This window comes from Protopterus annectens, chromosome 3.part0 (assembly GCF_019279795.1).
Source record: "Protopterus annectens isolate FY-2018-M chromosome 3.part0, PAN1.0, whole genome shotgun sequence".
In the NCBI taxonomy this organism is placed as follows: Eukaryota; Metazoa; Chordata; order Ceratodontiformes; family Protopteridae; genus Protopterus; species Protopterus annectens.
This window is the reverse complement of record NC_056731.1, coordinates 1,840,888,561-1,841,032,739: the sequence shown is the minus strand read 5'-3', so window position 1 is coordinate 1,841,032,739 and position 144,179 is coordinate 1,840,888,561.

Sequence of the window (144,179 nt, the reverse complement as noted above, 5' to 3'; positions counted from 1 at the left end):
CTCCAAACATTGGACCCTACCCAGTTTGGCTTTGTTAAGGGCAGATCATGCCTTCTAAACCTGGTGGACTTCTTTGAGACAATTACCAAGGCTTTAGATGAGGGAAAGGAGGTCCACACAGCCTACCTAGACCTCGCAAAGGCTTTCTACACCATTCCCCATTCTGGTATTATAGACAAGCTCACCAGCCTGAACATAAACCCCTATGTCACAAGATGGGTTGCCAATTGGCTCACAGATAGAACCCACATTGTGAGAGTTGCAGGCTCTAGGTCCGACTCTAAACTGGTTACAAGTGCCATCCCCCAGGGCTCAGTCCTGGGACCACCTCCTGTTCGGTATATACTTCTCAGAGGTACAGGCAAGCACAGGAGGACTATGGCTGACCAAGTTTGTAGACAACTGCAAACTGGGGGCCATAACTGACTCTCCAGCTGATACAGACATCCTCCAGAAGGATCTCACTGAGACAGATACCTGGTGTCAAAATCATGGCCTCAAGTTAAATGCCAAAAAGTGCATAGTCATCCCCTTTTGAAAAAAACAAAGTACCCACGAACTACCACATACGTGGTAGTCCCCTAAATACAGAAAATGAAATAAGGGATCTGGGGACCCAAGTAGATAGTAATATCTCCTTTGATAATCATATCACCAAGGTGGTTAGAAAATCCTTCTATGTGGCCCACCTAATCACAAAAGGGTTTGCATCTAGAACAAAAGAGGTTATTGTGCCCCTATACTCATCACTCATCAGACCCATCATAGAGTACAATGCCCCATTTGGGATGTACCTTACAAGACACCTGCAACAGCTGGAAAGACCACAGAAGTACCTCACCAAGAGGATTACTGGCCATAAACAGATGTCCTATACAGCCCGACTGAAGAAACTCCAGCTGTACTCAGTTGCATACCGCCTACTCAAAGGTGATCTCTGTCAGACATACAAGGCCATGTCCAACCCAGAATTGATGGACATGCCCCACCTAAAAAAAAACAAATCGCTGAGAGCCACATGCTCTATGGATCTAAACCTCACCATAACGATAAATATGACTTGCTGGAGGGATAGATTCCTGTCCCAGAGACTCCCCCATGCTTTGGAACAGGATTCCAATGTACATTAGGCAGAGCCCCTCACTAACACTCTTCAAGAGAAACCTTGATGAGTGGATGGGAAACAGAAAATTTACCTCGGGGATCACTGCAGTTCTCTGCTGGACAGAGGCACAGGGAACTAATGGTTCTGCTGGACAGAGGCACAGGGAACTAATCTAAGGGGGCGGTGAAAGCCAACACATTCTGGCTAGGCTTACATATGCCCTTGGGCAGATAGCCTAGTACTTATCTATGAACCTATGAGGGTGAATCCTGAGTGATTAAACAAAGGCAACCATGGGTAAATCCTGATATACCCACAACTAGTTGTGGATTATTGTTATTATACAATGACACTATTTAAGAAAGAAATTGCTTACCAACACCACTCTAGTGCTCCTCCGTGTGTTATATTCTTTGCTGATGTATTGCACATGCATATGGGACTTGCTTCCCCACACCTGCACAGTGCAGGAGAAGCAACAGAGAAAAGGGGATCTCTGTTGCTGTTTTTTTTTTTTTTTTAATGCAAGAAATCTGGATAAAGCCAAACATAATTGGTTGGGGGGGGGGCGTCAAAGGTCCAAGAATAGTGACAGTTTGTATTGCTTTTGTAACATTACAAAGTTACTGCAACAAAAATTTTTGTTAGTGTTCATTTTCTGAAGGAAATAAAGCCTAAACTGCAATTGTCTGCCATTATTTAATGACAATGATACACAGTGGCTTGTCAGAAAACTTATTTTCTTTTTAGCATGAAAAGAGCAAAATTTTGTGGCAAAAATCTGGACATTCTGCATAGATCCAGACAGTTGAGAGGTATGAGAGTCTGCCAAGATTTAAGGAGGGACAGTGCAGAAATACAAGGGAAATCGGGTATGTTTCTTTACTTTTGCAGAATGCGCCTGATTTTTCTTGTATTTTGCTCTTCTCTTCATAGAATATGCTAATAGAAAAGTCTGCCACTCAGTGGTACTTTAGCAGCCAGACTTTTTTCCATTAGTATATGCTTGATTTATAATGGGCATGCTGGTTGGACTGTCCAGAATGCTTATTTCTGAATGACAATGAGTCATCATTGTATAGTGATATATTGTGCACATTAAGGACATAGGTGAAATAGTATGTCAAATATTAGTGCTCAAAACTTTCAGACACCTAGTAATAAGGTTTGCAAAGAGTCATGTAATAGGAGAACACCTAGGAATGGATAGGACTAAAGCTCAGATCCTAACAAGGTCCCACCAGCCAAGAATAATGAAATAACTTGGGAACATCTGTGCTGGATTTGCTGAGTATCAGAATACAGCCCTTCATCCAGACTTCAAAAATCCTTTTGTTTCAATCACTCTGAAACAGGTATCATTTGAATGTATTGTAATGGACATTGTTGGGCCATTAATAAAATCCAGTAATGGATTTCCAATTCTGTTATTCTGGATTATGTAACTAATGCCCTGAGGCTATTCCCCTACATGAGGCTACTGTTAAATCTATAACAGAGGGGCCAGTATTCTTATTTTCCAGATTAGGGATACCTAGGGAACTGTTCACCACCCAGGGGTCTGCATTTATGCTCAGAATAAAGTACCAACTGAGTCAATGCTTCAAAGTTAAACAATTAAAAACCACAATGTACCATCCCCGGCCAAACTGGTTAGTGGAGTGTTTTAACCAAACAGAGTCAATGCTGAGAAAAGTTACTGGAGAAGATGATAAAACCAAAAAGTAACATAAGCCTCAAGGGGGTTCAGTCCTTTTAAGTTATCTGGCATTCACAGTTTCATTTCTTCAGTTCTTGTGTTTCAAATACCATGACATGAATGGCCCCATTCTTAAATCAGGGTATAATTAAAGTTTATGAAATTACTATTGTTTTAGTCTTTGATCTTAGCCAAAAGTTCTCTTCATAGCACCCACAATGTGTCCAGAATTGATTCCTTCTACAATTATTATGGAGTTGCATGTATTGGTAGCATATCTAAATAAGACTGTAGATTATTTTTTTATTAGACCCATTGGTCCTACTACTATTGGAACTGTCTGGGTATCTTTCTTCCACATTGCTCTCATTTCTGCCTGAAAATCCTGATATTTTATGACTTTGTGAATCTCTGTACATAAAACTCTGTTATCACTAAATGTAATAATTCCAGTGATCAATGCTACTTTAGCCTTTTTTTCAAGGACTACTATATCTGGTTTTATCACATCTATTTTTTGAACTGTTGGTAATGGATGATCCCATGTGATATACACTTCATCATTCTTTATAATGCTTTGTAGTTCATGTTCCTAATGCTTCTCAGCTACTTCTGTATTGCAATGTTTGCATAATCCACAATGCAATAGTCTTGCCATGTTATTGTGCCTTTCATTGTACAGGCTTTTTGCCATGAGTGTATCACACCCAGCAACAACATGTGACACAGTTTGCAATTCTTTTTTTTACAGAACCTACATTTGTCTGTTTCTCCTACATATTCACTGGACATTGTAAACTAAAATGCATGTAGTCCGCTATCCTGTGCTGCCATTACTAATCTTTCATGTTTTGGTTTCATCTCACCTTTCCTTAACCATTCCTGCTTCAAATCCTGATCAACCTGAGGTTGTTCCAGGAGATTTCTATACTTTCAACTATATTTATGGCTTTTACACATTTCTTTCCTTTTTATCTGATCCATCTCTTTAAATTCTTTCTTTTGTTTTTTGGCACATTCAGTTGCTGTCTGACTTTTGTCTACTTCTGGTTTGATTTCAATTCTTGCTTAACAGCAGAATGCTTCTGCTAAACTGAGCAGAGAGAACATCTTAGACTTTCTGTTGTCATATTTTAAAACTTTCACTATGTTTGGATATGATAAGTTATGTATGCAGTCCCCTGACTGCAGATCTATACATGAAATCAATTTCGTGGAGGCCCATACATCTTTCAGAGAATGGAATATATTAGTAACCACTGAGTTTTAAATATCATTTGATAAGTGTGAAGCATTTTTCTTGTTTCCCTATTCAACTAATTCAATATCCTAGTGGGCCAGTCAATCACACCAAAACTGTAAGTTAGATCAGAAAGAACAAATTGGTTTATAGCTTGAACTTTATTTATAGATGTCAAGGCTGATTTCAATATTAGTTTAGTCTTCTGAAATATTCCTTACTGAGTCTTTTTCGTGTTTGTTCATGTTTTATTGTCAATCCTTCATCAATTTACAAATATTTATACATTCCCTCCTGCCCAAGTTCATTTATATTACATTCCTGTCCCAGATTGATATTTGCTTGGTACTGCAACTTTCCTGCTTTAAACATTACTTTTGCACATTTATCAAGATGAAATGTCATTATTATATCATCTGAGAAAGTTTTAACAACTTGTAGTTAGTTATGCTTTCAACTCCTCACGTGATGAACTATCAGGTTTAAGTAATTCACAAAAAAGTAGAAGAGAAGTCTTTAAGCAAGGTTGTTTTCTGGGAGGCAAATTGTAACCAAGACCTAATCTGTTAAGTAAATAGCTTAATGGATTAAGAGCAAGACAAAACAGCAGTGATGACAAAGAATTACCCTGGAATATCCCCCTTTGAATTTTTATCCCTGGGATAATAATTTGTACTTTTTCACGCCTTAATTGGAAAGTGGTTTGTCACTGTAATATAAGTGATCATTGTAGGATGTATCTTATACGTCTGTAAACATTCCTTTATTTATGAATGTTGGATAATGTCAAATGCTTTTTTTTACAGTCTATCCATGTCATACTTAGATTCTTCCCCTTTATATAATTCTCTATTATGGCTTTATTTAGCAACAAATGATCCTTTGTTCTATATGACATTCTTCTGTTATTGTTTTGTTCTATTATCACAATTGAGTTTTCTTCTAAATGACTATAAACTCTGTCTGCATCAATTCCAGTATATCGTTTGCACATCATCGGAAGGCAAGTTTTTGGTCTATAATCTTTAAGGTGGTTTACAGATTCACTCTTCATTAGAGTAGCTTTTTTTCCTGTCGTTAACCAGGTTGGTGTCTGTTCGGGATGAGCATATAAGTAATTCTTACTCAGGGCTAAATCTTTCTGTAAAGATGTTTATACTTTTAGCCAGAAATTAGGTACTGCATCTGGGCCTGGGGTTTTCCAATTAGGAGCTTTTCTTTATTTTGTTTCAGTTTCTCTGATCATTGCTTCAACCCATTTCGGAACCTTTATATTTTAATTCCTTACTATTTCTCTTATTTTTCTAACCATTCAGCATCTTTGTTATATTCCACAGGATCTTCATAAATATTTATTCAAAATGTGTCTATTTCTTCTTCTTCTTCTTCTTTTTTTTTGGTGGTACTTCTATTCCTTTTGATTTGTTTCCCAATGGTCTATAAAACTTTTTTGGGTCATCAGTAAATTGCTCATTTTGTTCCTGTGCTTATATATTTAGTTTATTATTTGCAACAATATACAACAGACCCTGGTGCATTGCTTTTTACCACATCTATCTTTCTAAGTATTTTTGTTCATCTGTTCCCTCTTCTATATTCTTTGAACAGTGACACTTCTTGTCTCAATTGCTTTATATTTTCTCTAGTCAATGCTTCCATGATGGTATTTTATTTCTTCCCTTCCTTTCTCTTATTGCTCTATGTTTATTGTAGTAAGACTTTATTAGTTATTAATTTAGCTGCATAGTAATATATCTTGTTTATTTCTGTTATATCATATGAATTTCTGCTAACATCTTGATTATTATCTGTTTTATCAGACTGATAGCATTTTGGATCTTATTTACTTTCTGTAATCTATTTCTTTCATCAATCTTAATATGTCTGTCCATCTCTATTAAATCAAGCAACTCTTACCCTAGATCATTTTCTTGTAAACTGAGAACACATTCTTTGCTCTCTGTTTCCTGTTGGCGTTCTAAAGAAAGTTCCAGAACATCTTCCTGTGCCATACCATCTTCAACCGCATCCTGTGTCATCTGCTGCCCCTTTATATGGGAACTCACTGGCTCATCACTCCACAACATTGACTGCATCAGAGTTGTCACTGCTTCCTGTTCCTTCTTTTGCTGTGCAACTCCAGCTGAATTTTTGAACTGGTTTCCTACTGAAGGCTCCAGAGCATCATAATATGGCAAGTCATCAGATGCTTCCAGTTCCACCTATTTCTCCTTGGTTTGTGAACTCATTGCTCCATCATAATGTGACGTTAACTGTGCTGGATTTTCTACACTAAACCCTTCACTTTGCAGGTAATCCATAACTTTAGTTCTATTTCTTTAACTTCTGTAATACTAATCCTCTTTTCTGCTTTCCCTCTGTTTTCTTTTTTTTTGGGAGTTGTATTTTGAAATTTTCCATAATGTGTCTTTGCTTGTATTTCTCTTCAAATATCTTTGGTGCTGCTTTTTTGTATAGATTAGTTTTGTTTTCTCCTTTGCATAAATATTGCACCCTATAAAAATCTCTTATTATTTCCCATGTCTATGTTTCTTCTTAAGGTGTCTCCTGCTCCACCCAATTTCTTTTATAAATGTAAATTGAAATGTAACTATTCTGCATTTAACTGGAACAAAGTATAGTACAATGTAAACACCAGAGACAAAAGATAAAATTCCCAAGGAATAAACAGTCCCTGCAAGCCAAAGACCAATGTAATTGAAAAAGACAAGGCACAGAAACACGACTGAAAGCATAAGAAGTTTAAAAGTTTAATAAGGTAAGCACTTTAACACCCAATATTAGTGCTTCATCAGACCATATAAAAACTGCATCAACAAACACTTTTAATACATTCACATTAATTCAAAGCAGTCAATGAAAATCAAAGAAAGGTAGACACCTGACATCAGCTTGTATTATTTAAAGAGGCATTGTGCTTTTAGTACAGGCTTTATTACTAGAAAACCTGTCATTTAAACCTGGGTATTTATCAGCTTACCATAGTATAATCCAATGCAATTCTCTGGTTTCAGTAAAGTTTTTAACATCACCACCACGTATATTTTCAGAAATAATTTCAATAACTTGAAATCTAAAACCATGATGTGAAGTTGTTCAGTTTTGCTGTTCATTCTTTACTGATGGGTTCGGAGCTGATCCCTCGGCTCTGACACAGCCAATTGCAAAGCTCGAGGTCTTCAAATAGCTCAAGGCCAAATCCCTATCCCATGATGCACCTGTGAATTACCTCAGATATAGTTTGCCACTGCAACAGATCGGAGGTTCTGAATTAGCTTGGGCCAGATAAAAATTTTTCATTAAAATTCCTATAAAAGTTTTTTGATAGTTAGTATAGTTAGTTAGTTAGGACTGTTTATAAAGCTCTTATAGCTTTCAGTGTGTCTTTCCCTTCCCATTACTGTTTTTTCATATATTTGTAGTTGGCCTCTTTTAGGCCTAGTTACGTGTAGTTCTTTAAGGTGTGGTCTGTCTAGCCTTTGGTTTTATTTAAGGCTCAGTACAGTAAACCTTAGTCCATATAGATAAGCTTGCTTCCCTTTTTTTCAGCTTGCTGTGATATTAGTGACCTTTGTCACATTTGTTTAGATAGTTGTAGTAATTAGATTTCTGTGTGGTCTGTCTAGCCTTCTGCATTTTTAAATAAGGCTTAGTCAGTTACTACTGTTTAAATTTACAGTGAACACTCTTATTTAGATAAGGTTGTTGTTTCTCAGCAGTTCTCTTTTTAACCTGCTTTTTTAAGGCTTACCTGCTATTTTTCTAGTCTGTGAAAATTTACTGTTGTAGTTTTTGGTGGTAGCAGTAAATAATTTCTAACTTTACTATGGCTGACCAAGATAAGCACCCCAAGTCTGGGTTCAAAAAGTGCCCTATGTGTGGTCAGAAAATGTCAGTTGCAGACAGCCACATTAACTGTGTTTATTGTCTAGGGGCTCTGCATTTGCAAGACAATTGTGCCATTTGTCATTCCTTCTCCCCTAGGGTCCTGCAAGAAAGGAAGAGGAAACTGACTGACAGAGGCTTGTCTTGTTAAAGCCTTAATTTCAGGAAGCTTTGAGTGACCAGGTTGGCTCCAGTAGGTCTTCAAAATCTTCCAAGACATCGGACTCAAAAAAATCAAGAAGTCATCGACTTCGGCTCTACTGCGCTCAGAGGAGATAGTCTTTCCATTTCGGAGCCAGTCCCCAGTCTTGGAACCAGTCTCCAAAGCGCTGAAGAGTCCTATTCTTCAGTCAGTACCACCTTTGGTACAATCTTCTCGATCATCTGTCAGCCTGTTGGATCTGGACATGGATCAGACGTACGGAAGCTTTTGTCAGACCGGCATTAGCCAATATTTGCTTCGACCCAAATGGCTTCGGAACCGAAGAACATTGCACCAACTCTTACTATTCCTCCTCTGAGCCATGCTGGTCCTTCAGAGCCAGAGGAGGCAGACCTGATGTTAGTGGAACCCTCATAGCCGATGCCTATCGAGGACTCTAGGAGCTGACAGTCTCTGGTCAGGTCTGGGGAGGACAGTTGGACTGACTTGTCGGTTCCAACTTTGCCTCTCAGGGCTTCAGCGTGGATGAGCTCGGATCCTTCCTCGGGCTCGGAGCCCACTGTTCCGGTGCCGAGGATGTCAATGATTTCCTCAGATCCATCAGCTCCCTCACACTGGAGCAGGGGTGCTTTCGATGCCATGAGGAGAGTCATGTCTCCTAGGACATCCTCGACCTCAGGTCTGCCCTCCTCCTCCCCAAAAGTGCCTGCGTCTGCTTCTGCATCACACGTCCTCACTAAGAGTAGAGACCCAGAGCCTCAGGAAACCCCAATGGGTGGCCTCTGCTCTTCCAAGACCTCACCAGAGACCCCCACTGATGAGGTTCCCAGGAAGAGATTGTGCAAGAGGAAGCACCTAGACTCCCCACAGGAGTCTCTCACATCGGATACTGACTTAGATGAGTTAGAATGGTCCCCACGATCCCCCTCTGAGGATATCTCCTTCACTGAGATACTTGAGATTCTTAGGCTAAGGGATGACTGGCAGTCCAAAAGCCCTACTGAGGATGAGTCAGTTCTCCTGAAGGCTTTCAAGTCTCAGCCCTCCACCTCTTGGGTGTCTCTGCCCTTCGATGAGCTGATGCAGCTGGTCTTACGAAGGAGTGGGAGTCTCTGAATACTATGGAGCTTGTCCGTAGGAGGTCTAATAAATGTATTTCTGCCCCACTGGACAAAACATTTTTAACTAAAGGTGTGCCAGTTGATGCCATGGTTGTGGCATCGGCCACCAATAAGGAAATGTCTGAGACTTCCTCGTCTATCCATCCTCCTAACAGAGACTCCAGGATTATGGATAGATATGGGAAGCGCATGTTCAGTTCAGCAACCTTTGCTCTCCGTTCACTGAACTACTTAACCCATTTTACTAGGTTATAAAGAGATATCCTTAAGGAGTTGGGAGATACTCTTCAGGGTACAGTAGCTGCAGGAGCCTCTGACAAAGTTGTGCCCAGCTTGCTACCCTAAATTCTATTGTCAACTCATTCATGTGTCTCATATCCTATGTAGTTGATGGAACGAGTAGGGCAGCAGGTACAGGAATCGCTCTTAGAAGACATTCCTGGATGCGCTTGTGTTCCTTCATGGAGCCCCTCAAGTCATCCTTTGTGAACACACCCTTTGATGGCTCGTCCCTTTTTGGGCCTAAAGTGATGGAAACCTTAACCAGGTGTGAACAGGACAGAAAGACTCTGTCTGCCATCGGGGTCCATTTTTCCATCCCTACCAGACCCTATCCCAAAGGTCAAAGGGGGAGAAAAGTGTGGTTCCGAAAAGCCCAAGGAGCCTTTCAGGGCACATGTGGTGAACCCCCCTCCAGGGCAGAGGAGGGGGTAATAATGGAAGATGCTGCCCTCATGGTAGAGTGGGTCCGCAACATAAGGGTGACAGAGATCACTTCTCTGGGAAGCCCTACCAGCGTTCCTGAGAGGAGGCCCAACTGTCCTGCTCTGGAGGCAGTCGGGGGTCGCTAATCTTTGTACCCAGATGCCTGGCTCAAAATAACAAAAGACAGCTGGGTACAAAGTATAATTTCCAGAGGGTATTTCATTCCATTTGCCACACCCCCTCCAATCATAAGAAAAATCCTGGACATTTCACCCAGTTACAGGGAACAGGCAACTATATAGATTCAAACGTTGCTAGCAAAAAGAGTCATCCAACCAGTCCCAGCAGACCAAACAGGATCCAGAAATTACTCAAGATTCTTTTTGGTTCCAAAGAAGATGGGGGACTGGAGACCCATATTGGACCTCAGCAGACCGAACCAATAAGTAAAGAAAGAGAAGTTCCGGATGGTCACGCTTCAGTCTATACTTCCCTTCTTAGGGAAAGACAATTGGATGTGCTCAACAGACCTCAAGGATGCGTACTACCACATACAAATGGCCAGACCATCCAGGGATCACCTGCACTTCCGGCTGGGAGCCAATCACTACCAGTTTCGAGCCCTGCCCTTTGGTCTCACTACAGCCCCCAGAGTGTTCACCAAGTGGTCACGGCATACCTGAGGTATCTAGGATTCCAGGTGTTTCTATACCTAGACAATTGACTGCTTACCGCTACCACCAGGCATCAACTTATTCAGGCCAGAGAGTCCACTCTGTCACTCTGCAATCATCTGGGCATTACAATCAACTCAGAAAAATCTGCCTTGTCGCCATCGCAGCATATCACTTTTATCAGGGCAGAGTTGGACACCACCACCCTAAGACTTCCAGTAGAAAGAGTCCTTCTTATTCGTCAACATGTCAGCATCCTGATATCAAAAGACAAAGCAACAGCATCGGAAGTTTTGAAAGTATTAGCCATGATGGCAGCAGCAATTCTAGCCATACCACTAGCTTGGTTGCACATGTGGATACTTCAATGGCTGTTGTTCACTCAATGGTCTTACCGAGAGCTACCCATGAATCACACTATAATGATCACAAATCCTTGCAAGAAGGATCTTCAGTGGTGGTTGACCTCACTTCATGTCATGATAGGATGCCCATTTGTGCTACCCCCTCCAGCAGCCACTGTGACCACGGATGCTTCCCTGATAGGGTGGAGGGGCATTTTCAGGGAAAGACTGCCCAAGGCACATGGACTGATCAAGAGACACATCTGCATATCAATGCCCTAGAGGTGAGAGCAGAACTTTTGGTGTTGCAGTACTTTCAGGACTCTGTTCCTCTTGGGACAATTGCAATTCAGACAGACAACATGTCAGTAGTCTAGTATTTGAACAAACAAGGAGGAACCAGATCTTACCCCCTTTGCCAAGAGGCTCTCAGAGTTTGGCAGTGGGCTGTTTCCACCCAGCACTTTCTGTTGGCAGCGCACATCCCGGGGAGATCCAATGTGATAGCAGACAAACTGAGCAGGGCAATCTTGTTGCCCCATGAGTGGTCCCTCAAGAAAGAAATTGCAGACAGGATATTCCACAGGTGGGGCCAGCCTTGCTGCGACCTTTTTTGCCAGTCACATGAACACGAAATGCAGAAACTACTTTGCCCTGATCCCCCCTCCAGGAGAAGCCCCGAGGGATGCACTCATACACGATTGGCCCCCGGGTCTCCTCTCTGCATTTCCTCCAGTACCGTTGATACCCAAGGTTCTACAGAAAGCAAAATCCCTGGGAAGGACCATCATTCTTATAGTCCCTTATTGGCCTTGTCAGATTTGGTTCCCCTTCCTTCGACTTCATCTCTTGGAGGATCCTTGGATTCTGGACCCAGTTCCAGACCTTCTGACATACCCGTTGGGGGACCGTCATCCCTCTCTGCAGTCCTTGAAGCTGACAGCTTGGCTGCTCCAGTTCCCATCATAGCCAGGTTCCATAACCTTTCCAATGAGATGAAATAGATCCTTTTGTCTTCTCATAAGTCTTCCACTAGAAAGCTATATCTTAGCAAATGGAAGAAATGTTCTATATGGGCCTCTAAAAATAATATTGATCCTTACCAAGCCCCTATGGCTTCCATCTTAGAATTCTTGACTATGATTTTTAACAAAGGAGCTGCAGCAGCAACAGTTCAGGTTCAATTGGCTACTATTTCTAATTTCCATCTTGGTTTTGAAGGTTTAAATATCATGTCTCACAAGTTATCCAAAGCCTTTCTCAAGGGGACCTTTCATATTAGACCACCTGTGAAATCTCCCTATTCTCCATGGAATCTAAATTTTATGCTTTCACGTATAATTTTCCCGCCATTTGAACCAGCTTCATCTTGTGATCTCAAATTTTTGACTTGGAAGACCATCTTTCTGGTAGCTATTACTTCTGCCCGCAGAGTGTTAGAACTTCAGGCTTTATCCATCAAGCCTCGCTGTTTGATATTTCATGCTGACAGAGTATCACTTAGAACAAATCCCTCATTCTTGCCCAAAGTTTGCACTGAAACCAATCTCAACCAAATTATTGATTTGCCAGTATTCTCTCCCAATCTTTCTAACAATTTAGAGTATATGCTGCACAAAATAGATGTTCACAGACAGCTCAGATTTTATTTGGATAGAACAAAAGATTTCAGGAAATCAGACCAGCTTTTTGTTTCATTTTTAGACTCCAGGAAGGGGAAACCAGTGGCTAAAACAACTCTGTCTAAATGGTTATCTGACTGTATCACCTTTGCCCATTCAGCTACCAATATGCCTTTGCAACACAAGATTAAAGCTCACTCAAGCAGAGCAGTTTCTACATCTTCTGCCTTTTCTGCCAGACTTCCCACATTTGTGCAGCAGTCACTTGGTCAAAACCTCATACCTTTATCACTCATTACAAAGTTGGCAAGGCCTCCAGGGACAGGGCCTCATTTGGATCCATGGTCCTGAGAAATATACTCCCGTGAGCCACCCAAGATTGATGGTGCTTGGGACGCTACCCATCAGTAAATAATGAACGGCGAGATTGAACAACTTCACATAAAGAAGTTATGTACTTACCATAATGTTCCATGCGAGTTGTTCATCTCACCTTCATTCTTACGTCCCTCCCTCCTACCCCTCCTGGGCTGATAGATGACCGAGATGCTGGTTGCTCAAATGTTCTCTTCCTTTTCTCTAGGAATGTAAGAATGACATATGGTATTAGTTTACGCAGCAAACAAGATCTGAGATAATTCAGAGGTGCATCATGGGATAGGGACTTGGCCTCAAGCTATTTGAAGACCTCAAGCTTTGCAATTGGCCGTATTGGAGTCGAGGGATCGGCTCCAAACCCGTCAGTAAAGAATGAAGGCGAGATGAACAGCTCACATGGAACGTTATGGTAAGTACATAACTTCTTTTTCATTCTCATTCTGCATACAGTGTCTGGCTAATGCATTCTTGGTGCCACCATTCCTAATACAATAAATATGTTCCCTGACTCATTACATCAGTGACCTATTTTTTTTTCCTATATAGAAACAGCAGCAAGCTGTGCATGTTGCCAGATAGATCAGAATCCTAGTTCGGCAATTAGCTTTAACCTCAAATTTATAGTCAAAACAAGTAACTGGATGAATAAAACTTGCTAATGTATTAATAAACATAGAGAAATTGCATGTAAGCCATTGACTGGTGCCTGTCCAACCACCACCCTGTCTACTTTGTTTTTGTGTCATGTTTTTATAACAAAGTTTTCTTTTAAGAGATTTCTTATACTTAAAGGCAAAATTCGGTCTCTGGCCAACAACCTTCGAGATGTCAGTGTCCAAGCTCAATACAGGCCAATTCGACTTAATATTCATTATGCCAGTCATATCACTAGTGTTAAATAAGGTAATAGGCAAACTACTCCTATTACTAGTAACCTGAGAGGACTTAGCCTCAAAAACATGATTTGAAAAATATGGGTTTGCCTTATTTTTCCTATGTATAGCTCCCATACAAACATTTCTTTCAACCTCACATGCCTTATTTCATGAAATTCTTTCTTAAGCATCTGAGCATCTTGTCTAAAAACATCATCATAATTGTTCATTCGAGACATTATCATTGTTTGACCTTTAATAACATTCCGGAATATATAGCCAGGATGCATGCTATCCCTATGAAGGATAGGATTTTTTCTACAGGGTTTCCTATATAATTTAGTCTGAAAATTCCTGGTTGTATCAATACTAAATAGTACATCAAGGAAGTCTATTTTGCTGCCGGAAAACTTATATGTAAATTTAAGAAAAGATGTAGTAGACTCTAGATGGATAATAAACGACATAAGCTGTCTTTCAGTGCCCCCCCACACAAAAAACAAGTCATGTACAAATCTCCTGTAGAAACTAACCAATTGAGTATATTCATCTAAGTTTAACAGTGAATTCTCCCATTCAGCCATAACACAAGGTGTGCCCATAGCTACGCCAGCCTTCTGTAGGAACAGGTGTCCTTCAAAGAGAAAGACATTCTTTTCTAGCACAATTTCCAAGAACATACAACTCAGATCAATTTTACTTAAAGTGTATTCACTATTGTTAACAAGGAAGTCATGTACCATGAAAATTCCCAAAGGGTGGGGGATGGCAGTAAATAATGATACAACATCCATGGTTACTAACAAGCAACCATGTCTCAACTTCCTTCAGCTATAAAAATGTGACACAAAAAGAAAGTAGACAGGGCGGTGGTTGGACAGGCACCAGTCAATCCCTTACATGCAATTTCTATATGTTTATTAATACATCAGCATGTTTTATTCATCCAGTTACTTGTTTTGAGTATACATTTGAGGTTAAAGCTAATTGTCGAACTAGGAATCTGATCTATCATGCACAACTTGTCACTGTTTCTATGTAGGAAAAGCCAATAGGTCACTGATGGAACAAGTCAGGGAATATATTTATTGTATTAGGAATGGTGATACCAAGAATGCATTGCCAGACATTGTATGGAGAATGAAAATGAACATGGTTTTAGATTTCAGGTTATTGAAATTATTTCTGAAAATATATGTGGTGGTGGTGATGTTAAAAACCTTACTGAAACCAGAGAATTGCATTGGATTATACTATGACAAGCTAATAAATACTCAGGTCTAAATGACAGGGTTTCTATTAAGCCTGCACTAAAAGCAAGATGTATCTTTAAATAATACAAGCTGATGTCAGGTCTTTACCTTTCTTTGATTTTAATTGACTGCTTTGAATTAATATGAATATATTAAAAGTTTTTGTTGATGCAGTTTTTATATGGTCTGATGGAGCACTACTATTTGGTGTGAAAGCGCTTACCTTATTAAACTTTAAACTTTTTATGCTTTCAGTTGTGTTTCTGTGACTTGTCTTTTTCAGTTACAATAGTACAATGTAAACAAATGGAGCTTTTCTCCATTGGTCTCTGCAGAAAATGGGTACTATATAGTCATATTTCCCAGTAAACAAAGATGACTTGAGAGATGCATTAACTTCTGCCTTACTAATCCTATGTTCCACATCCTCCCTTTCCTTTTCTATTTTTTTTTATTTTGTAAATATTCCATATATGAGTGCCTTTGCATGCATTTCTCTTCAAATATCTTTGGAGCTACTTATTTGATTAGTTTGGCTTTCTCCATTGCATAAATATTACATATCAGATCTCTTTTACATGTCCATGTTTCTCTTTTATACCTTTGAAAAATGTCTTGGTTTTGTTCTTTATATTTTTACACTTTCTTGATCACTTCTTTTTTCAAGCAGCTAAAAAGTGTGTTTGTCTATGTAATGTTTTTCATGAATCTGTTGTATTAATGAATACATAATTTGTTCCTTTTCCTCAATAGTCCACTCTGTCATCTTTATGTCTCTGTTTTGGCATATCAGTTTTTGTGGACTGCTACTTCCTTCTTGAACATGAGGGCCTTCCTCCCCCTGGCCTAATCCTTTTTTTTAATTTCTCCAGATCTTTTGGGTTTCTAATACCATGGCAGGAATGGACCCCATTCCTAAGTCAAAGTACGATTAAAGTTCATAAAATTAATATTGTTTCAATCTTTGTTGTCAGCCAAAAGTGCTCTTCGCAGCACCCACAATGTGCCCAGGAATGATTCCTTCTGCAATTCATATGGAGTTACATGTACTGGTAGCATATCTAAATACAATTGTAGATTCTTCTTTAGAAGACCCATTGCTCCTACTACTATTGGAACTATTTGGGTATCTTTCTTCCACATTGCTCTCATTTCAGCCTGCAAATCCTGATATTGTATGACTTTGTGTCTCTCTGTATGCAATACACTGTAGTCACTGGGTGTGGCAATTTCAGTGATCAATGCTACTTTTGTCTTCTTTTCTTGGACCACGATATCTGGTTTTCTAGCATCTATCTTTTGAACTGCTGGTAATGGATGATCCCATGTGATATACACTTCATAATTTTCTATGATGCTTTGTGGTTCATATTTCCAATGTTTTTTAATCACTTCAGTACCATAATGTTTGCACAATCTCCAGTGCAACAGTCTTGCCACATTGTTATGCCTTTCAATATACAGTCTTCCTGCCATTAGTATGTCACAACCAGCAATGAGGTGTGCAATTGTTTCCAATTCTCTTTTACAAAACCTACATTTGTCTGTTTCTCCCACATGTTCAATGGACTTTATAAGCCAATGTGTTTGTAGCCCACTATCTTGTCCCACCAATATTAACTTTTCATCTCTTGGTTTGAATTCGCCTCTCCTTAACCATTCCTGCATTCGTTCCTGATCAACATGAGGCTCTCCCAGAAGTTTTTGTATACTTTCAACTATATTTATGCATTTCCCACATTTCTTGCCTTCTCATCTGGTCCTTCACCTTATATTTTTTCTTTTGTTTTTTGGCACATTCAGTTACTTGGGGTTTGATTTCCATTCCTACTTGACGCCAATATGCTTCTGCTAACCTAAGCAGGGAAGTCATCTTAGATTTATTCTCCTCAAACCTAATGTTTCAAAACTTTCACTACATTTGGGTCTTGTAAGGTCGGCAGATATGTGTGGAGTGCCACAATTGCAGATCTATACATGTAATCAGTTTCAAGGATGTCCATCCCTCCTTCAGAGTGGGAAATATATAATCTTGGTATGCACTGATTTTTATAAATCATTTGGTGAGCATGAAGCATTCTTCTTGTTTTCCTGACTAATCTATCTAAAACCATTTGGGGCCAGTGAATCACTCCAAAACTATAAGTTAGGACAGGAAGAGCAAATTGGTTTATAGCTTGGATTTTGTTCCTAGATGTCAACCCTGTTTTCAGGATTAATTTAAGTCTTCTAAAGTACTCCTTACTAAGTTTTATTCACATTTGTTCATGTTTTATTGTCGATCATTCATCAATTCCCAAATATTTATACACTCCCTCTTGCTCAACTTCTTTTATATCACATTCTTGTCCCAAACTAATGTTTTCTTGGTGCTGCAGTTTTCCTGCTTTAAAGGTTGCTCTTGCACATTCATCAAGACCAAATGACATTCTTATATCATCTGAAGAAGTTTTGACAACTTGCAGTTGTGCTTTCAGTTCCTCATCTGATGAGCTATACAGTTTCAAATCATCAACAAAGAGAAGACGAGAAGTCTTTACATTTTGTGTTTTTTTAGAAGCCAAATTATAGCCATGGCCTAAGCTGTTAAGTAGACAGCTTAATAATGGGTTAAGGGAAAGGCAGAATAGCAGTGGTGATAGAGAGTCACCCTGGAATATCCCCTTTTGAATTTTTATCCCTTGAATAATAATTTGTCCTTTATCATGGCTTAATTGCAAAGTGGTCTGCCACTGTTTCATGGTCACTGTAATGGAGTCGATGAGTATTAAGTGTATCTTATACATTTTTAAGCACTCTTTTATCCATGAATGTGGGATACTATCAAATTTTTTTTGTAGTCAATCCATGCCATACTTAAATTATTCCCCTTTTTATAGTTCTCCACTAGCATCTATATTACATAATCGAACATTTAAAAGTTTGAACATCATATGGTCGACACCATATGATCAAACTTTCAAAAGTGTAATAAAAAAATAAACCAAATAAAAAAACCTACCTGAATGGTTTAAGCAGGGGGGGAGCCCCCTACACCCCCCGCGCTTTAAATATACTCACTTCGAGATTGCACTACAGTGCAGAAAAGGGAAACTTTCCCATTCTGTACTATACGGAGATGTTCATTGAAACATTCAAACTTTTAAAAGTGTGATCATATAGTGTCTACCATATGACGTTCGAACTTTTAAGAGTTCAACAACATGATAGAGACCACCTCTAGTATGACTTTAACAACAAATTATCCTTTTTTCTTTTATTGCCCTTCTGTTCTATTGGCGTAATTGAATTTTCTTCTAAATGGCTATAAACTCTGTCGGCATCAATTCCAGTGCATATTTTATATGTCGTCAGAAGGCAAGTTATTGGTCTATCATTTTTAGGGTAGCTTGTAGGTTCCCTCTTAAGTAGGAGCATTGTTTTTCCTGTTGTTAGCCAGGTTGGTGTCTGTTGGGGTGCGCATATAAATAATTATTACTCATGGCTAAATCTTCATGCGAAGATGTTAATACTTTTAACCAGAGGTTAGGTACTGCATCTGGCCCTGGGGTTTTCCAATTAGAGGCTTGTCTTAACTTTGTTTCAATCTCTCTGGCTGTTACTTCATCCCATTTCATATCCTGTACCTTTAAACTTCTAATTCTTTCTTTTACTTCTCCTATCCATTTAGCATCTTTGTTATGTTCCATAAGATCTTCATAGATACCTGTCCAAAATTTATCTATTTCCTCTTTTTTTTTGTTGGTCTTTCAATTCCTTTTACCTTGTTTCCCAATTCTCTATAATTATTTTGTACTTTTCTTTTATATTTATCTGCATATCTTCTAAGTTTTTCCACCTGTGCTTAGGTTTTGAATTTATTTGTGATAGTGCATGATAGATCCTGATCTGTTCTAATACTCTGCATTGCTTTTATCACGTCAATCTTTCTAAGTATTTTTGTCGATCCGTTCTCTCTTCTATACTCTTCTAACAGTGGCATTTCCTGTCTTAGTTGCTTTATAGTTTTCTCTATTCGATATTTCCATTATGTATTCAATTTCTCCCCTTTCTCTCCCTCGCTACCTTGTGTTCTTGTGGTAGAACTTATCAGTTATCAGTTTAGCTGCACAGTAATAGATCCTGTTTACTTATGTTATATCGCATGAATATCTATGGACAGTCCTAATTACTGTGTTCATTTGTACAACCTTCTGACTTTTGGGGTTTTATTGACCTTCTGCAGTCTATTTCTTTCATTGATCTTAATATGTCTATATAGCTCTATTAAATCAAGCAACTCTTCTCTTAGCTCGTTTTCTTCTAAACTGAGGGCACATTTTTTGCTTTCCATTTCCTACGGCATTCTATAGAAAGTTCTATTGCATCTTCTATCTTCTGTCGCCTATCTTCTATCATCTATCATCTATCTCTGATAGAAATTCTGTGAATTATGTAATAAAGTCAAAAAATTAATAAAACAGGACAAAATCCTATGTTACCAGTCTGCCCTGAACTCAACCCAAAACAACCCCAAACAATTCTGGTCAACCGCCAACTCCATCCTCCACCCAGGAAAAGTAGGAACCCCTCCACCAAACAAAACAAACTCCTCTGAAAACATTCCTACCTCTTTCAACACTCACTTCACACAAACCGTTCTATCACTAGCAAAACAACACAACCCCTCTCCCCTACCCACTCCAACTACACCTAGTAACCTGCCCACTGCATTTTCTTTCTCTCCTATCCCTACCTCCAACATAAAAAAACTCTTATCGAACCTAAAGTCCACAAAACTAGCAGCTGACAACCTCCCAGCTGAGTACCTTAAAATTGCAGCTGAAGCCCTAGCCTACCCAGTTGCAATCCTGATTAACCGATCTTTATCTGAAAGCTATATCCCTTCACAATGGAAAATATCCCACATTATCCCCTCCACAAAGGTGGGTCCTCCACACAATTCACCAACTACCGGCCCATAGCTATTCTGTCTCCTCTATCAAAAATACTTGAGAGATGCATTCACTCTCAAGTTCTAAACTACCTCCTTGCTAACAACCTCCTGTCTAACACACAACATGGTTTCCGACCATACCACTGCCCTACTTGCTTTCACTAATACAACCCTTCAGCATAAAAACAATGGTTATTTCATCTCTGCAACTTTCCTAGACCTATCTAAAGCATTCAACATGGTCTCTCATAAACAACTCATCACTGTCCTCAGTACTCTATCCTTCTCTCAATCTGTCACAAACTAGTTCCTGAGCTACGTGACTGACCGCCATCAATCCGTTGTTTGGCGTAATGATATATCTCCCCAACTCCCTGTCTCAATAGGTGTTCCCCAAGGATCCATCTTTGGCCCCTTACTCTTCTCCATATTCACTAATAATCTAGTCTCTGCTACCAAACAAGCCACTCTCATACAGTACACAGATAATTCCACCATCATCTGCTCAGCCCACTCCCTTCCTGAACTTCAAAAGACCACACAGGAAGCCTTTTCCTCAGTTGAAACTTGGCTTTCAGATGCACAATTAATACTTAACCCAAACAAAACAAAACTCCTCATCTTCCAATCCACCAAACACAATCTAAACACCCACCAATTTAATATTAAAGCCAATGACAACACCATTATCCCCCCAACAGACCACACCAAACTACTTGGAGTTGGAATTGACAGTAACCTCAAGTTTGACATCTACATCTCGTTAACCATAAAAAAGTACACAAAAAACTAGGAGCTTTACACAGAAATAAGCAATTCCTCACCAAAACAGCCAATATTTCAGTTGCAAATAGCAACCTTATCTCTACCCTACTGTACGCCTCTCCAATATTTACCAACCTAAGGCAAAGTGAGTTAGGTAAACTCGAAGCTTGCTATAACAAAATACCAAGGTTTGCTACTGGCACAAACTACCGTAGCCACCACTGCACCTCACTTACTGAACTAGGCTGACTAGAACTCCCTCACCTCCTTCAATGGTACCAACTCTCACTCGCCCACAAACTACGAAATCATCCTCTAAAAGTCCCCTCCCTACAAAATCTACTCCAGCCCTATCATACCATCAGACCACTATGCTCCAGCAGCAAAAATCAATTTCAGGTAACTAGAACCAGGAACTCTGCTGGAGAAGCTCTCTTCTCCTACTCCATGGCAAAATTATGGAATACTCTTCCTCACATTATAACTTCTGTGTCATCATGCACTAACTTCAACGTTGCTCTAAAATCTCATCTAAAAGAGCACTGGGCATGCCCCTGTAACAAACCTCTCTACCCCAAACTCTTCCACCCCTCTAACTACCTCGGATTGCAGCCAAATACATTGCTTGTAAACCTATATCCCAGCTGTAATCTTAGCCATTGTTATTCAAGGGTAATAGCTGCTAGCTCAGCTATTAAAATGCTTGCTAGTCTTTATAGCACCAATGATATAAGTGTTGTACCATTTAACTAAATAATTTCATTTTAAACTATAACTGTTTACTACTATTGTTAAACAAAACCTACCTATACTTCTTGTAACTTGTAATTGTTTTTAATTGTTGTTTTTATTGTGGAGCTTTTCTCCCCGGGCCTCCGCTGAAAAAGGACCTGTGTCCAGTCATATTTTCCCAGTCAACAAATGTAAATAAAAAAAATAAAATCTTCCTGTGGCACATTCTCTTCAATTTCATCCTGTGCCATCTGTTGCTCTGTCATGTGATAACTCACTCGCCTATCATTCCTCAACATTAACTGTGTCAGTTTCCACAGTTTCTTGTTCCTTCCCTTGCTGTCCAGCTTCAAGTGAATGTTTATACTGGTTTCTTGTGGAAGGCTCCAAAATATATTCATATGGCACCTGACCAATTGCTTCCCATTCCACTGGTTTCTCCTTAATTTGGAGCTCCATTGTTCTGTCTTGTGTTTTCTGAATTCGATTTTCTACAATGAATCCTTCACTTTGGAGGTACTTCATAACCTCAGTTTCTATTTCTTTAACTTCTTCATTAATGATCTTCTTTTCAACTTTTCCTCTTTGTCTTCTTATTTTTAGTATTGTAAAGTTTTCCATGTCTGGATTCCTTTGTCTGTATTTCTCTTCAAATATCAATGGTGCTGCTTTTTTGTATTGATTAGTTTTGCTTTTACCTTTGCATAACTATCACCAATATTAAATCTCTTTTTCTTTCCCATGTCCGTATTTCTTCTTCAGATGTCTCCTGATCTTCCTGTTTCTCCTTATTTTGGGGACTCATTCCATCATACTGTGATGTAACCTGTGTTTCACCTTCTACATCAAATCCTTCACATAGCAGGCACTCCATAACTTCAACTTCTATTTTTTAACTTCTACTTTACTAATCTTCTTTTCTACATTCCCTCTTTGTGATATATATTTTTTATTATGAAATTCTCCATGTCTGGATGCCTTTGCCTGTATTTTTCTTTGAATATCTTTGGGGCTGCCTTCTTTATGTTGATTAATTTGGCTTTCGGCTTTGCATAAATATTACACCACATCAAATCTCTCTTTCCCATGTCCGCATTTCTTTTTTATACTTTTCAAAAATATTTAGGTTTTGTTGTTTATATTTTCCACTTCCTCAGAAGCTTCTTTTTTCCAAACAGATCAAAGTTTCTTGCTCAATATACTGTTTTTCAAAAATCTGTTTTTATTAATGACCACAAATTTTTATTTGAAGCTTCCGACAATTTTTCTTGCAGAAATATTTTTCATTCCTCTAATTTCTCTCTTAATCTTTTTGTATATCTTGTGTCTGGAAATTCTGGGCTTTTTTTGCATAATAGTAGCGATACATAATTTATTTCTTATCCTTAATAGTCCAGTCTATCGTCTTTATGGCTCTTCTTTGGCCTATCAGTTTTTGTGGACTGCTACTTCCTTCTACAACAGGGTGGTCATCCTCCCCCTGGGTCTGGCCTGGCCCCATTGTAGGAATGTTTCCATATTTTGAGTATGCTACACCGTCATTTTTGGCACCATTTTACCTACCAGGATTGGGCACTTTTTCCTGGGTATTGTGCACCCTGCTATCTTCTTTAGTTTTTGATCTACTTCTGTTTGTAATATATGCTATATAAATACAGTCTATATATCAGTGTAGCCTTGGTGAGATTTTGTGAAAAAGAGTCCACCTCATGAAGGTACTCACCAAGACTTGAAGATGAATTCAGTTTCAGCACTACTACTCTTCTTTGCTTGCTAACTTTTCATCTCTCCATTTGTAATCCAGCTGAACCCCATTGTAGGAATGCTTCTGTATCTTGAGGATTCAATACTGTCATTTTTTTCCAGTCCTGGTGCCAGTGCATACACCAGGATTGGGCACTTTTTTTCATGGGGCCTGTGCACCCAGCTGTCTGTTACTTTTTAACCTCTCTGCATATTTGCCTTATAAAATTCAGTCTATATATATCAGTGTCATCTTGGTGAGATTTTGTGAAAATAAGGTCCACTATGTGAAGGTACTCACCAAGACTAGAGGATGAATTCAGTTCTAGCAATACTTCTCTCCTTTCCATACATATAAATGGCAGAGATACTTGTTGGCAACATCCTTTGTGGAAGTGAGGTACAACTAGTGTGGTCTGCCTATTGCATATTACTCTTCTGCTGCTTAGCTGTGAATGCACGGAGAGTTAGAGCCATAAAGCAAAATTCCTTGAACCACCCCTGATGGCTATGGCTGTCTTAATTGCTCCCCCTCTCAGTTGATTCTCACTCTCTGTGATAAGGCAAAAATATGGGTCATCTGGAAAAGAGGGAACTAGTGATCAGCAGGCAGTCGGGGGCAAAAGGACTAAAAAAAGAAACTATAATGTGTGCAGATGCCAGAAAGTACCATGTCCCTGTATGAAAAAGATTTGTCCTTGATCTTTAAGAAAATAGTTTGTGGTCTGAAGCCTAGAAATGTACATACTATTCAGCATATATTGTGAATGTGTGCACTTAAAGCAAGTTTTAGACAAGCAATTGTAGAACTCACCTCATTGGATGGTACAACTGTTAACTTTATAGTTGAACTTATGGAAGTGGTTTTGACTAATAATTATATTACATTTGAAGGGGAATATTACAGGCAAGTTAAAGGTGTGGATATGGGAGCAAGTTGTGTCCCTATATATGCTAATTTAGCTCTTTATAGTCTTGAAAAACAATCCATCTTGACTTGCTATTTTGCATCTAGATGGTTAAGTTATTATAGATACCTTGATGGTATATTTATTTTATGGAAGGAATGTGATGTTGAATTGCACACACTTTTTCTGTTGTATCTTAATGAGTTAACATGTTTTTTGTCCTTCACCAGACATTTTCAGATGGATTTGATTAGTTATTTGGGTGTGACTATATTTAAGGACTACACAAGGGGTAGATTATGTTCCAATGGTTTATAGAAAACCTACTTTTTCTGATAGTTTTTTGGATTATCATGGCTGTCGTCCTAATCATGTTAAACAGAACATTTTAAAAGGCAATTGTTAAGGGTGACTTCTTTCACTTCATCGTTGAGGTGGAGACCCTTAAAAAAATTTTTTTGGAGAGGGGTTAACCCAGAGAGTTAAGTAAGATAGTAAGTGATGTGACTGAATTGTGGGATAACAGATTTCATTTTTTACTGGTTGATGGAACCCCCCCCCCCCTTTTGGTTGGTTGGCAAGAGTTGCAGGTTCCTCGGGATGAGAATGTGCTTCCCAAGGTCAAATATACACACTCCCTGGTTGTTAGTTTTAATAACCAAGCAAGTGCAGTTAAGTACATTGTATATAAGAACCGGAACATTTTTAAGGGTGATGAAAATGTATATAAAGCAGTAGGGCCCATGCCTTATTTTTGTGTTTAAAATGGGTCATAATCTTAAATATCTGTTTGGGCATTAGTGTGATTTTTTACATTCTATTAGGGATAATAAGAAGTGCACTAAAAAGTGTGGTGCCTATCATCAATGACCTTTTATTTTGGAAGATGCAATGATATCGGCTGGTCAACCTCCTGTGAATATTATGCTGAGAAATTTTAATTTTTCTGCAAAGGGGGTTGTCTACATTGCAGTCTGCCAAACGTGTTATAGTTTTTATATTAGGAAAACAAGAGTGTCAACTTAGAAGAAGAGTGTATGGACTTATTTATGCCATCAGTAGAGACAACAGAAATAATGCCTGGTGTAGGCATTTCCAAGTGTGTCCTGGGTTCACTAAATTTTGTTTGGGATTGTGGAAATTGTTCCCCAAGACATTAAGGGGGGAGATTCGGTAACTCAGTTGGATATGTTTTGGCAGTTAAGATTAAATGCTGCCAATGGTAAAGGTCTTAATGACTATATCTCTATTTTACCTGTTTTAAAATATAAAGCTACTCAACTTTAAAATAGTGTTTATGAACTATGTTATTGTGTTTTATACACAGTTTTATTATTCACTGTATTACATTCTTTATTTTGTCTTTAATGGAGTTTTAATAGGGTAGTATTTTTTAAAAGAATGTTGAGCTTTATAGATGTGTTCACTTTAAACTAATACACTTGTTGACTGATCATGTGATGTGTGGTTATAGATTTTAGTGGTTATATATACCAATTAATTGTGGGTTTTGATGGTTCTGATGAAGTCCGTTTAAAAAGGACAAAAGCACTCAACCGTCTTGCTTTTGGATTAATGTGAGTTAAAGAGTGTTTCAACTTTTTTCCATGCTTTGACTTTTGGATTTATCATTGTGAAGGGTGTATTTCACATTCAAGTTATACTGTTGTGAGTTGCTTTCATTGCACTGCCTGGCGAGTGGCACTCCATGAACTTTTTTATTCTTGGTTTGTTTTGCTACACGGGTTCTCGTTATTAAGGTTTAGACAAAGATTACTTTACAGTGATTCCTCTCCTATTATGGTTCCCATGCCTGATGTCCTTATGTAAGAAATTTGATGCTGACTCCTTACATAAGTTTGACACATAAGCACTTTTTAACTGTGTGCACCACCTGTTTTATTACAGTATGGATGAAAGTCTTTATGTGATGTGCTGGATTACACTGAGCCTAGCTTTTTTTGTGAAGAATTTTGGAATGGTAGATTCCAAGAGGAAAAGATGTTAAAATGCAGACGTATTTTGCAGTATTTACCTAACATCTTTGTTTTTGAAAGCCGCAGTGGTACAGCGGTAGCATTGTTGCCTCACAGCAAAAGGTTCTCCCATTCGATTCTTGGCTGGAGTGCCTTCTGTGTGGAGTCTGCATGTCCTCACCGTGGTCGAGTGGCCTCCGAAAGACATGCGAGAATGGGCGTACCTTCGCTGAAGGCTGGGCATTGGGCTGGCAACTCGGCACCATAAAAATCAACTGCCAATCATTAGCGGACCGAAGTTCCGCTGTGGCGACCCCTAACCGGGAAATCCGAAAAGACAAACAAACCTAACATTTTTGTTTTTGGTTCTGCTGAGGAAGTCCTATTTTATTTTGACTAGCCTGACTCCTACCTTTTTGTGGTAAGCGGGGTCATGCCAAAAATTACTCTACTTTAGTGATGCACATAGCAATGAAAAGAAAGTTAAAAAAAAAAAGTATGATGTAGTTTATGCCTAGTATAAGGACATAATTTCCAGTATTATGTAAAAGCTGTATAGACCAAGCATGCTGTAGCAAAACGTTATCCCATTGATCATAGAGAGAAGAAAGACAACTTGTCAAGAAACAGGAGATGAAGGGTACCTGCATTTCAAGCTTGCAGGATGATGCAGTTTCTGTACTACGTAGCAAAAAAATGTAGGGTAATGAGATACAAAAAGTAAGTTATGAAAGTAAATAAAATCCATTCAGTATTATGGTGTGAAAAAGTTTACTATTTTGCAAGAAATGGTTGAAGGTGAAGAGAAGTTTAAAGATGGTAACAGGTGGTCGAATGATACTGATACAATAAGGCAAATGAAAAAAAGGTTCAGCTCCAAAATTAAAGAAGAAAGGGGGGAATCAATGAAAACTGTGTAAATAAATGCTGTCTGTTAAAAAAAGGTGGGTGTGTTTGAGGGTTGTTGCCTAAAGTTACACCCCCCAAGGATTTTCCTTTGCAGAATATTAATTTAAACTTTATGAAATAAGTGATTTGTAAAATGTTTGGGGAAGGGTTACGTTATAGGAAAAGTGTGAAGGATTGCTGTTCTGAAGCAAGGATTGAGAAATATGGAGTTTGAAGAAAAGGCACATAGGATCAGGATCATAGGAGGTTACTAGACTAATGGCCCTGGGGTTGTTACTAGCTTAGCCAAGAGTTTATCCCTGAAAAAGAAACCTCAGTCAGAACTTGTCACCCCTGTCAGTGAGGGACACAGATGGAACCCCTGGGACCAATTTGTGGTTTCCCATCCACTCATCAAGGTTGCACTTGAAGAGGGCCAACGAAGTACTCTGACATCTATGGGAAATCTGTTCCAGAGAAGGGGCAGCTTCTGGGAGACAAACCTGTCTCTCCAACAGGTTTTGTTGATGTCGCTTATTAGATTCAGGCCTTTCAATCGGGTAATGCACGAGGAGTTCGACTTAAGGATATGAAACATCTCTAGGAGAGCAGGGTCTGAGATTGCCTTGTAGGCGAGACACACATCACCTCTAAGCAATCTGTATGATGCCGAGTAGAGTGATAGTGATTTGGGCCTGTCCACATAGGACAGGTGTTGGAGGCCATAGATTCTCTTTGTGAGGTACTTCTGTGGCCTTTCCAGTTGGTGCAGATGTTTGGAGAGGTATATACCAAACAGGGCATTATACTCAATTATTCGTTTAATGAGGGATGAGTACAGAGAGTTAATAACCTCCTTTTTTTCTGGATGCAATCCCTTTATTTATGAGATGAACCAGTAAAAAGCTTTTCTGACCACTGCTGCTACATGATGGTCAAATGTGATATGGTTTTCAACCTGAGTACCCAGGTCTCTCACCACAGGTTGTGTGCTTAGGGGGTTGTCATTGGTGTGGTAATCAGTAGGGGCCATGTTTTTGATGAATGGTATGATACATTTTTTGTATTTAACTTAACTTGAGGCCTTGACTTTGGCACCAGTCATTTGTTGCTGAGACCCTCTTGCGGTATGATAACATCATTTGGGGAGTCATTGACAGCACACAACTTACAGTTATCCACAAGCTTGGTCAGCCACATGCCTTTTGTCTTTGTCTGGACCTCTGAGAAGTAGATGCCAAATAGTAGGGGTCCCAGGACAAGATCCCTGGGGAACATCACTAGTGACAGGTTTGCTATCGGAGGTGAAGGCACCTATTTTGACCTTGTGGGTCCTGTTGGTGAACCAGTTGGCCACCCACCTGATGAGACAGGGATTTATGCCAAGTTGTGTTAGCTTTTCGATGATGCCCGAGTCGGGGATTGTGTCAAAGGCCTTGGCCAAGTCAAGGTAAGTTAGCCATTGATGTTAATGAGAGATATTTCTCAAGACAGTTCATATGGTTCTTTGTATATATAGCACTGTTTAGAAATGTCTAAAGCTACAATTTTTTTTTATACTTTGACTAGGTAAGTCCACTAAGCCTATGCCTTCTTTTCAAGGGAGACCCAAGTGGTATTCATACTGATTAGGGGTATTTTTTTTCCTCTGTCACTGTGAAACTTCCCCCTCTTCTTCTAACCACTAGATGGATGCAGAGAGCTGCTGAATATAGGAAAAGATGGCTGCACCAAGAAGTTTGATACTGTACTGCGTAACACTGGTGACTTGGGTTTACAAACTTGTTTCAGAAAGTGAGGCTTTGCCCAGTGGAGATGACATTGAAACAATGAAAATCTCAGATAGTGGACTGGAAGACAAAAATGCATATAGTGTAGGAGAAGGAACCAAATTATGATAAAATTATTTCCTGGGGAGATACTGTAGACTGGTGTACACAAGAAAATCACACGGTAGAAGTTTGTGTCCCAGTGGCTGTCAAAATGGCTAACAGCAAAAGGGATGACTCTAGATGAGGAGCATCTATGGAAATGAGGGTCTCTACTTAACATGGAAGTATTTCACTGACGGAAGAAAATGATCATATGCTACAGCATCACAATATTCTATAACCACTGCAACTCCTTTGCAGAGCAGTAATAAAATCAGACAGTCACGGAAGGAACGCTGATGCTTGCAGAGCAGTAAAACTGCCAACAGTTCAAAATGTTTAAATGGACCAAAATAAACTGCAAAATCACCAACAAGATACTCCACCGACTCAATGCAGGCGGAACGCTAATGCAGGTAGAGCAGTAAAGCCACTGACAGTACAAAATAGACTCCAAAAACACGAAAATACTCCACCAACTCAAAGCATGTGGGTAGGAACGTCCTTTATTCAGTGAGCGCTTTCACCCCAGAAGGGCTTCATCAGACTGTACATAGGAATAGTCGTAGCACAGTCCATATATACTCTACATAATTAACTAATTAATTATTCAATTAAAAACTTATTTTAAAAAGTATAAACATAAAACATGCGCATAGTACTATAACTTATGCAATATAAATCTAAGGACTTTAGAATGTGCAAAGGAGCTTACACAAGCTCATACCTAATGCTATATAAAAAACATTATATATTAATTAATTAAATTAAAAACCTTGTCAATTCATCACACACATTTACAGCTTACAGAACATCCACTAGATGGTGCTACAATACATGGTAAACGTTCTGTATGTCAAAATAACTATTCTTTGTGAAATAACAAAAACATTTCTAAGATATACAAACATTGGCTATCTACTTAAGAACATCCTAAAAATGTGCAATGAATCTAATCTGTGAACTCTTAAAATCTTATCATTTTAACATCCTCCTAAGCCTTCTTTTCTTAAGAAAAGGATGTAAACTAACTTTATCATTAAGGCCAGGCAAAACATCTGCCTTGCATCTAATGATCCATTTAGTTTCCATTTCTAAGGTATAATTCTCTAAGTCACCACCCCTTGAGTTAGGATCTACAGTCTGTATGACAAAAAATCTAAATGTGTGTGCAGGACCTTTGGCTTTTTGATGTTTAGCTAAAGCGTTCCTTTCATCCCCTATTCTCATGCAGTAAACGTGCTCCCTGATCCTTTCTCTCAGTTGTCTATTGGTTTTACCAATGTAGAATGCTGTTACAGGAGCAACATGAAGCTAAATAAATGACATTTTCCGTCCTACAATTGGTGCCAGTGAAGAAATTGAAAGTTCTATCTAACAAAGGTGGTTTGAATGCAGTATCAGTGTTAATGAAAGTACACTGATTACAGTTACGACAAGGAATAGTGTTGGTGGAATGCATATGTACATCCTTGTAACTCTTGTGGCATAGTATCCTTCTCAAATTCAAGCTATTTTTATAACAAAACCTTGGTCTAACCCCAACCAAGCTATTAATGGATTCATCTATCCCTAGCACATGCCAATGTCTATCTATGATGGCTCTAATGTCAAAAATGTCACTAGTATAAAAAAGAGGTATATTGACACACTTGGACCCATTTACTATATCTTCAAGGTTACTATCTCTCCTCATCCCTGCTGTACTTGAGAAGTAAGGTTTAGCTCTGGTATCTCTCATTGCTAGTACCTCTACTGCAGTTTCTTCGATTTGTTTAGCATTGTATTCCCTTTCTAATAGTCTATCTTTTAATCCCATCAATTCATCTCTGTAACCATCCTCCGTGGGATTAAGTCTGGAGGCCCTCATAATTTGGCCCTTAACAACGTTCTCAAAAATGTGCTTGGGATGCATACTACTTCTGTGTAGTAGAGTATTCCTAAAACATTCTTTCCTATGCACAGACGTGTTAACGATGCCATTAGATAACCTCATGATGTTAACATCTAAATAAGAGATAAACTCCTTAGAATAATTCATAGAGAATTTTAAATAATCAGTAAATTCATTCACTACTTTTTCAAACTCTAATAGAGATAGTTCACTACCTTCCCAAATCAAAAAAAGGTCGTCTACAAACCTTTTGTAAAAAAGTACATGTTCTCTGAAGTGTTTGGAAGGGAATAGTATTTCTTTCTCCCATTCTGCCATAACAATGTTGGCGTAGCTATTGGCACAAGAAGTGCCCATAGCTACGCCATCATTCTGTATATACATATCTTCATTAAAGAAAAATATATTATTTTCTAAAATTATTTCCAAAAACAGAGCTAACAGCTCAATAAATTGGATATCCATTTCAGTGTATTTCTTCAGGTAATTCTGTATACTTTCTACACCTACCTTATTGGGAATGACTGTGAATAAGCTCCAAACATCAAGTGTTACCATGAAATATTCTGTTCCATCAACCAATCCTGACATAAAATCATACAGGTCTAACAAGAAATGTTTACTATCTTTAAGGACGTGAGGGTTCTCATTAACCACAGTCCTTAAATGATATTCAACAAACAAAGAAAACGGTTCGGTCAACCATCCCCGTCCAGACACAATGGGTCTCATCGGGGGGTTGTCCAAGCCTTTATGCACTTTAGGTAGGCCCTTGAGTATAGGTATAAGTGGATGATTCACCTTAAGAAACTTATAAAAGTCCTTCCTAATCAACCTACTTCTAAACAAATCATCTATTGTATCATACACTCTAAAAATTTTCATCATTACTTCATTGATGTCAATCCTTGTGTAAGATTCATCGGTATTCAAGAGAATATTCATATTATTAATGTAGTGTTGAAAATCCATTACTACAATAGGTCCACCTTTATCAGCTGGTGTAATGATGATATTCATGTCTGTTTTCAAGTCCTGCAGGGCTTTCCTTTCTAAATGGGTCAAGTTTGTTTTCTTGTGTCTCTTAACTCTATTTTTATCTCTGTTGGAGTAATAAGTGTATAAGTCACTCTCAACCAATTTAGTGAATGTGTCTAATACAGGGTGCAGCGTGGGTATATATGTGCTCACCGGTTTGAAAACACCTGTCACTCTATCATTGTCAGCAAGTCCAAAATCTAGTCTCAACTGTACATTTCTAGCAAATAGTTTCATGTCAATGATAGAATCAGTTAGTTCACTAGCTTTACTGGGTATAAAAGAAAGACCCTTATTGAGGACCTGTTCCTCATAACCAGTGAGCTCTCTCTTAGATAAATTAATAACTAAAGATTCCCTTTCTTTCCCCACATCTTTTTCAATGTAGGTCCTACTTGTTCCATTTCTGTTACCTTCCTTTTCTGTCTCCCCCTGCTCATAGAGCGAGATCTCCCTCTGAACCGGGGGGACTGAATGGGGAAAGGGGCTTCATGCCTAAAAGCTATATTGTCAGCAGCTTTCCCACTATCTATAGAAACAATCTTTTTCTTTACTACTGTCACATCACCATTCTTGGTGTTAATAGAATTTATAATGCCTCTAACATTGGTAGAAGTATTGTTCTCTAAACACATAGGCTTCCCTTTGGTTTGAATAACCATGGGATACAAATTCACATTATTAGTATTTCTGTTCAGACTCACATCTGCACCAGTGGTTACACAGTCAACAGTTAAGGCATCATTAGTTGGAACATCATCAGTCAATACATCAGTGATATTAATATAATTACTAATGCCATTCTTACTATTCAAATTACACATTTCAGCCTCTCTCTGTCCTGTATTATGCACATTCACATTAGTAACAGTAGTTCTAGGTCAAGTAAAGACATGGCCATTTTTAAAATCTATAACATCCCTCTCAGTTTTAGTCTTCTTTTGGTTAGTTAATCTCCTCTCATATAAGAGAACATTGTCCATCAGTCTATCAAGACCCAAGGTCTTTTTGGCAGTATTGTACTTAGCATTGATCTGTCTGTATGTCTCAGTCACTTTTTCTCTAATCAACTCCTCCTCAGGTCTGTGGTATTCTATGAGGAGTTTCATGTAGTTAAAACTTAGGTCCATATTTAATTTCTGCCATTTCAATAAAAGTTCGGGGTATTGGTTACCTGCAGTAGGCATCTTAAGGACACGAAGTCCTCTAGGTATGATCCGTTTCTTCAAGCAAGCTTCAAAACGCTGCCGTTGCAGCTGTAGCCTTTTCAGTTTCAAAAGATCAGTTTCAAGCCGCTCCAAGTCATCTGCCAGCATAAGTAAGTCATCCGCGTTGTCTAACTCAGACCCACGCTCGTCGACTGTGCTACGACTATTCCTATGTACAGTCTGATGAAGCCCTTCGGGGGTGAAAGCGCTCACTGAATAAAGGACGTTCCTACCCACATGCTTTGAGTTGGTGGAGTATTTTCGTGTTTTTGGAGTCTATTTTGGTCTTCGTAGTGTATTTTGTACTGTCAGTGGCTTTACTGCTCTACCTGCATTAGCGTTCCGCCTGCATTGAGTCGGTGGAGTATCTTGTTGGTGATTTTGCAGTTTATCTTGGTCCATTTAAACATTTTGAACTGTTGGCAGTTTTACTGCTCTGCAAGCATCAGCGTTCCTTCCGTGACTGTTTGATTATTTACTTTTATTCACGGAACGCTGTATCTCCGGTGGAGCTTTCTTGCAGTTTTGTTTTACATTTAGTTGTTTCCACACGGAGAATATGGCTTGCACTAATGGAGGGGACGAAATAGAACTGGCGTATGTACCGGACGCACATGGTGTTTCTGAACGGATGTTGGGGAGATTTACAGACTGTATAGCAGGCACTGAGAATGCCTTACTGCTTTTTGAACCGAACGACGAGCGTGGGTCTGAGTTAGACAACACGGAGACATACAGACAGATCAATGCTAAGTACAATACTGCCAAAAAGACCTTGGGTCTTGATAGACTGATGGACAATGTTCTCTTATATGAGAGGAGATTAACTAACCAAAAGAAGACTAAAATTGAGAGGGATGTTATAGATTTTAAAAATGGCCATGTCTTTACTTGGCCTAGAACTACTGTTACTAATGTGAATGTGCATAATACAGGACAGAGAGAGGCTGAAATGTGTAATTTGAATAGTAAGAATGGCATTAGTAATGATATTAATATCATTGATGTATTGACTGATGATGTTCCAACTAATGATGCCTTAACTGTTGACTGTGTAACCACTGGTGCAGATGTGAGTCTGAACAGAAATACTAATAATGTGAATTTGTATCCCATGGTTATTCAAACCAAAGGGAAGCCTATGTGTTTAGAGAACAATGCTTCTACCAATGTTAGAGGCATTATAAATTCTATTAACACCAAGAATGGTGATGTGACAGTAGTAAAGAAAAAGATTGTTTCTATAGATAGTGGGAAAGCTGCTGACAATATAGCTTTTAGGCATGAAGCCCTTTCCCATTCAGTCCCCGGTTCAGAGGGAGATCTCGCTCTATGAGCAGGGGAGACAGAAAAGGAAGGTAACAGAAATGGAACAAGTAGGACCTACATTGAAAAGATGTGGGGAAAGAAAGGGAATCTTTAGTTATTAATTTATCTAAGAGAGAGCTCACTGGTTATGAGGAACAGGTCCTCAATAAGGGTCTTTCTTTTATACCCAGTAAAGCTAGTGAACTAACTGATTCTATCATTGACTTGAAACTATTTGCTAGAAATGTACAGTTGAGACTAGATTTTGGACTTGCTGACAATGATAGAGTGACAGGTGTTTTCAAACCGGTGAGCACATATATACCCACGCTGCACCCTGTATTAGACACATTCACTAAATTGGTTGAGAGTGACTTATACACTTATTACTCCAACAGAGATAAAAATAGAGTTAAGAGACACAAGAAAACAAACTTGACCCATTTAGAAAGGAAAGCCCTGCAGGACTTGAAAACAGACATGAATATCATCATTACACCAGCTGATAAAGGTGGACCTATTGTAGTAATGGATTTTCAACACTACATTAATAATATGAATATTCTCTTGAATACCGATGAATCTTACACAAGGATTGACATCAATGAAGTAATGATGAAAATTTTTAGAGTGTATGATACAATAGATGATTTGTTTAGAAGTAGGTTGATTAGGAAGGACTTTTATAAGTTTCTTAAGGTGAATCATCCACTTATACCTATACTCAAGGGCCTACCTAAAGTGCATAAAGGCTTGGACAACCCCCCGATGAGACCCATTGTGTCTGGACGGGGATGGTTGACCGAACTGCTTTCTTTGTTTGTTGAATATCATTTAAGGACTGTGGTTAATGAGAACCCTCACGTCCTTAAAGATAGTAAACATTTCTTGTTAGACCTGTATGATTTTATGTCAGGATTGGTTGATGGAACAGAATATTTCATGGTAACACTTGATGTTAGGAGCTTATTCACAGTCATTCCCAATAAGGTAGGTGTAGAAAGTATACAGAATTACCTGAAGAAATACACTGAAATGGATATCCAATTTATTGAGCTGTTAGCTCTGTTTTTGGAAATAATTTTAGAAAATAATATATTTTTCTTTAATGAAGATATGTATATACAGAATGATGGCATAGCTATGGGCACTTCTTGTGCCAATAGCTACGCCAACATTGTTATGGCAGAATGGGAGAAAGAAATACTATTCCCTTCCAAACACTTCAGAGAACATGTACTTTTTTACAAAAGGTTTGTAGACGACCTTTTTTTGATTTGGGAAGGTAGTGAACTATCTCTATTAGAGTTTGAAAAAGTAGTGAATGAATTTACTGATTATTTAAAATTCTCTATGAATTATTCTAAGGAGTTTATCTCTTATTTAGATGTTAACATCATGAGGTTATCTAATGGCATCGTTAACACGTCTGTGCATAGGAAAGAATGTTTTAGGAATACTCTACTACACAGAAGTAGTATGCATCCCAAGCACATTTTTGAGAACGTTGTTAAGGGCCAAATTATGAGGGCCTCCAGACTTAATCCCACGGAGGATGGTTACAGAGATGAATTGATGGGATTAAAAGATAGACTATTAGAAAGGGAATACAATGCTAAACAAATCGAAGAAACTGCAGTAGAGGTACTAGCAATGAGAGATACCAGAGCTAAACCTTACTTCTCAAGTACAGCAGGGATGAGGAGAGATAGTAACCTTGAAGATATAGTAAATGGGTCCAAGTGTGTCAATATACCTCTTTTTTATACTAGTGACATTTTTGACATTAGAGCCATCATAGATAGACATTGGCATGTGCTAGGGATAGATGAATCCATTAATAGCTTGGTTGGGGTTAGACCAAGGTTTTGTTATAAAAATAGCTTGAATTTGAGAAGGATACTATGCCACAAGAGTTACAAGGGTGTACATATGCATTCCACCAACACTATTCCTTGTCGTAACTGTAATCAGTGTACTTTCATTAACACTGATACTGCATTCAAACCATCTTTGTTAGATAGAACTTTCAATTTCTTCACTGGCACCAATTGTAGGATGGAAAATGTCATTTATTTAGCTTCATGTTGCTCCTGTACAGCATTCTACATTGGTAAAACTAATAGACAACTGAGAGAAAGGATCAGGGAGCACGTTTACTGCATGAGAATAGGGGATGAAAGGAACGCTTTAGCTAAACATCAAAAAGCCAAAGGTCCTGCACACACATTTAGATTTTTTGTCATACAGACTGTAGATCCTAACTCCAGGGGTGGTGACTTAGAGAATTATACCTTAGAAATGGAAACTAAATGGATCATTAGATGCAAGGCAGATGTTTTGCCTGGCCTTAATGATAAAGTTAGTTTACATCCTTTTCTTAAGAAAAGAAGGCTTAGGAGGATGTTAAAATGATAAGATTTTAAGAGTTCACAGATTAGATTCATTGCACATTTTTAGGATGTTCTTAAGTAGATAGCCAATGTTTGTATATCTTAGAAATGTTTTTGTTATTTCACAAAGAATAGTTATTTTGACATACAGAACGTTTACCATGTATTGTAGCACCATCTAGTGGATGTTCTGTAAGCTGTAAATGTGTGTGATGAATTGACAAGGTTTTTAATTTAATTAATTAATATATAATGTTTTTTATATAGCATTAGGTATGAGCTTGTGTAAGCTCCTTTGCACATTCTAAAGTCCTTAGATTTATATTGCATAAGTTATAGTACTATGCGCATGTTTTATGTTTATACTTTTTAAAATAAGTTTTTAATTGAATAATTAATTAGTTAATTATGTAGAGTATATATGGACTGTGCTACGACTATTCCTATGTACAGTCTGATGAAGCCCTTCTGGGGTGAAAGCGCTCACTGAATAAAGGACGTTCCTACCCACATGCTTTGAGTTGGTGGAGTATTTTCGTGTTTTTGGAGTCTATTTTGGTCTTCGTAGTGTATTTTATACTGTCAGTGGCTTTACTGCTCTACCTGCATTAGCGTTCCGCCTGCATTGAGTCGGTGGAGTATCTTGTTGGTGATTTTGCAGTTTATTTTGGTCCATTTAAACATTTTGAACTGTTGGCAGTTTTACTGCTCTGCAAGCATCAGCGTTCCTTCCGTGACTGTTTGATTATTTACTTTTATTCACGGAACGCTGTATCTCCGGTGGAGCTTTCTTGCAGTTTAGTAATAAAATCAGACTTGTTAAGGTAACTAAAAGAAAAATTATGACACTTTGCAAAGATATTTTATATGAGAAATAACTGGGCTTCAAACTGCAGAATGTTCGCTCCTTTTTCATTTGGGGCAGGTGCAGTTGTATGAAGTGTTTTTTAAATCTTTTCGGTTAAAGGAAAAGTCCTGTTATTAACTATAAAAAAGGACTGTACATCTTGGTCCAAATAAACATTTGCCTATGAAACAGAAATAAAAAAAAATAGTTTGATTCCAAACCACTACTGTGAAAGAAAAGTGCTTATAGACCTTTTTTAATGTGATGCTGTAATTTAATAACAAGGGTAAAAGATGAGACACGTTTGGAATGAGTAATGGTTTATTAGGTTTCATTAAAATGGGTGATAAATTTAACCATGTACTAAGTATAATAAATATGTATGGAATCAGGGGTACTGTTAGATACTGGGGTCAATATAAACATACTATTTGTGCAGTTCTGACACACATTCACTATGGGAATGTGATTAAAAAAGATGTCCTGGATGTGGGGAAAGGGAATATTCGGTAAAGAATTGTGTATTGAAATGCAGAAAATGCCATAAAGAAGAACATGTGTAGTCTGAGTGTGAACAGGATAGCAAAAATTAATACAATTCAAACTCACCAACTTTGGTTCCCATGTTCATGGATACAGTAGTTACAAATGGGCAAAATAATGATGTAACAAGAAAGGCGGAGACAAGTATACTGAAATGGGAAAGAAGGAATTAAAGCACAGTTTGTCATAAAACTACTAAGTTTTATTTGTTATAAAATGGAGTGGAAATTCAGGTAAAAGAAGCTTCTACTATAGGAAGATGGTTGGTGTATAGGAGGTACTGGAAAATAAAAGGGGTTTCTGTGACAATTAAATCAAGAAAGGAAAAGGGTAATGTTCAATCTGAGCATTAAATTAAATGTGAACAGTACAAAATATAGCCAGAAAAACAGCTATATTAAAATGTCATTATTTTTTGTTCCTTTTGTTGACTGGGTTAGCCCAACTAGGCTAGTGGCCTCTTTTCAGGGGAGACTCAAGGTAGCATTTATACTATTAGGGGAAATTTGGCCAGGACATCAGGGATTTTCCCTTTTTCTTTTCAATAGGTGCCATGGGATCTTTTACATCCTGCTGACCTATCACCAACTCAGGCAGATTGGACCTCAGTTTAATGGTTCATCTGAAAGACAAATGTTGCCAAAAAATTCAAACAAACTTGATTTATTTGCTTGATATCTGTTACTTAAATGAAGACCAACTGTCACAGGTCCAAATACTGGGAGGCAGGGGCAGGACAGTGTGAATTTTGGGGACAGAAATACATTCAGGGCTTGTGATTATTTCTAGTAATAGGGAAGTACACATTTTTAATGTTTTTATAGAAAAAGTAGGAGAGTTAATTATTTTGGCTGCAGAGGTTAGAGAAATTATATACAGGGTAATGGTGCTATATGCCCACAATGGTATAACGGAAAGGTCAGATTTATTGAATAAATCAAAAAATATGTTATAGTTAATATAGCTAGCATTATAGTAGGTAATATTTAACTGATATTCAGAAGGTGGGTAGGAATTTAGAGATAGAGGTCAAAAGTTGTAAAGAGGTGATACATTACAGACAATTAACAGTAGGTCAAGACAAAGTTTATCCGTGTAAAAGAACTTAAAACAGAAACTGATTTATTGTTTCTCAGCTACAATGAGTGATTTAAAATTAAAACAGAAACCTTTTTCTTAGATATAAGGAGAGATTTAAAAGGCATAAAATAGATAATTTTTGGATCAATAAGCTACATGGGGGTGTTTACAGAAAATATAGAAACAATCAAGGAGGGAAGGGGTATTAAATATTTAACAGGAAAAAGTAGAGAAAGCGATGCAATGAAGCAGCAGATCAAAACGTTATGGATAAATCATGAAGATATGAGGCTATTTTATACATGTTGGTCTGATTGGTGGTTGACAAATAGAATGAAGTGTACAAAAGTAACAAAGACAAAATAAAAACTGTAATTTTACAACAAATAGTTACTTTGTTAGGAAAATTGAGAAAAAGGATGAAAGGAAAATGGATGTGTTGCTAAATGAGGGAGGGATGGAAGTTAAAACACAAGAAGGAATAATGAACATAGTAAAGTATGTTATGTAAATACATGTAGCAAAAGCAGGATAGCAATTATAAGAGAGTGAATGGTAGGATGTGAGATGCAAAAGATATGAGAGATTTAGCTAACACTACAAGAATTAGAAGTACTGAAAAAGTAAGCATTGAAACAATATCAGGTATAAATGGCATTATTTAAAATGGTATTTAAAATGTATAGATTGATTATTTAAAATATGAACATTGCATTCCTCAAAGTCTACTTTAAAACAAAACAATTCAAAATTAATTTTGTCAACAGTGACACTGGAAATACTGAAAATAATAAACAATTTAATAAAAATAAGTGTGTCTCTCACAAATTACAAAGAATCAAGATTTCATCAGACTCACCAGAAGGCTAACTCACATTATCAACTACTGATGGGAGACCAACAACGTCCCCTATTAAGTAGGGTTGGATGTGTGGTCTAATGGATAAGGTGGCTAACTTCAAGTTAAACTATTGCAGATTTGAGTCTACCATGGTTCAAAAGCAGGATATCAGTTTGTCTGGCATTTAGCACCAAGGATTAAGGCTCTGAGATGTTAATAAACTGCTTCCTGTAGTCAGTGTTTAATTTATTCTACCATTTGCTTGTGCGACTTTCAGTAAGTAACTTATTTATATACTTACATTTGTTTACCGAGGTAGTACAATGATCATTACTGACCAATTTCAGCATGAGTCTGGGTAAAATACAAAACATTTCATTTGATAGTCACATCACCACAGTAGTCAGGAAGTCCCCCTACGTGGTACACCTCATCATAAAAGGGTTCTCATCCAGGAAAAAAAGAGGTCATTGTTCCCCTCTACTCGTCACTCATTAGACCCATTATAGAGTACAACGCCCCTTTTGGAATGTACCTCACAAGACAACTGCAGCAGCTGGAAAGGCCACAGAAGTACCTCACAAAGAGGATTACTGGCCTCAAACAAATGCCCTACACTGACCACCTCAAAAAACTCTAGCTTTACTCCGTAGCATATCGCCTACTCTGAGGTGATCTCTGCCTAACATATAAAGCTATGTCAAACCCAGAGCTGTTGGACATGCTACACCTAAAGAAATCCCAATCCCTCCAAGCTACAGTCTCTTGGGACCTAAACCTTGTCACCACAATAAACAGGACACTCTGGAGGGATAAATTCCTGTCCCAGAAACTTCCTATACTCTGGAACAAGCTACCCATCTATGTCAAGCAAAGTTCTTCATTAGCACTCTTCAAGAAAAATCTTGATGAGTGGATGGGAAATAGGAAATACACCCCGGGGATCACTTCTGTGTCTCTGCTGGACAGTGGCACAGGAAAATAACTTTCTTGGGTGGCGTAAGCTATTGTACCTTGCTGGCTAGGCTTACGTAGGCCCTTGGGCCGATAGCCTAGTACCTACCTATGAACCTATGAACAAAAAAATACAGATGCATAAGTAATAACAGAGTAGTTCAAACTATTTACATAGACAAAAAATGTGTTAACCATACAGTCCTTGTAGAACACTCCTGAAGATTCCTTTGTACTGTGAAGGAATAAATTCAAAACATCAAAGGTTTTAAAATCAAAATATCTAACCTCTGAACCTTGGAAAAAATTAAAAAGGCAACACAAAACAAATTTGTTTGCAGGAGGAACACCCCTGTACCGCCACACCCACTTCAAATTATATATACCAACTCTGAGAACTCACAGTCTTGGGGAAAAGGCAAACTCTCCAAACAGACAAACAAGATGCAGAGTAAAGTTTCAGTCCACAATCTAAAATAAAGCAAACTTAACGCAGTTTCAACAAGAAATGTTTAATAAAACATCTTTGCAAAAATGTCATTCATCAGTGTCATATAATTTAAGCCTAATTACAGATTAATTTCCTGCCATTTCTGCAGTAGAGTGAGATACATATTAGCATAGGAAGGCATTTTCAATACTCTCAAACCACGAGGGACTATGCCAAGTTCCAGGTACACAAAAAAACTATACCGTTGCCATTGTAAAGTTTTATATTTTCTTACTTTTTTTTCAAGCAGGTTGAAAAGGTGCAGGTAGTCACATTCATCCTCATTACCTTGTAGACCATTGTTCTGTGATAACAGTACCTTATTATTGCAGCCCAGTAGTGGATTAGGATGAACAGTTAAAATGTCATTCAGTTTACGACTCATTTTCCAACAGCTGTGTAGTTGTATAATCTCGAGCACCTCTGTTTCTTGAGATAAGGCAAATTCTCCAAACAGACAGACAAGATGCAGAGTAATGTTTCAGACCACGAGTATAATAGAAAATCTAAAATAAAGCGAACTTAACGCAGTTTCAATAAGAAATGTTTAATAAAACATCTTTGTAAAAAAGTCATTCATCAGTGTCATATAATTTAAGCCTAATTGCAGATTCATTTCCTGCCATTTCTGCAGTAGAGTAGGGTACATATTGGTATAGGAAGGCATTTTCAATAATCTCAAACCATGAGGGACTATGCCAAATTCCAGGTACGCCAAAAAAACTATATAATTGCCATTGTAAAGCTTTATATTTTCTTACTTATGAGGATGAACTCAACTACCTGTACCTTTTCAACTTGCTTGAAAAAAAAAGTAAGAAAATATAAAACTACAATGGCAACGGTATAGTTTTTTGGTGTACCTGGAACTTGGCATAGTCACCCGTGGTTTGAGAGTATTGAAAATGCCTTCCTACGCCAATATATAGCCCACTCTACTGCAGAAATGGCAGGAAATTAATCTGCAATTAGGCTTAAATTATATGACACTGATAAAACATCTTTGTAAAAAAGTCATTCATCAAACATTTCTTGTTGAAACTGCATAAAGTTCACTTTATTTTTCAAAGGGCAAACTCCCAATCTCCAAAAATAATGAAACACAGCAAAAAAAAAAAAAAAAAAAAAAGCCATTTAAATGTTCCAAATGTTCGACCAATGGATGTTTAGCATTTTGTCCTTTGACCAAATAAATGACTCCATCAGAGTTTATCTGGTTAACAAATAGATAAAAAATTGTTCCTCTGCAGTAGCATCAGTGGCAAAACAGGTAGTACAATCACCTTTGGTGCTAGAAGATAAGAGTTTGATTTTCCAATCCTGACACTCTCATTACACAGCATAAAGGGAATGCTGCACTCCTCAGTGCGCTATCCTCTGGATGAAATATATATATTTTTAAATATTTTACAGGTTCATAGGTGTTTACTAGGGTAACGACCACAAGGCTCTTTTTAAGCCTAGCCATGCATTCCAAATCTCCAACAAGTTCTATACTCTTAAAAGTAAAAAAAAAAGCAGTTTGAGAACACCAAAACTGGCTCCACAAAACAATAATTTTATTAGCTTAAATACAAGTGTTTTGCCCTACTACAATGTAGGATTTTATCAAGTGAATTCACTTGATAAAGTCCTGCATTATGGCAGGGCGAAAGCACTTGTGTTTAAGCTAATAAAATTATTATGTGGAGCCAGTTTTGGTGTGCCTGAACCACTTATTTTTTACTAGTTGTTTCTGTTTTTGTGGTTATTTTCTGTTATTCTAAGTTCTATACTCTTGATAAGTGTAAGCATGGGCCTTGGAGATGAACCATTTACACGTTACCTGTTGTCCATTAGAGGCATAGGTGCCAAAACCATGGATGAATTTCCGATTTCCCATCCAGTTGTCCAAGTTGTATTTGAATTGGGTTAGGGAGGAACTCTGCTTCACATGGATGGGAAGCCTGTTTCATAGATGGAGTAGTCACTGGGATACATACCTATCACTTCAGCAGGTCCTATTTCTATCACAGGCAAGATTTAAGTCTTTAGAATGGATAATTCTGGCACAGTTTGTTTTGTGGATATGCAAGAGGTCTGTCAGAGTGGGGTCTAACAATGCCATGTATGCCAGGCATAGACTCCCCTCAAAGGCCTGCAAGAGACAGAATACAAGGATAGGGCCTTGAGGCGGTCTGCATAGGACATATTACTTGTGCTCTGTATTCTTTTAGTGAGGAACCTCTGTGGACGTTCTAATTGTTGGATATGCCTGGTTAGTTACATACCAAAGGGGCATTGTACTCGATAGGTCTGATGAATGCCAAATACAGTAGAGCAATGACTTCCTTGGACTTAGATGCCATACCTTTGTTTATAAGTTGCACAGCATACAATAATTTCCTCACAACTGTAGACACGTGATAATCAAAGGCTAGATTACTGTGTGTGTCCCTAAGTCCCCAACTACTGGATCAGTTCTAAGGGGTGTGTTGTCAATGTGATAATTACCAAGGATTGATGACTTCTCAAAGGATACTATTATGCATTTCTTGGCATTTAGTTTTAGTCCATGGCTCTGACACTAGTTGTTTGCCTGTGTCACTCCCTCCTAGAGAACATTTATGTCAGTGTAAGATTCAATGACAACTCCTAATTTGCAAACATCTTCAAATTTAGTCAGCCAGAGACCACTGGCATTAGCCTTGACTTCTGAGAAGTAAATGCCAAAAAGGAGCAGTCCAAGGACTGATCCCTGAAGGACTCCACTTGTGACTGGCTTCTTTGTAGAGGTGGACTCTCTAATTCTAACTTCCTGGGTCCTGTCTGTGAGCCATTTGGCTATCCAATGGGTAACATAAGGGTTTGTACCTACCCTCTTGAGTTTGTCAACAATGCTCGAGTGGGGTATTGTGTCAAATGCCTTGGCCAGGTCAGGGTAGATAGTATGAATGATTTTGCCCTCATCCATTGCTTTAGTGACTTTCTCAAAGAAGTCCACCAGGTTGAGTAGGCATGATCTGCCCTTGACAAAACCAAATTGGGTTGGGTCCAGTGTCTGGAGGTTTACTATATCATTATTGATCATCTCCATGATAATTCTTTCCATGGCTTTACATATTAGACTAGTGAGACTTATTGGTCTGTGGTTTCCAGGGTCTGTAGATGGCCCACCTTTGTGCAAAGGGATGACTATTGCCTTTCTTCATTCATGAGGCACAAAGCCTGTTTGGAGGCTACAGTTAAATAGTAATTCCAGAGGCCCTGATAGGTCAAGTTTCATGGTATTTAGAAGGCATCCTGGGATATTGTCTGAGCCCATTCAAGTCTTCATTGAAGTATCACTTATGACACAGGCAAAATTATATTTATATGAAAGTAATCAAACTATATTAACAAGTCACATTTACAAACATTATATATCACAATAATTGTTATATATCCTGTAATCTAGGCAACATTACACACATTATTCAATTCCTGCCTTCTCTTGAACCTCATTCTTCCTTCAAAACATTTTTCTGCATGGATTGTTCCCACAATTTTCATTTTTTAACTCCTTCCCTTTTCCAAAGATCTCCCCTCCAGTTCTTTTACCTCTGTTACAGTATTCAATGCTTCAAATACAGTTGTTTTTTTACTTTGACTTCCATCTTATACCAGTTGCTTTTTTTGGCAGCCACCAGAATTAAACTTAACAAGGCCTTACTATGTTTAGATAATTCAGATCCTGTATCCCAGCTTGAAAAAGAAATTTCCTTAGTTAAACCCATTTGCTCACTCAATATTTCTGGCAGAGTACTCTGTAGTGTGTTTTTAAAGTCTGCCAACTCATTACACTCCCAAAACATATTTTCACAGTTACCTCATTCTTCCCAATCATACCTCTAACACTTGCCATCTACCTGAGGAAGAATTATTTGCAGTCTGCTTGGTGTATAGAAATGCCTATGAAAACACTGCCAAGCAAAAATCTTCTAGACTTTCTTGCATATTTGGGAGCCAAACATATGTCCTCCCATTGCTCCTTGTGAATTGTTTATCCAATCTCTCTTCCCAAACTTTACTAAACTCCTCTGACTGCTATAGTATTTGTGCAGTATTTTATATGCCCTAGTAATTATCCATTTTGGATGGCATTTTCTGTCTTAAATTGAATTAAATATCTATACAAACACTGCCAAGCAAAAATCTTCTAGACTTTCTTGCATATTTGGGAGCCATACATGTGCTCTACCATTGTTCCTTGAGAGTTGCCTATCCAAGCTCTCTTCCCAAACTTTTCTGACCTCCTCTGACTGATTTCTATAGTTACCGTACAGTATTTTATATGCCCTATTAATTATCCCTTTTTAATGGCAGCTTCTGTTCTAGAGTCAATTAAAAATGCTACCAGAGCAGGTCTTTCACTTAACATTCCCTTATCCCTTTCTCTTTGCCTACACTCAGCTATCAATCACTGATAAGGAAAGGCAGTTTCTATCCTGCAGTCCAAATGTCTTCTTGGCTTCTTCCTATTTTTTTACCTTTCTCTCTCTAGATATTTGCTCCCACTACCTTGGTTCCTTTGCCAGTTTCTCCAGTAAATTAAGCCCCCTCTTGCCTATTATGTGTACCCCTAATTGCAGTCATCCTTATTAGTAAAATTTCCTTTCTCCACTCTTGTTTTGGCTTAGCTCTTAGAATACTTTTTGCTAGTTTATGAGTATATAATATTCTGTGTGGTATTTGTTCTCCTTAAGGATCTGCCTCCAAAATCCCATTCTCTCCTTATTTCCTGCCCCTCCCACTTCATCATCCTTTCCCAACTTTGAATTATAGCTTTCTGCTTGCATTAAGTATATGAGCCTTAACTGTGTAGCTGTAAAATACCCCTTTAAATCAGGCAATCCTAATCCACCTTTTTCTATTGGAAGGATCAACTTATCCCACCTAACCCTTGTCCTTTTCCCCTCCCAGAAAAAAATCATTCAGCTCTGTTAGTTACTGTCCCCAACATCTCTTCTGGTTGACAAAAGTACACCTGACCTGTATATAAAACTAAAGGGACAAAAACATTTTCATTGTTTGTATCTTGCTATCCATTTACCCTAGCCAAGAACTTCCAGTTTCTCAGTTTTTATATTATCTTTTGTTTAGTCTCTTCCCAAGTATCCTTATTTGCCATAACAGAATTCTTTTTAATTCATGCTCTTAAATACTTAATTTTATCATGTCCCCATAAATATGTTTTTTCTGGACGAATATATGAGGGAGTACAATGTTTACAGCTATAGTCTTTGTTTTGTCTTCATTAATTTTATATGGTGAAAAGACTTGAAACAGTCTCAAGATGTCCACAACATTCTTCTGATTTTATGAGGTGCAAAATAATATTGTCTGTAATTAAAGCTAACTTTTCATGATTACTATACCAATTCTAACCTTGAATTTCTGAGCCACTTATTTTCTTTGCCAATGGTTCTAAATATAAAGAAAATAACACGGGGAATATTTTTATTTGTAAAAGACAGTTAGCATTTATACATAAAGGTAGTGCTAGGTATGCCAACCATTAACAGTGTAGGTCTGCCAGTTTATTGATGGAGGTTGATGTCCCCATTAGAAAGGTCTTGGGTTTAATGTCAATTTCAGCTAATGTGTTAAGATAGCTGTTGTGCTCAGAAGGGGGTATAGATGGTGTTCTATAGCTAGTTATGAGTAGAAATTAGTCTTGTTTATGGTGATTTGGACTTCTAATTCACATGTGGTGTACCAAAGAATCTATCATGAGGTGATGATATCCTTGCAAATACTGATACATTCCCTACAATTGCCACTGAGTCTGAAGACAAGATAGGCATTATATCAAAGAACAGATGGAGTGATTTCATTGTTCTGAAACCATGTTTCTGTAACTATACGTATATGCATGTGTTCACTTTGTTTGTTAAAACAGCAGAAACAACTGTCAAAAAAATCCAAGCAAGCAAAAATGAATGTCACAGATAAAAAAAATATATATATATATATATATATATATATATATATATATATATATATATATATATATATATACACATATATATACAAGCTTTACAAGCAAAATAATATATACCATATTTTTTCTCTGTGAGAATAAAGTTTGGTATGTTTTATTTTGCTTGTGAAGTTTGTATAGTTTATCTACAGCAGTCATATTTGCTTCATTTTTTCATTAAAACTCCTGGCATTGAGCAAAGCCACATTAATGAGTTCCAAATTAGAATTTACTAGTTTTGAATGCCTGTCAGATTGACTCTGCATAAAAAGGCACTATGAGGACAGCAAAGACCTTAGACAGAATTCAAAGGTTTTGGTAAGAGAGGTGATGGCCATCCCAGGAAAAGCAGGAAAACTTGTCAGCCATCTCACCCCAAGATGACACATACCAAAATCCCCTAGAACAACACCAACTACATGGCCAGTTATTAAGGGCAATTATCTTTTCTTTGAATAACGGCATTCTGGGTGATGGCAAAATACAACTCAAGACCAATGTCTTTCCTGCCTTGGACATGCATAGTTGGTATAGGGTCTATATCAAAACACCGAACATTCAAAATGTTGAGTGTTCTAATACTGAACCCTAGGAATCAAAAATTGAAAACATCAAACATTCAGAACAGCAAACTTTTTCCTAGGGAAAAAATTTGCTGTTCCAAAACACATACACACAACACAAGCACACCAAACAAACAGCAATCCGCACACATACACCTAAACTCTTACACTAAACTATGCATACACCACTAACTATCCACTTACCTTAACCCAAACCCTAATCCTAAGGTCCGTCACTATCGCACAGTCACCTCACCCGCACCCTAACCCTAACTCACCTACCCCGTCCTAACCCTCACGTCCACACAATCGCACACTTAGCTGAACCTGACCCGTAAATTTCCATCACAGCGCTGAAAATACCGAAGCAACAGAAACAGACAACCAAATTATTTCCCTAGGAAAAAATTTGGTCTTCTGTTTCTTCGATATTTTCAGCGTTCGCTGAAAACGGGTCGATATTCGAACACTCAAAATTTTGAACGTTCGGTGTTCTAATATAGACCCGTTGGTATAATGGTTAAGACCTCACAAGGTACAAGGTTAAATCCTGACCTGATAATGCCTGTTTGGAGTTTGCATGTTCCCCTGTGTCTCTGTGGGGTTCCTCCCACATACAAAAAACATGCTGAGTGTTTCCATCTCACACTCACCAATGAATGGAGCTGTAGGCAGCAGCACAGACTCTACATGGTGCCTTATAGGGGGAAGAGTTGTACAGAAAAAACATTTTGGGCATCTACTGTGGTGGGCAGTATCCTCAAGATAAGGAGAACATGGATCACAGACTGTGTGTCGTGGCAGAGCTAGTGGTGTGTGATTTGGTCATGTTGACTAATGGAGTCACATAGGCATGCATGTTTGCCAGTGATAGGTGGGTTAAGGAACTGACTTATGCCAGGAACCCATGTTAATGGTGGGAGGGTGCCCTTGGCCAGTGTGTGCCTGCCATAAAGCCTAGCAGCCCTGGCTCAATAAGCTGTGGTGTAGTTGCCCAGCCTGATAGGTGTGTTGAGTGAAAGCTGGATGTAAAACCAATCAACATGCCAAACATGAACTGGATTTGCTACAGTTAATGTTGGTTCACTGACAAGATGCAGCTTGGAAGTAGATGACATGATGATACAAATGAGGCTGGACATCTTATCTATCTAAGGCACTAGTTGGAAGGACTGTGCAGCCACTCAGGAGGAGGAGGATATTGTGATGAGAGAGAGACTTTCATAGGTAGTGAGGGATATCACCAGAATTCATCAGAAGAATTACTGACAGACTCATGGCAATCAGACTCCGTGTAATGGTAGGGCAGTATTCATAATGCCCCACTGCAGGGTTGTGACAATGAGGAAAAGACTGCATTCAGACAGCAGTTGTAGGGCCTACTAGATAAAGTAGGACAACATGAATTGATGTTGATAACGGGCTTGAATGCATGTATTGGGACAGAAAGAACAGGATATGAGGACTGTCTGGGTCCTTATGGGTGGGGCAACAGGAATAAAGAAGGAGAGGCCATTCTAGACTTCTGTCTGGCTAATGGCTTGATAGTAGCCAACACATGGTTCAGAAAGAGACAGTGTCACATGATCACATACAACAGTAGCCAACATGCAATTTAGGTAGATGTCCTTGTAGTAAAGAAAGGTCACTGGGGTAGAATCAATGATTGCAAAGTCATCCACAAAGAGTCAGCCCACAGCATAAACCACTGGTTGCCACAATCAGCTGCAAGCAGTGGTTAGAGAAGGCTCTACGGTCAATAGAGAACAGGCTGAAGACCTGGAAACTGATTGAAGAGAAAGCACCATGGTTCAAGGAATGACTCAGGACTCTAGCACCTCAAGAAGAGGAGGAAATAGGTGGACCTGAAGAAGAATGTCAGTGCGTCAAAACAACATGTGTGTGTGGACTACTGAGCAGATATGTGGCTGAGACAGGTATGAAAATAAGGTAATAAGGAAAGCTGGTGGTGGAATGCAGAAGTACAGGAAGTCATCAAAATAAAGGAGTGCAGGAAAAAGTGGGAGACAAAAAAGATCAACCAGGCTAAGAAGGAATCCTGGTGGCTAACAAAGAAGCTAAGAAAGGAGTTGCAACACTGGAGGCACTCTAACAGCTTCTGGAAAGTGACTCAGTAGGTGGCACAAAGAAACTGTATCAGGTTGCAAGGCAAAGACAGCAAGATAAATAAGACAGTCAGACATATATCATAAGGGATGCTAGCAACAACTTGCTCACCAGTACACAAGACATCAAAGGCATCGAGATGGAAGGAGTATTTCCAGAAGCTTCTGAATGAAGAAAACCCCACAGAAGCTGTACTACCCCAGACACAGCTTACAACAAGAGAAGAAGAGACCACCCTAGAAAATATAAGAATAGAGCTAAGGAAAATGAAGTCAGGCGAAGCAGCAGGCTCAGATGAGGTAACAGCATATATGATAAAGATGCTGGGTGAGATAGGGGCAAAATGATTTCTGAGGGTACTCATATCAGTGTGGACAGTAAGGCATATCCCCGATGACTGGAGAATAAACATAGTCATGCCAGTGTACAAGAACGAGGGGACATCCACAACTGTGGACAGTACAGAGGCATCAAACACCTGTCACATTGCATTAAAGTTCTGAAGAAGGTGACTGATAAACAGATAAGCAGAGTAGTAGAAAGTAAAATGGGAGGTGAGCAGTTCAGATTCAGATCAGGATGCAGCACAACTGATCTGATGTTTGCAGTGAGACAGATAGTTGAGAAGAAGCTAGAGGTAAAGAAAGAGTCCAACTGGGCATTCATAGACTTGGAGAAAGCATATAACAAGGTCACATGAAAGCTGATTTGGGCAGTACTGTGGTGATTTAATGTCCTAGAAACATTGGTAAAATTAGTGCAGGCTATGTGCAAGGACCAATGACTCAAGTATGAACAGTGTTCGGTCTCACAGAGGCATCCCCAGTGGAAGTGGGTGTGCACCAGGGTCCAGCTCTGAGCCCCCTGCTATTCATACTGGTGATGGACTACATTAGCAAAAAGGTCGGAGGGGACAGATCAACAAAGTTGCTGTATGCAGATGATGTAACATTACAGGCAGACTCTGAGCAAGAACGTCAGCAAAGGACAGGGAAATTGAATGCAAAACTGAAAAATTGTCCCAGAGACTTCCCATACTCTGGAACAGACTACCTATCTATGTCAAACAGAGCTCCTTATTAGCACTCTTCAAGAAAAATCTTGATTGGATGGGTAATAGGAAATTCACCCTGGGGATCACTTCTGTGGTTCTGCTTGACAGGGGCACAGGAAAATAATTTTCTTGGGTGGCGAACGCCAGGGTACCTTTTTGGCTAGGCTTGTATAGGCCCAAGGGCCAATAGCCTAGTACCTACCTATGAAAAGAGGACACCCTTGCCTGGTTCCTCTGTTCAGAAATAACATGTCAGAAAGGAACCCTCTCACTTCAATTTTTGCCCCCACTCATCATATATCCTCCTAAGTAACCTGATTATTATATTGGGGAATAGAAACGCTTCCACTGCTCTACTCATAAGATCCCAGTTTACTCTGTTGAATCCTTTCCTACATCGACCTCAATAACAATGGTATTTTCATACATTCTGATTCACTCTGGATAATCATTGTTCTGTTGTTGTGTCTTTCGGCTTTTCCCGGTTAGGGGTCGCCACAGCGGAACTCCAGTCCGCTAATGATTGGCAGTAAATTTTTACATACTGAGTTGCCAGCTCTGACGCACAACCTTCAACGAAGGTATGCCCATTCACACATGTCTCCACGCAGAAGACGCTCTAGCTGAGAATTGAATCGGACAGTGTCTTACTGTGAGGCGACTGTTAATGTTGTCAAATGTTTGCTTCCCTTCCACAAAACCACACAAATCCATATCTATTAATTTTGGCAACACCTTTGCCATTCTTTTAGCTATTATAGACATAAACACTTTCTAATCATGGTTTAAAATTGAAATGGGCCTATATGAAGCTGGCTCTGTTGGGTCTTTACCATCTTTTAGGTATTATAGCCATCACAGCTTTCTTCCACGATGCTGGTGCTTCCCCTCCTTTTAAACCACCGTTAAACAAAATCTTCCAGATCTTTATTAATTTCTTCTCTCCTAGCCTACAAAGCTCCACAGGAATACCATCTATTCTAGACTTTCCTGTAAACTGATTGTACGGCAACAATTTTTAAATCATCTCCTCCGGTCTTAACTGTTGATTGCTGAGCCTCATCTAACTCTAACCTTGGCATACTTAAGTCTTACATAAATATTTCCATTTGTGCTTGTTCTTGTTTTCCATGTTCTTATGCTTTATACCAATTTTCATAAACTTTCAGAAATATCTCATACCTCTACAGGATCTCTGGTTATTTATCTTGTTATAGGCTACCTAAGTTTTGCAACAACCCTTTCCACTTTCTGTTGCCTAAGTCTTTGTTCTAAAGGTTTTTGTAATCTGGAGTTATCAAAAAAAAAAATGTTGCTTAGCAGCAATCTTTCTAAACTCTCTTATGTTCTCTTTAGCACACTGCAATTGCACCTCTTCTTGTTCCGTGAAATTCCCATTATTCTGTAATACTTTAACCTTTATCAACTCTCTACACAATTCCTGTTACTTCTTAACCGTATTTTTTCTATTATTTCTACCTTATTTATAAACTCCACTTTCATTTTATCCCACTCTCTAGCCATAACTTCTGAAGAAATTTCAAACTTTCCTAATAACTTTTGAATAATTTTCCCCACCCATTCCATAAATTCCTCTCTTTTTAACAGGTATCTGGGGAAGAGCCAGTATCTTAAGCCAGTGTCTTATTTTTACATCTTTACACTGCATTTTAATCATAGCTGTTAGTGGTGCATGATATGTGTGATGAAGCTTTCAATTAAATGCACATTCCTGTGAAATACAATTTCTGCCTAGTGTAGCCTACTTACCATACCTTGTGGAGTAATGAGTAAATTCTCCTACCACTGAATTTGCATCTTCAATACCAAATATAGGTTCATAGGTGTGTACTAGGCTAAGGCCCCTGGAGCCTTTACAAGCCAAGCTCATAGGATTATCGTGGCACCTAACCTTAGTTCCCAGTGCCTGTGTCGAGTAGAGCTACTGGAGTGATCCCCAGGGTAAATTTTCTATTTCCCATCCACTCATCAAGACTTCTCTTGAAGAGGGCCAGTGAGGTGCTCTGCTTGACATGTATGGGAAGTCTATTCCATAGCATGGACAGTCTCTGGGTTATGAACCTGTCCCTCCAGCATGTTCTGTTGATTAAGTAAAAGTAGAAAACACAACTCAATACCGAAGACGTTCTCACCAAAAACAAGAAGAGGTAGTAATGAAGTCCAAAAAGTGAGAACAGTCACCACGAGTAAATCCTTCTATAGAGTAGTCCCAACTCAAGCTCCTTACACACTGAAAATATCCACGATGGAAATATGTAAAAAATTTCATTTATTGGAAACAGAGAATAAGCGCTTTCGCATAGTTAAACTATGCTTCATCAGATACAATGTCATAAAATGATTCCAAAATACTTATACTAAACAACTTTTGGCGGGCTCATTAATTTAAAATGAAGCTTAATTGCCTTTCATCAATTTAAAGCCATCATTACATTCAAATGCAGTTTAAATTCAATCCAATTCATTTTCTAAAGTGCAGCACTCACACTCATCACAAAATATTTCAAAGCATTACCAAAACCCTCTGACTAAACAAAACGCTGCAGACTTCAGACATAAAAAATGCATTTACAAGCTCAAAATTCAAAAGTGCATATTTTGAACAAAAGCATTACAACTTGGCAAATGACATTCAGAAATGAGAACACATCCCTCACAGACTGAGAGTTCTTTCATCAAAGTACTATCATGGTGTTCCTTGTCTCTTAACTCATATAAACATAGCTAGAATCCCTTACCTTAATTGTAAGAAAATCTATACAATGCAAGTTATTTAAGACAGTTCCACCATCGGTAAAAAAGCTGCACCGAAGAAGCATCAACAAACTGTTTGCCATTGCAAATTAAACATCATCCTATTCGCTATTAAGGTCACATGTCTGGATTCTCAGTAGGGAGTTCCTCCTGACCTAAAAAGTTGTCCCCACGGTCCTAAAGCAAGACCATAGAGACCGGGAACTAAGAAAATTTAATATAGGTCCAGCATTTAAATACATTCTTCATACTGATCCTACCCACCATGCGTAAGACCTATAAAGATGTATATTTTCTATTACTAAAATTTTATGTCCCACATATAAATTTCAGTAAATAAACATAAAAAAATATATAAAATATATATGAGGGAATATATATATATCAGTGTAAAACCAGAACCGCTATAAACACATATATTAATTCTCTAGTAATGAAGTAAAAGCAATATCTGTATATTTACACGAACTACAAACTATTTCATATGTACTAGGATAAACCATGTTGCAAAATACACAATTAATTCAGCATTACTATCCTAGTGATACTTATTTTACATGAAACATAGAACGTGTTGTGTGTCTAAAAAATTAACAAGAACCTATAAGAAAGTGCTGTTTTTACCACTAAATTTAAATAGTAGTATACTACACATCATGTTTAGGGAATATACTATACACATGCATATAAATCATAAAACAAACATAACCACATATTCACAAAGCAACAGATATAAAATATATCTATGGTATAAAAATGTATGTGTAACTATATACCCTTATGGGACAACAATGGCAAGATATTTATTCAAACGACATCTCCATAATGCTTCCTTTGGACATCAAAACTATTCCTGTAAATCAGTGTAGCTGAACTCAAAGGGGCAGTTCTAATCCTACATCTCATGGTGGAGGAGTGTCACCCCAAATGAACATGCAGGGTTATATACCAAGACAAATATAGATATATAGGATGAAGGGTTACTCAAAACACCATTCTATCCAACTAAAACATACCCTTGCTACATATGTATATATAACAGACCAAGGGCTAATCTCAAAACGCCATTCTATCATGTTAAGACATGCCCTTACTATAAAATATAATAAACAATGAAATAAAAATTAAAATATAAAACCTGTATATATGACCTGAATAACTAAGTACTATACTTATCTATTCCATCGTAAACATCTATAATATAGGGAGTACGTGCCCTGGTATAAAATTAATGGTGTTTAGTAATGCATATACTGTAATGTTAAACAACAACTTCCAAGGTGACAAGATGTCCCTAGCATTAAATGCTTATACATCACACTCCTATAGAGCTATAGATAAAGGAAATGCCCAGTTGGCTAACCACAAATTAAGAGGAAAAAAAAAAAAAAAAAGGGGATAATACCCACTTTTAATATCCTAACTACTAGGGAAGTATGCGCTATAGAATTCTAGATAGCAAGAACCAACTTTATTTACGTTCAATCAACATCGGTTTAATAGAGATAAAGCCATTCAGCCCTGGAGAATTATGTGCCGCTAGTTTTAAGATCCAGTGTAACTCGGCTCTAGCCAACCTTTGTTCAATACTACCTCTTCTTAAAGTTGGAATGATTATGTCCAAAACCCTAAAAGTGAAAGAATGAGAGGGACACTCTTTAATATGCCTGGCCAAAGCATTAGTGTCATCCTGCTTGCGGATCTCATAAAGGTGGTCATAGATACGATCCCTTAGCCTTCTCTTGGTTAGACCCACGAAAATGCTGTACAAAAAGAACAGGTGGCCAAGTAAATCACATTTTGGTATTGCAGTCAGCATAGTACTTGGGTTTGAAAACAAAATTCATACTGGGATGTTGATAAGTCTGTATATTACTAATGCTCTTGCACCTTGGGCAGTGTAAACAAGGATATGTTCCTTTCCTGACCAGGTCCCCTAGTATTAGACTAGTGGATTTCCTTATATTCGTGACCTGCCGATCATTACATAGTTGCCTCTTAAGATTATTGCAATTCCTATAGCAAAATGTTGGTGCAGGTCCCACGATCTTGCTAATTTCTTTATTTACGAAGGACATTCCAGTGCTTCCTAATCACACTTCTTACACTTTCCACTTCATTGGTGAATTTAATGACATAACTAAGCCTTTTTCCACGGATATTGGGGCCCATAGTGGCTCCCATCCTACATCCATTCTTAATATGGAACACCGGACTAGCATCATGTTCTAAAACTCCAAAAATTTCATTTCTTACCCTTCTAACCATAGTCATGTCATAACCCCTATCCCTAAACAGGGTTTCCATATTATTAACTTCATTCAAAAGATCATCTTTATTTTGACATAGTCTAGATACTCTTATAAATTGACTAGTGACTATGCCACGAAAGGTATAGGTTGGGTGCATGCTATCTGGTGCTAACAATGCATTCTTCCATACAGCTTTCCTGTAAATCCTGGTCACTATTTCACCCTCTTTTGTCAACCTGAGCGTGACGTCAAGGAAATTGACTTCATAACTTGAAATCTCCACTGTAAACCTCAAAAAGTCTGTTGTGGTTTGTAGATAACCAAGGAAATGATGAAAACTATCTGACGTACCTTCCCAAACTAAGTATGTCATCCACGAACCTTCTATAGTATCTTATGTATCTAGAAGATTCGTGGGTAAACAGGAACAACTTTTCCCACCAGTAGACCATCAAATTAGCATAACTATTGGCACAGGGGGTGCCCATGGCAACCCCCCATGCCTGTAGATAATAGTCATTTTCAAAAATAAACACATTGTTGTTAAGCACTGTGTCAAGAAGCTGAGTTATCAGTATTATTCTATCATTTGTATATTGTGTTTCTTTATGCAGAAGCTCTCTAATGTACTGTATCCCTATATCATTAGGGATAGAGGTAAAGAGCTTTTCCACATCCATGGTTATGAGGAGGTACTCTGTGTCCTTCATTTCTAAATGTAGGCCCTTAAGGCTATCTATAAGTTGGTAAGTGTCACTAAGAATGGTGTGACAATTACTCACTACTGGATGTAGGAGGCTCTCCAAAAAGATCGATATATGGCAGTAACCCACCCCTCACCTGCTACAATAGGTCTCATCGGAACAGGCCAAATCTCTTTGTGGATCTTGGGGAGTCCCTTGACTATGGGAATAACGGGGTCAGATATTAACAAGTATTCATACATTTCAACACTAATTTGTCTACATAATAATAGATCATATACATTTGCATGAACTGTTAGTATAATGGAAGAGACCTGCTGTGCAGTGATGTGCTTATAGGTATTGTGATCAGACAACAATAGCAATCTCATGCTATTCACATAGTCATCCACATCCATCAGAACTACACCCCCCCCTTTATCAGCAGGTTTCACAATCAGATTATCATCACTTCTCAATTTAACCAGGGCTTGAAACTCGTCCCTATTGAGATTGCAAAATCTTCCTTTTGTGTTATTACATGCTAGAGAAAACAATGTATAGAAATCTCTTTCGCATAGATCTAGAAAACATTGCACCATAGGATGTATAGGAGGTATAAAGGTACTATTATTTTTAAGTATGTTACGATTTAGTTACCCCACTCATCCTGGTATCATCAGCCGGAAAAACAACTTTAGACAAACTCGTCTACAAAATAATCTTAAGTCCAAAAGAGTGTCCTCTAATGATGTTTTAGTTGTGGAATAAATGTAAGTCCTCTGTTAAGAAGGCTATGCATAGCTGTGTCCATATTATAGCTAGAAAAATTAAACACAAGAGTCAATGCCTGGCTCTTCTGTTGACTATATTCCCTTCTTCTGAAGACTTCCGTTTCTTGGTCCCCTGCTGCTGGATCTTCCCTGAGCTGGGGCAAACTTCCTTTGATAAGGTAAAAAAGATGGATTCGAGGTGCCTGGTGTACAGCTGCTTTTAGGTATAGCTCCTGGATTCTTATAGCCTTGCATGGCCTCTTGATTAGGTGGAGGTGTGTCTGTGGTTGGAAAATCTATAGGGTCTAAAGCACTCACCCTGTTAGAGGAAACCACTGACTGTGGAATAAACTCAGAGTTATTAAGCTGTTGAAACAGATTATTAGTAGATACAACACTTGCTGCCAGATTACTATGTTCCTGTACATACTGCATAGACTTGGCCTGACCTTCTTGGTACCTAGGCCATACAAAGACATGACCATTTTGGAAATCCAACAGATCTCTCCTTAATTTATGCTGTTTGGTCTTACACAGTCTCTCACCAAAAGATTTAACCTGGGTAAATGTTAGTTGGAGTTTTTCTATGCAATAATCTGAGCTGAAATTATCAACTAACCTTTGATAAAGCACATCAGTTCTAGCACGGAGGTCAGTCTCCAGTGGAGAAAAATAGTTCAAAAGTAACTTCACATAATCAAAGCCCAGGCCTATATTCAAGTCTTGCCACTGCTTCAATAGGGACGGATGGGAGTCCCCATACGTAGGCATGCAGAAAGTCCCTCCAGCATGTTCTGTTGATTGTGGTAATGAAGTTAAGGTCTCTAGAGTGTGTGTGGTGTGGAGGGATTGGGATTTCTTTAGATATAGTATTTCTAACAGAGCTGGGTGAGACATGGCTTTGTAAGTCAAGCAGAGATCGCCCTCTAAGTAGGCGATATGAGACGGAGAATAATTGGAGTTTTTGAGTCTGTCCATATAGGACAAGTGTTTAAGGCCTAGGATCCTCTTTGTGAGGTACTTTTGTGGCCTTTCCAGTTGTTGCAGGTGTCTAGTGAGGTACATGCCAAATGGGGCATTGTACTTAGTGATTGGCTTAATGAGGGAAGAGTAGAGGGAGACAATGATCTCTTTCTTCCTGGATGCAAAACCCTTAGTAATTAGATGTGCCATATAGAAGGACTTTCTGACCACAGTGGCAATGTGGTGGTCAAAACAGAGGTTGCTGTCAACCTGTATTCCCAAATCTCTTGTAATGCCTTCTGTATTCAGTGGACTACCATTGATGTGGTAATTCAAGGGAACCGGGGTTTTCCCAAGGGGGATGACGACACTGACAACACATTTTTTTAGCATTGAGCTTAGGGCAATGGTTCTGACACCAGTCGTTGGTCTCATTGAGGCCTTTCTGTAGGATGTTAACATCAATTGGGGAGTTAATAATAGCTCCCAACTTGCAAAATCGTCTGCGAACTTTGTAAGCCAGAGTCCCTTCGTGTTGGCCTGGACTTCAGAGAAGTAGATACCAAACAGGAGAGGACCCAGGACCAACCCCTGTGTGACTCCACTTTTGACTGGTTGGCAGTCTGACTTGGAATCAGCTACTTTCACACTGTTTTTATCTAAGAGCCAGTTTGCAACCCACCTAGTCGTATAGGGGCTGATGCCTAGCTTAGTGAGTTTTTCTATAATTCCTGAGTGGGGAATAGTATCAAAGGCCTTGGCCAGATCAAGGTAGGTTGCATGAACCACCTTGCCTTCATCCACAGCTCTGGTGACTGACTCAAAGAAGTCGACCAAGTTGAGCAGGCATAATCTATCCTTCACAAAACCAAACTGTGTAGGATCCAGAGTTTGAAGATTCCCTGTATCCTTGTTTATTAGGTCCATGATGATGCGTTCCATAGCTTTGCATATCAGACTCATCAGGCTAATGGGGCGATAGTTCCCAGGGTCTGTAGTCACTCCTCCTTTGTGTAGAGGGATGACTGTAGCAGTGTGGCATTTGGTAGGGACAAAGCCTGAGCTGAGGCTGTGACTGAACACGGCACACAGGTGAGGTGTCAGTTCACTCTGTAGTTCATGTAGAACACAGTCAGGAATATTGTCAGGTCCAATAGAAGTTGTATTCTTGGTCTTGGACAGTGCTGTTTTAACCTGTGCAGCAGTAATACTGGGTGCCTGGCAATCTACTGGTATTGTGATTGGTCCTTTGGGGGGGTAAAGTTGGCACTGAATCTGTCGGCTAGTACATTGGCAATATCTTTTGTCTCGGTATATGAGGTACCATTCTGCAGCAGCTCAGAGCAAATCTGGGTATTACCAAGGAGATTCTTTACATAACTATAGAAGGCCTTGTGGTTGTCTTTACTATCTGCTGCAATTCTGTTTTCATAGCTAGCTTTAAAGGATTTGATGGGGGATCTCAACTTTTTGTTGAGGCTGATAAGGGAGTTTTTCCAGTCTTCGGACTTCACTTTATTCTGCTTCAGTTTCCTCCTTCTGTTGTAGAGTTTGTTTATAACAGATTGGCTTCCTTTTTTTGGAGTAGAGCATCTTGGTTCTATGAGGTATGGCGAGATCCATGCATTTGTGTACGTGTTCATACAGTGCATTGGTGTATGATTTGGCAGTCATGCAACTATGCTCCATTTGCATGGGTGCCATGAAGTTAACCACCTCTGTTTTTAGGAGCCCAAAGTTAGCTTTGGAGAAGTTTTTCATGGTGGTTACCTTTGTCGGGGGGCAGGGTGGATGTGGATTTCCAAGGTGATTAGTTTGTGGTCGGATCTAACCAGAGAGGAGTTGAGTATTGGTGAAGAGCAATGGTCACCCTTGTTAGTAATGACTAGGTCAAGGATGTTTTTACCTATAGTAGGGGTAAGAATGAGCTGGTCTAGGGCATTGGAATTAATGAATTCCAGGAAACGTTGGGCAAGTGCATTGGTACATGAGTAGTTTTCATAGTTAATGGAGGGGTAGTTGAAGTTGCCCAGTTTGAGAGTATTAGATTGGGCCCTAATATTCTCCAGGGTGCTTAGGAAAGTGGAGTGCGAGTCTTGGGACATGGTTGGGGACCTATGGCAGGCTACGACCTGAATTGCTGTCTTACCCAATGTTAGCTGCACTTGAAGTATCTCAGATGCATTATATTGGGCTACCAAGTCTGGAGGTATGCAAATTCTTTATGAATATGGAAACACCACCACCTTCGGAGTTTCAGTCCAAGTTCTGGGCCAGAAAGGTGTAGAATGAGTTATAGCCTGGTAGTGCAGGGGTTCTTTCTGCTGCCTTGAACCAGGTCTTTGTTACAGCACAAATGTTGATGTTCTCCATTGTAAGGAGTACTTTGAGCAAGTGCATTTTGAGATTTAGACTTCTAGCGCTGAGCAGCATGACCCTCAGATTGCATTTGTTTGTAATTGTTACGGTGGTAATTTGGTCTTTGGAACACCACCCAAAAATGGCACTAAAGGGGTGGCAGGAGCCTTAGACAGTATCCAAAAGCCCAGGGGTGACAGATGCAGGCCATATCTGGCAAAGCGTCGAGGTCTGTCAATCATGTCATCCCAGGAAGACAGATACTGAATCCCTTTAGAATGGCACCAGAAACTTAGCCAATTGTTGAAATCAATCATTTTCTGCTTGTACTGTGGTATCATTCTGGATGATGGTAGGACGCTGCTCAGGGCTAGGGTCATACCCGCCTGGGCTACATAATCCGAGAGCTCCTCCATGTCTCTCTTCATGTAGTCCAGGGTGGTACATCTCAGGTCATTCACACCCACATGTACAATGAGAGAGTCATATTTGCACCTGTTATTGAGGGACCTGAGTGCATGCATTATGTGGTGGATCCTAGCATCTGACAGGCAGCTGACTGTTACTATTCCTTATTTAACCTAGTGAGTGGGACATCAGTGTGTCTCACTATCAAGTCACCTATGACTAGTGTGTTGGGCATGCTGTTTTGCCTTAGGAGCTTTGTTTGAGTTGCAGACTGTTTGAGAGTTGTGTCTCTCATGACTAGTGTTGTATTGTGGTGCGCAAGTGCATTTCTGCCTTGAAGGTCTCTGCTCTTTGGGTAGATGTTCATTGAGAGCCTCCGCAAAGGTAGGTGTATGATTTGTGTTTTTATGTGAAGGCATTGCTGGTGTGTGTTCTGGAGGGCTAAGTGTTCCACGTGGTGTGGTGCAAGTGTTGACCTTCTCCTATTGATCAGCTATTCCAGTCTTGGCTGGGGAGTTCATGACTTCCAATCTGGATATATAAATGCATCTCTCACAAGTCTAAGTGTTGGAAAGTTAGAGGAGAAGTTTGTCAGTGTACATGAGGCAGTTGCTACACTGCCTCAGGATGCCCACGTTCACCAGGTTAATAGGAGAAAGCACAGGGAACTGACCTTTAGACATGCCTGGATGGGTGGGCATTAATAATAAGTACTAGAGCTGTTTTCTTGTAGAACGTGTAGTGTGGGTAGCACTTTTGTGTGCTACAAGAAGTCTGGTAAAGTACTAAACTAGTAAAAGTGCAGGAGAGGAGAGAACTAGCAGATCTAATGGAAAAATTGAAGAGCAGACTTTGGCATCGCTCAGAAGCTTACAAACAGTCCTGGATACAGCAAATCTGTATCTGGACTAGACTAGTTACAGGAAAGGCAGGAAACAAGAGCAAATGTTGGCTTTTAAACCAGAAAGTTGAAAGAGATGTAAAAACTGCCCAAACGGTGAATAAGCTACAATTCCTGGGCTAGAAACCACTCCGCTTGTGGTAGATAGCCTACCTAGTGCTTACCACTCCCACTGATAAGCTAGAAGGCTTCCCTCCAACACAGAAAGGCTTGCGGGCTCAGAAGCTTACATACAGTCCTGGATACAGCAAATCTGTATCTGGACTAGACTAGTTACAGGAAAGGTAGCACACAAGCGCAGATGCGGGCTTTTTAAACCAGAAAGTTGAAGAAGATGGAAAAAACTGCCCAAATGTCCAATAAGCTACAATTTCTGGGCCAGAAACCACTCCTCTTGTGGTAGATAGGCTACCTGGTGCTTACCACTCTCACTGATAAGCTAGAAGGCTTCCCTCCAACACAGAAAGACTTGAGGGGCTCAGAAGCTTACAAACAGTCCTGGATACAGCAAAATCTGTACCTGGACTAGACTAGTTACAGGAAAGGTGGGAATAGATATCTTCAGAAATCTACCCTGTTCTATGTTCGCATCAAGGTCCCCCGGGACATATCTTCACTGCTGCAAATTAAATTCTACTCCCACCTTTAAGTAACATTCCCTGCTGAATGCTGATAATTTCTCCCCAAAAATTTTAAAGCTCTATAATAGTAGTTTAGGTGGAATATAAATCCATGCCAGTGTGGTCCTTCTTCTTTGCCAGTAGACTCTTACTACAACAAATCTACCATTATCTTTTTTTCCTCTTCTGTCACTGTTGGAGGTCCTCTAGCAATTAGTATAAGTACTCCCTGTTTACTTTTTCTCCTGAAGCTCTGCTGAATATCCCTCCTGAAATCCTTTCTTTATCAAATTCACACACATACTTCTTTCCAAGTGTTTCTCTTGTAGCATTGCTATTTGCACTTTGCATTTCTTAATATAATCCAGTACTCTTTCCTGTTTGTCTGTAACTGTGAGGCCATTTGCATTCTAAAGTGATATGTTTAGTATAGTCATTATGATATTCCCACCTATTATATATAACAGCTTTTTTAAATGCCTGTTTCCAGCTTTTATGTTACCTGCACCCACTAATATTGGGCAGGTTAATCTCTTAAACAGTTGTTTCTTGATATCTGAATTTGAACCTATGACACATTTTACAAGATGTTTTGTTTTAATGATAACCCTCAAAAACACCACAGCCCACCCCCATAACCTATTAACTTAAACACACAACATTATGTACATCTTCAATTTTATTTGTTTACATATTTATTTCTCTGTTTACTAGAAAAGTCCAACTGGGTAATATCCAGTCTGATGTTGTCAATCTTCACCTAATACTTGACTGTGACCCGACATTATTCCAGCTCGCATCTTCCAAAACCTCTCGAGCTAAACTCTACCCATAATCCTCCTCACGAGATTACCTCAGATCTCATTTGCCACTTTATAATGCCAGCCACGTTCTCTCCTTTGAGCTCTCGAGCAATAGCTACTTTTTTCTAAATCTGTAAGTTTTTGACATTTTTCTTATATCTATGTTGTCTTTCCTCTTTCAACTACCTACTCCTCTATTATATAGTTTGTTTTGTGTGCGTGTGACCTCTTTCATTAATCTACAATTTCAGTAATTTCTTACATACCATTGTTGGTACTCTTCCCTTTACCCTTACTGGTATTTCTTAAGTACTATTGTTGTTACTACCTTCCTGTCTTTAGTTTAGTTTAGGAAAAAAAAATTTTTCTTTAGCTTTTCAGTCCTCTCTGTGTGTGCGCGTGCCCTTTTTTGCCATGGCAGAGAAGCCAGTTAAACCAACTTCTGGTTTTAAAAGTTGCCAGAAATGTGATAGGAAGCTTCCTAACTCCAAATGGTGCACTCTTTGTGTCTATTGTTTAGGGGTTGTACATTTGCAAGAAGACTGTGCAATTTGTCACCATTTTAGCCATAGGGCACTTGTCAACCACAGAAATAAGCTTATCCTGAAGGGTCTACTAAAACCAGACTTTGACAAGGCCTTATCTGGTCCCAAAACGGATGCAAGTTCACTTTCTTCTTCTTCATGTAAGTCTAAGAAAAGACATCAGTTGGTTTTGACATGTTCTTTAGAACCGCCAGTTAAAATGGCCAAGGCTCCCATGGTTCCTAGAGTTTCCTCGGAACTGGTAGGTCAAGTGACTCAATCTTTGGTGCCATCTGTACCAGTTTCTGCACCGACTACATCGGCACCAATGCCAGTTATAGACTCTTCCTCTTCAATGTCGACCAAATCCCTGGAACCGAAGGAGTTTTCATTTAAAGAATTACCACATACCAGATACCCACAGTGGATCCCTTTGTGGACTGCCCTCCCAGGGCTTTTTTGGGGAAATGTCCATGCAGATCTCCTTTAGTTTCTTCAGTCTGGAGCACCAAGAGTCAAACTGATTCTGATATTATGAGACTGAGGGATCAGCTCCTTGTGGAGAGGGGATTAACTCCTTCTATGGTTCCTAGCAACGTTGGATCTGGAACCATGTCTACTTCCATTCCAGCTGAGCTTTTGGAGCCCCCTGTACTGACCTTCCTACCTTCGATTGTTTCAGTGCTGGTCAGAGCTCTTTCTCTTGCACTAATAGCTACCCTGAGTTCTTCATGTTTGTCAAATCCAGAGACCTCCCTGGGTTGGGGCTTCATTGCTGGTTCCATGGGGCAGGATTTGACTTTGATCTTTTTGGAACCTTCCATAACCCTCAGTGCTTTGGAGTATGTAAGCTCAACTCTTGCTTCGGCGGTGGCCTCCTCAGTGTGGGGTGAAACCATTGTTCTGAAGGAGTCTATTTCAGTTCTGAGCTGCCATGTCTCTCTACTGGGGGGCCTGCCTTGCAGGCCATGGAGAGGGCTTTATCCCTTGTGAGCAGTCTGTGCCTTCCTTGTCAGACCAAACATCATGTCCTTCCCCTTGACTGGAGCTTCCTCCTGTCTTTTCCCTGGGACAGAGGGCAGAAAAACCCCGGGATCAAACTTCAGTAGTTATGTCCTCTTCAGTTACCTCTCTGGAACACCCTACTGAAGAGGTACCTTTGAAGAGAAAGTGCAAGAGGAAGCACTTGCACTCACCGGAAGAGTCCTTCACAGAAGATACTGATTTCAATAAAGGGGAAGGTTCCTCTGGTCACCTCCTGAAGATGTTTCCTTTGGGGACATCCTAGAGGTCCTAAAACAAAGGAGTGGCTGGACTTCCCTCCAACCTTTCTTGTAGGAATCAGTATACCTAGAGGCTTTTCATGCCCTGCCCTCTACTGCTTGGATATCTCCACCTGCTGCTGATCTCATTAAATTGATTGCTCAGTGGGCCTAAAAGGTAGTTGACTCTATCAAGCCAATTTGAAAGAGACCAGACCAAATCCTTTTAGCCCCACAGGATCAGCAACACTGGGCCAAGGGAAGTCCTGTGGATGCTATGGTGGTAGAGGCAGCCACCAAGGAGGAAACTTGCTGATAAAAGTCCTACCATCCATCCTCCTAATAAAGAGTCTAGGACAATGGATAGATTTGGGAAGCATGTATACACTTCATCAACCTTTGCTATCAGGGTCTTGAATTACATGGCACATTTTACGAGACTTCAAAGAGATCTGATTAAAAAGCTATCAGATACTCTGACAGGAGCAGTAGCTGAAGGATTTCGAGACAAAGAACCTGCTCAGTTTACAACCCTTGAGTCCATTTCCAATTCGTCCATGAGGCTAATTGCACATGGTGCCGAAAGGATGACAACAGCAGCGGGTTCTGGCGTAGCCATTAGGAGACATGCCTGGATGTGCTTATGCGATTTCACAGAGCCATTTAGGTCTTCTTTAGTCAATGCTCCATTTGATGGAACATCCATGTTTGGTCCCAAGGATAAGACATACTGGCCAGATGTGAGAAAGATGGGAAGCCTCTTTCTGTCATGGGCGTATGCTTCTCCACTCCTCAATGGCTCTATTCCAGGAACCAGAGAAGTGGGAGGCTATGGTTCAAGAAGTCCCAAAGGCCTTTCCAGGACTCACAAGGCAATGACTTCCTCGGAGTAGAGGGGGGAGTAACAATGGAAGACACCATGCAAGAGGCAGAGGTGGCCCGCAGAATCAGAGTTCCAGGGAATCTTTACCTAGTAACTGCTATCAACACTCCTGAAAGGAGGCCCAATTGCCTTCCTCTGGAGGCAGTCAGGGGGGATTATCCCTGCACCAATCGGCCTGGCTAAGGATATAACTACAGACAATTGGGCGCAGAGGAGTATAACCAAAGGTTACAATATCCCTTTTTCAGAAGAACCAAAAGGACTAAGAAGAACCCCAGACATTCCACCTAGTCACAGGGACACAGCGATCTTACTTAAATTCAAAAACAGCTTGACAAAAGATTCATCCAAGCAGTCCCACCACACCAGGGAGGATCCAGGATGTACTCAATATTTTTTTTAGTGCCAAAGGAAACAGGTGATTGGAGACTAATTCTGGATCTCAATCAATTGAACAAATCAGTTCAGCAAACCAAATTCTGGATGGTCTTGGTTTAATCTATACTTCCATTCTTGGAAAAAGACAACTGGACGTGCTCAGTAGAAAGGCTCATCCAGATTCTGCTACACTTTGCTGTGAAGGAAAGGTTACTTTGCTTTTATTTTTTTGTATTACTTTATTGCCTTTTTATATTTTGAATACTGTGGTTTGTTTTCTTTACCTTGTGTTTTACTTGCATTCTGCTTTAACAGCATATTAAAACTTCAAAAGAGACCACAGCTCTGTCTCTTCTGAGTCAGGCAGACATTAAAACTGATCAATTAAGGACTCATTCACAATATAGAAGAGGTCACTTAAGGTTAATCATTTGTGAACTGAGGGGTGGAGCTAGGAACTAAACCTTCTATTTAAGGGGTAAAATAAAACATTTCAGAGCTTTACCACAAAGGCTCATCCAGACTCTGCTACACTTTGCTGTGAAGGAAAGGTTAGTTTGCTTTTATTTTCTGTATTTTGTATTACTTTATTGCATTTTTATATTTTGAATACTGTGGATTGTTTTCTTTACCTTGTGTTTTACTTGCATTCTGCTTTAACAGCATATTAAAACTTCAAAAGAGACCACAGCTCTGTCTCTTCTGAGTCAGGCAGAAATTAGAACTGATCAATTAAGGACTCATTCACAAGATAGAAGAGGTCACTTAAGGTTAATCATTTGTGAACTGAGGGGTGGAGCTAGGAACTAAACCTTCTATTTAAGGGGTAACATAAAACATCTCAGAGCTTTACCAGAAAGGCTCATCCAGACTCTGCTACACTTTGCTGTGAAGGAAAGGTTAGTTTGCTTTTATTTTTTGTATTTTGTATTACTTTATTGCCTTTTTATATTTTGAATACTGTGGATTGTTTTCTTTACCTTGTGTTTTACTTGCATTCTGCTTTAACAGCATATTAAAACTTCAAAAAAGACCACAGCTCTGTCTCTTCTGAGTCAGGCAGAAATTTGTTCCCACCCTCCCACACAGTTACAGTTGTCTTGTTAAATACCACTGTCTTTCTAGTTGACTGCCTCTTATGTTAATCTGACCATATATCTCATTTCCTCTCTGCTTTCACTGGCTTGTGTGAGTAATCACAAAATCATCATTTTTGAAATCCCTCCCCTTCAACTATTTAAATTTATTGGCCATCCTACTGTATTCCATAGTACCAGAATACAAAAGTGACCACCCTTTTCAATCCATCTTGCTGTTTTAAAAATAACAACTGTCAACTAAACCTTAACTTTTTAAACAGGTAAAACTTAAGTTATCTACTTTCACATCTAACTTCTCTAGTGCACACTGCAGTGTGCATTTTTTTTTCATCTTACCTTTAAGCATCCCTGTGACTAGCACTTGCTCTAATAGCTGCTGGAAAGCACTAGGAAGCCTTAAACTGATACAAACACTCAACTCTCTTTGTTAATAAGGAGAAATTAATGGTAGGCACTAAACAGCCTATAATTGCAATGTACCTTGCTAAGGTAAGGGAAACCAGCTCCTGTACTTTACAAAAAAAAAAAAAAAAAAAAAAGCACCAAACCAGGCATGTCCAAGGGTCACCTTCCAGTGATTTCTCCTGTCCACCTGGTGAATCTGGGCATACTTGGACAATGCAGCAGTTGCCCCAATTGCCTCATGTACACAGACAACCCTCTCCTCCTACCATCCGACACTACAACCTGTGAGAGATGCACTTACATAGCCAAAATGGAAGCAAAGCTCTCTCCACCCAAGATTGTTCTAGACAGTCAAGAGGAGAAGGTTAACACCCACACAACACCTCAAGCAACACATAGCCCTTCTAAACCCACACCACCAACACCCAGATATAGCAACACTAAATCCACATATGCAGAAGCCCTTAACTGTAACCTTCCCAAGCAACAAGGACCTCTGAAGCTGAAACTCAAACAAACACCAATCACAACCAAAGTGTCACATAGTTCACAACATAAGTGTACCACCCAGCAACAGCCCCTAAGGCAAGACAACATACTTAACACTTTAGTCATAGATGACTCTATAGTTCGGCACACTGTCCCACTCACCAGGTTGAACAAGGAGAAAATTACAGTCAGCTGCCTGTCGGGTGCCAGGATCCACCACATAATGCATGCACTCAAGTCACTCCACAACAAGTACAAATATGACTCTGTCATTGTCCATGTTGGAGTGAATGACTTGAAATGTACCTCCCTGGACTACATGGAGAGAGACATGGAAGAGCTCTCGGATCATGTGGCCCAGGCAGGTATGACCCTAGCTCTGAGTAGCATCCTGCCTTCACCCAGAATGATACCACAATATAAGGACAAAATTATTGACTTCAACAATTGGCTAAGCTTCTGGTGTCATTCAAAGGAGATCCAGTATCTGTCTGCCTGGGATGACATGATCGACAGACCACGATGCTTTGCCAGAGATGGTCTGCACCTGTCACCCCTGGGATTCAGGTTACTGGCTAAGGCTCTTGCCACCCCTATAGTGCCTTTTTAGGCAAATTTCAAAGGACAAAACCACCACCCTAACAGGTACAAGCATGCAAAATCTGAAGGTAATGCTACTCAATGCTAGAAGTCTAAACCTCAAAATGCACTCTCTCGAGGCACTCCTAAAAATGGAGAACATCGATGTCTGTGCAGTAACTGAGACCTGGTTCAAGGCTCAGGAGAGCACCCCTGCAATACCAGGCTACAACTCTTGCCATATTTTCGACTACCAAACCAGGACTGAAACACTAAAGCTGGAGGAGTGTCAATATTCACCAAGGATATTCACACCACCAGGCTAGTTGCCCAACACAATGCGTCTGAAATTCTCCAGGTGCAACTAACACTAGGTAAGACTGCAATCCAAATTGTAGCTTGCTACAGATCCCCCACCATACACCAAGATTCTCACTACACCTTTCTAAACATACTAGAAAATATTAAGATAGAACCAAACACCCTAATACTGGGTGATTTTAACTACCCTGCCATTAACTGGGAAAACTACTCATGTACCAACATCTTTGCCCAACAGTTCTTGGAATTCATAAATTCCAATGCCCTGGATCAACTAATCCATAGTCCCACCAGGGGCTCCAATATCCTAGATCTGGTCATTACCAACATGGGAAATCGATGCTCCACACCTATGGTCACCCCCTCGTTAGTCAGGTCTGACCATAAGCTAATCATGCTTAACATCCACATCTCACCCCCACTCCATAAGGAAACCTCCATAAAAAATTTCTCCAAAGCCAACTTCATGCTACTCAAGTCAGAAGTGACAAACTTCATGACACCCATGCAGACGGGAACTGAAAGTTCAACTGCTGAATCCTACACTAAGGCACTGTATGAGCACATCCACTCATGCATGAATCGTGCCATCCCAAATAGAACCAAGATGTTCTCATCCAAAAAAAGGAAGCCAATCTGGTGGTCCCCTGCCATAAACAAACTTTACAACAAAAGGAAGAAACTGTTGCAGAAGAGAGGAAAATCCCAGGATGCAAAAAACTCCCTTACCAGCCTCAGTAAGAAACTGAGATCCCTCATAAAATCCTCCAAAGCTAGTTACAAAAATAAAATTGCCAAAGATTCCAAAGACAACCACAAGGCATTCTATAACTATGTCAAGAATCTAAATGGCAATGCTCAGATCTGCTCTGAGCTAAAATAGAATGGCATTAAATATACTGATCCCAAGGATATTGCCAATATCCTGGCAGATCGATTCAGTGCCAACATCACCCCCCTCTCACCCCCTAAATGGCCCATCTCAATACCGGAAGATTGCCAAATTCCGGTAATAATGGCCACACAGGTAAAAAAATGCACTCTCCAAAGCTAAGACTACAGCATCCATGGGACCAGATGACATCCAGGGCTGTGTACTACATGAACTACAATATGAACTGGCAACTCACCTAAGTGTCATGTTTAATCATAGCCTCACCTCAGGCTTCATGCCCACTGAGTGGCGCAGAGCTACAGTTATCCCACTCCACAAGGGGGGATCCACCTTGGATCCTGGAAACTACTGTCCCATCAGTCTGATGAGCCTTATCTGCAAGGCCATGGAGAATATTATCATGGAACTTATAAACAAAGACATTGGCAACCTTCAAACACTGGACCACACCCAGTTTGTGTTCGTGAAGGGCTGAGCTTGTCTCCTGAACCTGATTGACTTCTTTGATTGAGTTTCCAGAGCCATGGACAAGGGTAAGATGGTCCACACAGCCTATCTAGACCTTGCCAAAGCCTTTGACACCATCCCCCACTCTGGAATCATAGATAAACTTACTAAGCTGGGCATTAATCCCTACATCACCCAATGGGTTGCTAACTGGCTTACTGATAGAACCCACACTGTAAAAGCAGCCGACTCCAAATCCAGCTCCAGACAAGTGACAAGTGGAGTACCTCAGGGTTAAGTCCTGGGACTGCTCTTGTTTGGCATCTACTTCTCTGAAGTACAGGCCAACACTAAGGGACTCTGGCTAACAAAGTTCGCAGATGACTGCAAACTGGGAGCCATTATTGAATCCCCAAATGATGTGGATACTCTACAAAAGGGCCTTACAGAAACATATATTTGGTGCCAGAGCCATGGGCTCAAGCTCAATGCCAAGAAATGTATAGTTATCCCCTTTGGGAAAAAACATGTACCCGTGAATTACCACATAGGTGGCAGTACACTAAACACCGAAAGTGTGATGAGACTTAGGGACACAGGTGGACAGTGGTCTCACCTTCGATAACGACATCACCACAACAGTCAGGAAATCCTTCTATGTGGCACACCTCATCACGAAGGGCTTTTCATCCAGGAAAAAGGAGGTCATTGTCCCACTGTACTCATCCCTCATTAGACCCATTATAGAATACAACGCCCCATTTGGTATGTACCTCTCAAGACATCTGCAACAACTGGAAAGGCTGCAGAAATACCTCACTAAAAGATTCACAGGCCTAAAGCAGATGCCCTACGCTGACCGCCTTAAAAAACTCCCGCTATACTCTGTCACATATCATCTACTCAGAGGCGATCTCTGCTTAACATACAAGGCCATGTCAAACCCAGAGCTGTTGGACATGCTACACTTAAAGAAATCCCAATCCCTCAGAGCCACACGCTCCAGGGATCTAAACCTTATCACAATAAACAAAACATGCTGGAGGGATAGGTTCCTGACTCAGAGACCCCACAGACTCTGGAATAGATTGCCCATACATGTCAAGCAGAGTGCCTCTTTGGCCTTCTTCAAAAGGAAACTTGACGATTGGATGGGAGAAAGGAAATTTACCCTGGGGATCACGTCAGTCACCCTGCTAGACAGGGGTCCAGGGAATTAAACAGTGTGGGAAGAAATAGCCAGGGCATTATGGCTAGGCTTATATAGGCCCTAGGGCTGATAGCCTAGTACCAACCTATGAACCTAGATCTTCAGGATGCATATTACCATATAAAAATGGACAAGCAGTTCAGAAGGTTTCTGGACTTCGGGCTGGGAGCTAGTCACTATCAGTTCAGGACACTGCCCTTTGGCCTCACCACAATCCCCAAGATGTTCACGAAATTCATGGTAGTGGTAGCAACTCACATCAGACTGCTAGGATTCTGGGTGTTTCCATATCTAGATGACTGTCTCCTTACCGCTCCCACCAGGCATCAACTCATAGAGGCACAAGGCTCTTCTCATGTAGAACCATTTAAACAGTTGGAATTCATTGGAGGTATGGTCAATACAATCACTGGCATTGCATCTCTTGCCATAGAAAGACTACAAAGGACAAGACCACAAGTCAGCCAGATCATTCACAGCAAGAAAGTAACAGAGAGTCTCCTTCTACAAACTCTGGGGTCAATGGCAGCCACTATTACTGTAGTCTCTCTGGTGGGATCTCACATGCAAATTCTTCAATGGCTCCTGGCGTCCTAATGGTCCTTACTGAATCAGCCAATGTCTCATCTGGTTGTGATCACCAATCAATGCAAGGAAGATCTGGGTTGGTGTCTTCACAACGCCAACATTTTGTCGGCCCGCCCCTTTTTTCCCTCCTCAAACCCAAGCCATATTGACTATGGACATGTCCCAAATAGAGTGGGGGGACATTATCTGGAAAAGCCAGTCCAAGGCACTTGGTCCCAGCTGGAGACCAATTTGCATATCAATGTTCTAGAGATGAGGACAGTGCTCTCAGTGTTGCAGGCATTTCAAGGAACCCTTCCCTTGTGAACAATTGTGATTCATACAGACAATATGTCAGTAGTTTAGTACATCAACAAACAAGGGGGGAAACCCATTCTTACCCTCTTTGTCAAGAAGCACTGAGAATATAGCAATGGGCAATATCTTCCGTCCACTTTCTAATAGCACTGCACATTCCGTGGAGCTCCAACATGATTGTGGACAAATTGAGCAGAACCATCCTCGTGAGTGGTCTCTCACTACACTGGTGGTGGAAAAGATATTCTGCCACTGGGGGCAACCATGCTGCGACCTGTTTGTGTCCCCTCTGAACAAGTGCAGCAGTTACTTTGCCCTAATCCTCCCAGGGGAGTCACCCAGAGATGATCTCCATGATTGCCCCCCCAAGTCTATTGTACACTTTCCCCTCAATTCTTCTAACATGCCAGTTTGTAAAGAAAGCCAACAGGTTGAAGAACAGAATAATTCTCATCACCTCATTCTGGCCTTGACACATCTGTTTTCACTTTCTTTGGCCTCATCTACTTCAAAAACCGTGGATACTGGACCCAGCTCCAGACCTATTGTCCCACCCAGAGGGACTGGTTCATCCAAATCTTCAGCATCTCAAAGCTGTGTGTGTGGCTTTTCCAGTTCCCATGATTACCAGGCATTCTTATCTCATCTCCTTGCTCCAGTGCATCATTCTAGCTCACCATAAGCCTTCAACAAGAAAATTGTACCTTAACAAGAAGCTAAAGTTTACTAAATGGTTGTTAGACTCTAATCTTGACCCATATTATGCACCTGTTGATAAAGTTCTGGATTTTTTAACTTTATTCTTTGAAGCAGGAACATCTGCCTTTACTATTCGAGTGCATCTTGCTGCAATCTCTAACTTTCATTTTGGTTTTAGTGGTTCATACCTTATGTCTCCAAAGCTTTTTTGAAAGGAATCTTAAATGCTCAGACCTCCATACAGAGAACCCTCTGCACCATGGAATTTAAATCTGATACTTCAATCCCTTATTTATTATCCCTTCAAACCTTCCACTAGTTGTGACTTGAAGTTTTTGTCTTAGAAATCTTTATTCTTGATAGCTATTACTTCTGTTAGAAGACTGAAATACAGGCCTTATCCTGCAAACCTCCCTGTCTAATCTTTCATAAGGACAGGGTCTGCCTGTGAACAAATCTCTCCTTCCTACCAAAGGTTGTGTCCAAAACCAAGACTAATCAGACTATACAACTCCCAGTCTTTTTTCCCAACTTCTTGAATAAAGGAGAGTACTGTCTACACTTACTAGATGTGCACAGACAATTAAATTTCTATTTTCACAGAACGAAGGAAATGAGAAAATCTGATCATCTATCTATTTCCTTTTCTTCAGTCACTTTGGGAAGTCCATTTTCTAAAGTTACTCTAGCTAAATGGCTTAGAGACTGTATCACCTTTGTTTATAACAAAAAGGGAATGCACCTACTAGGACCTGTAAAAGCCCATTCAACTAGAGCAATAGCAGCTTCTGCAGTGTTTCATGCCAGAACTTCCTTAAGTGATATTTGTGCAGTGGCAACATGGGCATCTCCTCATACTTTTATTACACATTACAAACTGGATCTGGTCTCTAGGGGACGTGCATCATTCAACTCGATGGTGCTCAGGAATATTTTTCTGTGAGACCTCCCAAGGTTCAAGTGGCTAGGGACGGTGTCCCACAGTCAAGGATTAAATGAAGATTAACATTAGATGAAGTTATGTCTTACCATAATGTTCCATCTGTGTTGTCAATCTTCACTTATCCTTGACATTTTCCCCCTCCTTCCCCCTGTCTTTAGATCTCTTGTTGGATCAGATCTCTCCAAAGATTGGCTTTCATGATAAAGATACAGATATGGCCTCTGATCTATTTTTTATCTGTCACTTTTATTTATAAACTCCATCTGAGGTAATCTTGTGAAGTGCATTATGGGTAGAGCTTAGCTCTAGAGTTTTTGGAAGACACAAGCTGGAATAATGGCTGAGCCAGTTCCAAGGCTCGGAACAGAGCCCACAGTCAAGGATAAGTGAATATCGATAACACAGATGGAATGTTATGGTAAGACATAACTTCTTTTTTCAACAGAGGCCTGGGGGAAAAGCTCCATTTGCTTACATTGCATTATACTAAGTTCCAGTCAAGCATAGAATAGTCATATTTCTATTTACATTTATACACAAACATTAGTTACATTTATATGTATACATCCTATGATTTTTCAGAGGTGGAAGTTACTAAAGAGAAGTGGAACTTAGTGGACTGTACAGGCAGCAGTTATGTATAAAAACTGTTTTGTAATTTCAGTAAGAGGTTTAAGAATGTTATGTTTAAGGGGAGTATTTGGATAGTATTCTATAGTGAAAGTTTTAACCCTGTGATGAGCATGTACCAGACCAAGATCGGTTAAGATGTTGTTTAAGCGGTGATTTAAAACTACTGAGTAATAATGACATTTAACCCTTATGATAGGAACAATTGTCCCAAACCAATAGCTATACACACAGCCACAATCTAACCTAAAATTTACCACAGTTTCAAACTTGCTACAGCCTGTGCTCCTATTTATACTATCGTATCTTTATTCTCATCCCAGATGTGAAAAACAGCTTGTATGTTTTCAATGAATATTAACTTTTAGCCTTAAAAAAGTGATCTGGCTTTTGTTTTCTTCACAGAAACCCAAGAATAAAATGTGTGTCTGCCCTCATCTACATGTTTCTCAAACTGAACATTTATGTGCTGAAGGAAAGCTTATTACATTGTGTTCTCCTATTTACTTGCTTACACACACACAAACAAATTAGATTAATTCAAGGGCCTTAATCCAGACATTCATCTCTGCAAAAGTAAGAAAACACATCTCTACATGTATTATAATGTGAGCACTTTTACACCCCATCCTCCACATCAACGACCCAAGATTATAGCATATTAACTTAAACGTGTTTTTCTGTAGCTTTTCTTCTCTTTTTACATTGTAATGCTGACATTTCTTAAAACTAATAAGGAAAAAAGGTACTTTCTTATTTTAGAATCATCATATAGAACAATAACTGAAAATCTTTTATTATATAAAATGCACTTTAGATCATGAAATGTTTTATCCAAATACTGTTAAGAAAATTTGTTTTACTTACCATTTTCCCCTTTCTCTTGGTGTCCTTCCAAACCTTAATGACAAAGTGGGATATACCCTTTTTAGTTCCCCACAAGATTAACAAAGTCAACAAAAGTCCAATCTCACAAATTTCACAAATGTAGCTGATGCTTTATAATCTCACATTTACTTGCTAATTTTAGTGTTGCTGGTTCTCTTCCTGTTCATCTCCATATCCCAACCCCAGACTCTGGTTCAAGTGCAAAGAACTCTCAATTCTTCTAGTGAACTCCTGTGTTTTTTTTTTCTCTCTAAACATTTTTGGAACATTGTAAATGGTTTCACTGGCAAAGAAGTCTATGAGCTTCATTATTAGAAGAATGAGAAGCAGAGTCCTCTTCTGTTTGTTGGACAAACTTTTGTATTTCCTCATTAGCCTGTTATGAATAAAAAAAATGACTTTGTTCCCCCAGAAAAAACATACCCTGAAGACAGCTGGTTACAACAGCTTGAATCTTACACCTGCATCTTGACATTCCCTGATAACCAGGGTGAATTTTGTTCTCTTCTGCCTGGTATGCAGTGAATAATCATTTCTCCCAAATACTCTGTTGTATCCAGTTTTTAATACTTTGCTCTTCTGCCACAGTTTTGTGAGGATTAACTCTTTCTGCTTGTATGATTGCATTTTTACTAATACAGGTCTTGCCTGCTTTCTCATGGCCAGGTTTGGAGCATACATACTATGTGTCCTTTCAGTTAACAATTCCTGCTGTGGAATACCAGTCCAGTTGCTTATTTGTACTTTCATAAAATTAATGCAGTCTGTTCCTTCCAGTTTCTTTGGTACAGCAGAAAATCTCAGGTTTTCCCTGTTTGCTCTGTCTTCTAACTTCACTGGTTTTGAAACCGCTGTTCTTGAGAACCTCTGATTTTTGCAGTTTTATCAGTGCATCTGAATAGCTCTTTTAGGCTTCTTCCATTTTCCAGCCTTTTGTTAATTGAGTTGATATACTCCTTCAGTGTTTCATTTATTTTAATCAGCATGAGCACATTTGATTGTTTTCCACTAGAATGGTGGAAGCCATGTCTTCACCAAAGTTGGAGCTTGAACTGCTTTTTGCCGAACAGCTGCAGGATTCTTCCCAGTCAGCGTTTTCTCTTCACCTTTTCTAGTTGATTTTTTTCAGGGTCTCTAAATTTCTTCTTTGCTAGCATCCACACAGTGAACTTACTAGCCAGTAACTGAATTTACTAAATCTGGCAGACCTAATGGCCCTTATCTCTCGGTTTCTTTTTTCTCATTGTGAGAGCTGAAATTAAGCTGTTGATCAGTGTGCAGCTATCTTGGAACCACCCAGTTTACATTAAATATTGATATGGGTCTCCACTTATTTAATTTCTTATTACTGTTTGTTTTCCATTTAAGTCTAGCATTGCTTCTACACATTTCTCTTGATTTTATACATCCAATTACCTATTTGCATATTACTTTTATGAAAATATTTCAGTTTTCTCTTGCTAATTCTTCCATAAAATGCATAAAAAATATCATCTTCCCCAAGTAATGACTCAGATCTTCATCTCTCTATCTTCTTCTCCTTTCGGCTGCTCCCACTGGGGGTCACCACAATGGATCATCAGTCCACAGAATGAGTGGCAGTAGAGTTTTACAATGTTGAATTGCCAGGCCAATGTCAGAGCTTCCACAGAAGACACACACCTAGGGCCAAATTTAGACTGTCCAATCCATCTGCAGCATGTCTTGGGAATGTGGAAGGAAACTCAGCACCCGGAGGAAACCCACGCAAACACAGGGAGGACATGCAGATTCTGCACAAAAGACATCCCAAGGCTGAGAATTGAACCAGAAAACGTCTTGTAAGGTGACAACGCTAACCGCTGCACCACTGTATCCCCTCCATCTCTCTATATGCTTTTTTTTAACTTCCTCACTTCTGCTTAGTATATTGATTGTTTCTTCAAAACATTTTAACCATCAGTCTGTATTCTGTTTTATCTGTTTATGTGAATAAATAGCTTCAAAACAATTCTATAGCTTTATTACTTTTTGATTATTAACTGTCACACCTTTCTCATTAGCATATTTTCTTTACACTTTGCTTACGTAATAAAGGATTGATCTCTTCATTTCTAACTTTGCCTGAATAACCTATTGTTTATATATTCCTTCATTCAACATGAATATTAATCTTGCTGTATCATTTCTAATTATTACCTCCTATAATGTCCTCTAATTTCTGACATTCTTATGCCCTACATATTCTATATTAAGATGCATAGTCCTACCACTCTAATTCCAATAAAAAATTATCAATTGTAAATGTTCTGTAAATAATACATACATTTCATTTTATAACACCTAACATTTTGAACAGTGCCTACTGAATTTCTCATCTCCTATGCCTCCTTCAGTTATAAATTCTATCCAGAAATAACCCATACTGCTACATGATCACATCCACATAGTAAAGTGCCAGTATTAACTTCCTTTAATCTGAAAATTCAAAAAGTCACTTTATATCCTTAGCTTTCCCTTCATATATTTTTCTGTCGTACTTAATTTGAAATTGTAGAAAGCATTCTTTTTGAACTTAACTAGTCTCCCTTGCTTTCTTTTTCTTCCCCTAATGTCACAGTTAAAGCCTCCCAAAATCACTATATTCATATATTCACTCCAATGGAGCTCAGGAAGTTTGCACTGTAACTTCCAATGGGCAGAGCCTAAGCTTTTTGAAAGAACCAAATTATGTCCTCACATTTCAAATAAATGTTCATATCTCTGGAACCACAGGGTTATGCAAGAAGTATAAATGGCAATCCCTTCAGCACAAACTATTTTTATAGTGGTAGTATTCTTTAGGTTCTAGGTCTTAAACTGAATTTTATAAGTCGCAGTAAACACAAACTATAATGTTTGTAATATTTTGTAAACAACATACAATATCTCAGCAACCACTCAAGTTACATACATACTGTGAGAGCAGCATTTTATTCACCTGAGAGCTTTTATATGAAGCTAATTAGTTCTGTCTGTGTTACTTTGTTGTTGAGATATTTAGAAAATTATATCTATATAAAGAAATATCATAAAAACACCAGTTAATATCTCTTTACCTGCACTAGACAGAGGCCAAATACTAATGCAGTTGAGTTTGCCATTGTGTAAGCTTTATGATGAAATCTCTTAAAACCTTGCACATAGCATAGGTTTAGAATTACTGATGCAAATACGAACAAGCAATATTTGATGCCTAGAGGTGTCAGTAGGAGTTAACTGCAGATGCACCTGGAGGTGTCGCTCAGATGTAATAACATTCAGCTTTTTTTTTTAATTCTTGAAAAGTGTGCTTTTAGTACCTGATGTAGATGCATAAACTACCACAAGTCTTACCAGTCCTTTAATACATTAAGAGATCACTAACATTTCTGCAAAATCAATAGTAACTTCATATATTGTAGTATAATTCACCTTGTACAGTACCACAAACCCAGAACATAAATCCTTACTCACAGAACTTATCTTTCCCCCCTCAAACTTCCTGCTTTATGTTATTTAAATGTGTGTTGAATAAGCACATTATTCATACTGTTTACACCATTGTGCCACAATTCCCTGGTTTAATTTCTTATACTGTTAGCATTAAGGAAAAGGAAAGAAAAGTTAATCTTTTTCTATTTTTTGTAACAGTTGTCTATCGATACATTTTTCTTTCTCACTAACTCAATTACCTGTGGCAATATATTTCAACCTGTTTGGTTAATCTTTTCACTTTCCTTATAACTAACTATTCCTTATCATTTCTCCTTTATCTACAGAAATGTCGTCCTACATCACCATTGTAACCATTTAACTTCAACTGAACAGTTTTGTTCCATATTTTCATTTTCAGCATGGTCCCTCTCTTCAAGGGAGTTATACCACACATGTTAGTTTTACAGTACCTGCAATACAGCTTACAGGTTTTAGCTATATGGCCTACCTATCCACATGCATTATATCACCTTTCCATATATTCATTGATCAAATGATATTCTACAGCAAACAAAAAAATAGGATCTGAAGTAGTTAACTTCATTTTATCTGCAACCTGTGGGTATACGGAGCCGTATCAGATCCGAGCCGGCATCCTTTTTTCTAGCATCTGCTCCAAGCTCCTCCCCTTACCCATAATGCCCTACCATCTTCTATCTTCCCTCAGATCTTGTTTGCCGCACCAGTAGTGTGCATCGTGGTCTCCTTTGCTCTGAGCTCAGGGATAGTAAGTGGTATTTTTTCTGGTATCTAGTGTGTGTTTGAGTGAATTTTTTTCCTTCCTCCTTTTGTTTAGTGTCTCGCTTGTTTCTCAGTGTTACAAAAAAAAAAGTTTTGTAGAGTAGTAGTAGTTAGGCCTGCCCTTCCCCTACTTGTGTTTGTGTGTGTGGTAGGTAGTGTTTGTACCTTTGGGTGCAGGACTATGGCTGATCAGCCAAAGCCTGTCTTCAAAAAATGTAAAGAGTGTGGCCATAAACTCTCCCTGGCTGATGGTCACACTCTGTGTGTAATTTGCTTGGGAGTGGCACATTTGTCCACTCAATGTGCTATATGTTCTGGTTTTAATCCAAGGGCCCTTGGGAATCGGGAGGCCAAGCTAGTAGCCAAAGGCCTTCTCCCTGCTGCCATGCTGGAATCTGCCTCGGCCTCAGTCTCTAGTGCTCCACCTTCCACCCAGACCGGGACTCAACCTCCCTCTTCTTCTGGTGATGGGTCTTCTAAAGACAAATCTTCAGTCGGTGTGGCTGACAAAGAAAAAGAGAAAGAAAAAGATAAAGAAAGGTGCAGAGAGGATAGGGAGAAGAGGAAGGACAGACATCGTAAGAGATCCCCAGACAGGGAGCTCTTTCTCAGTCCCCCTTCTAAGACCATGAGGCCTGTTTCTCCATGGCTTCGGTCTCCTCATTTCTCAGCGGAATCGTTGGAACATTTGGACCCAAGGCCTTCCTCCCCATTATGCAGACCAGCCAGATCCGAGTCGGTGGCCTCTTCCAAGTTCGACTCGAAGCCTATCGAACATGGACAGGATGATGTGGAGATTCATTCAGATCCAAATTCAGATGGGAGTCTTACCAGGCCCCTCTCCCTCTGGAGGGGGGACCTCCATGCCTCTTTTCTGCCTCATCTCTCCTTCCCCGATCCATGCTTCGGTTTTGGGGCTCTTGGGTCAGAAGTTTTTCGGAGCTGGTAGCTCGGTGCCGATGGTTCCGCCAACCTTGACTCCGGCTGTTACCTCGGATCTGACTTATTTGGATCTGAGTGACTCTCAGAGGTGCGGACAGGGAGTTGGACCCAGGGGAATGGATTCTTCGACTCTGACCTTTTTGGATCCGATCCATTCCCTCGGACCTCAGGCTACCTTGGCTTCGGCTCTGGTCCCCACTTCGGATCCGGGGAGGGCTTCTCCCTCGGCCTTCAAAGTGGTGGAGAGGGTTCTCTCCCAGGGATTGAGACTACAGCCCATCCCCTTGGATACCACCTAGGCCCCCCCTGGATTTGGCAATGAATCCCTTCATCCTGTCTCAGGGACAGCCCATGCCAGAGGATCCCAAGTTTAATTTTCCTGAGTAAACCCCTGCGGCTCATGAATCCCCTTCTGAAAGTCTCACTGAAGAGGGTCACCGTAAGTGCAAGTGCAAAAGGAGGCACTTGGACTGAGTCCCTCACTATGGACAATGATTTAGATGAAGAAGGTTCTCCCAGGTCACCTCCCGAAGACGTCTCCTTCGGAGAAATTATGGAGATCCTCCGCCAGAGGGGAGGTTGGTCAGCCCCAAAACCTTCTGGGGATGAGTCAGTGTTCCTGGAGGCCTTTGGCATGGGCCCATCTACTTCCTGGGTGTCCCCACCAGCGGACCTCATCACCACGAAGGCATGGAAGGAGCCTAACACTGTAGAGCCCATCCCCAAACATCCTGACAAGGTTTTATCTCCCCCTTCCAACAGACAACCTTGGTCAAAAGGAGCGTCAGTTGATGCTATGTTGATTGCAGCGGCCACAATGAAGGAACTACCACAGGAGAGTTCCTCAGTCCACCTTCCAGACAAGAAGTCCAGGTCACTGGATAGGTTTGTGAAGCACGTCTATTCCTCAGCGACCTTTTCTATCAGTGCGCTGAATTATTTGACACACGTGATTCAGCTTCAGTGAGACCTTGCTTTGGAATTCGCTGAGTCATCCCCAGAGTCTTTATCGCTGCAGGACAGACAGTTGTTCTCAGAGAAAATGTCTACTCTCAAGTCAGTCTCAAACATGTCGATGCGACTCCTTTCCTATGCCACCAAAGGAACAGCTAGGGCGGCTGGGACAGGCATAGCCATGAGGCATCATGCCTGGCTCAGGTTGTGTCAGTTCGCGGATCCTTTCAAGGCGTCGTTTATCAATGCTCCCTATGACGGTTCTTCCCTTTTTGGGAAGACAGTACGTGACACACTTGTCCAGAGCAAAAAGGATGGGAAGACGAAGGATGGAAAGACTTTGTCTGCCGGAGTCCGCTTCTCTAACTCTCAGCGGTCCTTCTCTAGGAATCAAAGAGGGCAGAAGAAGATGTGGTTCCGAAAATCTCAGTTTTCCCGGGATTCTCAGAACAACTATTCCCCCAGAGGCAGAGAGGGACAGGATCGACACTGACCCAGAGGTAGAGGGGGTCCCAGGAAATTCGGGTCTAGGGAACCTTTTTCTGATAGATCCGGGTCAGCAGTCCTGAGGGGTTGCCCGACTGTCCTACTCTGGAAGGCAGTCGGGGGATGATTGTCCTTACATCCAGTGGCATGGAAGTCCATTACGACAGATCACTGGGTTTTACAGGTAATATCCAGAGGTTACTCTATCCCATTTGTTGCCCCTCCAAATATTACAAAACACCTCCCGGATGTTCAATCCGCTCACAGGGAGGCTGCAGCTCTAGAGGTTTCAAAGCTGCTTCTCAAACGAGCCATCGAACAGGTCCCCACCGATCAGTCTGGATCAGGCGTCTACTCAAGGTTCTTTTTAGTGCCAAAAAAGACGGGGGACCTCAGGCCCATTCTAGACATGTCACCATTAAACCTGTCAGTAGCCAAACAGAAATTCCGGATGGTCACCCTACAGTCCATTCTACCTTATCTCGGAGTGTGTGACTGGATGTGCTCGTTAGACCTCCAGGATGCTTACTACCACATCAAAATACACAGAAGCTCCAGGAGGTTTCTGCGCTTCCGGCTGGGAGCCAGTCATTTTCAGTTCAGAGCCCTACCCTTTGGTCTCACCACAGCCCCCAGGGTGTTCACCAAGGTAGTGGCAGTTGTAGCAGCTCACCTGAGGCTTCAGGGTATTCAGGTGTTTCCATACCTGGACGACTGGCTCTTTGCTGTACCCAACAAGCATCACTTACATCTGGCCCGAGATTATTTTATTCGGTTGGTGGATCTACTGGTAATTATAGTCAATGTTCACAAATCCCAATTGCAACCAGTACAAGTTCTAGACTTCATTGGGGCACGATTAGACACTTTGCAAATGAAGGTATTAACTCCAGACAGGATCCTACACCTCAGGTGCCACATAGCTCAGATAACAAACTCCAAGTCTCCAAAGGCTAGCGAGGTTCTCCAAGCTCTGGGCTCCATGGCTGCCGCCATATCGATTCTCCCTTGTGTGCGCCTTCACATGCGGGTTCTTCAATGGAGTCTGGCTGTTCAATGGTCTTGGCTAGACCTACCCATGAAATTTCAATCAAGATCAGTCAAGTCTGCAGGACGTCTCTTCTTTGGTGGTTAAGTTCACCGGAGATATCAAAAGGACGCCCCTTCGCTTCATCTCAGGTCCAAGCCACATTGACCACGGACACCTCCCAACTCAGGTGAGGAGGGCACTGTTTGGGAAGGACAGTCCAAGGCATGTGGTCCCAGTCAGAGACCAAGTTGCACATAAATGTTCTAGAGATGAGGGCAGTACTTTTAGCGTTGGAAGCCTTTCACACAGTCCTCCCTCTCGGATTGATTGCAATTCAGTCAGACAACATGTTGGTTGTCTGGTATATCAACAAGAAGGGGGAACCAGATCCTACACCCTATGTCACGAGGCCATAAGAGTGTGGGAATTGGCGATTTCCACCAGTCGGTTTCTGATAGCAACGTACATCCCAGGGTGCTCCAACATTTTAGTGGACAGATTGAGTCAGGCCATTCTGATGCCATATGAGTGGTATCTGAAACAGTCAGTAGTGGAGGAGATCTTCCTTGCATGGGGTCAGCCTTGCTGCGATCTCTTCACATCTCCTTCCAACGCGAAGTGCAGTGAGTTCTTCGCTCTGATTCTCCCACCAGGGGAAGTCCCCAGAGATGCTCTAGTCCATGCCTGGCACCCCCGGGCTTCTGTATGCTTATCCACCATTGCCACTCATTCCGAAGTTTCTTCAGAAAGTTTGCCGACTATTGTGCAAAGTGATCCTCATTGTCCCGCTCTGGCCTTGTCAGGTTTGGTTCCCATTCCTTTGGTCTCATCTCTTAGCACTCCCCATGGGTTCTGAATCCCTGCCCGGATTTAATCTCCCATCCATCGGGGGCACGTCCGCCCGATCTGGGCAGCCACAAGCTGACAGCCTGGTTGCTCCAGTTCCGTTAATTGCCAGGACTCCCGGTCTTTCATCCCCGGTAAAATCCATTCTGGTGGTTTCTCTTAAAGACTCCACTAGGAAACTTTATTGCAGTAAATGGAAACGCTTTTCCATTTGGGCCTCTCAGAGAAAAATAGATCCCTTTACAGGCCCAGTTCCAAGCGGTGATGGACTTCCTCTCTGGTATCTTTCAGCAAGGAGCTAGTTCCTCCACAGAGAAAGTACAATTGGCAGCCATTTCCTGTTTTCACGTTGGTGAAGACAACATGGCCTTAGCCTCCTCTAGGCTGTGTAAGGCTTTTCTTAAAGGTACTTTTCTGTTATGTCCACCTGTCAAGGATTCAGTGCCTCTTGGGACCTTACTTTTGTTTTACAGGCATTGGTGGCTCCTCCATTCGAACCTGCAGCTTTGGTGGACTTGAAATTTTTATCCTCGAAGACCGCTTTCCTAGTCGCCATTACATCTGCTAGGAGGGTTTCTGAGCTTCAAGCTCTATCTGCCGTGCCTCCGTATTTGGTCTTCTATAAGGATAGGGTCTCCCTGTGTACTAATCCTTCCTTCTTATCTAAAGTGGCATCTGAAGCAAACATAAACCAGTCCTTTAATCTGACCGTTTTCTTTCCTAACTTCCAAAATAAAAGTGAATACAAACTCCATTTGTTAGATGTTCATAGACAGCTTTGTTTTTATCTTCACAGAATGAAGTCTTTCTGCAAGACTGACCAATTGTTTGCTTCCTTTTCCAAAGCATTTATGGGAAAAACTATTTCTAAAGTTTCTTTGGCCAGATGGATCACTCTTTGTATTTCACATGCCTACAATGCAAAAAGTGCATCTCCTCCTGGTATTAAGGCTCACTCTACCAGGTCCATGGTGACTTCTGCTGTCTTTTGGTCTAGGGTGCCTTTGGACAATATTTGTGCAGCAGCGACCTGCGCCAATTTGCATACCTTCATTTCCCATTACAAATTAGATCTGATTTCTAGGGGTAGAGCATCCTTTAGCTCTGCGGTGCTCAGGAATATCCTTCCATAAGGGCCTCCCAGGATTGGAGTAGCTGGGGACTCTGTCCCACAGGTTGCAGATAAAATGAAGTTAACTACTTCAGATAAAGAAGTTATGCGCCCACCATAATGTTCCATCTGAGTAGTTATACTTCATTTTTCTGCAACATTCCCTCCTACCATCCCCCGGACCTTGTCCTGTCTTTTCAGGTTTGGTTTATTGGGTTGAGTTGCTTATGTTTTTAGTTGCAGCAAACTCGATCTGAGGGAAGATAGGAGCTGGTAGGGCATTATGGGTAAGGGGAGGAGCTCAGAGCAGGTGCTAGAAAAAAGGTTGCCGGCTCGGATCCGTATACCCTCAGGTTGCAGAAAAATGAAGTATAACTACTCAGATGGAACATTATGGTGAGTACATAACTTATTGTTTTCTAACAGTACCACTAATTCCATTAAGCACAATTATACACAGAATGTGTTTAACAATATTTTCATTTTCTGCGATGTTAATCATATTTCTTAACCCACTATCCAAATTCTCATTTCATCCCTAATTATCACATTAATAACAATGTACTAAGCATGCAATCAGTTGTGAGGGATGTGGGCACCCAGGTTGATAGCAACCTGACTTTTGACCACCATGTTGCTTCCATTGTACGGAAGGCTTTCTACAAGGCCCACCTCATAAATAAGGGTAAAGGAGGAGGTCATAACATCCCTGTACTCCTCCCTTATCAGACCCATTATCAAGTACAATGCCCTCTTCAGCATGTACCTTGCCAAGCACATTCAGCAGAGGTTCCCAACCAGCAAAATCCAGGGTCTCAAACACCTATCCTATACAGATAGGCTAAAACCCTTGTCGCTCTACTCAGTCTAGTACAGACTGCTCAGAGGTGACCCATGTCTGGCATACAAGGGTGTCTCAGACTCAGCCTTAATGGAGTGCTACATATCCGCAAGTCAAACTCCACTTGCACAACCCCCACCCAAGGTCTCAACCTGGTCTGTGACATTAATAGAACTTGTTGGCAGGATAGATTTATGACCCAATGACTCTCCTCATCTGTGGAATAGACTCCCTCTCCATGTCAAGCAGAGTACCTCACTAGCCCTGGACAACTGGATGGGAAACAGAAAATATACCTCTGGGATCCCACCTGTGTCCCTGGTGGACAGGGAAAACAGGTGTTGACTTTGTGGGAACATGGGTGAAATTCTTGGCTAGGCTTATAAAGGCCTCCAGGCCAATAGCCTGGTATCGTCCTATGAACCTATCATTTAATTTGTCCATAGAGTGCACTGGCTGACATATGAAGAGAAAATAGTCGTCCATGTGTTCTAGGTCATCAGACTTGAACTGTTTTAATGCTGGAGTAACTTCCTGAAGCACATTCATTCCAACTATATTCCTGCCTCTTTTAAGTTAACTGCATATAAAAACGGGTCCAATAATTCAAATGTCTCAAAAGTCACACTTCTGAAATTGAGTCCATTTGCAATATATTAAATCCTAATGGCTCAATTATTTTGTATTAAAAATATCTGACAATGGACAATTCTTTTGAGTAAATCTTTTCATCAACAAATCAAATGTGCAACCAGGGAGGAAAATACAGTGGACAAGGCCTACTCAAATATCAAGGATGACTATAGGGCAAAACAGCTGCCTCATCTAGGTCAGTCAGACCATTTTTCCATACTCTTGACTCCAGCATACACTTCTGTTAGTAGAAAAGACCAAATTACTACAAAGATTGTTAAAATATGTCTGGAAGGTGTACTCTCGCAACTGCAGGATTGCTTTGAAAGAACTAACTGGGAGATTTTCGAAGCTCAGGATCTGTAAGAGTATGCATCAACGGAACTCTGCTACATAAAAACTTGTGTTGACAATGTCACTGTCAGTAAGCATATTCATGTATACCATAACTCAGAAGCCCTGGATGATGGAGGAGGTCAGATCTCTTCTCAAGAAGCACAATATAGCCTTCAGGTCTGGCAACAGAATCCTTTACAGCGCGGCTAGAGCCAATCTAAAGGAAGCCAGAGATAGGCTAAAGTGGCCTATAAAAGGAAGATAGAGGACCACTTCACCAATAAGAACCCACAACGACTATGGGAAGGTATTCAGTACATCAGCAATCATAAAACCAGTAATCGTATGGCTGCTGATGGAGATGTCTTGATGGCAAAGGGACTTAATTTCTTCACCCGTTTTGAAATGAAAACAGCAGAGACAGTCACACCAAAGCATTAGCAGATAGGCCACAGCAGTCTCACGTCATCTATACCAGCCTCCTACAAGCACACCTTCCCAGCAAAATAGCATAATGTAAGACATGCTCAAAGCAGTTAATCTAAGAAAGGCAGCTGGCCATGATGGAATGGGTGCTGAAAGAATGCACAGACCAGCTCTGTGGGGTCTTCACAAAGATCTTAAACCTAAACCTCTCTGTCTAACAATACTATTCCATCTTGTCTGGTCAACTGCAATCATTCCATGCCAAAGAAACTGATCATCAGTAGTCTCAATGACTACCATCCAGTGGCACTTATTCCAGTCATTACAAAGTCTTTTGAACAACTGGCTCTGTGACACATCAAGGACAGTCTCACAGTTATCTCAGATACACATCAGTGTGCTTACATAGGAAATAGGAGCACGTTTATGATATTAAATGTAGGAAAACAACAAATGCATTGTAAAGGCACACAACTGATTGCCCTAATTTTAAAAAGCTTACATTTTTTATTATTGACAGGGCAACAGCTGTGAGTTATAGTGGTGATGTGGATAATTTAATTTAATGTAAAGAACTATACTTGCAGCCAAGACTCGATGCATCATTAGCACCAGGCATTAATGACAGCATTTCCCTTGCTTGTATTTTAAAGAAAAGAGCTGCAGTAGTATAATATGGCAACACTATTTACTTAAGTACATTTTTACATACATATTTTATAAATTCATTGACTACCAGAATTATTTATTTATTCAACTATTTATATATGCATCGACTCATTTTTTTACCTGGTGAAGGTTTTAAAACATTGTAATTCAGCTGGGTTAGCATCTTTTTATCCATTATACATAGCTGGCTTTAGGCACCAATTAACCCTGCAGTCACTGGGGGCCCCCCCAACCACTGCAAGTTATCTTATTTTGATATTTTGTAACAGGTCTGTCAAAACAACAAAAGCTAGTACAGGAATATTGCATATTTAATAAACCAGGTGGATAACTCTTATTTATATCTCCTTTAAAATTCAAAGATATCGCTGGTTATAGTAACTGTTTTATAAAGCAACAGCTTTCACAATTCCATAATATATTTTACTACTGACATAGTGCCCCTGGCTTAAAACCTTCTGGTGGATATTCTCTCTACTCAAACTAACAACATATCCAGCTTTAGGCACCTGCAAAACCCATGGCTGCAAGGGGACCCCCTAATCATATTTGACTGTGTAGGGCCACACAAATGCTCTCGCTGATGAATGAGGAGGAAAAAATGTATTAATTTCCTGATTAAGCTGTTTAACCTGAACAGAGCTGTGATATGACTTTGTTAGAATAAAGCTGGTAATAAACATAGACAAGGTAAGCACTAGAGAGATCATCAGCCCAGTGTAACTGATCCCAATGCACACTTTAGAGTTTAAGAAAGTACATTTGTGTACACTTACCATAAATGTAGATGTTCGAGTGTATTCACTGTTGCAGTCATTACATTTGGGTTATCTGCTTGCAGTAGCCCTCAGTCAGTCTGATTATCAAAGTCTTGGGTCCTGCATCGGTTGCTGTCTCATCTTACATGACGTCAGGGGTATAAAGCATGCAGCCGATGCCATTACATCAGTTTGTCTTGCCACAGATGTCAGGTGCCCCCATAACAGAAAGCAATTAAATATGTATATATATATATATATATTTATATATATATATATATATCACACACACACACACACACACACACACACACACACACAAGGATATACCTCCAACAAAAAAGTACATACACCAAAAAGCTTTTAAGCATAGTAAAGGAGCATAGAGGTATAGCCAAAAGAAGTCCGGGGGCTAGAGGGAGGGTAAACAGGACTGCAACAGTGAATACACTCGAACATCTACATTTATGGTAAGTGTACACAACTGTACTGTGTTCTTCATGTTTCACTGTTACAGTCATCACATTTGGGTAGATTTCCAAAGCTAAGGATGGGAGGAGGAATTTAGATAGCATTAGGACCAGCTATAAGGCCCTGCAAGACTGCAGTGGCAAAGCCAGCCCTGGATTTAGAGAAAATTGGAAAATGGTAATGCTTGGTGAAAGTATGTACAGAACTCCAGGTAGCAGCTTCTAGGATGTCTTGGGAAGGAACACCTCTGAGAAAGGCTGTAGAGGTAGATGCAGCCCTGGTGGAATAGGGTCTAATCCCCTGTGGGACAGGACTTCCATAGTGCTTATAGCAGAAATGAATGCAATGGCCTATCCATTTAGAAATGGTTTGCCCTGAAATAGCCTTCCCCTCTGCCCCTGCAGCAAATGTCACCAGCAGTTGTTCAGATTTCCTTTGAGGTTTAGTCCTGTCCAAATAAAATCTAAGTTGTCTGTGCACATCTAAGGAGTGCAGTATCCTTTCCCCTTTGTTCTGTGGATTAGAAAAGAAGGTTGGCAAATGAATGGATTGATTAAGAGCCACACTGGATACCAGTTTGGGCATGAAGAAGGGATTGGTCCTGAGGGACAACCTGTCTGCATGAAAGATGATGAAAGGCTCCACTGCCATAAGGGCCTGTAATTTAGATACCCTTCTTGCTTAAGTGATTGCTAAAAGGAAAGCTGTTCCAAGAAAGGAATTTTAACTCTGCACTTGCAGCTGGCTCAAAAGGAGGCAGAGTGAGTTTTTTCAATACAAAGTTAAGTTCCCAGGCTGGAGTTGGGGCTCTTCTGGGTGGTCTTAAGTTTTTGGTCTCTCTCTCAGAAACTACTGGAGCAGTGGGTGAGAAAAGAGGGGTGGTTCTGTGTTGTAATGAGCTGAAATGGCTGAGGCATGAATTTTGATGGAGGAAAAGGAAAGACCCTTGTGAAGCATCTCAGTTAAGTATTGAAGAATCTCAGGTAAATTGGGTGCTGCTGTGGCCATCCCTTGAGTTTGGTTCCAGGCACAGAATCTTTTCCATTTTTCAGCATAAGATTTTCTAGTACTAGGCCTCCTTGCCTCCAAAATGACATCCAACACTTGTTTACTGAGGGATGGTAATGGAGACATTAGATAATTAGCCAGGCTGCCAGGTTCAGGGTTTGAAGCTGGGGGTGCAGAATCTGGCTCTCCTGCTGTGACAGCAGGGTAGGGGTCTGAGGCAGGTGCCATGGGGCTAGCTGTGACACACTGCGCAAGAGGGCGTATCAGTGCTGGCATGGCCAGTCTGGAGCAATCAGTATCATCCTTGGTTTGTCCTGTTTGATCTTTAGTAGTACTATGGAGAGGAAAAGCAGAGGAGGAAAGACAGACTGATAGATTTTTCCAGCTGAAGGACAGAGCATCCACTTTCCAAGCTAACTTGTGGGGAGTCCTTGTGCAGAATTTGTCCAATTGGTAGTTCTGGGGGAGGCAAACAGGTCTATATCTGGGCTCCCCCATTTGTTTATCAACATGTCGAAAGTCTTTGGTTCCAGTTTCCACTCGTGTGGATCCATGAGATTTCTGCTTAGTTCATCTGCCAGTGTATTTAGTTTTCCTGGCAGGAAGTGCACCTGTAGATGCACTTGGTAGCCCAAGGCTGTGTTCCACAGAGCTATGGCTAGTCGTCAGAGGGGATAGGAATGGGTACCCCCCTGCTTGTTTATGTACCACATAACAGTGGTGTTGTTCGTCTTTACCATTAATTGTCCTGGAAGAATGTGGTCCTTGAAGGCTGTCAGAGCATTCTGTACAGCTAACATTTCTTTTTGATTGATATGCAGGTGCATTTTACTTGGGTTCCATTTGCCCTGAATACACTTCCCTGCCAGGTGAGCCCCCCCATGCATAGTCTGATGCATTTGTTGTTAGAGTTTGGGCAGCAGGGGCTAGAATGACTGGAAGTCCCTTGTTTTGGTGGCAGGCCTCTGCCCTCCAAAGGAATTCTAACCGTAGGCAAGGTATGATAGGAATCAATACTTCTAGATCCTGAGAATGTTGACACCATAGGCTTTTTAGATACCACTGTAGCTTCCTCATATGCAGTCTTGCATATGGAATTAGTAGAATGCTCGAGGCCATGAACCCCAAGGCTTGCATTATTTACCTTGCAGATAGCAGGGTTTTTGTGGCCACTAGTTTGAAGTAAGTCGTCAGATGAGTTTGTTTCTCTGGCATGAGGAAAGCCATCTGGGAAGTTGTGTTCAAGCTTGCTCCCAGGAATATAATTTGTTGACAGGGTACCAGCTGTGATTTCTTTTCATTTATGGTGTACCCCAGACAAGTTAGCACCTTTTGTACAAATGCCAGATGATTCAAAAGTATGTCCTGGCTTTCTGCCTGAATTAGACAATCATCCAGGTATGGGTATATTTGAATATTTCTTTGCCTGCAAAATGCAATGACTGGAGCTAGGCACTTTGTGAATAGCCTGGGTGCAGTAGATAAGCCAAAGGGCAGTGCAGAGAACTTATAGTGCATGCAGCTTGCTTTGAAGTGTAGGTATCTTCTGCAAGATTCCCTGACTGGGATGTGCAGGTAGGCTTCCTTTAAATCCAGTGTTGCCAACCAGGCATCTTTGCCTATCATGGGAAGCAACTGGTGAAGAGTTAGCATCTTGAATTTTGGAATCACCAAAAAGGTGCTTAGGATAGAAAGGTCCAGGATAGGACGCCATGAGTTGTCTTTTCTGGGTACCAGGAAAAGTCTTGAGTAGAAACCTTGTCCCTTTTCCTCTTCTGGTACAGTCTGGATAGCCTTTAATCTTAAGAGAGAGTATTTTGCTTTTGAGCCTCTGCTTTGGAGATAGATCTGGCCAACCGTTTGGGGTTGGTAACGTGTGGAAGTAAAATCTGTATCCTTGGGAAACTATGTTTAAAACCTGTTTGTCCTGGGTAATGATCTCCCAGTTTTTTGCTTGCAGAGCAATCTTTCCCCCTAAAGGAGTAGTCAGTTGAGAAGTGCTTGGAAGTTTTAAAATTAAGTCATTGAGACAGCTTACCATAGGGGGAGTCTTACTACTCCCTGATTTGGAAGTGGGAGACCCCACTGCTTAGTCCTGTGCGTACCCTGGGACTGAAGCCTGGTTGTTCTGCTGGTTCTAGGTTTGAACTGAAAAGGCCTGGAAGAGGCAGGAAAGGACCAATTTTTTTGAGGGCCAATGCCTACTAAATTTTGGAGGCTGCACTTGTAAATCTTTAACAGTTTGCATAGATTTAGCTTTTTCCTCCATCTTTTTAAGAACTTCAGCTTTGTTGCCAAACAGGCGGTCCTGATTTAAGGGAGCATCCAGCAATTTAGTTTTAAATGATCTGGCAAAGATTGCTCCTTAAGCCAAGCATGCCTTCTAAGTACAGACCCAGTGACAGCAGCCCTGCAAGATGCCTCTAGTTAATCAAAACCACATTGCAAAGTATGTTTTCCAACCTGTTCAGCAGAATGCATTAAATCCTGTAAATCCTTATTTTCAGCACAATCAGGAATCATCATTTTCTGTTTACACAATCCAATAATATGCTGCTGCTACTTTAACATATGAAACTGGCAATTTAAGGCCCTGATGGCCAAGGTTGCAGAGGTATATACCTTCTTACCTCATCTATCCAGGGCCCTGGAATCTCTATCAGAGGGGTAGGATTTTTGGCAGTAGTAGTCTTAATGCCTTTGGGTCCCTGTGAAATGATCTCAGGATCCGCAATAGGATTTTTAAAAAGGAACTTGTGAGAATCAGGAACCCTGTAATATCCATCAGGTTTTCTGGGAGCAGAAGGTAAAGAATCAGGGGCCAAGCTAGATTCCCAAAAGGCATCATCAACAATGTCCAGCACAGGAGGGATAGCTAAAGGCCTGTGTTGGGGCAGGAGTAAGAAATCTCAGCCTCTTTTTAGAATCAGAGTAATCCTGGCTTTCCCAGTGAAAATGCTCCCTAAGAGTATGCAATGTTTCACCAAAAGAAAAATCCTCTTGGGGGAGAAGCAGGGGGAATAGAGTCCTCTGCATCAAAATCCTCATGGGTAGATAAGGGTAAATCCTGGTCATCAGAGGAGACAAAGTTCAGAATCCTGGTCAGAAGTATCATAAGAAAACTCAGTCCTAGGTCTCTTAGAGGGGGAAGTTTGGCTTCCCCTGATTAAAGTAATAAGGTCTTCAGCCATTTTTATCATTGTTTTTTAGGCATAGAGGCCTGAACATGCAGTCTGGGCGTCAGTTTCCTAAGCATGGTTCGAGTTTTAGGCCTTGATGAAGAAGATAGTGTTGGTTTAATATGCAAGTCAGTAGGCCTGAATACACCCTCAGAAGCCGGTGCCTGCACAGCGGCTCCGGACCCATCCAAGGTAGAGACATCCGCAGGTTCGAATCAAGCATCTCGCGGCATACCGGGCTCTGAATGGGTCTCAGCAGAGGACTGCGAATCTGAAGTAGCAGGTATCAGGGGCTGCAAAAGCGCCTCAATGAGTATTGGCGAACTGACGACTAGCTTAGGAGAAGCGTCGTCGGCAGCTTTGGACCTAGACGGCCTGTCTGTCTTTATCTTTGCGTTTTTTTGGAATGTCGGTAGTCAGGTGGCTTACCGAAGACATATCTGGATAATTGAACCGAGCACCAAAGTATTTAGAAGCAAAAATATACCGATGATGAATAGTTCGTGGTTTAAATAAGACACAAAACCAACAGCAAGGTACATCGTTGTCAGGGCCTAGGCAAGGAATACAGTACGAATGAAAATCTTTGAGGTATTTGCTTTCCACAAGAAATACAATTATTGACTTTTACTGACATCGGTTTAGAGCAAGAAAAAGTTTCTTCAATGGAGTACTTAACTTTGGTTGAAGACTTCAGTTCACTCTAAAATGAAAATTTCAGGAGTCGGCCGATCGGCACTTGCACCGCTTCTGCTTTGGGCACCACATGCAAGAAAGACTGATGCAATGGTGTTGGCTGCATGCTTTACACCCCTGACTACCTGACGTCATGGAAGATGAGATAGCAACTGACGCAGGACCCAAGACTTTGATAATCAGGCCGACTGAGGGCTACTGCAAGCAGATAACCCAAATGTGATGACTGCAACAGTGAAACACGAAGAACATCAGCTGATGCTTCTGATCTTCAGGGATGGTTTTCTTGTACAGGGAGTTTTATAAACACCGGCAGAAGAGGAGCTACTGTAACTCCCAACTTCTTTGCTGCAAAGTTCAGTGCAATACCAATAATACCAGAAAATCAGGAACATGTTTTAAATATTACTCTAATTCAATTAAAAAGTTAATAGAATAACACATTTTGCATCAACATGCATTTTTTTGCTCAACAAGTATAAAACTCATATCTGGATTAATTGACTGTCTGTTGTCCTGAATGATTCACAAGCAAATCAAACTTTTTATGAAGGACAAAGCAAAATTATGAGTAAAATCAGGGAAGTTCTGTGAAATCAGCAACAGTGACAGGTTTGAATTACTCCTCATTGAGGTAACTAAAAGTGACTTGCACCTGCTGCTGTCTGTTAACTGCTAAGTAGTAGTCACTGATCTGGTGTGCCAGTACCAGTGGTACAAAACTAGTATTGCTACGGCTTATACATGTGTGTGTGTGTGTGTGTAAAAAGTATCAGTTATTTTTATTTGAGTGCACACACCCAGTAATGCCAGGACACATGCATTATTCTTCTGGGTATCAGTAAAAAAAATGTAGCTAACAAGTAATTATATTTCAAAAGTGAGGCATAAAGAATGTCTCAGAACATTTAGACACTTAGATATTCTAAGAAACTGGAGGCCCCCACTTCCCAGATTATATAAATGGATGCAGGGGGGCTCACAATCATCCTTGACTTTGTAGGGGCCCCACAAAAGCTGTTGCTAGTTGGGGAAAAGTGAGGAGAAAAAATGTATTAATTTTCTGATTACGCTCTTTAACCTGAACAGGCTGTGATATGACCCTGTTATGATACAGCTGATAATAGCCTCTGCCCTCAACTGCAGCAATACTAATATCAGCCCTGCTTGAATGTGTGTGTACAGGAAGTTGCTGTAGGTTATGTGTGTGGGGGAGGGGTTGTGTGGTTATTACTTCTTTAATTTTCATCACATTCAAACCTTAGAGGTGTGCACATGAGGCCATTATAGCTTGTGTTTGGGCTCAGGGCAGTGTGGTCATTATTTTGTTATACTTTTCTCAGAGGTGTACAAAGAAGGTTACTATGGATTGTGTAGGGGCACGGTACTGTATAGGAACAACAAAGTGGAATACATTACTGCAGTCATTATTTGTTTCACTTTCCTCACAATCACACTTCAGGAATGCATACAGGTAGCTGCCTTTGACAGTTTGGGTTTAGGATGCATGCCATGTATGTCTGCAGTGACTTGAAATACATGACTGGCAGTTTGAACCTCTGCTTTCATCCCAGCCAAACATCAGAACAATGCTTAGGCAGTCCTTTTTAGGGGGCAGGCATTTCCCAGATATGACTTATGTATCCAGACAATTAGCTTGTTAGTTTGTTGTTGCTACAATGTTGTCATCTTTGAACATTAAAGTCTTGGGTATAACATATGTCTTTCTTGAAAGAAAAAAAATAGACTGAAATTCTTTTATTACTCATGTTTTTATTTACGTTACCACTGTATGAAAATGCTGTAAAATGCATCACAGAGCATCTATAACCCGATGGCTTATTGGGCCCTGGCTTATTTGAATCATTTCCTAAATTGTTATTACTGTGCTGTCTTGGTCAGAAAAGGTGTGTTGACAGGATGCAAGGAAAACTAAAGCTGTACAGCAACGCAATTTCTTTCCTCAGTCATAATTTCTGTTCAAATCATCATTGATTGTGTAAAAAGAAAAACAAATCTTTAAAATGCACTTCAGAGCATATAGGGAGTTATGTCTACTCTTCCCTTATTAGGCCAGAGTACAATGCCCCATTTGGCATGTACTTCACTAGACACCTGCAACAAAAGTACCTCACAAAGAGGATCCTAGGCCTTAAACACTTCTGTCCTATGTGGGCAGACTAAAAAAAAACTCCAACTATTCTCTGTCGCATATCGCCTACTTAGAGGTGATCTCTGCTTGATTACAAAGCGATGTCTGACCCAGCTCTGTTAGAAATGCTACATCTAAAGAAATCCCAATCCCTCCGCACCACACACTCCAGAGATCTCAAACTCATTACCACAATTAACAGAACATGCTGGAGGGACAGATTCATAACCCAGAGACTGCCCATGCTCTGGAATAGACTTCCCATACAGGTCAAGCAGAGCATCTCACTGGCCCTCTTCAAGAGAAATCTTGATGAGTGGATGGGAAATAGAAATAGAAAATTCACCCTGGGATCACTCCAGTGGCTCTACTCGACAGAGGCACTGGGAACTAAGGTCGGGTGGCATCATGCCAGGGTAATCCTATGGGCTAGGCTTGTAAAGGCTCCAAGCCATTAGCCTAGTACATACCTATGGCTTCTTGAAAAAGCTGAAGAGTAAGGCAAAATGAGAGAAAAGGAAGAAAAAAGTAGTGTACATAGTATGGGGAGCCCAACGGGAAAAACAGGGGAAGAATGGAGGGTGTCTGTGTGTGTGTGTGTGGGGGGGGTACTGAAATAGTAGGTCTAGGGTGCCATTTCACCCAAGTCCAGACCTTTACATAAAGCTGCTGCAATGCATCATTGTTGCAGCTAAATGCCAGTAACTGTAAATATCCCTTTGTGAGATGGTCCAACATAGTGTGCTACATAGGCCTGTCGTAATGTAAGAGTATTGTTGATACAAGGTCAGTCTGTGTGTACTACTCCTAAAAGTTTGGAGTAGGAACTAAAATGTTGCTTATGAAGGGTGGCAGTGACAAGCTGATACATAGACTTGAAGTGCACAGGGGGCCCCCAACTTGACATCTGATGGGGGCCCCCAAAATGCTAACATCGGCCCTGCCATCATATCTACATTTTACACACTTTTTGCAGCACATTGTGATTTTTTAGTATTGTATATATTGTTTACTTTGCATTTTTATACTGCATTTCTATATAACACTTATTATTGTATTTTAACCATCATGATTGTGTGACTTTTGTTTCTGTGCTTTATGAATGTAACATACTAAAACTCCCATAATTCCTATTTGTGACATCACCTGCTCTGTGTAATCCACTTGATTTGATTGGCTATTTTATACGTAAATGCATCAGCAATGGTAGACAAAAACTACTCTGATGAAATCTAAGTGAAGTTGATTTTAGACAAAAGCATTCAGTTTTTTATTGTATTTATTTCCATAAACGGTTGATTGCAGTTCTGGTTGGGCCCTTTGTATTTGTTTTGGTTGCTAGTTTTGGTACCTTTTGTTGGTTAGGTCTGTGGAAGATGCCATCTACACTGCCTTACACACTGCACTTTGTCAATTTGAGCAGGAGAAGATTCTAGTCAGGAGACTTTGTTGAATTTATCTGTTCATCCCGTTCCCGAGTCGGGAAGTAATTTCCAGGAGCTTATTAGCTCTATTGTCAAAGATGCAGTTAGAGAAGCTCTGGCCCGGCAGATGGGAGGCGGGACGTCTAAAGTCAATTCTACAGTTTCTTCCAGCAGCCCAGGAAGCAAGGGAGGGGACAGCCTTGCTCAACGCACTCACGTTGGAGGCAGTCCTAGCCAAGCTTGTAGTGTCATAGCAAGTTTGGTTCATACTGGAGAAGGTTCGTCGATAAGTAAACAGTTGAACTATTTGGAGTGTAAAGACAAAGTTTTTGAGCAAACCTTCAAAAACATGGTTAATCCCTTTCACTGTTCCTCTGACTTGGACAATTTTGAACACAGTAAGTGAAAAAGCTAGTCTGTCAGTTACGGACACATTTTCAGTTTGTAAAAGAGACATTTTTAACCTTGAGAAATTGTGCATGAAGTGTGTTTCCTTACAAAATGAAATCTTTCATTTAGAGGAGAGTGTGCGAGTTAAATGTGTGCCTTTGGGACTTAGGACTTTTAAATTTCCCAACTGTGCAGTCAAGGGTGATTACCTGTACAAACAGTTGGTTGAGATTTTTTATAACACTGGCATAGCCTTTATGAAATTATTGATAGAACATTACAAAGGCAAATTAACAGCATTGAAGGAACAAGCTGAACATTTGGATATGAATATTAGGGCTTCTGACACCTTTAACAACTTGGCAACTCTCTATTTTGGTATAAATGCCAAATTGGACAGACATCGTGCTTCCTTAGTTGAAAGGAAGCTAAAAAGAGATTTATTAGCATATCGCAATAACGCGGCTTATCCTTTGAAAAAGAAAAAAGGAAATTTTAAAGGGCCAGTGACTGTTGTTGAAGTAGACACAGGTGAAATTGGTGACACTATTGTCAGTAATGAGAATGACTTGCAAGTTAACACAAGGTCTTCCAAAGTTAATAACAATAATCAGAATGTAACTGTGTCTGCAGACAATACTAAGTCTAGTACAACTTTTGCACAAGTAGTTTCCTCTGGGAATAAATCTGGTCCTTTTTTAATGGACAAAGCAGGGAACACGAAAACACCGAGATGGTCTGGGAAAGTCCAGACGAGGAACAAAGGAAGGGGCAAGAATCGCAAGAAGAATTAGAGTATGGTATTACAGTTCTTAATTTAACTAACGAATCACTGCCCCTTGAGGTCACTTTGGTGCTTCAAAAAGGTTTTTCCTTTGTTCCTTCTAATAATGTGAACATTTCCAGACTTATTGTTGATTTAAAATTATATCTTCGAAAATTGAATTTAAAGTACATTTTTGATGGTGTGACTAAAGTGGAATTTAATGAAGATGGTTGTAAAAGAAAAAGTACATTTAATCTCATGTTAAATTCCACTTTGATGGTTTTTGGAAAGCTGTGTGAACAAGATTTTAGGAAATTGAATAAGTATAAGTATTCCAATGTACCTAATTTATCTGTGAGTGAACTTCAAGCTTTGGATTATGTTGTCAAAAATAAGGAATGGCGCATAATGAAAGCTTAATGAAAGCGGATAAAGGTGGCACAATAGTCATTATGAAATCTATTGATTACAGTGCAGCAATGAGTATTTTGTTGAATGACCACAGTTGTTATAGAACTGTTAGCAAAGATTTCATCACCAAAAGTTTTCAAATGGTGGATGTTCTCCTTTTTGATTTATTCACCCAAGGTAACATTGATAATATTGTTTACGATTTTCTAAATGTAGAATATCCTAAATTGGCTACAATTTTTGGTATTCCAAAATTGCATAAGCAAAGTGAGAAGATACCCTTTAGACCAATAGTGTCAGCTAGCTTTTCTAAAACAGAAGCCATTTCTATTTGGTTAGACAAGTGTTTGAACCCTATAGTTCAGAAAACAAAGTCATATTTGAGAGATTCTTGGCACTTATTGGAACTTTTGGGCCAATGTGATCTAAAGGATGCAGTTTTCAATTTTGCATCCTTAGACGTTACATCATTATACACTTGTATTGACCAGATTACAGGAGTTGAACATCTAAGGGAATATTTAAGTACACAAACAGATATGAATAACAATCTTGTCAACACCATATGTACTTTAATGGACATAGTTCTAGAAAATAATTTCTTTACTTTTGAAAACACTTTTTTTCAACAAATTTCAGGTGTAGCCATGGGGTCCAGAGTAGCACCTAGCTTTGCTAATATTGTTATGGCCATGTGGGAAATTAAATTTTTACATTCACATCCCTCTACAAAGAGCATTTTGTTTTATAAGAGATATATAGATGATTTGTTTTTTTTTTGTGGAAGGGAGATTTTGTTTCCCTTCAGAATTTTGTAGATTATTTAAACGGTACTACGGATTTTCTGAAGTTCACTATTGGCCATTTTGGACTAGACATTAATTTTTTGGACTTACATTTAAGTCTAAATGGTGACAAAGCTAGTTTCGAAAGTGACATTTTTAGGAAGTCCACTTTTGTCAACCAATATCTACACCACGATAGTTTACATCCTGAGTTTATGAAACGTGGAGTAGTTAAAGGACAACTTATTAGGTTAAGTAGATTGACAAGTAGGGATGATATGTTTTTTTAAAGAGGTTGAAAAATTGAACAGATTCTTTATAGAAAGAGGGTACAATAGTACATGGTTAAAAAATATTCAGAGGGAAGTGTGTGCTTTAAGAATGGATAAAGCACGTCCTATTTTACATCAAGCTACAATAGTTTATAGTACAACTGGAGACAATGAGTGTAGAATTGCTAGTGAATATAAATTAGCATTTCCTATTCCTAACGAAATGGCTTATATTAAGAAGGTCATGCTCAATAATTGGAAAGTTGTACTTGGAAATAATGACTTGAGTTCCATTATAGGTAAGACTCCATTATTCACTTACAAAAAAACTACTAACATTAAAAGTAAGTTAGAAAGTTGTAAGGAGGTTAGGTTTGAAGGGTCTAATTATGGCACATTTTCATGTAACTGTTGTAAGTAGTGTAGGTATATAGCTGGATGTAATAGCATTCATTTGAAGCATTTGAACAAAACTATTTGTAGTAGAGGGCATTACACTTGTAAAATTCAGAATGTTGTTTACATTGGTTTGTGTGATACATGTGAACATTTTTACATAGGTAAAACTATTAGAACTCTAAATAGATGACTTTATGAACACAATTTAGCTATTAAAAAGTACAGTTTTGTACCTACCATAAATGTAGATGTTCGAGTGCTAATACAGCTGCAGTCATAACAGATGGGTTCTCCTACCGTCAGACGGGTCCTCGGTCGGCCGAATTCCAAAGTCTAGGTCTGGCATCAGTTGTCGTCGCTTCTTCCCTGACGTCAGTGCGACAGGGGTATAAAAGAACCAGCCGATGCCATTTTCTTCAGTTTTTCTAGCCCCAGATGTCAGGTGCCCCCAGGAGGAAGGCAATACATAAATGTGTGTAATAAAGCAATGCCATATAATCAAAATACAGTAGTGCAAGCAAATACATCAGGAATGAATACCCCAATCAGGTTGCATGAGGAGGTGTTAGCCAATAGGCCTGTCCCAAGAGTGGAAGGAGGGAAGGAAACCTGGACTGCAGCTGTATTAGCACTCGAACATCTACATTTATGGTAGGTACAAAACTGTACTATGTTCATCGTGCATACAGCTGCAGTCATAACAGATGGGTAGAATCCCAAAGCTAAGAAAGGGGTAGTAGGCACTAGGTAGAACTAGGAGGAGCCAGAATGCCCTGCAAGACTGCAGTGGCAAAGCCCACTCTAGATTTGGAGTATAATGGAAGGTGGTAGTGCTTGGAGAAGGTATGCACAGAACTCCAAGTGGCTGCTTCCAAAATATCTTTGGTAGGAACTCCTCTGAAAAAAGCTGCAGAGGTAGCCGTGGCCCTTGTGGAGTGAGATCTGATGCCTGTAGGTACAGTTTTGCCATGAAAAGAATAGCAAAAACGTATGCAGTGGGCTATCCACTTTGAGATTGTCTGTTTGGAAATTGGCTTTCCTTGAGCTCCTATAGCATAGGACACAAAGAGCTGTTCTGATTTTCTGAAAAGCTTTGTTCTGTCCAAATAACACAGTTGTCTGTAGTTGTAGTAATCTAATGTAATGTAGTAATCTCTCCCCTTTGTTTTGAGGATTAGGATAAAAGGTAGGTAAGTGTATAGCCTGATTCAAAGCTACCCTGGATACCACTTTTGGCATAAAGGATGGGTTGGTTCGTAAGGAAACTCTGTCCTGATGGAAGATAATAAAAGGCTGCACAGCCATGAGAGCTTGTAGCTCCGATACCCTACGAGCTGAGGCAATAGCCAGAAGGAAAGCTGTTTTCCAGGACAAATATTGCAAATCTGATGAGGCAGCTGGCTCAAAAGGAGGCAAGGACAGCTTTTCTAGAATGAAATTGAGATCCCAAGCAGGTATTAGTTGTTTCCTTGGGGGTTTTAGATTCTTAGCCCCTCTGAGGAACTGCCTTAAGAGGGGGTGAGAGAATAAGGGTGGATCAGTGTTGTATTTTGCAGAAATGGCTGAGGCATGGATTTTGATGGAGGAGAATGAAAGTCCACTGCTTAGCAGCTCAGCTAGATACTGTAATATTTGAGGTAAATTCAGTTTTTCAGGATCCTGGCCCTTTTTCTCATTCCAAACACAAAACCGTTTCCATTTTGCGGAGTAATCTTTTCTAGTAGACGGCCTTCTGGCCTAAATGACATCCTGCACCTCCTTGGAGAGTAGGGTCTGTTGTGATGCTAAGGAATCTTCCATGCGGCTAGATTGAGTGTTTTTAGCTGGCTGTGAAGAGTTTTGAAGCTGTGCTGAGTCAGAAGAAGAGGCATTAGAGGCAGGGTCCATGGTGGGGAATACGTCAGGCTCCTCAGGAGTGGGTTCCAGTGTTGTCTTGGCCAGTCTGGAGCAATGAGAATCATCTTTGGTCTGTCTGCTCTGGTTTTTAATAGAACTTTGGGCAGTAGAGGAAGAGGTGGGAAGGCATAAACTGTCATTGATGTCCAACTGAAAGAGAAAGTGTCCACTCTCCAGGTCTTTGGATGAAAATTCCTTGAGCAGAATTTTGTCAATTGGTGATTTTTGTGGGAGGCAAAGAGATCTATGTCTGGCCTTCCCCATGCTTGAATTATCTCTGTAAAAACTTGAGGATGCAACTTCCATTCGTGTGGATCTGTCATATTTCTGCTTAGGTTGTCTGCCAGCATGTTTTCCTTGCCTGGCAAGTACTGTGCTTGTAGTTTGATTTGTAAGTCCAGGGCCATGCTCCAAAGTGACATGGCCAGTCTGCATAGGGGGTATGAATGTGTTCCTCCCTGTTTGTTTATGTACCACATTACTGTGGTGTTGTCCATCCTTATCAATAGTTGACCTGGTTGAGGAAGGTCTTTGAAAGCTATAATAGCATTTATTACTGCTAGCATTTCCTTTTGATTGATGTGAAGGTGCTTTTCTTTTTGGGACCATTTGCCCTGAATGCACCAATCTGTCATGTGCGCCCCCCAGGCGTATTCCAAGGTGTCTGTTGTGATGACTTGATTTGCTTGAGGCTTGCTGAATGGGAGACCTGTGTTTGTTTGGCATGCTTGAGCCCACCACAGAAATTCCTTTTGAAGACATGGAATTAGTGGTATTATTGTTACCAAACTGTGGCTGTGTTGAGATCATAGGTTTTTCAGGTACCATTGAAGTTTCCTCATATGCAGCTTTGCACATGGGATTAGTAAGATGCAAGATGCCATGAATCCCAGAGCCTGCAGGATTTTCCTTGCAGTCAGCCTGGTGCAATTTGCTAGTGTTCTGAAGTATTGAGTTAGTTGCCCCTGCTACTCTGGCATGAGGTAGGCCATCTGGGTGTTTGTATCCAAGTTGGCACCCAGGAAAATTATTTTCCGAGAGGGTATTAGCCTTGATTTCTTTTTGTCGACTGTGTATCCCAGAGAATTCAACAACATTATTACATAAGCCAGATGTTTCAGAAGAATGTGCTTGCTGTCCGCTTGGATCAGGCAGTCGTCCAAATAGGGGTATATTTGTATCCCTTGAAGTCTGCAGTAGGCAATTACTGATGCCAGGCATTTTGTGAATACTCTGGGCACAGTAGATAAGCCAAAGGGCAATGCAGAGAATTGATAGTGGGTTGAACCTGCAAGAAATCTGAGGCATCTTCTGCAATTTTGTCTGATTGGGACATGCAGGTATGCCTCCTTGAGGTCTAATGTTACCAGCCAAGACTCCTTGCCCAGCATGGGAAGAAGCTGCTGTAGAGTGAGCATCTTGAATTTTGGAACGAGTAGGAATGTGTTTAGGATGGATAGGTCCAAAATAGGTCTCCAATCTTTTCCCTTCCTTGGTACCAGGAATAGTCTGGAATAAAAACCTTGACCTTGTTTGTGCGTAGGTACCTCTTGAATAGCTTTCATGTCTATGAGATCTGAAATTTGTCTTTGTGCCTCTGCCCTTTGATTGTGTGGCAGGTTTGGCATGCCTCTCATTTTTGGAAGGGTGTGAAAATGGAATCTGTAGCCTCTGTTTATAATGTCCAAGATCCATTTGTCTTTTGTGACAATATGCCAATTTTTTGAAAATAATGCCAGTTTTCCACCTAAGGGTGCTGCCATTTGAGTCTTGCTTGGCATGCAAAGGGAAAGTCATTGGGCTTGCTTTCTGAATGGTTGCGAGTTATCCTCACCACCTCTTTGTGTAGGAGCTTGCCATTGTCTGCCTCTAAACGATCCTTGGGATTGCCCTCTGCCCTCGGCGCCTGTATCTACCTCTTTGGGGTCTGTCCGTGGCTGGAAAGGACCAATTTTTGTAAGGCCAATTTCTACTGAAACGTGGGGGTTGTACCTGTAGAAAATCTTTCACTGTTTGCATTGATTTAGCCTTTTCCTCCATTTTCCTTAATACCTCCTCAACATTAGCACCAAATAATACATCCTTTTGTAGAGGGACATCTAGTAATTTAGCTTTGACATGATCTGGTAAGGTTTGTTCCTTGAGCCAGGCATGTCTACGGATGACTGATCCTGTAACAGCAGCTCTACATGAGGCCTCTAGAGCATCAAAACCACATTGTAAGGTATGTTTACCCACTTGTTCTGCACTATGCATCAAATCCTGCAAATCCTTCAAGTCTGGTTGTTCAGGTTGTGACATTTTACTTCTCAACTGGGATAACAAAAACTGTTGGTACTTTAGCATATGGAACTGACAGTTTAATGCCCTCATGGTTAAGGTGGCCGAGGTATATACCTTTTTTGCCCACCTTTCTAAGGATCTGGAATCTCTCTGGGAAGGTAATGGATTTTTAGTGGTGGAGGCCTTAATTCCCTTGGGGCCCTGTGAGATAGTTTCTGGGTCAGCAGCATGGCTTTTGTATAGAAATTGGTGTGAGTCAGGAACCCTGTAGTACCTGTCAGGCTTGACTGGGGCTGGAGGTAGAGAATCCGGGTTAAGGCAGGCCTCCGAGTACACATCATCTAGTATGTCCAAGACAGGAGGTATAGCCAGAGGCCTGTGCTGAGGTAGCAAGAGAAATTCCCTAAGCCTTTTCTTGGAATCTGAATAATCTTGGCCTTCCCAGTGGAAGTGCTCCCTTAAGGTATACAGTTTCCCCAAATGAGTAATCCTTCGGGGGGGGGAATACAGAGGGAATGGACTCCTCTGCATCAGAGTCTTCAAAAGGGGAGTAAGAATGTTCCTGTTCATCAGAGTGCTCTGATATAATGGAGCCCTGATCAGAGGAGGGGGATTCTTCCTCCACTCTGGGCCTTTTGTCTGATAAGAGTAATTAAATCCTCAGCCATTTTAAGCATCTGTTTTTTAGGCATGGGGCCTGGAGATGGACCCTGTGTAGCTTGTCTCTTAGAATGCATGGCTGCTTTAGACTTAGTGAAAGCCTTGATGGAAAAAGAAGAGAAAGGTCTGAAGACAACTTGAGAGGAGGTAGACCTGTCCACATTTTGAGATTCACCACCAAGAGTGGCTTCGGTATCAGTAGTTGGGGTATGGGCCGAGGAGCCTGCGACCTCGGGCACAGGAGACACCGCCAATGTAGTGTCTTCAGTAGTCAGGGGCTGCGTAGGCGCCTCGCTGAGAACCGGACCACGTGGTGTCGGTAGAGGCCGTGAACCTCGTGTGTCAGTCCTTATCTTTGCACTTTTTAGACAAAACTGGAGTCGGAATATCCGACGACATAATATAGTTAAATTTTTTTGCCAAAATAATGCTGAGCGAACTCCGCCCGACGCTTAATGGTGCGTTTGTTGAATGTAGCACAAAAACGACAGACCGAGACATCGTGGTCTGGGCCTAAACAAGGAATACAGAGGGGAATGGAAATCCTTATGCGGTATTTGCTTCTCACATGAAATAGAATTATTAACTTTGTCTGACATCTGTCTGAGGCAAGAAAAGTTTCCCCAATGGGGTACTTAGCTTTCAAGAAGACTTCGGTTGCAAAATTTTCGTAATTTCAGGAGAGCTGGCCGACCGGCACTTGCGAACTGCTTCTGCTTCGGGCACCACGCGGCAAGAAAGACTGAAGAAAATGGCGTCGGCTGGTTCTTTTATACCACTGTCGCACTGACGTCAGGGAAGAAGCGACGACAACCGACGCCGGACCTAGACTTTGGAATTCAGCCGACCGAGGACCCGCCTGATGGCAGGAGAACCCATCTGTTATGACTGCAGCTGTATGCACGATGAACATGAAAGACATGTCCAATGCACTAGCAAGACATTCTGCATCTTGCACAAACTTTAAAAAGTTCAGTTTTTCAGTATTAGAAAAAGTTAGTGATGCACAGTTCTCTGGGAACTTCAAGGTTAAATTAGAGTGTAAAGAAGCTCTTTGGCAGATTTTGTTTAATGCTGATGAGCCTCCGGGGTTAAACGATGTTATTAACATCAAGTGCTTTTTACAAGCACAGAAATTATAAATATAATGTATTCTAATTGTGTACACATTTTCCTAAAATGATTTTTATAAAATGTTTTTTTATTAAGTATGGTTATAAACATTTTATTTGTTTTTTGACAAAATAATACTTTAAGGATTATAAAGTCCGAATTTTAGTATTGGATGTTAATGTCACATGGCTTTCATTTGAAAAGGTATTTAAATCTGAACAGAGTTTGGAATGGTTATTCTGATGAAGTTCATGGTGGATTAAAAGTGAACTTAACGCGTTAAATCATTTATTAGTGACTTCTGATTTTTTCTACTCCAGTCATTTATTGGCTTTTTGTTATTTGGTTCTTTTGGTGTTTCTCAAAAAATTACTATGGATTGTGTAGGGGCACGGTACTGTATAGGAACAACAAAGTGGAATACATTACTGCAGTCGTCATTTGTTTCACTTTCCACACAATCACACTTCAGGAATGCATACAGGTAGCTTCCTTTTTCAGTTTGGGTTGAGGAGGCATGCTATGTATGTCTGCAGTGCTTTAAATACATGACTGGCAGTTTGAACCTCTGCTTTCATCCCAGCCAAACATCAGAACAATGCTTAGGCAGTCCTTTTTTGGGGGTGGGGGGCAGGCATTTCCCAGATATGACTTATGTATCCAGACAATTAGCATGTTAGTTTATTGTTGCTACAATGTTGTCATCTTTGAACATTAAAGTCTTGGGTATAACATATGTCTTTCTTGAAAGAAAAAAAATAGACTGAAATTCTTTTCTTACTCATGTTTTTATTTACGTTACCACTGTATGAAAATGCTGTAAAATACATCACAGAGCATCTATAACCCGATGGCTTCTTGGGCCCTGGCTTATTTGAATCATTTCCTAAATTGTTATTACTGTGCTGTCTTGGTCAGAAAAGGTGTGTTGACAGGATGCAAGGAAAACTAAAGCTGTACAGCAACACAATTTCTTTCCTCAGTCATAATTTCTGTTCAAATCATCATTGATTGAAAAGATTGTGTAAAAAGAAAAACAAATCTTTAAAATGCACTTCAGAGCATATAGGGAGTTATGTCTACTCTTCCATTATTAGGCCAGAGTACAATGCCCCATTTGGCATGTACTTCACTAGACACCTGCAACAAAAGTACCTCACAAAGAGGATCCTAGGCCTTAAACACTTCTGTCCTATGTGGGCAGACTAAAAAAAAAAACTCCAACTATTCTCTGTCGCATATCGCCTACTTAGAGGTGATCTCTGCTTGATTACAAAGCCATGTCTGACCCAGCTCTGTTAAAAATGCTACATCTAAAGAAATCCCAATCCCTCCGCACCACACACTCCAGAGATCTCAAACTCATTACCACAATTAACAGAACATGCTGGAGGGACAGATTCATAACCCAGAGACTGCCCATGCTCTGGAATAGACTTCCCATACAGGTCAAGCAGAGCATCTCACTGGCCCTCTTCAAGAGAAATCTTGATGAGTGGATGGGAAATAGAAAATTCACCCTGGGATCACTCCAGTGGCTCTACTCGACAGAGGCACTGGGAACTAAGGTCGGGTGGCATCATGCCAGGGTAATCCTATGGGCTAGGCTTGTAAAGGCTCCAAGCCATTAGCCTAGTACACACCTATGGCTTCTTGAAAAAGCTGAAGAGTACGGCAAAATGAGAGAAAAGGAAGAAAAAAGTAGTGTACATAGTATGGGGAGCCCAAGATGGAGGAAAAACAGAGGAAGAATGGAGGGTGTGTGTGTGTGGGGGGGGGGTGTACTGAAATAGTAGGTCTAGGGTGCCATTTCACCCAAGTCCAGACCTTTACATAAAGCTGCTGCAATGCATCATTGTTGCAGCTAAATGCCAGTAACTGTAAATATCCCTTTGTGAGATGGTCCAACATAGTGTGCTACATAGGCCTGTCGTAATGTAAGAGTATTGTTGATACAGGTCAGTCTGTGTGTACTACTCCTAAAAGTTTGGAGTAGGAACTAAAATGTTGCTTATGAAGGGTGGCAGTGACAAGCTGATACATAGACTTGAAGTGCACAGGGGGCCCCCAACTTGACATATGATGGGGGCCCCCAAAATGCTAACATCGGCCTTGCCATCATATCTACATTTTACACACTTTTTTCAGCACATTGTGATTTTTTACTATTGTATATATTGTTTACTTTGCATTTTTATACTGCATTTCTATATAACACTTATTGTATTTTAACCATCATGATTGTGTGACACTTGTTTCTGTGCTTTATGAATGTAACATACTAAAACTCCCATAATTCCTATTTGTGACATCACCTGTTCTGTGTAATCCACTTGATTTGATTGGCTATTTTATATGTAAATGCATCAGCAGTGGTAGACAAAAACTACTCTGATGAAATCTAAGTGAAGTTGATTTTAGACAAAAGAGTTCAGTTTTTTATTGTATTTATTTCCATAAACGGTTGGGTTGCAGTTCTGGTTGGGCCCTTTGTATTTGTTTTGGTTACTAGTTTTGGTACCTTTTGTTGGTTAGGTCTGTGGAAGATGCCATCTTCACTGCCTTAAACACTGCACTTTGTCAATTTGAGCAGCAGGGGAGCTATGTGAGGATGCTCTTTGCAGACTTTAGTTCAGCTTTAAACACAGTTCTCAGATAGACTGGTCACTAAACTCACTGGCCTAGAACTTTCAGAACCTACCTGCCATTGGATTAAAGACTTTTTGACTAACTGTCCTCATATGGTTAGACTAGGATCATACTTCTCCTGCACTCGCAGGCTAAACACCGGTGTCCCACAAGGCTGTGTTCTGAGCCCCCTTCTGTATACTTTTTACACCCACGACTGTCTCCCCTCTCATTCTGCTAATGCCATCATTTACAGACATCACAGTGGTTGGACTTATTTCAGGAGGAGAAGAGACAGCATATAAAGATGTAGTTCAAAGACTGGCTGCATGCTATACTGAGAACAACCTTGCCCTGAACCCTGCTAGAACAAAATAACTCATAATAGATTTCCAGAGGCACAAAGCAGATCCTGAGTCAATATACATCTATGGAGACTGTGTGGAAAGGGTCCTGCCTTAATGTTTCTAGGTGTACATGTGGCAAATCATCTCTATTGGTCCATAAACACCATGGAGGTAGTCGAGAAGGCACAACTAAGACTCCATTGCCTGAGGATACTCAAGAAAAACAACCTGCAGGAAAAGCTTTTGGTGTTTTTTTACTGCTGTTTTATTGAAAGTCTGCTGACGTACTGCATTTACACGTAGCATGCCAACAGCTTGGCGGCAGACAGGAAGGCCCTTCAAAGGATCATTAACTCTGCCCAGAAAATCATTGGCTGCTCCCTGCCTTCTTTGGAGGAACTCTTCAGCTCTTGCAGTTTCAGCAGGGCAAGCAACATCTTGAAAGACCATTTTCACCCTGGACATCACCTGTTTGAGCTGCTGCCTTCTGGCAGGTGGTTCAGGTCCATTCCATCTTGGACAAACAGACTTAATTTCTATCCCAGGGCCATAAGTGAATTGGACAATGCTAAATACTCACAATGAGTACAGATAATAGCCATTTGCACAATAAGGCATATGTTTACATTTCTGTTGACCTTACCTGATTCCTTTCATGTGCACTGTACCCAAGTGCAATAACTTAGCTGTTTACTGTATTGGATTATATTGCATTGTATTCTGTTACTTATTTATGTTCATTATATGTAATGCACCTTTGGAGGATTGCTACAAATTTCATTGTACTTCTGCAATGACAATAATCTTATCTTTACAGCAAGTTTTCTTTTCTGCTTAATACTCGGCAGCTCTGCTATGTTTTATGTTCTCTCTTTGGCAGTGTCAACCACTGCATACATTCCCTTTATAGACACTTTCTTTCCCACTTCGTGACTGTGCATGTGCGTTTGTGGTTTACATTCCCACTGTACAGCTTCTGAACTTCTGGTTCCCCTACTTTACTTTCCTGGACGAAATTCAACAGTCTGTGACCATGGAATGGCAAGTGTCCTCTGATTCATATTCACTCATCAATTCACATAAAATGGAGTCTTTCAAACCTCCTTCTGCAAGTATAGTAACCTGAGGCTCCTCTCCTATTAATTACCTTGACAACAGGCAAATTTGCTGATACCTTCTCATGCATAACTGCTGTCTCTAGCATTTTTTTCTATAGATTCTCTTTATTTTGCTGCAACTTGCAGCACTCATTATGTTCCTGCCCTCCATCTCACTCTCCTATTGCCCCCCAGGTCACAAAAAAGAAGAGAGTAAGGGATGTTCAGTGCCCTGCCTAAATTTCCCCTGAAAAGAGTACACTGGCCTAGTTGGACTAACCCAATCAAAAGAGTAAATAAAAAGTAAATGAAGTTTCGTAGTAGTTTAGAAGATTTTCTCCACATAGCCTAAACTGAAATGTGTGATCACCCATCCAGTCATTGAACTGGTTTTAAAGATTGCTAGAGAAGTATTGTTATTGATATGCAAGGACAACCTACTTCACAAACAGGGAGTATGTTGAGTTAAGTTCCTGCCACACCAGTTGGTGGCATTGATACAGCTGTATAGGCTTAGATTCCTACAGCAGGTGCTTGCTTTACTATAGTTGCTGGGTTATTCATACCATGGAAGGCTAAGCAGATATTATTCCTCAGGAGTCTGTATGACAGTAGAGGAACAGGACTTTTATTCAATGTTAAGAGTACTGTGATTAGATATCCTTCTGTTGAGGAAACACAGATGTCTTGAATTTGTTTAGATGCTTAGCCAGGTACATGACAATGGAAACATTATATTCAGTCATGGGCCTATTAAGGAATAAACTGGGATCATAACTTCTCTGGACCTGGAAAACATACCCCAAAGGATAGGTTGTGCAAGACAGAAGGATTTTCTAACCGCCAAAAACACATGATGGTCAAATGAGAGTCTCTTATCAACAAAGAAAGGTAAGCAAGACTGTGATGGTTTGTGGAACATTACCTATACGGTGAGGGGAAGTAATACCAGATTTACCAAAGTAAACTGTAATGCATTTCTTGGCAATGAGGGAAAGCCCAGGATTAACACACCAAGCATTTGTTTGGCCTTGCCCTTGCTGGAGAATTTGAGTATCAGAATGAAATTTATTAACTGCCCCAGTTGGCAAACTAAGCCATGTGGTGTCATCTGCAGGAATACTGCATTTTTATGTTCAGTTTATGATGACAGCACAGTAAAGATTACGGTAAATGGACAGCTAAGTGCACAAATAAAGCTGATGAATAATGTAATACAGGTGTATCTATAAAAAGGGTGTTTGCACTGATAATGAATGCAGTACTGGCTAGTTGCAAAATGTTTTTGAAAGCTGTAGCAAGTGCAGTAAGAATATAGATTAGGTGTTTTATACCACTGAATGTCGTATGCAAATATTTAGCGATAATTGCTAAAACAGTGGATGGTGGAGGTGATTAAAGAGCTAAAATTTATTTAAAAAAAGTAAAGCAATAGCTGAATAGAGGAAAATAAAGGTTTGGAGAAGCAGATGAAATGGGAAATATTTCCTTTTCCTTTTCAGAGGTACAAGTGTTATGCATTGCATTTGGTAAATCAGAAATTGTCAATAAGTAGTGAGATGACATTTTGAAATAAATCCCCAGATAAAGTAAATTATGGAAATCATTCAGAAAGCCATTTAAGGAAACATATTTGATAAACACTACGGAAATAGGAATAGGAACACAATAGGAAAATTAGCTTATCTGGGTTGGCTTTATACATTCCCTACCACCAAAGGAAAATGGCTTTTATCCTTGCTTTTCTGTACAACATGGTGATTTAGGTCAAATCATGTGAAACAAGGGATAATGTATAATAAAGTGAAATGTTAAGGTTTATAATTGTTAATGTACATCTATAATCTCTGCATTTGTATTGGATATGATAGATAACACTTCATGAAAATACTTTTGAGTTTAACAAAGACGTTTAAAAAGTAATCTCACATTTAGGCGATAGCATAGTTAAACATGCAATAACAGAAAACAAGCCATAGCATTTTTCATTTGCATTATCTATATATATATATATATATATATATATATATATATATATATATATATATATATTTCTTTTAACAATTACCATTTATGCTAACATTACATAACTTGATAAATTCCTGCTTTCCCTTAAACGTCATGCCTCATCCTATTGGTCTTTATACATTTTCCCCACAAATTCCATCTATTTATATGTAGTTTGTTCCTTCCTTTTTCTAAAGATCTGATCTCCAGTTCTTTTATCTGCTTTACAATATTCAGTACTTCAGTTACAGTTAGAGTTTAATGTCCATTATATAGTAACTGATTTTTTGATTGTCAGTTACATTAAACTTAGAAAGATATGAAAAAACAAACTCCAGAACAGCTTGAACCAGCACACGGACTTCAGCCACAGTACAATTAACTCTTTACTCTAGGTTTAGCGCTTTCTTCCCAAAGGGACTTCCTCAGAACAATTAACACAAAAACACCCAGCCCTTATATACCCACTGTTAATTGCATGAATTAAGCAATTAAAATCATACCAAGTTAGTTTATATATATATATATATATATATATATATACACATATATATATATACATATATATATATACATATATATATATATATATATATATATATACACACACACACATACACCAATTGAACAGTCAACAAACTCAGTTATAAGTACATTGCATATTATGCATAACAAAACATTAAACTAGGAAAATTAAAAACATTATAAAAATTTTAAGTTTTTAGTTGTGTAACAGCTAGTTAAGGATCCCCAAGGGAGAATTGTTGATTTGCATCTAGATGTTAGTGAATTGAAATGGCAATTAAGACTAGATGCAGCTAGGTACCCAGGTGTCAATGAAACTACCAATATAGCATGCATTTTAAAATTAAAGCGATTAATGGGTTAAATGTTTTTATAATGTTTTTAACATTCACAGTTTAATGTTTTGTTATGCATAATATGCAGTGTACTTATAATTGTGAGTTCGTTGACTGTTCAATTGGTGTGTGTATATTTGTTTAAATTAATTAACTTGGTATTATTTTAATTGCTTAATTCATGCAATTAACAGTGGGTATATAAGGGCTGGGTGTTTTTGTTAATTGTTCTGAGGAAGTCCCCTTCTTTGGGAAGAAATCGCTAAACCTTGAATAAAGAATTCATTGTACTGTGGCTGGAGTTTGTGTGCGAATTAAACTTAGAAAGGCTTTGCCATGTTTGGGAAATTAAGATCCTATATTCCAGTTCAAAAGAATCAGTTTCTTAGTTGTAAGCATTTGCTTCCTAAACATTTCCAGCAAAGAACTTTGCAGGTGAATTTTTAAAATCTACCTAGTTATTACCTCCCGAGAACATAGTCTCAATTACTTCTCTGTCCCATCACACCTCCATTTGCTATCTACCCAAAGAAAAAAAAAATCTGAAGTCTGCTTGGGGTGTATCAATAGCTATGCAAATGCAAGCAAAAATCCTTAACCATCTAAACTTTGTTGCATAGCTAGAAGCCATACATATGTTCTCCTATTGTTCTTTTGTTTATACTGACATCCATTCACTCCTCCCAGTCTTTTCTAATCTGGTCTGATTGACTCATAGTTATCATGCAATCTTTTACATGTCCTACAAGCATACCCTTTTAATAACTACTGTTCTATACTCAATTAAAACTATTAAGGACTCCTTTATCCTTTTTTCTTTGCCTATATTCTGTTATCAATTCCTGACATGGCAAGCAGTCTCTAGCCTGTAGTCCAAACCTCTGTTTAGCATCGCCTCACACTAGTTTATTTTCCTCTTCAGTTATCTGCTCTCTAAACTTCGATTCCTTTGATAATTTTCTCCACTAAATTCCAGGTCCTTTTGCCTATTTTCTGTATGCTTACTTGTAGTCATGCATTGTTTATAAAATCTTTTTCCATTTCGTTTTAGCTTAGTTCTTAGAATACCTTCTGTGACTTTATAATTTTCTGTATGGTTGCTGTTACACAGTATCTGAAAATAAAGCTAAATTTTCTTATTATACCAGTTATATTTTTGAATTTAAGTCCCTTATTTTCTTTGTCAATGGCTGTAAATATAAAGCAAATGAAGGGGTAGAACATCCTTGCCTGGTTTCTCTGTTCAAACACAGTTTGTCAGAGAGGAGCCCTTCTACCCTAGTTCTTGCCTGAGAACCTAATTAACCCTATTACAGTATCAGTTCTTGCCTAAGATCTTAATTAACCCTATTATAATATCGGAAAATGCAAATGCCAAAATTGCTGCGCTCATAAAATCCTAGTCAACTCAACTGTCTCCTCTGCAACAAAACCCAACAACAACAGCAACCCTGTCTCATACTCTGCTTTCGTCTGGATCATTATTGTTCTATTAATGCCGACAAATGTTTACCTCCCTTCCACAAAGCCGCACTGAGCCATAGCAATTAATTTTAATAACAATAACCCTATTTGTTAGCCAGGTAGGCTCAGCAGACACCATCCTTTTTCAGAGGTAACATGGGAGCAATGTCTAGTTATATGACTTGCTCAAGGTCACACAGAAGGGCTGAGGAAATCAAATCCTGTACCACATGAACTAAGACTTGCAACATTTACCTCTGCACCAAATGCCATATTTTGGCAACACCCATGCCATTCTATTCACTAGTAGAAATAAATACTTTATAATCAGGATTTAAAATTGAAATGGGTCTATATGAAGCTGGCTCTGAAGGGACTCTACACTCTAGGTAAAACAGCAATCGCAGATTTTTTCCAAGATGTTTGTTCTTCCTCATTTTAAAATATTGTTAAACAAAACTTTCCAGATCTGCATTACTTTCTTCTCTCCCAAGTTCCAAAATGAATGACGTGTTCATAGAGAATTGCCTGATTTTTATGCATCAGTGTTTTGTCATATCTTCCTATCTTAAGTATTGATTGTTGAGCTGCATCTGCCTCTAACCTTTGCATAATTAAGACTTCCATGTATATTTCCCTTTGTGCTTTTTCTTGGCATCCATGTTCCTCTGATTTATACAAATTTTCATAAAATGTTTCAAACCTCTACTTCTATAGGATCTCTGGTTATTTTTCTTGTTATAGGCTCCCTATATTTGGCAACAACCCTTTCTGTTCTCTTTTGCTAATGTTTTTGTGCTCTGGAGTTATCTAAAAAGTGACAACTGCAAACTTTCTAAACTAATGCGGGTTTTCACTTTGCAGTTGCTCCTGATGTTGTTCTGTGAAATTCTCCTTATTCTGCAATACTTTAACATTTGTCAGTCCCTCAACAACTCCTATTACTTTTCCACATATATTTAATTCTTCTTTACCATGCTTTCAGACTCCATTTTCATTTTATCCCACTCATTAGCATTCCTTTCTGAAGAAATGCATATTTGCTGTGATAACTCTTGAATCATTTCAGCTACCAAGTCATCTGTCTTAATAGCCTGCACCTTTATCTTAATTTTTATTGGTGTATAACCTGAAATAGTTACTGGATGTGTTTAAAAGCTTTCAATTAAAGACACATGTCCTTGTGAAATGGGTTTATCTAGTCTAGCCCAGTTATTGTACCTTAGAGAATATGCAAATTCTGCCTGGGTTTCTACTATTGAATTTAATCTGTACTAAATACTGTCATATATTTCTTCAGAAATCAACTCACCTTATGTTATATTTTCCTTTTAAGTCTCCCAGATACAACCTCACTACTGAAAATCAGGTTTCACCCCCCCATAACATTCCCTGTTGAAAATGTATTTCTCCCAGAATTCTGTTACACTCCATAGCAGCAGTTTTACGAGACTTCTTAGGAGGACTATAAATGCATGCCAGCATAATCCTCTTCTCCCAACAATAACCCCTTGCTACCACAAATCTACCAATGTTGTCTTTTCTCTCTTCTATGGCTGTTGGAGCCCCTCTATCAATATTATTACTTCCCTTTGTCCCTGATATTCTGCTGAATAGTCACACTGAAATTCTCTCTATATCAAATTCACATGCTCATTTCTCTCCAAATGGGTCTCCTGCAACATTGCTATTTACTCCACACACTTCTTAATATAATTTAGTACTGTGCTTTTTGTGCATCTCTTTAAGGCCATAAGGACAGAGCAGCCTTTATAACAGAAAGCTATTGATCCCACCTACTACACATGACAGTTCTTTACAGTGCACACATTATTGTTTGAAAAATCAATTTTTATGTAGCTGCTTATCATATCTATTTCAATCTATGCCGTGTTTTCCAAGACTTTTTACTTCAACAACACACTCATTTTCAGAACCCACATCCTATTTTAACTTAGAATAAACACACAAAACAATGTACATTTTCAGCAAATTAATTTTATTCCTCCAGATAGCAGCAGTTGTCCAAAATAGATGGCTATGACCACAGACATTACTTAATTTAAAATTAAGGTTACCTATGCTAAAACACATTACAGCCTGTGTTCCCACTTATATTAATTGCTGTCTGTTCTTATCACTATTCCCCTTCCCAGACATGAAAACCAGTTTTCATGCTTTCGCACTAGCTAATTTTAAATAAAATAAATTGTGCACTGCTGTATTAGATGCACTGAAGTACTAAGGCTGCTGGGAAGTCAATTACGTGTATAACTTACTCCGGTACCACAGTTTCAAACTTAATTTTTCATTGAACCTCTTGCCAATGTTCTTTTAACATTAATTGCAATGCACCTTGTACAATTCACTCAGCAAGCAATGTTCAGACAGTGAATGGTCAATTGCCTGCACCTGTAGACTTCTCATTTCCACAATGGTAGTGAAAAAAAGGAAGAGCTATAACTTTTGAAATGCATGAGTGTGTCTTGGTAAATTTCACCCAGAACACAATGTTCAGCCCACTCATGATTAATTGCTTACACCTCTAGACTCAGTCTCCCACTGAAAGCCTTTTCAAATAGAAGAAAGAACCATCATTTATGTGTTTCATCATTTTATCTTATTTCTCAAGCCTCTGTGTTTACATATGATCCTCAGGTTACATGGAAAAGCATTACCTTACTTCTGTGTATAATGTGATCAAATACTCCTTGGCTTCCTCCACACCAGCTGCTCAATATCCCATAATTGTCTTCTGACTTTGTTACAATGCAAAGCCTGGGTATGTTATAACTAAGAAAGTACTTTTTTATTTTAATATCTTTAACATATACACAACAGTCAGTAATAGTGCCCCATCTTATATTTAAATATCTGACTGCACACTATACAAATTGCATATTATATTGTAAAGCAATTTTGTATCTAACTTTTATGTACATATTAGAAAGAACACTGATTTACTAACAATTACTTCTTCAGTCCCTTCAGTATCCTTCTAAAAGTACATTTGTGTAAGAACTTAACAGTATATGTCTAAATAAATCACTGTTGCAGTATTACATACATATGGGAAGTATCTGGTCAATGATACCTTTACACCTGGCCTGCATAACAAAGTTTAAGCACCTATCTTTCATTCCATACATCTGATGTATTCCCAAGGAGTGAGAATGCAAAGAGGTACATAAGGAATAGCAGCAAAAATTCTCAGGACATTCTTGCCCCAGGCAGGAAGAGGAACAAGGCAGGGGAGGGGAGTAAGATATGACAACTAAGAGAGAGGGGGAAATATATAGCAAATCCATCTCAACAAGGAAGAGAAAATATAAATATTTAAGGAAAAATTGTGAAAGGAGAGAGATTGCCAATACTACAATAGTGATCTACTTGGACATCTCCTGTTAAGGTTATTTCTTGCATAACTATTTCTTGCATAACGGTACTATGTCCATCCTTGACTACTATTACAGTATTGATTACATTTAGGAAGATTTACAACATTTTTAGAGTATTTTGGAGGAGGACTGAGTAACTGGAATCCAGTTCCTTGGATGATAATCCAGTGAAACCAGTTCTAGTCCTGCAGAAAGCATCAGTTTTGTAGCACTTAGTAAAGGTACGAATGGAAGTCCAAGTGGCAGTTTCTAAAATTGATTTTGAGCCCAGACCCTTGGAAAAAAAGCAGCAGAAGCAGCTTTGGCTCTTGAATTGGTTTTCACATGGCCTGGATGGAATTTCCATGAATGGAATAACAAAAAGGAAATAGGTAAGGAACTCCATTAGGAAATGATTTACAGGGTAAACCAGCTTTTTATACTGACAGAAAATAAACAGTTGATCAGATTTCCTAATAGTTTTCATTGTGTCCAGTATCTTACACCCTTATTTGGAAGACAGTAGGAAGGTTTATACACTGATTTAAATATATTTCACTCACAACCTTAGGCATACAAGGGTTAGCTTTAATGGATACATTAACCTTGTGAAAAATGTCTCCCAGATACAAAATATTAGAGGAGGCAAACTCAAAAAGGAATGAGAGTTGACTTTTCCAAAACATAATTCAGTTCTCAAGGAGAAAGAGATTTTCTTGGTGGTCTGATGTGAATGACACCTTTCAAAAAGCTGTTTGACCTCAAAATATACAGAAAGAGGTGGATCCAAATGTAAGCAGGTGGAAATGGCTGACAAATATGCTTTAATGGATGAGTATGTCAGTACTGAATTGAGCAGTGAATAACAGGAGTACTCACTTAAGGGTCATGTTTTCTTCCTCTGGCATCAAACAAAAAAGCTTTCATTTTGAAATACACGATTTTCTTGTAGCAGGTTTTTCAGCTTCCTATAATACATGTAGCACATCCTCACAGAATAGGTGCATGAATAGTATCAAGAGTCCTATCATCCAAACCATCATATGGAGGGTTTGCAAGTTTGGATGACTGACTGAGAGAGCCCTTGTTTTGTATAAGTAAGATCACCCTGTTGGAATAATTGTGATTGCTCTTTGCCAAGTAGAAGAGAAGGGTCAGTGCTGTCTGAGCCAAACGGGAATCACCAACAGCATCTTTGGGTTGTCCTCATGGATTCTGAATAGGATATTTGAGATCAGAGAATAAGCATGCAAAAATTTCCATTTCAATAAGATTGACATGGAACCTATTTTCTGAGTCTGTGGACATGGAGCTCAGGTGGAAAACACTAAGTTTCCTGTTCAGACTGGAGGCAAAAAGATCTATTTGGGAAGTTCTCCACCGATGGACAATATGCAGGAAGACCTCTCTATTCAACATCCATTCATGAGGGTCTCACTTGGATCTGCTAGGTAATCTGCCACTGTATTCATCTCTGATGGAATAGGCATTGCCTTGAGAAAAAGGTTGTGTTGAATGGCCATCAACTAGGCAGTCAAGGCAAGTCTGCAGAGATGGGGCTTTCACTGTCCCCGCTTGTGGATGTACTACATTACATTTATATTGTGCGTGGGGATTTAGAGAGTTCCTTGAGACCAAAAGTGATGTAGAGACTGAAGATCCCAGGATCAGAATATTAATTTCTCTGACATTTATGTAGCTTTTTCTGGCCTGCAAAACACCCTGGATTTTTTAATACATTCCGCATGCCAGATAAGCTGCCATGGTAACTTCCTGGCAAATGGAAGGAGCCAGAAAAGGCACTCCTGGATTGCGTGATATCTGGCTAATCCACCAAAGAAATTCCTTCTTGATGAGAGAAGAATTGGGAAGTTCAGAGGTGGTAGTGCTGTGCCCAGACAGACTTGAAATAGCACATAATCTTGCTCTAGAAAAAGGAGCCATTTGTATGGTTGAAGCCATATACCCCATGGCTCTCAGTAGCTCTCTTGCCAAGATCAATTCTAGGAGGAGAGACTTGAGGTAAGCAATTAAAAAATTATACCTTGTCCTAAGGAAGAAATGCCATAATGAATACAGTGCTCAGACGGCAACCTAAAAATACCAGATCTTGAGATGGAAGGAGGACAGCTTCTTTCAAGTTGTGAAGCCTAGGTGAAGGAAACGTTCCATTGTGAATTTGAGATAAAGTAGTAGTGGTCTCTTGTTCTCCAGGCTTCAAGGTCATCTAGATAGGGTAAGCTGTATGTACCCTGGAGCTTGTTCAGAGCTATGACTGGGACTAAGCATTTTACTGAATAAGTGGTGCTGTAGAAAGTCCAAATGGCAAAATAGGCAAATTAAAGTGAAATTGTAAGGTATAAGATATCAAGCATTTTCTATGATCTGGATGAATGGGCATGTGAAGACATGCATCTTTTAAGTTTGGGGTGACCAAGACTACTTGAGGAAGGATCACTGGAAGAAGAGTTTGAATTTTGGACCTTTAAGAATGTGTTGAGGACTTATAAATCCAAAATGGTTCTCTAAGTGACCTCCTTTCTTGGGACTAGTCTTGAATAATGCTACTTCTGTTGTGGGATTAGAGCTAGTTTTATAATTTTCTGATGGAACATACGCTTTACACTGGATAAAACCACATATTCTTGTGGCATACCCAAATGGCCAGAGTGAAGAACCCAAGTTAATGTGTAGTCTCGGTCTCTCTCTCTCCGATACTGAAAACCCATAGAGTCTGAAGTTATAAATCTCCAGACAGGAAAGGAATGAGACAGCTTCCTTGAGAGAGAAAGAGGGGATAGGATGAGGTAGGAGGAGCTGGGGGAACTGAGATTGACAGTCATAAACTGGCTGATTTGTCTGGTACCCTTAGGTCTTTTTGTTGCACTTTTTACCTTGTTGTTCTAGTTTCTGTTCCTCTCAGCAAAAGGGTCCAGCCTCAGAAGAATAATTTCTTTGGAACTATGGGACAAGAGAAAGATGATTTTACCTTCCTCCTGCAAGTTAAGGATTTCAGCAACAGTACCAAAGAGGTTTCCCCATACAGAATGGCATCTGAAACCTTGGACTTATCTTCTGGTACAAATTCCAATCTTATACTCCTTAACACAGCCCAGTAGCTGCAGCTCTAAAATATGTACCTGCAGCATCATAATTTCATTTAGTAGACTGTTAAGTACTTGGGAGGCAAAGGTTGGAGAGACACAACACAGAACCTTTATGGTATGACTTAGGCATGCCTGACAGTAATTTGTTCATCACCCAGAACAGACAAAAGATACCGAATGGCCTTGTCTGACTATAGAGACTGCTGCTGGATTTGAAGGGGGATTTTTGTAAAGAAATTTATGGGAGTCTGGAACCTTGTATGATCTTATTTTTTTAGGTGACAGAGGTTGGGTTTCTGGGATTAAAGACACTGTAGCAAAAGCATCATATTAAGCCTCTAACACAGGCAGAATTGCAGAAGGCTTACAGACTCAAATATATACAAAAAGCCCCTCTAACAAAAGACTGGAGAAATAATATCCTCATCCTCAGACACCAACAGGAGAATGGATCTGGGAGGAGAAAGTAGATTCTAAATCTTCCTCTTTAGTAGGATAATCCTGACCTCTCTTATGAGAAGAAAGAAACAGAACAGAACTGATGAGTATTTAAGGACATGATTGCCTTAAAAACCCTGTAAAAAGTCATATCACTCCTCCTTTGGATCTCCAGAAACTGAAGGAGAAAGCGAAGTATGTGTAGTCTTCTGTGTCTTTTTCTTGGGAGCATCATCATAAATGTAACATGGAAGATCTGACCCATGAAGTACCTCAATGAAGGTAGAAGGAATTTCCTCTTGGACTAATATTTGAGGTTTGCCCTCAAGTCCCTCATAACAAGTCATGGTTTCCCCTTCACGGCTGAACTGGCAATCTGACCAGTTCAGCACGATGCGCAGAGATGCTGTACCTTATTGGCCTCCAATGGGGTCATGGGAGCAGGAGCAGCAGATAAAACTGAGACTTCCAAAGGTTCATCAAGCATCAGAGCAGAGATGCCTAGGTCCAACCGGACAACAGAAGCTTCTGGCTTCAACTTTTTAAGCTTCTTTCTTGGCTACTGAGGGATGTCTGACTGGGAACACTTGAAGTCCATCCTATTCCATGACATCCTCTAGGTTTTCAAAGCAAATTTTGAGGGAAGATAAGTGATCCTTAAGGTTTTAGGAACAAAAGATTGACAAATGAAGCACTGCTTATAATGCGACTGGGCCCCAAACCGAATAAACGTTTACAGTGCAAGTATTTATATAAGAAGTAAAAAAAAAAAAAAGAAGGTAAGAGGAAGGTTCCCCAACAGATACCTATTTGCTTCTCCTCCTACACACACACACACACACACACACACACATGCACACAATGGAAAGTAGCACATGCCATAAGGCTGACAGACTAAAGTAAAAATGAAATTTCACTATTCAGGCTGGCAGCAAGAAAGTTGAGGAATTCTGTGCCCGTACATCCCTTATATACTATTTTGCATTCTCACACTTAGGGCATACATCAGAAGTGTGACACAAGATGATGATGTCCATGCTTTGGTATTCTGGTCAGACATATCATATCTTTGGCAGAATACTTCTCATATACAATCAATACTGCAACAGTGATCAAGGAAGAACTTCATTAATGACAAAGTGAGGTACATGCTTTACAGTTCTCCCACCAGTTTAACACAGGCAACAAAATTCTTCTTTTCTCAGCTACTACTTCTTGCAAAGCTACATTTCATGTCTATTTCTATATCTGACAGGACTGAGGCTTTACAGTCTCCCATTTACTCACTAATTTCACAATGCTGCTAGTCTTCTTCATGATCCTTTCCATCACCCAACAACAGACTCTAGTTCAAGTCCAAGGTACTCGTGGTCCTTGTAGTAAACTCCTGAGTGTTTTTTTTCTGTCAATCAAGCATCTTCTTTTGGAACAATGGAAAAAGTTTCACTGGCAAAGTCTCTTAAAGCAGAGTCCTCTTCTGCTTCCTGGTCCACCCCTGTTGGCTAAAGTTTATTACCTCCATAGCCTATTCTTCAACCAAATCTGTCTTTGATACTCCAGCAAAATAATACTCAAAATTTGCTACATCTTGAATGTCACACCTGCCTCTCAACATTCCCTGGCTGATGTGATAAAATTGCTTCTCTTCTCCCTGGTGTACAGCAAATAATCACTTTTCACAAATACTCTGCTGTCCCTAAATTAATACATTCTCCTTCTGCATCACTGTTGCCAGGAGCAACTCTTTCTGCTGGTGTAATTACATCTTTACTAATATAGATAATATGCCATTTCAATACATAAACCCTGCCAAGGAACATCAGCCCAGTTCCTTATCTGAACTTCCATAAAATTAATAAAGTCTGATCCTTCCAGTTTTCTGGTACAACAGAAAATCAAAGGTTTTCTCTGTGTGCCTGCCTTCTAACACCACTAGTTTTGAAACAGCTCTAACTGTGAACCCTCATGCTTATCCAGCCTTTTTTTCATTTCAGCACCTGATTTTTGTAGCTTTATCAGTTCATCCAAATAGATAAAGTTTCTCCCCCAACCAAGCTTTGTATTTGACTTTATACATTCCTTCAGTGTTTTGCCAGAATATATTTTATTTTGTGGGTGTATATATTTTATATATGAACAATTCTGGAATCATACTAGAACATGAAACAGAAAGGCAGCTAATGGTAATTCTGAAGCAGTCAAATAACAGAGAAAATGCTTAACACAATCGTAATACAGATGGTATACTGGATCAGAGAAATAAATAGTATAACAGTATTGTGATTTCATTTTATACATCACTGGTGTGACTTGGTCTTTAGGAAAACATGCAATAATGCCAAGACAATTTTTACTTACAGAATGACAGGAAATCTTAAGTGCTGTTGAGTTTCAATAAATAAACAGTTAAAGCATTAATGAAGTACAACCAAGTTGAGAAAATACTATACAACTTGTGTGGCACACAGGAGTACTGATCATTTTGTTATATGTACATTTTTTTATGACCTAAAATAGCTAAAATACAGTTACAAATGTATGAGATTAATGTGAAGCTGGAAACGTTTTCTGTATTATATGAAAAATTACATAAAGTAGACAAAACATTTTTCTGCCATGTGGATTATTTGGAAAGGAAGATATGATGATATGCTGAATAATAAAATGGGAAACAGCTGATGTACTAAACTCAATGAAGAGATGTTTATGGAGAACTGAATGTAACGATGTATACTAAGTTAGAGGAATTAGGAATAATAGATTTGCAGGTTAGTTAACAGGGTTTGAATAGTTGGATAAGTAAAATCAGATATACTATTGTATTATTAAATCTTGGTGGCTTTTGAGTTGCCCACCTCTACTATGAATTTGATATTGGACACTCCTCCCAGTCCTATCACATCAGCTCATTCTATGGAGTTTGCACATAGCCCACCATAATGCACTGCCACGTAGTGGTGGTTATAGATGCAAACATTTTGCTTGTTAAATTTTCTCTTAGCACTTTACTTGTGGTCCTCCAGAGGTTTTTCGTGGTCCTACTCTACTATCAAGTGGAACACTAAGCCTAGCCTCAGAGGTACCAACACACCTCTCAGCCACTAGCCATTCCTAAGTGTGACCTCTTTTCCTGACCATAAAATTTACCTAACACTATGGAAGGACAATTTCTCACAGTTTCTCCAGCTAGCTTGGTCAACATGGGCATCCTGAGGCAGTGTAGCAACTGCCTCATATTCATTGATAACCCTCTACTCCTACTCTACACAAACTCAACGTAAGAGATACAACTATATTAAGAACTTTGAACCATGCTCTCTCGCATACAGTCGGTACCATATGACAAGGAGTGGGTTTGCCAGCATGCACATCTCACCTCCTATTCCACCCAAACACATATCACATATGCGGAGGTCCTCACCAGAAACATACCTAATCATCAGAGAACTCTCAAACACAGGCAAGCTACACATATTTTCTCTGCAGAACACAATACACATAATAGCTCATGAACCAGTGTCTGACCTCTCAAGCCCTTAAGGCAAAACACAAAATCAAACATATCAGTCACAGGTGATTCCATTGTGAGATGCACAGATGTCCCTCTCACCAGACTGGATAAAGAAGAGGTCACAGTCAGCTGTCTGTCAAGTGCCAAGATCTGCCATATCACACATGGCCTCAAGTCTGTCAACAACAGGTACTGTTAAGACTCCGCCATACTCCATGCTGGTGTGAACAACTTGAGACGTACCTCTCTGGACTATATGAAAAGAGACATGACTGAACTCTCAGATTATGCATCTCAGGTGGGTATTTCCCTAGCCTTAAGCAGCATTTTACCTTCACCTAGGATGATGCCTCATTACAAACAGAAAATGATTGACTTCAATAATTGCCTTAGTTTCTGGAATCATTCTAAGGGGATCCAGTATCTGTCCACCTGGGATGACATGATTAACAGCCCTAGATGCTTTGCAGAGATGGTCTTCATTTGTCACCCCTGGGATTTCAGTTTCTGGCTAAGGCTCTTGCCACCCCTATAGTGCCTTTTTTAGACAGTGTCTCAAGGACAAAATTCCCAGTGTAAAAACTCCATCCAAAAACAACGTCAAGGTTATGCTGCTATACACTAGAAGTCATAACATGAAACTGCACTCACTGGAAGCAGTCCTTACCTTGGAAGACGCAGACATTTGTGCTGTCACAGAGACCCGGTTGAATTCCCTGGAGATACTTCAGGTGCAAGTAACTGTTGGTAGGACACCTACTCAGGTCATTGCCAGCTACAGGACCTCCTTCATGAATCAGGACACCCACTCTGCCTATTTGGATCTATTTGAATCTATCAAGATACATCCAAACACCATGGTTTGGATGGCTTTAACTACCAATCCATAGACTGGGTAAATTACTCGTGCTCAAACTCACTTGCTAAAAGTTCCTCGACTTCATTAACTCCAATGCCCTGGACCAGCTATTTAACACCAACACAAGGGGTTCCAACATCCTGGATCTGGTGCTTACCAATATGGGGGACCAATGTAGCACCCGCACTGTGAGGTCTTCCCTGGTGAGATGGGACTACAAATCAGTCTCATTTGAAGCAACTATCACACCTGACCCCTCTTAGCAACTAAACTAAAAAAAAAACTTCTCCAAAGCAGATTATAACCTTTTACAGGATGGTATAAATAGCCTCATTGCAACCCCCCCCCCCTCAGTTGTAACTGACATCTATGTAGAGTTCTACACCAATGCTTTACACAAGCACCTGTATAACTGCATTGACTCAGCCATACCCGATAGAACCAAAAGAAGCTCTTCAAGGAAGAGCAAAACTGCCTGGTGGACAACTGCCATTAACAGGCTTTACAATAACAGGAAGAAATTGCTGTGCAAGAGTAAGAGGGAGTGAGCCCTAAACTAGAAACACTCCCTCCCTCAGCTTAAACAAGCAAATAAGACCTTGTAAAGTCCTCCAAAGCAAACTACAAATCCAAATTAGCTTCCTCAACAAATACAACCATAAGGCATTCTTTAGTTACATCCATAACCTAAAAGGAAAGGACCAGATTTGTACTGAACTGGTAGTTGATACCACATATACTGAGCCTGTGGACATAGCTAACCTATTGGCTGACAGGTTCTGTGAAAACTTCACTTCCATCCCCACCACACATACCCCATGACCTCCCTACCACCTGTTCCCTACCTTGCATCTCTAAGGAGCAAGTTGCAAACACCCTCTCTAAAGCCAAAAATACAGCATCTATGGGACCTGATACCATCCCAGGCTATATCCTACATGGACTCAAGCAAGAATTAGCAACACCATTGGGTACTCTTTTCATAGTCTAAGCACCGGCTTTGTCCCAGCTGAATGGAAAACGGATGTTATTCCCTTGCACAAAGGTGGTGCTTCCACTGACCCTGGGAACTGCAGACCTACTAGCCTTATCTGCAAGGCTATGGAGCAAATCATCATGAACGTTAACAAAGATATAAGTAATCTCCAAACACTTGACCCTACTCAGTTTAGATTTGTCAAAGGGAGATCATGCCTGTTAAACCTGGTGGACTTCTTTGAGACAGTCACCAAGGCCCTGGACGAGGGGAAATCTGTGCTTACAGCCTACTTAGACTTAGCCAAGCCTTTGACAGTATCCCCCACTCAGGCATCATTGACAAACTCACCCAGCTAGGTATCAACCCTTACAATCTTTAGCTGGGTCACTAACTGGCGTACTGATAGAACACAGTCAAACTAGGGGAATCCAACTTCAACAGTAGACCTGCAACCAGTGGTGTTCCACAGGGATCAGTCCTGGGATCTCTACTGTTTGGAATCGATTTCTCAAGTACAAGCAAAAACTACAGGTCTGTGGCTGACCAAGTTTGCTGATGACTGCAAACTGGCAGCAGTCACAGAATCTCCAAATCATGTCAACATCCTACAAGAGGGTCTACAACACATGATTGGTGCCAAAGTCATGGCCTTAAACTCAATGCAAAAAAAATGCATCATCATCCCTTTCACTAAGAGTGACATTCCTGCTAACTACCACATCAACACCCTAAGTATGCACTCAGTGGTGAAAGACCTGGGCACACAGGTTGACAGCAACTTTACCTTTAATCACGTCTCCATAATGGTAAGAAGGGCATTCTATATCGCTTATCTCATAATTAAGGGCACTGCCTCCAGAAAAAAAAAAGTTATAATCTCCCTGTACTCTTCCCTCATTAGGCCAATAATTGTTTTCCAAGCACCTGCAGCTGTTGGAGAGACCACAAAGGCTCCTCACAAGGAGCCTTTAAGGTCTTCAGCATCTCTCCTATTTGGATCATCTGAAATCACAGTCACTTTAATCTGTTTCATACAAATTACTCAGAAGTGATCTCTGCCTTGCATACAAGGCAATCTCTGACCCTGCTTTATTGGAAATGCTGCATATCCGCCAGTCAAATGGTACACAGGTTGCTCATTCTAAAGACTTTAGCCTGGTATGTGACATTAATAGAACCTGCTGTAGGGACAGATTTGTCTCCAAAAAAGGTTACCACATCTTTGGAACAGACTCCTACTTCCTGTCAAACAAAGCACCTCATTAGACCTCTTCAAACGCAATCTGGATGATTGGATGGGTAACCGTTAATTTATCCTGGGTTTCCACCTGTGTCCCTCTTGAACAGGGGCATTAAGTGCTGATCGTGGAAATAAGGGTAGAACTTGGCTAGGCTTGTAAGGGCCCTAGGGCCATTAGCCCAGTAGCTTCCTATGATGCTATACAGATTATGTGAAAAGGAAAATAATGTACCCTTTTCTTTTTTTGATAAGTATAGTGGTATCTTTTACATTCACCACAAACTCAAATTTTACATCACATCCAGATGACAACACTCAGTAATGCTGCACTCTCTTAATGCTGCAGTACAGTGTCAGTATTAGAAAATGAATCCAAGCATATTGTATGAAAACAACCCACAGTTTTTTTCATCTCCTAGCATCTTACCATAGTTCTGGAGGCTACCCTACGGTCCTTGTCTCAATCGGAGCTAACCCATCCTCAAGATCGTGACTGGCCTGTCAGCACCATGACCCCCAGTATGGCACCTATTTTTTCTATGGCACCATCTACAATTCCGGTTGCTTTGATGGCTCCGAGTCCTATCACAGCTCCTTCCCTGGGGCAGGTCTGTTGGAGCAGGGTGCGATTCCGGTTCCAGGGTCCCATCCCTCTTTGGACGGACCAACTTTCTAGATGGAGAGGGGACTAGCCTCAGCAGGTTCACAGCTGGTCCCTTTGGCGCAGAATGCCACATATACATGTATTCTGGACCATAATTGACAGTCCATTACACTGGGACATCAAGCACGGGAACCGCAAGATACCCTACTGCAGGGCACCCTTTCTTCAGACTCCTCGTCGGATGTTCCCACTGAGGACCCACCCTGTAAGAGATCGTACACGAGGAAGCACATGGATTACCCTTAAGAATCCCTTACCGAAGATACAGACTATGATGAGGGGGTAGGGTCGCCATGGTTGCCCCCTGAGGATGTTTCCTTTGGGGACATACTAGAGAGCCTAAAGCAGCAGGGAGACCGGAAGCCCAGCAACCCTTCCCCTGAGGAGTCTCTGTCCTTGCAGGCTTTCTATGCTCAACCTTCTACTTCCTGGGTGACCCCCATCTGCAGATCTAGTTCAGCTCATTGTGCAGCATGCCTGCAAGAGTCCTGACACTGTTGAGGCTATCCCCTGGAGACTGGACAAAATTCTCTCTCCCCTCCAGAGGATCATCCACACTGGTCCAAAAGCTTGGCAGTAGACGCTATGTTGATAGCGGCGCCCACTAGGAAAGAACTCGCCAGAGAGTCTTGCTGTCCATCCTCCAAACAGGGAGTCTCGAACGATGGACAGACTAGGGAAGTGGGTGTATGCTTCATCAACCTTTGCCATTCGGTCCTTGAAATACTTGGCACACTTTACCCATCTCCTGAGGGACCTGATCACGGAACTCTTGGGAACCCTAGCAGGAGTAGTATCTGATGAGGTACGCAATAAAGTTGTGTCACAGCTTGACACCCTGGAATCCATATGTAATTCATCCATGCGGTGATTTCTAATACTACCAAAGGGGTGGCTAGAGCAGTGGGTGCAGGCATTGTCATGAGACGTCATGCCTGGATACACTTACGTAACTTTGCAGACCCTTTCAAGTCTTTCTTTGTCAACGCTCCCATTGACACTTCCTCTCTTTTTGACCCAAAGGTGAAAGACACATTAGCCAGGTGTGAAAAGGACGGTAAGACCCTGTCTGCTGTGGGCGTGCATTTTTCCACTCCCCAATGATCCTACTCTAGGAAACAGAGGAGTGGAAAGATGTGGTGCAAGAAATCCCTGGGTCCTTTCCATGACACACATGATAAGATTTCCCCCCAGGGCAGAGAATGAATCTCATCAGGAAGATGCCCCTCCTGAGGGCAGAGGGGGTCCAAGTAATCTGGGATCTAGAGATTCTTTCTCTGGGCAGCCCTATCAGCACTCCTGAAGAGCGGCCTGATTGCTTGCCTGCGGAAGCAGTCGGGGGACAATTTCCTCTGCACCACCTTGCCTGGCATTCTATAACGACAGATTCTTGGGTGCAGACTTTAACAGAGGTCATCACATCCCTTTCTATCTTTACAAGAGGCCACAAAGGCAAATCCACAATGTTCCACCCAGTCAATGAGATGCAGCAGCACAAGAAATTCAAAAGCTGCTTCTAAAAAGAGTAATCCAAACAGTCCCACCAGACCAGATAGAATCCAGATTTTACTCAAGGTTCTTTTTAGTGCCAAAAAAGACAGTGGACTGGAGGCCAAATTTGGACCTCAACATCCTAAATAAGTTCATCAGACAGACAAAATTCTGGATGGTCACGGTTCAGTCTATTCTCCCATTTTTGCAGAAAGACTACTGGATGTGCTCGATAGAGCTCCAGGATGCGTATTATCACATAAAAATGGACAAATGCTCCAGGAGATTTCTCTGCTTCTGGCTGGGAGCCAATCACTACCAATTTACAGCGCTGCCCTTTAGTCTCTCCACAGCCCCCAGAGTGTTCAAATGTATGGCAGTGGTAACAGCTCACTTGAGACTGCAAGGATTCCAGGTGTTTCTGTATTCAGACGATTGTCTCCTTACTGCCCCTACCAAGCATCTGCTTCTTCTACCCTTACATTACATCTTACAGCTAGCAAGATTCTTAGGGATCTCAATAAATGAAGAAAAGTCCAAACTGGTACCTACTCAAAATCTAGAATTCATAGGAGGTACTTTTGACACTCAGTTTTACTTGGTCACCATCCCGCTTTCACAGGCTCCAAAGACTAAGATCTCAACTCCAGGTAATACTCTCTCAGGACAAGGTCTCAACTCATGCAGTCCTCCAACTACTAGGATCAATGGCAACAATGATTACTATAGTTACTCTAGCAAGACTACACAGGAGAAAGAATCCTACAATGGCTCCTAGCATCACAGTGGTCCCCTTTAACTCATCCTATGTCCCTTCTGAACCACACAACAAACCACTGTAAACAAGATCTAAATTGGTGGATGAAGCCAGAAAAAGAACTGTAGAGTCACCCTCTCAGCCCAAGGCCATAGTGACCACAGACACATCCCTCATGGGGTGGGGGTGAGGCATTTCCATGGAAAGACCATCTATTGGTACCCCATGGAGGTCAACCTGCATATCAATGTTCTAGAACTGAGGGCAGTGCTTCTGGCATTGCAAGCATTCCAATATGTCCTCCAGTCAGGGACAACTGGCATCCAGTCGGACACAACCATAGTCTAGTATATCAACAAATGGGGGGACCAAATCTTACCTGTTGTGTAGAGAGGCTGTGAGTTTGGCAATGGGCGATATCTTCCAACCACTTTCTGATAGCAATGCACATTTCCAGGGATTCCAACGTGATTGCGGACAAGCTGAACAGATGCATTCTCCTGCCTCACGAGTGGTCCCTCAATCCTGTCATAGTGGCAAAGATCTTCAGCCGCCAAGGCCAGCCTTGCTGTGATTTATTCGCATCCACCAATCACAAATGCAGCAGCTACTTTGCCATAATCCTCCCTCAGGGGGAAACCCCCGAGGGATGCTCTAATGCACAATTGGCCCACAGGACTTCTTTATGCCTTTCCCCCTCCTCCTCTGATCCTGCAATTTCTAAAGAAGGCACTTTGGTTGAGAAGCAGAGTAATCCTCATTGGACCCTATTTGACCCCGACAAGTTTGGTTTCCCTTCCTTTGGCTTCACCTGGTCCACCGAACGTGGATTCCGGATCCAACTCCAGAATTACTGTCGCACCTGCAAGGGTTGATCCTTCCAAACATATAGAGTCTCAAGCTGACAGCTTGGGTCCTCCACTTCCAGTAATTGCCTGGCAGAATAATCTGTCCTCCTCTCTATGAAGCTTTCTTCTGGCTTTCCATAAACCATATACTTGGAAACTATCTTAGCAAGTGGAAAAGATTCACAGTTTGGTCTTGAGAGAAAGGGCTAGACCCCTTTTCTGCTTCGATTAGCTCAGTATTGGACTATTTATCTATGCAGCTTCCATTATTCGAGTCCACCTGACAGCTATCTCAAACTTCCACAATGGTTTCCAGCACTCCTCTTTGATATCTCACTGTCTTAGTAAGACCTTTTTGAAAGGAGTCACACATATTAGACCACCCTTCAATGAATCAATCGAACCTTGGAATTTGACACTTGCTCTACAAACCTTGACTTGTCCTCCCTTTGAGCCTGCTGCCACTTGCAATATGAAGTTTTTATCTGGAAAACATTATTTTTGGTAGCAATTACCTCAGCAAGGCGAATATCAGAACTACAAGCTTTGTGCATAAAATACCCTTACATGGTTTTCCATAAAGAGAATCTAACTTCAGACTAACCCCTCTGTCTTACCCAAAGTTATTTTGGAATGGAGTATTAATCAATTGACCTGCCAGTCTTCTTCCCCAATTTTTCTAATAAAGGAGAAGATTGTCTACATTTGTTGGATGTACATAGACAATTACATTTCTACTTGGACAGGACTAAATCACTACAAAAATCTGATTAATTATTATTCTCCTTCTCAAGACAAAAATTAGGAAAAACTGTTTCTAAAGTAACTTTAGCTAAATGGCTGAGAGATTGTATTTACTTTGCCTATCAACAAATCAAGGTCCATCTAACAACTAAGATCAAAGCGCACTCAACCAGATCAGTTGCTACTTCTGTTGCTTTCCATTCAAGAGCTTCCGTGGATGACATTTGTGCAGCAGCCACATGGGCTACTCCTCTTACATTTATCACTCATTACAAAGTGGGGTAGAGCATCCTTCAGCTGACTGGTGCTCAGGAATATTCTTCCATAGGGCCTCCCAGGGATTCAAGTAGTTAGGAACTCTGTCCCATTCATCATGAATAAAGATTAATAACATCATTCATGACATCCCACCCTCCTACCACCTCCGAAAGGCTCCTGGTGGTTCAGATTTGGTCCTAGCTTCATGACAGGGCATTTGCTCAGTCAAAGCCTCTGCTTTTCTTTCTTACAGGCAAACTCAATCTGGGGCTATAGAGGGGGGGGCACTATGGGTAAGCTTAGCTAAGGAGTTTTTGGCTGGTGCGAGCTTGTTATAACGGCAGAGTCAGTTCCAAGGACAGAACCAATACCCATTCATCATGAATGAATGAAGATCAACAATACAGATAGAAGTTATGGTAAGAACATAACTTCTTTTTTTATGTCCACTATATTTAGAAGTGAGATTGGTATGCATTTACTGCATTACAAGATTTGCAATAAATCCAGTGAAATGGGGTATACAATATGATTCAGTGAGGAAAAAGTCAGTTGGGTATGGTAAACTAAGTAGGGCTTCTCTATTTCCTTACATTTACCACTTCAGTACAAGTGCTATACAGTGGGGATGAGGCTTGGTAATCAACAGAATATAAGATGAGTGGATAGTCCAGGTGTTTAAGAGACAGCATATGGGTAACAGTGAAGGCTGTAGAAGAGAAATATGGGTGAAGGATAAAAGCTCAATCATTGAGAGAGAGAGAGAGAGAGTTGTAGAAAAAAGTGCTGATGTTGGAGTGTTTCAGTCTGCTACAACCAAGTTTAAAAATATGGGGAAGAATACACATGAAAAATGATGAGGTATGTCTTCCAGTTTATTTATTTACTTATACATACAATTTAACTTGGGTAGAGTACTGATCCCACAGGACAAACTTCAGTCTCAGCCCAATTTTGTCTAACAGACTGGATGTCAGTGAAAGGATCCCAGTAAAGGCTTTTCTCATATACAAATCACTGAAAGGTAATGTTATGGGCATGACTGCATATAAGGAACAGATAAATACCGATCTGCTTTTCAAAATGTTACTGTGCAACTGATTTCTATACTGTTGACAAATGGAAAATGAACTACTCGAAAGAGGTTATGTATGAAAATGTTGCACAAGGCACATGTCACTCAGACTGGGGCATTACATGTGGTATCTGAATGGGTAGTGATCAGGGGTTTTATCGTGTCATATACAGAATGAATGCAAGATGCCTAATTTACAGGAAAGTTTTTTGCTGTATTACATTCTACACAAAATACAGCATTTTGAAGTCAGAAAATGCACGTCTTGCTCAATGAGGAAAAACACAGAGTAAAACAGACTGTTTCTAGACTGTTTGCTCAGGAGCACGCTGTGGGTATTATTTAATAATTTCTTCTTCTTCCATGTACTTATTATTCAATTTAATGCTGGCTGACTTTTTTTTTTTAATGAATACCTTCCCTATTCCTATTCAGACTCACTGCACTACAAAGTAGCATCATCAAGCCACAGCAAGTCACCCCTCAATTTAGTTTGCAGGTATGACTGTGACAACCCACCACTGGACCAGTAATCAAGAAGCCTCAGTCCTCACCACTGGCAACAGTGGGGGGCATTCACTGGGAGGATGACAGGTACAGACACAGTATTTCCAGATACAGTTCTCTGCATCAAGTGCAATTTCCCTTAAGAACACACAAAGACCACAGTCAGTCCGGGGCTGGTTTCTGACTCTTTATCCAGATCTCCAATAAGACTCCCTACTGGCACAGCTAGAGAGTTGAGATCTCAGCTGAGTGACCAAGCCAAAACACCCAGCACCCTCTTTGTCCAACAAGTGGTTCGTGTCCCTGCCCAAGTAACTCACACACACAAACACTTTGAGGTTTGATTTACATACACACACCTGGGAAAGGCTGGCACAGGTTTACTAGCTATGCCCCCTTCTGCCCAGACTATAAGGCAGTTACCAGTGCCACCAGTCAACTCCTTATCAGCTACCTTAAGGCCCTCAACAAAGTGTGTCCAATCTTAGTGTGTAATATTAATATGAACACAAAGGGAAAGGCTGGCACAGGTTTACTAGCTATGCCCCCTTCTACCCAGACTATAAGGCAGTTACCAGTGCCACCAGTCAACTCCTTATCAGCTACCTTAAGGCCCTCAACAAAGTGTGTCCAATCTTACTGTGTAATATTAATATGAACACAAATGGTAGTTTGACAGAGCAAGGCTGTTAGGAGTGGCCCACAAAGTGCCACCAAATAAAGTACTATCAAATCTTAAATATCTACACAGATCAGCCACAATGAAATGTTTAAATTTATTTAATAACGAATAATAAAAGAACAAAACAATACTAAATATATGTTCACAGTGACAGAGTTCAAAACCACAGGAAATATTTAAAACATTGCAGGATAGTCTCATATTAACAATGAAAAATATCTAACTAAGCTTCACTATATTCCTGACTGAATCTAAGAGAATTACTATAATCTAACTTACTAATACAGCAAGGCAGATGCGGTGAATGGATCTTCTAATTGTTGTCAGGTCTAAAACAGAATGCTCTGTCTCACTAAGAGACTTCTCAAATTAATATCCAAAATATTTTTGCTGGGATAATTTGCAGAGTAACATTTCTTGTCATCCGACTCCTAGTTTCCAGGGCAAACCACCACTGATGAAGCTGGCAGTATTTAGCATCTACCCGTAAAAATATACAGACAAGGGCTTCTCCTCAGATCTCTGGTAAATGCTGGAAGTCATAAAACAATTGCATTTCTTCATGCTTTCAAGTCTAGCAATTAGTTCACTCTAAAGACAATACAGAAAGTTTCCTAGTACAGACATTGTCTCTTGCTGCACTGAAAACTGAAGGGTATCATCTTTTATGGCCTAGCCATAAAGTATTTTAATTTCATTTATTTTTTCTGAAGTTTGCTGGACTGAAGTTAATCTCTTGCATTCCAATTTCCACTGTTAAAATACATACATTTAAACAGTCACAATAGTGCACGTACATTTCTGTTCTCTTTCAGTAGGGCACACTGTGCGACACTGTGGGAACCATTTTAAACACAAGCATTTTACAAATACCTTTTCGACACACACACCTGTACAAGCAGTTTGATATACACATGACATACAGTGCTAACACATTTGTAACACATGCATCTTATATAAATCATTTTGATATTCAGCAATTACATATAATTATTTACAAAATTCCAGTTAGCTGGGCTGGCAGCATCTCCTTTTGTTACAATGATTTTTAAGGTGTACCATTTCAAGTTTCAAGTCTGTTAAAAGCACTTCTGCCCCTTAACGGCCAAGGCAGAATTTTCCTTTCATATGGCTGATCCCTCTATCAAGCCTCCACATTCTCCTATCTATCTTATGCATTTTTACCTTCTCATCTGCTGCAGGCAATCACTATGCTAACAACACTTGCTTTACTCAGCATGCTGACTACTGGTACAGGTAACAGTTATGAAAAAGTTATCCAAGAATCCGTTCTCCTAACAGCTCTCTGCCACCACCCTGGTTTTGCTTGGTACCACCTCAGCTATTTCCCCTGTCAGGTGATTGGTACCTACACATACCACAATATGCAACCACCCATCCCCTTTAGGTGATCACCTTGGTCACATCCTTCAATATCCTAAAATTACATGGACATCTGCATGCCCTTTTTTTGCCTACCAAAACTCAAGTATTCTTTGGCACCAAGTTTACAATCTTCAAAACCCTCTTCACTGAACACTAGACTTCATCTTCTTTACTTCCTGCCCCCATGCCTGCATTTCCTTTTCGAAAAATTTCCTCACCATTTTCAACATCTTAGCCCTTCTGTCTCTACCCTTGTGCTGTATCTAATCTTTTCTGCATTCTTTTGATGCTCACTCTCCAAGAATTATTTACTGTTAATACCTCTTTTGCACTCTGATCCTTCTGAGTGCTCCTTCCTAACCATTTCTGCTTGCTCTTTCTGGTACTGGCCCTAGTATGGTAATCTCTGGCTACCCTTTTATCATTTCTTCTTGCTGTCTGCACACCGGCGTATTACCCTGATTTACTTCCTGCCCTCCTTGCTGTGGCTACATCTGCATTTTCCCTTAGTTTCATTTGACTGTACTCATCTGGTAAGTTCTGCAAATGTCCTCCTGTCATTTTTCTTCCTATTTTCCACCCTGCCCCCTCTCCTAGCACCTTGTTGTCACTACTTCGCCATTTGCCTTGTAGCTTTTCTTCCGGGAACAACCAGTTCACTACCATCTCTAGCTAGAGTTAACTGTCTGATTAAGATGCATTCTGATCTCCCAACAATTCTGAGTTTAGTGCTAAAACTTTCCAGTATACACAAACTCCTCAGACATGCCATTACTTTCCTGTTTATAGTCCACAATTACATCACACCCAGTCTTGACTCTTACCTTGTGCAATGATTTCTTAAATATATCCCATAAATATATTCATGGAACTGTTTAAAGCTATTTACATTGGATATCATCTCTTCACTATAAGTGACATTCCATAAAGCCTCTGAACCCATAAGCAACCTGTTTCCTTCCTTGCATAATCAATGCAACAGTACCATTCTGGCTGACAACTACCTGTACTGTCCTTGACTTATTCATATCAAAATAGTTCAGTGTGGGTGCTTCAATTATTAAAAGCTTATATCAAATATCTTTTCTGTGCTGTGCAATCCAGTACCACTCTCAGTCATGAAACAACTATTTTCTTAATTGAAAGCTTTGGAAGATTCAAAAGATACTGCAGAATTCAAAGAAACCTTGCGAGCGCCTGTTTATCCTCAAGTGATTATCTTCCCTTTTCACTCCTTCAGATATCAAAACATGGTCCTTGCGTCTTAGCTCCTTAATTTTATACTAACTTTTGTTCAACCAAAATTTTTGAAACCTGTGTTAGCCTTACTGGGCAGTCTTCATATTCAAAGGGAACACAAGGAGAAAAATACACTGAAATTTATCAAGGTAACTAAACACACAATTAAGAATAAAAATAATGAGCAAGTCAATAAACCACAACAAGCAAGGTAAAAGATAAAAATGGGTAAATATAAATGAAGACGATCATTTAAGTACTATTTATAAACTTGAAAAAAATTGATAAAAACCACTAAAATTGGGAGAAATAATGGATGGTTAGTGCCATCTGCTGTACATGATTTTTTTCTTATAAGGAAAATCTTTCAGAAAATATGAAGACAAAGTAGATGAATTTGAGATATCGAGTGAGTTTTAAGACAAAAATTTGTCACTGAAAACTTAATGCAAGTTTGTGGCAGAAAACAGAAGAGTTAGCATATGTGGAGCAGAATCAAGGAGTGAGCAGAGAACAGAGCAGGAAGGACTGGCAAGTGTGAGTACACACCGAGTAACTGACAACTACTGGAAGCACTTAAAAGTATATGGTTATGTAGTTACTGAGCTAAGTTTATTTGTAGTGCTGATAAGCTGTAGTAAAGATTGCATAGCTGACTTTTTTACAGCAGAGAAAATTATTTGAGGAGATGGTAAAGGACAGTAGCATATATAGGGCAGGGAAGGTAAAGAGATTGGAGGAATGTATAAGTAACGGTATTAAATGAAGGTGGGCATGGAAAGGGGGTTGCATTGGATGACTGATGGTAAAGTTGTTGCAATAACTACTTCATGGGTAGAGATGTTATAGGGGAGTGTGGTAGGAATTGTGATGCTGTACACTACACTGAGGCACAGACTGAAAAGATGCCAAATCTGAGATCTTTTTAAACTTATTCTTGAAAGCTGAACAGGATATGATTCACACATACAGAGAAGTTCATTTGATATAAATGATAGATGCAGGATATCACGAGTCTTGGCATTAGTTTTATTTTCTCTACTTTAGGGTGAAGAACGGAGTTAGTAGCAGACAGACAGCATTCGGTCTCAGGCTTTTTCAGTAAATCAAATCAGATTAAATACTGCTCCTCTCCTTTTTTTATTTTGCCTGACACTATACTAATATATTATCAGATACAGTACCACCACCAGCAACCCCTCTATAATCTGTGGAACATCTATCTGAAATACTTCATTTGCTGATAAAAGTCTTAAACTAGTATCTTTCCACAGGCAAATTAAAAGTATACAATTTGGAACTCTTCCCATCACGCCTTATTTGCAATCATTGGTTTACATCAAGAACAGAAAAGTACATAGCACTTGGCATGACAAGACAACCTTCCATTTTTACAGCTTTATTAAGGTCTTGTGGACTTGCATAAATGTTGACAGGGGTCACAAAAGTAACCATCCTGTTAACCCATTCAGTAGGCTCTCTCTGTTCCTTAATCATGCCCAAGTTTCTCAATGTACTGACTCTTTTGGGATTATAGTCTACAAACCTAATAATGTATATGAAGTTGTTCAACCTCGCCGTTCATTCTTACACATGGGTTCAGAGCCGATCTCGGCTCCGAGTCGGCCACTTTCACAAGCTGAAGATCTCAGGAGTAGCTTGAGGCCAAGTCCCTATCCCATGATGCTCTCTGTCCTACCTCAGATCTAGTTTGCCGCTGCAACAGACTGGAGAGCTCAGGCTAGTATTGTGGATTTTTTTCTACTTTACTGTACCTTTATCACAAAACTTTGACAATTCTGTATAGACTATTTTTGTTGGGCTAATTAGCTTTTGTTTAGCACAGTCTTTTGTTGTGCTTGACGAGATTTTCATCCTTTAAGAGCACCTGCTCTTAGGCCTTTGGCTGTGCCTTAGCTGTAGTTCCCCATCCAGTTTATTCTATATTTAGAGTGGTGTATATAGATAGTTTTTTCTTAAAGTTAAGATTTATACTTAGCTTTTCGCTAGTTTATACTTATATTTGGCATGTTTAGATAGGATTTATAGTTAGCTTACAGTGTTTATACAGTTGCTGTAGAGTTTGCGGTGTGTGTGCTGTAGTTATTAGAGTGACTAATTCATTGTTCTGATTGGTGCATACTGTTGTTTTTTTTTTGTAAGTATGGCTGATCAGAGAGAAAAGCAGAAGTCAGGCTTTAAAAAGTGCCCAAAATGCGGGCAGAAAAATATCTATCACTGACTCCCATGTCAATTGTGTTTATTGCTTGAGGCCAGTTCACCTCCAGGAGGATTGCTCTATTTGCCATTCGCATATTAACCGGGTATTGCTAAGAGCGAAGAAGAAAGTTGGTGGATAGAGGCTTGCTGAAGCCTGACTTTCAGGAGTCCTTGGACAAGGCTGACCAGACTACCAAGTCATTGAAGGGGTTGAAGTCCTCCAAATCTTCCTCGGAGCCCAAGTCATCGGTTCCGAGCCTTGCTGTGAAGGTGCGGTTGCCGGCTCCACAGTCTTCGGAGCCATGCACTGAACCAGTGTTTCGGAGCCGATCTCAGAGACCTTAAAGTCACCCATTCTACAATCGGTGGCTTCTTCAGTTCCTTCAACTCATTCTTCGATAACCCTCTCTGATGTGGACCGGGTGGTGCAGAGGCTTCTTGAGAACCCGGCACTGGCCAAATTATTATCAGCTTTGACCCAACTGGTTTCGGAGCTGAAGACCATCGAACCTGCTGTGACTGCTCCGCCGAGCTGGGGGAGGGGGATCTGATGATTGTGGTGCCTTTGGAGCAGAGGCCTGTGTTCCAGTGCTATCAGCTCCATCAACCCTGACTTCTTCGGTGCCGTTTGAAGAGTCTGGGAGCCGACACTCTCTTGTCGGCTCTGGGGGGGTTGAACCAATGCGTCAGTTGACCTTTCCTCTCGAAGCGTCGGCGTGGATGAGCTCAGCTCCTTCCTCTGGGTTGGTGATCACTGTCTCGGCGCCAGGGAGGTTGCCACCTTCTTCGGAACAAGCAGCTTCCTCGTGTCGGAGCAGTGGAGCCTTCAATGCTACGAGGAGGGTTATGTCTTCCAAGATGCACACGTCATCAGGGTCCTCCTCCTCCTCCCCTAAAGTGCTTTCTGCCTCTACACTGCAGGTCCCTGTGAAGCGTTGAGACCCAGAGCCTCAGGTAACCCCCCCTTGGTTGACCCATGTTCTGCTGAGACCTCAGCAGAATCCTCCACTGATGAGGTTCCCACCTAAGGTGTAAAGTTGTTTTTTTACACACACACAAGGTGAGGTTTGAGTCTCACAAGGGAATATGGCACAGGCTACAGTGGCTCACAAGGGCAGTTAGCTTAGTACTAACCTATAAACCTATAAGAAGAAACTTTGCAAGAGGAGGCATTTGGACTCCCTGCAGGAGTCTCTGACATCAGACACCAACTTTGAGAAGTCAGAAGGGTCCCCATGGTCCCCCTCGGAGGATATCTCTTTTGCTGATATCCTTGAGGTACTTAAGCAGAGGGGCGACTGGCAGTCCATTAGCCATAATGAAGATGAGTTGGTGCTCCTGAAGGCTTTTGGGTCTCAACCTTCCACCTTCTGGGTGACTCCGCCCTTCAATGAACTAATGGAATTGGTTGCTCAAAGGGCATGGGAGTCTCCTGATACTATGGAACCTGCCCCTTGGAGGCCCAACAAGTTTATTACATCCCCCCAAGATAAGATGTTCCTCACTAAGGGAGTGCCAGTTGATGCCATGGTGGTGGTGGTGGTGGCGGCAGCCACCAAAAAAGAGAGGTCTGAAACCTCTTCTACAGTCCATCCTAACAGATTCCAGGACTATGGACTGGTACGGGAAATGCATCTTTAGTTCTGTGACCTTTGCTATGCGATCGCTCAACTACTTGACTCATTTTACCAGTCTTCAAAGAGATCTCCTAAAAGAGCTCGGAGATACTCTGCAGGGTAGTACAGATGGAGGTGTCTCAGAGAAGGTGACAGCCCAGCTTAATACCCTTAATTCCACAGTTAACTTGTCCATGCGGCTCACTTCCTATGCAGCCGATGGTTCGAGTTGGGCAGCGGGTTCAGCAATAGCTCTCCGGAGACATTCCTGGATGCGCTTATGCTTCTTTGCAGAAGCCTTCAAGTCTCTTTCGTTAGCACCACATTCGATGGCTCGTCTCTTTTCGGGCCCAAAGTCAAGGAGACTCTCACTAGGTGTGAGCAAGATGGAAAGACTATCTGACGTAGGAGTCCGTTTTTCTACCCCTTCTGGACCATAACCCAAAGAGCAGCAAGGTGGAAAAATGTGGTTCCAGAAGTCCCAAGTAGCTTTCCAGAACACGTAGTGAATGCCCCTCCAGGGGCAGAGAAGGGCGTAATAATGGAAGACGCCGCCCCGGCGGCAGAGGGGGTAGCAAAACCAGAGCGACAGGGATCAGTTCTTTTGTAAACCCTACCGGTGCTCCTGAAAGGAGGCCCGACTGTCCTACTCTGGAAGCAGTTGGGGTCACTTGACTTTGTATCCTGACGCCTGACTAGGAATTACAAAAGATTCTGGGGTACAAAGCATTGTTACCAGAGGTTACATCATCCCATTCTTAGAAACCCCACCCGTTCGAAAGAAAATCCCAGACGTTTCACCCAGTCTCAGGCATCAAGCAGCCATAGAAATACAGAGGCTGCAGGAAAAGAGTCCAGCCAGTCCCAGCAGACCAGATTGGATCCGAACTTACTCTGGATTCTTTTTAATTCCGAAGACGACAGGGGACTGGAGGCCCATCTTGGACCTCAGCAGACTCAACACATTTGTAAAGGAGGAGAAGTTCTGGATGGTCACGCTTCTGTTGATCTCCTCCCATTCCTAGGAATGGACGATTGGATGTGCTCTATAGATCTCAAGGATGTGTACTATTCATAGCAAAATGGCCAGACCATCCAGAGATCATTTGCTTTTCCAGCTGGGAACCGGTCACTACCAGTTCTGAGCACTGCCCTTTGGCCTCGCAACAGCCCCCAGAGTGTTTATGAAATGCATGGCAGTGGTTACAGCTCACCTGAGGTGTCTAGGATTCCGAGTGTTTCCGTATCTGGACGACTGGCTCCTTACTGCTGCCTCCAGGCATCAA